We start from the raw sequence: 144179 nt of genomic DNA on the forward strand, positions 1-144179 counted from the left end.
CAAAAGATAAGTGTCTGATCGCACGGGCAGTTGTTGACAGTGCCATTTCTCTGGTGATGGTGATAACATTCTCTTCTGGATTCTTCTGCAAAGGCACGTAGGAATTACATTCATAACCCTAAGGATAACAGGAGATGTCAACAGATCTACGTTATACCCTGCCTGAATCCTGAAGAACATGCTGCCTCTGCTGAACAAAGACAATAAAGATAATTAGAGGTTTGGGGGGGGAGGTTTCTCTAATCCCCCCCCTCAGCTTTAAAAACAAAAATATTTATGTAGCCAACTTTTAACGAAAGGTAATGAACTCCATTAAAATCTTTGTATTGACTTTGAACAGAAGAACAGACTCTTTCTTGCCTCCTTTTATGTCTCTCTAAATATATATCTGTGTACAAATATATGTGCATCTGTGTATTTAAATATGTGTCACCATGAATATATATGTAATTATGTCTACATATATGTATATATGATATCACTCTCTCCCTTTCTCTCAGTATATTTATATGTATATAGAAAACAGAAATGTTGCAACTCTGATTTGCCTTTAGAAATACAAAACTGCATTAGAAATATGATTTTCCCTGAAATAGTCTAAAATTAAATCACTTGTAAAGTACTTACATCTGTCCCTAGCCATCTCAAGCTGCAGTTGTAACCTCAAAGTCTTAAATGTAAAATTATGAAAGAAAATCTACCTTTCAGTTGTTTTCTCCCAGTGACAACTGCATAATAAGGGAACAGATATTTTAGTTTTAACATAGTTTCACTTTGAAGTGCTTCCCTCTTGAAATTTCTCTTACAATACCTAATATCACCAGGCCACTCAGTCCTTAATGAACTGAAATACTTAATAGAAAAACACGTTTCCCAATAAATGAATATTTATATTTAAGATTTTTATAAACATCAGGTATCTCAGAGTTCTCTACTAATTACCTCAAGGATTCAAACTAACCCTTTCTGTTTAATTCCCATCACCTGACATTTATAATGGCTGCATTCAATTTATTTTTCCAAGGGATTAGGTCACCTCGGAGTCAGAACCATAATAAGTCAGACTTTTAGAATTATTATTATTCAGATGTGTAGTGTTTTTGCAGCTGTGAAAGGGGATGTTTCTCATGCATGAGTTATATGGTGGAAGTCCTCAGACATGCAAATGGCATATTTGTAATTCTCCTATTATGAAAATAAAAATCAAAGAAATTTATAATTAACTGAGAAATTGGTTTCCAATCTGATCTTGTTTGCAGAGAGTTCATTCCAGTGACTTCTGGAAAGTGATATTTGACTTACCTTAGTGTGAGGTATAGGAGATTGCTTGGCTTAAACAGATACTGACTTTCAGACCATTTTAATCATTTAATTGAATGTGCAATACATTTTCAGATATACTAGGAAATCATTGTTATCTTGGAACTTTTATTAGAGGTCATAAAGAATAAATCTCACATATAAAGAACTTGCATTTTTCTCATCTTAGAATAAGTAAGGTAATGGTAACCCTTTTCTGAGATAAAAGATTAGAATAATTTAGTTTGTTTCAGTCTAGCTCAATGTATGTATAAATACAGATGTTTCTCCTTGAGTTGGCCCAGTGTAGGCCCTATCAGGGGAAAAAAACAGGCCCAATAGTTCTTAGAGAATTAGATTAAACGGGAACAAGTGGTTTGAGCACAAGCTGAAGCAGTAAGTCATAATTTATACGGGAAGAAATCTTTTTGTGCTTCCCCAAAACACTCTGAGGTCAGAGTGATCCCTTCCCACACAGTTTTTGACCCATTAAAAATATGGGCAGACCTGAACAAACATTTTCTGCTTCAAGAAGAAAGGTGAAAGAAAAAAAAATAAGCCATCAGCCTTTTAAAATATTTGCATAGGCAAATTTGACTTGTTTATGCAATGGTTCTAGGTCTTGGTAGTGCCATTGCTGGTTCTTTATGAGATGAGTAAGAGGTGGGCTTGATCCCACAGGCTTACGCACAAGGTGCAGATTTCTGTACCACAAAGCCCTCTGCTGCTCTGCTCTGTCCTGACATGCATGGAGCCCAGGCACAGCAGAGGGAAAACCTGATGCCCATGTGACTCTGGAAGCGATGACTGTGACGTGTGGTGCGGCCACTGTACGAAGAGCCCCAGGAAACGGTGGCTGACAGGTCACTGTGTGGGCAGTGTGGAGCCTCACCCAGGGTGGACCCCATTCCATAGCAAGGATGGTAATTAATTCACTTGGGAGGAATGGACATTCAAACTATTTGCCTGGGAAAATTAATGCAGTCTCCAGTCAGAGGACCAAAGGTAAAAGCCATAGCTCCTTTTTGTTGTCTGTGAAATGAGGTCAGCACAAGCAGGAAGGCAATTCAGGGAAACTAAAGATGCCTAATTTATATGCCTGAAGCAGACAGTTGTGAACATCCCCTGTGGAGAGCAACAAGACTGTGTCAATGCTATTCCACTGTAAAAGGATTGTTAACTGCAGAGCTGCAATGTAAAGAAAAAAATAACTTCATGAAGAAACTCCCTACTGAAAAATGAAAAATTGTTTTTTTCTATCAACAGGTAAATTTTACTTCTTTCTGATAACACAGTACATGTATTGGAAGAAACTAACATAGTGTACTATTCAGTCAAGCTCACAAACTTAAGAGCAAAACTTGTTATCTGTCTTTTAAAATGTAAAAGAAATTCACACAAATTCCCCCCCCCCAAAAGCCCAAAACTGGCTATGTTTTGATAATGAGACAAAATTAGAGTAAAGCAACAAATTGTGAAGCATGTGCTGCAAAAAAGAACAAATTCTTCAATAGCTACAACCTTTACACAAGGAAACAGAAGAGTATATTCTTGTGGGAGGTGAGAATATTTATTTAAAATCACAATATTCTGTTTAAAATCATTACTTGAGAAGACAGAGGGTGGGGGAGAGCAACCCTAATGAAAAGTGTTGGCTGTAGATCTCTGAGCCATATTCTCTTGGAGTCAGACTCGCATTTTCCTGTGAGCACTTGTACTGCCAAAAAATAGATATACAATTTTATCAATATGTATTTTCTCCCACATCTTTTGGCTTAAGACTGTCCTCTTCATATAATATAGTATTACTGACACAGAAGGCTTTTCACATCATGGGGCTGCTGTTAATTTACATGTAGATTAATAGTCAGAGCTATACATGCTGCCAAGCTCATTTCATTCCAGATGAAGAATATTTCTCAGACTTTATCTGAAACTTCAATGGGTTTTCATTTTTGTAAGAGGTCAGTTTTGATATGTTCTGCTTAGAAGTATATTTGAACCCCAGCTAGAGCTCTACACAGGATCCTCTAACATCCCAAAGAAAGGGTCCTGAATGTATGGACTACAAAGATTGAGAACAACTGATGTTTTTTACCCTTGCCTCAGGCCAGTTGAATTGGCTTCCACAGAAGATTCAGCTGGTTGAAATAAGAAGAAAACTACTGTGTTTCCCGGAACAGTAAATAATGTATTACTTATCTGTGCTAGTGAGTGCTTCTCTTGAACAAGTATTTTACTGACAGTGTTAGGGGAACCTTGATGGCATTCTCACTTCATTTCAAACTAAACTGAAGTGGAGATCCATTTTATCCAGAACTTGCTGACAATTCACTTTCTGCATGCACTGACCTACATTTTCGCATGTCTCAAAATCTCTTGAGTTTTTCTGGATTATCTGCCCTGCCCCTTGGAAAATAATCAGTGGTTTCATTCACAATATGTCCTAGTGGTACTATTTCTGCTAATACAGGTGTATCCCTGTGGAAAAGGAACATTAAATAAAAAAGACTAGATCCTATGAAAAAGACACTATCCACATGTTGTTTACCTTGTTACTAAACACTCAAATCAATGCATCTACCTATCCTTCCATGCCTTTCCATTCCCTTCCCTTCCCTGCTTTTTCCATCCCCCACCTCTGCATTGCCTACTATCTTTGCACAAAATTTAAAGTTTAGTCCATTTTATTTCAAGACTCTGTGTATTTGTGCTTAGGAAAATTCAGAGATGTGTAATACCACTTAATGTCCTCTGAAAACAAGCCAGAGGCCTTGACACCTGCAAACTACTTGTCTCCCAACCCAGCACTGCATGCATCCAAGTGTTTATTCTGTGAGAAGACAGCTATGAGTGCTGCTCACAACCCACACTCCACATCTGGAGAGATTTCATCACTCAGAGTGGAAAGACATTATCTTTTGATGGGGTCTGAAGTCAAAGATTTTTAAGTGCTCGAACACATTTAGAGAGGGATGTAGAGGCATTGCAGCAGCAGACTCATCAAGCCACATGGTCCATTGTGAAAGTGTTTTGGCCTGAAGAGTTCAGGGGTCTCAGTGGGTGAACTGTTGAGCAGTGGCATGCAGCAGTGCAGCAGGTGGCCTCTCTTGTCTTCAGTGAGCATCCAAAAAGATGAGGGGTGGGGGGGCTACAGCCCACTTAATATCTGAATTCTGATGTGTGTGGAGGAAATCTAGTGCATATGCTTCTGTCTGTTTTTATTACCTGCAAAAACAGGCCCCATTAGAGATTAAATATGGAAAAAGAACATAGTTATCTTTCCTATAAATTATCCCTTCCTTTCTAAGTCAGCACATTTGACCTCATCTATTAGATAGCCAGTATGTGGAGATGAGATCTATAGACAATGGAATTTACTCTTTCTCTCTCTTTCTTGCTATGCTTGTGTTCTGGAAGGGCAAAAATAGCTAAATTGAAAAACTTTCTCTCTCTTAAGTATGCACAGTCTTTAAAAGAATGGGAATGGATCAGCTTAAAAATGAGTCTTTTAAAAACTGTTAAGAAACAGTAACCTTTAAAAATGCAGAGTTGCTGCTGGTATTAACTCAAATGCCATCCAAATTCTCAAGATCCTAATCCACTTACATAAGCATATATCCATATCTGCAGAAAAATTAAATGCATTTCAGTGTATACGCATAGCACATGCCAGTGGGATGGAAATTATATGTGCAAGGATATGCAAATATCCCACAAATTAAATAAGCAGAAAAAAAATACTTCAGATAAAGTCATTGCATCTTCATTGTGGAATTTTGCTGTCCTTGTCTACTGCAAAATGGCAGTCAGAAAGTATGGAACTGATCAGCTGCAGACCTGGTCCCAGCAGCTCTAGTGCCACGACATGGTAGCAGACAGGGAGGGCAGAGAATCTCAGCAGTTCCTACCCTCTGGGACACCTTCCTCTGTGTTAGTAATACTGAACTCCCTGGTCTCTGGCCAATACAGACAGACTTCATAGTAGGCTCACCGCTTTCTGCTTAATAAAATCATAGACTGAAAAGACCTTATCTTTACTGAAGTAAAAGTGATATGTTATTACCTTCCTTGTTTTAAGAGAGCATTACAAATCTGAGAAATAATACCAACTTGCTTTTCCATTAAGCAACTGAGCAGGCTTAGAGCTTAGTTTCCTGTGGTGAAGCTGTAAGAGTCCCTACTATATATTCAAAAAATGACTTTGTTCAGGTGTCTTATCTTATTATAAAAATTGACCTGTTTTTCCAATGAAGAGACAGTTAAGATTTTAGTGAAGTGGTTGCAGGTTCAGAAGACACAGAAACATTAGGCACTTTATTCATAAATTTAACAGAAACAAGGAAGAGATGATGTGGTGATGGAACTTCATATATACCTTATTTAAGGCTTGTTCTAATGGCACAAACTGTTCTAAAAGAGTTTCAAGACTAGCCTGATTCTATTCAGTGTTAACTCTCTTCCCAGATTGGGGAAAACATTTTAATGAGTAGTTTCCCAAAAAACCCTGCAAACAAATGATGATGATGTTACTATGGACCATTTCTCTGAGCACAACAGATTTCTAATGAGGAATACATGATCCTAGCTCAGAGCCTATGAGCCCCCCACCTGCATTCCTTCTCTCCTTCACTTACACAAGAAAGCTTGAAGGATGCAAAATAAGTTGCAGTCACAGTTCTGCACTGACTCTAGCATGTCTCCATTGTAAAACAGAAAAGTTTGGACTGTTTTGGGAAATAAGTCAACACTGCATTAAATTTTGTGAAACACTATGCTAATAGCTCCTTCTGATCTTGAAGTGGCAGGCCAGTGTGTATTTATTTATCTTCAGGGGTATGTGTTAAGTAAATCTGGCTTACATTTTATTACTGTTTGCTGTCCTTTCTGCTGCTGTTTACCCTCACATTTGAAAGGAACCTGACAACCAAAAGGTTGGATTTGCAACTGGATTAATGCTATGTCCCACAAAGAAAACTGAAGAAATCAATGACAGTAGGATCTCCCCCTGAGAGCTACATCATGGGCTTCATAAGGGCTGCTTCACAAGATTTATTTGTGCATCATCTATAATAACTATGCTCTGCTGGTTATTTCTTCTCCATTCAAGGTGTTTTGATTTTTAAACTAAATTAAAAAAAAAAAAAAAACAAACAAAGCAAAAGGCACTGAACTCTCTTGCAGTTGGAGATTAAGCAAACTTCTGTAAATTAAAAGCAATAAATTAAGTAACCTGAGAATTGTAAAACATGTCCCTGTTTTTGGAGACAATCCAAGTGACAGACTACAAGTGTCACTATAACTTTGAGGAAAAAAATTTCATTTTCTTACTTTCTCATCATACATGAGAATTGGAAATAAAACCTGATAAGGAGACTATTTCAGGATTTTCATAAGCACCACCAAGGATTGTTTAAAATCAGTTATAATAGTTCAGCTGTGCAATTTCTTGAACATTTTCCGTATTTGGTAGCATTTCACCTGAGAGTCTGTGTTCTGTGAAAAAATATGCCCATATCAGGGATGAAAAAAAAAAGAAGTGCATAAAAGAGTAATGGAATTCAAACATACTTGGTGATAACTCACCATATGTTCAAAAGGACAGTATATTAAGGTCTTCTTCAGACATTTAAAAAACCCATGTCTGTAACCTCCCTCCCTCTCCTCTGCTCAGGAGCAGAAGTAAAGAGATCACGTGGACCCAAGCACCAGTGGAGGACTGCTAGCTCACACTGTCTAGGAAATAACAAGTGTTATGTGTTTAGGCACTTGCCTTCACTGCTATTGCATGCCCTGGGCTACTTACCATATAACACAGAGTAAAGAATGAGTAGAATCTCTGGTCTCCAAGCCACTTCTTCTTTGTTTCACGGATCCCTGTAATTCTTTTCCATGCTCAGCAAAAACACGTGCATAGATATATGTTTCTGTATCAATGTGCCAGAATAAAAAAAAATCTGATTTAAAGGTGTTTGAAGAGGCAGGTTTACATCCAGATCTGATCATGCATGCAAAAAACAAATGAGATGATGTTTCAAGACCATAAATGCAACTGCTTCTGGCAGTCACAAAAGATTAAAAATTTCCCTCTAAAGCTTAAAATTATCATTCTGTCCTTATTTACTCTAATATAAAACAGAGTAGCAGGTAAATACTTTAATGATTGGGCTTTCAAGAAGAGAATTAATTCAAAATACTATTCAACAGCTCCATTTTGGCCCCAGAGGACAGATATAGGAGAGAATGAATCAAATTGAACACCTGGATAGGGAACTTCTTATTCAGACTTTGTTCCTTATTTGATTATTGTTGATAATACTTTAAAATGTTATCTAATTCCTGGGCTATGTTAGTGTTTTTAGTCAAACTCAGTAGTTTTGCTAAGGGTCAGAATTCAAAGACTGATAAACATAATCAAAAATTAGGCTGTGCCCCAAAGAAATACAATAGTGCAATTTCATTAAAAAAAAAAAATTATTGCAAAATTTTCTTCCTTTCCTGACACTCCTGCTTGCACAGAAAGTAAAAGGAAAAATTACATTTGAATGATAAACTTTTATAAGTTGATTTTGTTTCATGCTAGTGAAATCTTTTTCAGAATCTAACGGTAGTGGTAGGAAGCTGTTTCTCCTTTTACAACCTCAGCTGTGTAGTTGTAAGATGAAGGCAGAAAGGAAAATAAGTGAATCCTTTTTGAGATAATTCTCCTTTGCATTGGATTTTTTGTTTGTTATGATTGCTCAATGGATTTAGTAATGTCTTTGTCTTTCCCATGTTCTCTGTTAACAGCTTTCAGTGCATTGAAGCATACATCATTTCGCAATGGTCCTTCTGAAGGAAGGAAAAGAAATCTCATTTATGCTCTTTTATACTCCCTTACATTATGGACTTAATTTTAACCAGTTAACTTAAGGGTTTTATGAATTTCCTTTTGTATATAATTGAACAAATGTCAATTTGCTGTTTTGTCAAGCATAACAGACATCTTAAGGTCTCTGTGCAGAAATATTTCAATTATTAGAAATATTAAGAATTAGTAAATAATTCTAAGACTCTCCTTCCCCCTGCCTGTGTAGTAGATGAGCATGTGTGTGATGAGTGTACTAATAGTATACAAATCCTGAAGGAAAGCAGATTTTTATCTTGATCCAATAGACTTTTTTGTCAGTCATTAATAAATAGGATACTGCAGTAATTTTCACTAATTTATATTCAGGATGGCAATACAGAGACTAAAAAATTGTATTTTTTATCTCACTTTTTTGAATATTATGCCAGGGGGTCTACATCCAAATTTTCTAAACTTGGCAGCTCTCTATATCGATTTAAAAATTGCTAGTCCATGTCATTTTTCAGGACATCCGTTGCATATGATTTCTTAACCTCAAAATGACACAGCTGACACGCTATTTTTTTTAAATAATGCATAGGAAAATAAGAGTGTACATGTCCAAATGATAGAAGAATTGAGCGAAGATTGCTTTCAAAACCAAGCTCCAGGTTTAGTTTGTCTGTCTACAAATTTTAGGCATTCTTCCACATCACACTGAATGACCTTGACAAAAGTAGTCTCACTTAAAACTCACTGCTCATCTAAAAGAGCATTTATTAAAATTTCATTTGGAATTTTGCCTTGGAAGTTGTCCCCATGTATACACCTATGTCTCAGTTCTGGTTGTCTTGCTGAGGAGTAACATTGCATTTATTAGGAGTAATAAAGCAATCACCTAAATATAATGTTGTAGCATAGGCTATTGTACAACTTTCCCCAAGTAGTATAGCATTAGCCTATGGTTTAATGTCGCTGGCTAGTGACTCATTAAAAACCTGCTACTCCAAGAGAGTGGGTTAATATTCATGGTGGTATATTTCACTGTACTGACCCTTAGTCCTCAAAGTTTAATGCTGCATCTGTCACATTTTTTATATACGCTGTACCTAATCCTTGAACTAAATTATGCAAAGCTGTAAAGTCTGCTTGCCCTGCCCTGTTGTCTATATTGCAGTGGCTACTTTGCCAACTCACTCATGCAACATGGCTAGCTGTGTGCCTTCCCAAAAGTTTGCCAGCTGAGCTGGAGGGTAGGCGAGGTTGTAGCCATTTACCTTGGCTCTAAAGGACAGTCTTCTGCAGATCTGTTTCTTCCGCCTTGTCGGAGTGACTGGTGTTATTTTGCCCCTCATCCTTGATCCATATCCTGTTGTTCTCACCAACAAAAGGAAAATCATAGAATCATGTCATATCCCGAGTTGGAAGAGACTCACAAGGATCACTGGTCTTCAGCTCCTTGCCCTGCTCACCAAGAACCACACTGTGTAGTATCACTGCCACAGGGTGCTTCAGCACACAGGATGCTTCACAAACAGGCCAGGAGAAGAAGTGGCTAAAACAGGGAGGTTATATATTTCTGTTTCTAGAATCTTTTCTAACCATATTATGTCACTGAGCCTTATTCCAACAGCTGACCCTTCCATGCTCTTGTTGCTCTCCTTTCATTTTCTCTGTATGCTTGTTTTTTCTCTTCTCTGCAAAAACAGTATTTCCAAGTTGTGACCATTACTCATCTCTAGGAATCTGACCATTCAGTTCATGGCATAGAAAAATGCCACTCTGCTGAACTGCCTGGTAGAACCAGTCTAATTTATTTTTCATCTCAAATATACCATATTCTGCCTGTCTTGGATTCTTCTTTTTCTTTCTCTTGTCACTTGCTTCTGATCAAGCATGGAATTGGATTTTTTACAGATCTTACTTTTTGCATATAAGGCTGTGTCTGACCAATTCCATGAACTTGTTGTGTCTTCATATAAAGCTCTGCTTCTGAGCCTAAGATTGAATTGTATTTATTTGATAAGCATTGCTATATCTTACATCTGATTTCAAAGTGACATACCACTGTGCCTCAGAACATTCTGCAAGGGAATACATGTGATATCTGGATCTTTTGATCCTTCTCCAAAAAAAAAAAAAAAGAGGAAGAAATAACATATTTTTCTAAATATTCTTCTACTTAATATCATTCATTTTAATTTGCTTTTAAAACAGCATCCAGCATTTTGTATAGCAGGTATGAAAATATAACATCAAATTTAGCAGTAATGATAGCTCAAAGACTGCTTAGAAGTTCACCAAGAATTAGGCTGTCTTTTCCATTGCTCAGTTGAAAAAAAAATCAAGATTCAGCCTGTGTATCAACAAAGAGGAAGGTAAAGACTGTTTACCCAGTTCTCAGAGATTAAGTAAATGGGAGGTGGAAAATGGGTAAATATCATCAGATACTATAGCCCTGTTCTTTCTCCTGCTTTTTCTGTTCAAGGTGACTGGCACAGAGAGCTTTTTTACAAACACAGTGAAGAGAAAAAGAGCGTGAGGTACATTCTGATATTTTTTTGCCCACTTCCTAGGGTACAGAAACTGAGCTTCAACCTTTTGATAACTTGTGAGAAGAAAAAGAATCCAGAAAAGATTGCTTAAAAATTCCCCTTAATGTCAGTTAGAGAGATTTGATGTTCTAAATCATGCCTCACTCTGCAAATTGTGTGAATGAAAACTGAAGTGACCCCAGAGCACAGAGAACATAAGTACCTAAAGCACCTCTGGGCATGGATGTGATGCAGAAGAATATAATTTAAAACTTTTGTTATTCAATGAGTGACTCCTTCAAAAGGTTAAATATGTGGACTCTCAGAAAGACTTATAACTTTCAATAAGACCTTTGTAATACAGCTCCAATTAAGAGTTACAATGTGGTGTTGTTACTCGTAAACAGACATTTTTGTGAAATGACCCAAAATATATATACTGATACAAAACAAATATTTTCCTTGCCACCTGGACTTTGCTCAAACTAAATATATTACTTTTAAAGAGGAAGAGAGTTTCACAAGTAGGAAAAGAAAAAGAAGAAAGACACCCCTCATTCATTCTAGGACCATTAAATGAACAAACTTATGAATTTCAGAGGACTGTGAGACTTCAGTAGAAAAGACAACTATCAGCTGAAAGCACTCTAAGTGAAGATGAATTTCCAGGATGACCTCTAATCACAGTCTAGGAATATTCACAGCATAGTTTCATATCTGCCATCTTCATTATCTTTGGTCTTCATGACCCTTTAGTTATATTTCAGGATTTAAAGTCAAGTTTCAGCTGCCAAGTCAAGAGGCAGAGTTTAACAGATACTGAATTGTTAGAAAACATGAGAACCATGTGCTAGAAACTTACCCAGTCTTCAGAGAGAGAGCAGAACTGAATCCAGGAAAAAAAAAATAAAAAAACACGAAAACCCACAGAATTATGTTTAATCTGCAAAAGAACAACCAAATTGATATTACTTGGTTAAAGAAAATCTAATTATTGCAGTCAGAGATGAAAAGGAGAACTAAATATAAAATGTTTTATATCTATATCTCACAAGTCAGTGTTAAAATCAAAATGGGATGATGGAATAAAAAAGAAAAAGCTAGGCAGATTTTGCATGTCAAATCAAAGGAAAAATGGAACAGGAAAGGCAATGCAAATGGAGGAAGCATAAATTATTGCAGAATTATAGAGCTATCAAATTATGAAGGAAAGGCACAAGGGGCTAAAGTAAGCATAATAAAGGGTAAGAATGACGGAAAATACTGCAAATGAACAGATCTGTATTGGATTATTTAACTTGCCAAAAAATATGTAAACTCAAAAACTAAATAGCAGGAAAAAAATTCTGTTGCAAAGAATGCAAATCGCATTCAGGAAAAATGTAACAATAAGGAAATACAATAAAGTATAAAAATATCTCATTAAAGGAAACATTAATTAATCTCTAATTTCAATTTAAAGAATAGCAAAATAAGAACTATATTCTTATATGTAATCAATAGAAAATATGTAATGAAATGTATTTTTTCCTGTATGGAACTGTTGAAGGTAGCTACTGTTCTCTCCAAAATGTAGAATGTACCAGATTTAAGCATGAAAAGTGGTTGAGGCTCAGACTAAATACTAAAACTGTCATGTTTTACTACAAGCTATAGTTGCTTGAATTCAGCCAGAAGTAGCTGCCAATAATTTTTCAGATATCACCAGCACATTTGTTTTGCTATTAATTCCCCAGTAAATTTTCTCCTTTTTTACACTTGGGCAGAGTAGCTTCTTCCTGAAAGAAATATTTTCAAAGAGCAGTAACAGAAGGAGTACTTCTGCATCGAAAATAATCAGTGTTCAGCTGTGAGGCCATGAAATGAGAGAGTTTTGACAGTAGAACTGGAAGATTATCTGTGGACTTGACAGAGGACAGAAGAGGGAGAGAGAATAAAGAACCAGGAAAAGGATGACAAGGAAAAAGTCCTTACCCTCCCTTTCCAAATATCACACCACCTTAACAGTAAGGCAGCCTGTTGCAGCAACAATGGAAGAGAAGACCTGAAGTAATTTCTAAGTTATACAATCAAAACATCTTCCTGTCCTACATTTCTTCAAGTCCAGCACTGTTTCCTGCACTGGATCACGTGCTCTGTCATCCACTAATCAGAAGACCTCTTTTTATTCAATGTCATTTTCTGCACATTGCCTTAACATCAATGTGAATCAGGTATCCATCACCTTTTTTGCACCAAGCACCAACTACTGCACAGAAACAACAGCCCTCCTTCTTTGAGGAAAATGATCATAAAAATTGGAGGCTTTAAACCACAGAAACCTAGGGCAGGAATCTCCTCAGACTTTTCACCTAGAAGGCCAAGGAGGTGTGGGCCTCTTGGAAAACAAGTTAAGGCTTCTTTTGTCTCCTGATCTTGCAAAAAATTAAAATAACCTAAATGCAGCAAATATGTATTGTGATCCAAGAGATGTGAGTTATCCAAACTGTTTCAGCACAGCACAATAGTGCACAATGATGTTGGAAGTCAGAGGACTGCTGCAGCAGTAAATGGACAATTCAAGAGAGTAGAAGTAGAAAAATGTTCTCCTCTACCCATGCCTTTTTCTTACACCGAAATAAGCTTAGGTAGCTGTGAAAGTCCCATGAATTAAAATCTTTGGTACACATGCATAGTTAAAATACATTTCATTTGGTTTTTGGAGGTAAGAGAAGGACAGGAAGACACGAGATTTCTGAGATATGTATGTTTGCTGCTGGTGGATTTCTTGGCCAAAAGAGTCTCAATTCTATAGAAGAGAGAAATATCTCCAGACTTGGAATTCTGCCTGTATATATTCACACAAAACACTTTGCTTCCACACTCATGGAAAAACTTGAGATGGGGTAATTATAATATTTTGGATCAAATTTTTATATGTTAACTTCCAAAAAAACCAAGATCAAATTCTTTTTTTAAACTCGACTATTTTGCCAATTCCTTAAAAAAGTTCTCCGTGCATGCATGCATCTTAGTAAAGTATGACATTTGTTCGTGTTTGTGATTTTTGCATTACTCAGTATTTTCTCCTGACATCTACAAAATGCAATAGGTCTGATTTTCGCTTTTCTTTTGAAGTGTTTCTGCTTCTCCCTAAATTCAGCCTGAATTATGAAGGTCAGCCTACTACGTTCACTGACCAACCTTTGCAAAAATTCCACAAGCAGCTAATAAATGGGGTTGTCATAAAGTTTTTTCATTAGACAATTGAATAATATAGATTTCAATTCACAGGCTTAGCATATTTAAAAGCAGTGTGTCTTTTTAGTGCCACTATGAAGAATGTGTGTTCACAGCAAGGACCATTCTTGTAGCACATTAAAAGTCCAATATTATAAAAAATCAGATCTAGTAATATCTCAAATACAGAATAATGACAACCTTCTTTACAAGCTGCTGGGGTGGGTCAGAGTAATTCAGGTGACTTGCTTTCTCTAGACACAGGAATGGGTTACAATGCATTAGTTAGAGAAGCAAATTAGTCTAAATTTTTTCTTCTACTATTTGCAGAGAGAGAGGTATTTAAACTAGATTCTGAAAACTGTAGTGGAAAACTCTTGCCTGGGTTATAATCATAACACATGCCTCTAAAGTAAACCTACATTAGCACAATTCAATGTGGTAATTAAGATAGAAAAAGACAGTACTAAGCTGCATGGCCTATCAGATTCCTTGGGGAGAAAAAAAAGACTGACGTGACTTGAAATGTGTCCAAAGGGTTTAGTTAGCCTCCAATTAGCTGCAAACTTCCTCTATTAAAATGCATAACAAATACCAGACTACATGTCCCTGAACCCTTCATTATTTAAGTCCTAATTTCAGATGGTTCTTTTATTATACCATATATCCCAAAAGCTAGCATTGACTTTTAATTACACTATACAATCATTGCTGTCAGGTGATAACTTGGAAGGACAGAAGACTCCAGGGCACCTCTGGGTGAACCACAAGAGCTCAGCTCTTAACCAAAAGCAAACAACAGAACAAAGGCAAACATTCTAGGAACAATCTACAATAAAATGAAGGCCAAATGGTCATTTCTCCTTAACCTTGCATTTTATACTTGCCATGAGAGCGAGAGTCTATTTAGGCAGAAAGACAGAAGTATAGGAACTGAGAAGGTGAAGTGGAACAGAATATGAATTGTTCTCAACTCCTGGCACTCCCTCCACTTCAAAAGGACATACACATTTCTTTTTTTCCTGCATCCTCTTACTGACCTCTTATAAAAAGGTCCTGCTGGGGGTTGTTTGCTGAAGACTTCCATACTGTGCCAATATAATTAATATACTGGAGATGGGGAGGTAGCGCATTAGGCAGATTTTAATTTCTGTCTTTGTGTATGTTTTGATGCAGTTTAGTGTCTCCTGGCCATTGTCCATTGTCATTTTGTCTGTGTGAGACTTTGAAGGTGGGTGGAAACAGTTGATTAGATTTTGAAATTCAGAGATTCTCATATGTCCTTAGCATTGCTGGGTGATGGTAACTGCTTGCCAAATTAGTAGGACGTAAAACTGCCAGGGAGAAAGCCACAGTCTTAAGAGCACAGAGCAAGAGAGATGGGTGTGGCTGCCACACTTCTTTAGAAGGGAGAGGCCTGCCATCAGGAAAAACAGAGCTGGGAGAGGATTTACATGGGCATTATAACTAGCTGAGAAGTATTACACTACCACTTTTTTTTATTATTCTTAATTTACTGTCTACATTTATGGGAAAAATATGGATAGAAGAGATTCTTTATCTTTTGAGCTTGGTTTTATAGTTTTTTTTTCATGGGGAAAACAAAACAGAGCAGCTGGTGCACAGTCACAGAATCGTGGAATCATAGAATGACAGTTTCACAGAAAGGCTTGGTTGGAAGTGACCATAAAGACGACCTCATTCCAACCCCCCATCATGGGGAGGGACACTTTTTACTAGACCAGGTCCCTCAGAGCCCAATCCAGCCTGGCTTTAAACGTTTCCAGGGATGGGGCAACCTCATCTTCTCTGTTCCCCTGTCTTACCACACTCACAGTAAATAATTTCTTCCAAATATCCAATCTAAACCTACTGTCCTTCAGTTTGAAGGCATTTACCCTAGTCCTGTCACTACATGCTTTTGTAAATAGTCTCTATCCATCTTTCTTGTAGGCGCCCTTCAGGTACTGGAAAGGCACAATTAGGTCACTCTGAAGCCTTCTCTTTTCCAGGCTGAACAATTCCAATTGTCTCAGCATTTCCTCACAGGAGACAAATTCCATCCCTTTAATCATCTTGGTGTCCGTCCTCTGGACTCTCTCCAATGGGTCAATGGCCAAATGTCCGCCATGGGAATCTGGAATGCATAGTATTCAGCTGAAGTTCTCTTTTTTTGTTTTCTGTCCCTCAGTATAACTTGTGTGAGCAAGTCACACAAGTAAGAATTGTATAGAAAACTTTTATTACATTAACACATGCTTTGTGGATTTGTGAAGAATTATCTTGTTAATTGTACATAAATATCTTCTCAAAATCTAGTACTTCATGCTTAAATTGAAAAATCATGCAAACATGCAAATCTTTTTTTTTTCCTTAAATGTTTTCAAAACAAAATCCACATCTTGTAAGAAAAATAATATTGTTAAATTAATATTGTTTTCTGCTACAGCTTCTCTTTCCTCACTTTAAAATGGCTACAGTTGAGAAGTTCAGAATCTAGACTGGTGCAGCCTTCAAATAACTTTTTTCCTCCCACTTTGCTTAATAATTTCCTGGCAAATTTAGTTCTGTTGTGATTCAGTTATGAAGGACACATTTTAAATAGCAAATACTAATTTATCAAGGGGAAAGAAACCTGAAAATGTAATAACAAACAGTCAGTACAATGGTAGTTTAAAGGATGCTGAAATCTCAATTCAGTACAGCTACTGCTAAGTGCAGGTTCTATTCCTGTGCTGAATTTGGCCATGAAACATGCGATAAAAATAGAAGGGTCAGAGGAAGCTATAAAGCAACAACATGAGATCATTCAAAGCTTATGCAGCCCTTTAGAAGTCCTAGTCTGAAATGTCTAATCATCTGAAATCATTACCATTTAGGGCATTTTTTGAATACTCAGAGGTAATGAAATGTCAGATGCAAGCTTAAAAAGGAGATGCCAAGTTAAGGTGCAGGAAGTTACTAAGGGAGTGAGAAGCTGAATAAATACCATTATGCATTGCTGAAATATAATTACTCATGGTTTTTAAGGTTAATATTCTCCTTTCCAGATAAGATGAACAGGAATGAGTTGAACTTAAGCTTAAGGTAAAAGTCAGTCACTGAATAATATTGCTTTTCTTATAGTGGAAGTTCAGTATGAAATGTTTATTAATCACTCCATTAACCCAGAGCAGACAGGTAAAAATCAACAGAATGTATACACCACTGCCTTCTGTTTGCCAATTAACAATTCAATTGTGGTTGATCTATTAGTAGGGAGAAGAGTAAATTTTTAAAACTGCTTAAAACAATGTATCTAGGCCAAGCTTTGGGAGGCAGGCATGAATCAGAAGTATGAAGAGAGTGATCTCTTTAACTGCAGAACCAGCTTTCCCACAAATAAACTGGCTTTAGCTATGCAGACAGGCAAAGTAGTTCTGGCTACACTGGCCCTCAAAGCCACATTGTCTTCTGTTAGTAGTGTTGGTGATTAAATTAATGTGAAGTTCAAGGTAAGAATTTTTATGTTTGAAATAATTCAGAGTAAAAAATACCAACAGAGCAGTTGGATGAGCTGCTCACCTGCCTTGGCTTGATAGAGCCAGACTGCATTGTCAGATGCATGGAGCACCCTTTAAAATCTTCAGAGTTCAACCTATAAACCCATCTAATCATATATTCTGTTGAACAATTGATTCAATTCACCAAGAACAATTGATTGGTGAATCTGATTGAAAAATGGGCTTGTATCTTCAACTGACTAGCCTCTCCTTTTCAAAGGTTTTCTCTAGAAGCCTGATTTGATTTGTGTTACTTTTTCCCTCAATAAATGATTATGTATAATTAAGTAATAATTAGAAGCCCTACATTCAGTATAAAACAAATGTTCTTATACCATACCTTTTTTTTATTAGGTTTTTCTCTTCAGATGTATTTTGTGCTTCATAACTGATATTCACATTCTTGGTATAATTAATCATACAGATGAAAAGAAAAGAAAAGAGATAAAAAAGAAAAATAAGAGGTTCCAAGAGCTTAACATAAGTTCCTGGAGTTCCCTAATCCTTCATCCAAGCATGGACTTCTCGATAAAACATAGTATAAAGAGCTATGAGGGGTTACTTTGTACTGGTCCTTATGGGTATTCCACTAAATGAATAATGCAGTGGACAATTCCTAACAGCATCCTTCCTGATGTCTGAAGTCTGCTTGATGTCTGAGGTCTGCTCTCCTCATGTCCAGATGTGAAGTTTTGGTGGCACTTTTCCTCCTGTCAACAGAGATCTGTTTGTGGTTGCTCTGACCAATGGCCTCAATTCTCCACTTGTGGGAACCTCTCTGTTAAGAAGCAACAAATCAAAGAGGGCATCTTCCCTTGTTGGCTCCCTCAGTACTTCTATTACTTTGGCTCTGCTCATTTGCTTGCCATCTTGCAAATTGTTTGCTGAATTATTTGTTCCAGGTTCTTCTGAGGAGTTGAAATAACTGGAGTGGTTGCCAATTCTGACTTTATTTTGGTCCTAATTCCATGACCTCTTTAAAGAAAGATGTGATGTTTGCATCCCATGATTTTTCAAAAATAATCACAAATGTTTCTGAGATTTCTTCAATTGAACAGCAGGGCTTGGAGAAATAAAAAATCTGAAACATCTGAAAAAAATCAGGAAAAGGACATAAAAATTAAAGAGTTAATGCAGTACCCTCCTAAAGCAGGACATTCTGGCAGATGTAAAGCTCTAATTAAGAATTGCAATTTTAAATTTCAACTGTTATAAATTTCAAGTATTAACTAAAGTGCTTTATAAAGGAATTTAAAATGCCAATGGAAAGAGCATTTCACTCTCCCTTAGGCATTTCCCATGGTGCAAGGGCATATACATAAAAACCAGAGATGGAAAACAACAGCTTTGCTTTTACCAAGTTTAAGAACATATCTATATTATTACATTTTTAATAAATACATTATGCATTTTAACTCTTTATCGTTCATAACCTAGAGATTCTGTTCATCAGTATAAGCTAGTTTTGCTGGAAAAATGCAATCTTTATCCTTATTTTGGAAATATTTCTACATCATTTTATTCCTTATATAGTTCTATTACTCCTCTTTTTGAACCTTAGAAATAAATCTGAGAAGTGAATATATTCAAACTTCATTCAGCAGTTGGAACACATTTCAGTGAATTTGCTTGTTTATTGACCACCTAGTAATATGAGTGCAGCTAATGGTCCTTCAAAACTATTTTGTGCTTAGTGATTAGCCATTTTTGCTAACACAACAGGAAAGACTTTCAAGGTGGCTGGATTTTCAAGGTTTAGATTATTGCTGCTGTTGAATACTGGACTCCTTTTATGCATCTCAAGCTGGACATGCAAGAATTGACTTGACAATTTCCTTTTATGCTATCTGATTTTAAACTGAAAGAGGACAATTGTGAATGCAAATGCCAACCAATGGGGTGCCGACCTCATGAGGGTGGTATGATTGGTAACTAACACAATTTTTCCCATCTGCATCAGCTTTGTGTACCACACAGCTGAAATAGGTTCATCTTCTTGGAAAGCAATTTAAAAGTTTCCTCCATAAGGTAATCATATTACCATATTTATTTGCTGCTGTGTTTTCCCTGCCTCATTTGCCTAACTCACATCTATTAAAGCTGGTGATGCTAGGGGAAAAAAAAGTGAAAAAAGGAACAAAAGGGGACAAAGCAGGAAAACAACCACTATGACATTTTTGCTTTCTTTCATCAAACCTTCTATATTGGGAGTCAAGATTTATTTTGCTGAATGAATTTTGGTGTAATTTGATGCATCCTTAATCCCAGAACACTTATCTGAATTGGTATTATGGACTAGAAAACGGATTTTTCTCCTCTTAGCCAAGTGAACCACAAGAAGAATAATAATTCTACAGCCTTAAAGGCAATGTCTGAAGAAAAACAAACAGCAGAAAGTAATCATGGAAGGGGCAAAAGGAGATCAGGCATTCTGCTAAGGAGGAAGCAGCCTTCAATTAAATATCTATTAATTGGTAATGAATGCCAAATAACATTAAATAAGCATCTAACAGAATATTAATCACATACTTAAGGGATAATTGCAGTATATTAACAATTAATGGCCCTTTAAGAAACTAGATATACTATGGGACGCAGTAAGTGTTAATTGAAAGCTATTTCAGGAACTTTATTTTGCTTTTCTTAATTGGACAGTGACACAATCTATTGTTTCTGTCCTTACGCTCTCAAGTTTGCCATTGCTTCTATGCTACAGAATGCAGCAGCAGAATTCAACCAGTTGTGCTCCAAGAAAAAAAAATCAAGTATTTTTCCTATATATGGCCTGCCATAATCCTTATAGACAGCACATGTGCTTCTTGTCCAATAACTTTAGTTCACTCTACAGGATAATGACAGTTTAAGGGTTACTCTATGTTTAAACCTGTCTTCCAGCAATTTTTCACCAGAGCTACATCATTCCCCAAGAATGAAACTGGAATGCACTTGCAATAACCTGCAAGTCCCGCTCTTGATCAGAAACACTAAAAGAAGAAAATAATAGAAAATTTTAAAAAAATACAGAAAGGAAAAAACAATAAAACAGTGTTTAAAGCAAAGCAGTGTAAAGAATGGAAAAGAAAGTGTAGGGGAAACAAAATGGAGATTCAATAAAAATAAAGTACATTAAGCAATTTTTCAGTTTTCTCTAAGTTAATGAGACTCAAGTCAGAAATGCTCTCCTGTCAAGACATAAAATTTGGTGGGGAATTTTTGGAAGTCTCTTTCCTCTCAGACCAGGGTGTCACAAACACAAACAGTTCTCATTGTGATGCCTCTCCAGGGATTTGTGTCACATCCAGTGTGACAGACTGGTGCTGCCATCAAAAGAAGTTGCCTCATTTATCCCCTTGGACCCTTTTTCTCATCCTCTCACTGTGGATTTCTGTGTACCAGCAAAACTGTTCATGTAATTAGGGTACTGAACAGATTGGACACCTGATCCAGATCAAATAGCATGAGAGGAAAATTAGGTCTAACTCAGGTCATTCCCCCAGTGAAATTTAAAAACGTCCCAAAGGTTCTTCATCTAATGTGGCATGACAAGATTTTTCTAGGGACAGACTGAAGCTCAGGCTTCAGGTTAAACATCCAGTGTTTACCAATGATTGCAAAGAAATAGTTGGTATTACACCAGCTGTCTGTAGCAGGGCAGGGCGCTGCCTCACCCAGCACAACCTGGCCTGCCCCACCTCTCACCAGGCGCACACGAGCAGGCATTCCAAACACTCCAGAAATGGCTAGACACACTAAACTTACCCAGTTTCTGACACAACAGAAACTTAGGAACTCATCCGTGTGAGAAATTTTTGTTTCTCTGTGTTATTCTGATGACTGTCACATTTTTACTTCAGTCAAGAAGATTAACATATGGCTGAGAAGCCCTACCAATGATGCTTAACTGCAGCACAGTGGCTCCATAAAGCCAGTAGTGGTGAATAATTCCATACGACAACAACAAAAAATCTCAGGGTCGAGCAGGGTAGCAAATTCATAAATGTCCCCCAGATCAATGTCAATTTTATTCTGCCAAGATTGCATGTGACCCCAAAGAGTCTGTCCCACAGCTGAACTGAAGTTGTTCTTTGTACCGTTTCTAAAAAATTTTGAATTGAACTGTTTCGTCTTTTTTCTTTCTCAAAGTCTGATTTTTGCTATGTTCTATAGGCCAAAGCTTTTGCTGCTTACAGTAGAATAGGAACTAGTGGCAAGTGGCATGATGTGGAGACTCCAGCCACTGCAATATCCAGAGTAATTTGTGTTAAACCTCTTGTTGTGATTTAGAAATGGTATTCTCTGAATTAGTACTCCCTCTAAAAAGACCACACACCACTCCCCTCCCTTCTCCAATGGGTGTCATAAAAGACAAAGAACACAAAGTGAAATAACAATTTATTGGAAACAACAGTGGGATAAGAAAATGAAAAGAAATAATAGTAAAAACAAAAGATATAAAACTATTTACATAGAATCATCCCAACAATAAAAAAATACTGGACTGCTCTACCCACCAAGTTACTAAACTGTAAGGAATGTCCTTCTCCTGGGAAGTAAGAGAGTTCCTTTCCACATCAAACAACTGTAGGGTTTTGGCCATGCCCTCTCCCAGCTATTGCAAAAGATTTACAGTGCTCCAAGCTCTGTATCTCCAACACTGGCATCACTTCTTGCACTGAAAATAGATTTAAGGACAGAAGGCCCCCAAATGCACTGACTTCCAGGGTGTGATCTTAATCACTCTTTATTCTGACAGTCTGATTAAAAATAAAAAATAATTTACTTTCCAACAAAGAAATAAATAAGCATTAAATTCACCTTATTCTCCAGCTCGAGATTTCTGCATCACAAAAAATCCCAGCAGTGCCCTTTGATATTCAGAGATGATTAGTCCAGCTGCAGACAGCTGCGCCTCACAAATCTACTCAACATTTAACTCTGGCACAGGCTGCATAATCTGGGTGAGGAGCTTCACAACTCACTGCTAGCCAAGCTTTAGCCAGTGGAGATTCAGTAGTAGCTCCAGTGAGAGAGCAGATGGACAATGAGGGCTCTGAGCCTTCATTAGCATTGCTTAAGCCCAAAGACAGTTTTAGACAGCTGCACCTGACCTGCCTACCCTTTTCCATCTGAAATCTTCTCACGTCCCTTGTGCTTGCTGCCTGGACAAGGATTATCTCTTCTCTCATGGGGACTGTCTGATATTCTTTTGTTCCCATCCAATTTATGCTTTTCCTTTATTCAGTCAAGTTTAGTTATTTTCCTCATCTGTACCCTCTAGAAGACAGGGAGAAGGACAGATTCCAATGGAGTGGAGAGCCATTGCTTAGAGTTCCTGAAACCAGGGTTTTCCAGAAAAGTCAATTCCATTCCATGGGTTGAAATTGAGAGATTGTATAATAGAACTATGAGGATATCATATATTCTCTGTGTGTTTTGAGGAAAAGTACCATTTTCATATTCTTTGGGCAGTAAAATCTGAAAAATCTTTTCTGTAAAAAACCTGGAATTTTAAAACTGTAGTTTTAGAAGTATTTATGTCTGCTTGAATGTGAAAAACATAGTCGAAGGGACTGCAGAAGACATGTTTGTTGACTTTTTTACAGGCATTATCCTGCAAAATATGAATAAAGGCCATTTCCCTGAGTTTGTTTTTTGACAACTAGAGTAAAGGTGAATTATTCTGGTTGAGGATTTTCACAGAAAATGCAATGGGCAGTTCTCTTCACTTACATATGGAAAACACTCTGAACCAAGTAACTGGATTATGATTCAGTCATGAACAGAAAACAAAGACTTATAATGGTTTTCTGATACTCCCTCAGTAGTGAAGCACCTCAGTCACCTCATAGTCCAATCTTACAATGCCTGTAGAATATCAGGAGACATCTACTGTCTGAGGAATGAACACATAACAGTAGATGTTAGATGATCATGCTTTAGCATTATCGGTTTTCTATTCCACTTGTCTCTTTTACATTTTGCAGTAATATATCACAGGCTCATGTATTAAAAAAGTCTCCAAGGACATTTTATTCTCTAAGGTAACTGCAGGACGTTTAAAGCTTTTGCCTACAAATTTAAATATAGTATGTTAAGATAATAACAAAGGAAATGTCTCTTCTTACAGGACTTCTGCTGCTGCTGTTAAATGTTGTAGAGAGAGTTTTAGGATAAAGGGCTGTTGTTCTAAGTGTCCTTGAAAATAAACCCTAAAACTGTACAACCCTCATTAAAAACAACTAGGATTATCAAGCTTAGTGCTATCACAAACAAATCAGGAGGATTAATACTGATTTATCATTAGCATCTTCCTTTAAAAAAAAAATAAACAAGTAGTGCCTTCAGAACACAAAATGTCATTTTTGGGTCAAACTCTGATGGGACAGAGAACATGGATTTTGAACTCCTAGACACGAATATAGCTTGATAATATATATATGTATAAAACTTTTATGTATGACTTTTATGATTTTGACTGACCACTGTTTCCACTGTTTACTTATTTACTCAGCACTGACTGTATCCTTGACCTTGCACAACATGCAGATATCAAAACAATCCATTCCCTACAGGCTTTACAATTTGGAAGACAAACATGAATGAAGAGACCTAGGAAACCCAGAGGGTAAGTACTCTGTAAATGATAGGGTTTTTGTTTTGTATTGTTGATTTTGCTTTTTATTGTGTTCCCGACACAGAGATAGGAAACACTAAAAGTCTGTAGAGCCCTCTAAAAGTAGGTGACAAGAAATATTAGATGTGCCTTGTTTTGAATACAGAGGGTAAAGTTCCTCAGTGGTCCCACACCATGCTTTTCAGAAGAAAGAAAAAAGTTGATAATGATGCCTGTTTTATTTGTAAGATGAACATTTTCTACAATCCATGCAGCAATATAAATGTTATGTTCTTGGAAAATAAAAAAATTATTTTGCAAAATTCTTAAAACTATATTGACAGTTACAGACCAACTGGTATGTCCTATCATATGGGAATTTTATCTGCCACAGAGAAAGAGAAGGATTGAGAGAGAGAACATAGACCAAAACTTGGTGCTGAGAAATTGCCATATAAGCTTCAGCAGTGATTGTGAATAATTTTGCTTACTCCAGTTATTTTTTGCAAGAGAAATATTACATACATTATCTTTCACATTTTTTCTTGTTGCTGACAATTGCCAAAGATTCCATTTTCCATTGATCTCTCTAGTCTTTTTTTCTACAATGAGTAACATTTCAATTTCCAAATCATGTGCTCTCAAATTACACTTTGCAAATGCAATGAAGTAGCAAATTATACTGGCAAAATACCTGATTGTGCACACTCTGGACATAAATATAGATTTGTCTGTACATTTTAACTAACTTTATTATCCAGTTCTGTTTAGCTCTAACTAGATAATCAGAAAAATTACACTGAAATCAAAGGGATGACTATAATTCACCGAGGTGGAATGCCATGTACTTTATCTGATAATTTTAATTTTGAATATTATGTCTGTACCTGGTTCCAGCTCCTAAGACTTACCACATCTTTCTTTTTGCCCATAAGAGTATTCTCTCTGTTTCCTCTAGACAAGATGATTTCTTCTTCCCCCCATACCCCTGCACTCCAGCTACTTCTCTAATCTATTTTTAGAAATTCCATTTAGTAAATGTAACTTCTAAGGATAAATTTAAGTGAAAGCAGATATTAAAGTAGATCTTTGACTGTAATATTTTTGTTAAAATGTTTATTTTTCCTAAAGACTGAAGATAAACTATAAATTAGTGGCAATGTAAATTATACCTATGCACACTAGAAAAATAATCTGTGTTTCTACTAGAAAAAAATCTAAAGTCAATCAGCATTATCAGCCAGGTGCTAGGCAAAGAAACCCACATGAAAGCATGTGGATTTTCAAGACAATTCCTCCTTTTCTGCTTCTTCATTACTCTGAGAGAAAGGTAGAAATCTGGTGCAAACATTATGTCTGCATAGCTGCAAATGTTGCTTTACAGCAATGGAATCTTATCTTGCTTTAGAACTTCAAGGCATTATTCAATGTGCATGTTTTCAGACTACAGTAAGGTGCTCTAAATGAAAATTTTCTCTCTTAACTCACCACACAGACTCTGCAGACTTTATCAGAAAACAATGTTACTGAGTCTCAAAACCATTCTTAAAAGTTTTACAGTTGTGCATACATGCAAATTTGTGTGCCTAGGACAAATGAAATACCCATTTAAATAGAAGAGGGGAGAAGAGCAGTCCTTATATCATAGTGCCTTACCTTCAAAATAAGCTTGTCATTGACATTAAAATTTCAGTAGAAAATATTTAGGGGCAAGCCTGTGACTGATGTCATTCATTTCCTATGAAACTTTGATGAAAGCTTCCTTAAGGCAGAAAGTTGACTGTCTTTTCCTGTTATGGATATAAGCAAGAAGAGAAAAAGTACACACATACAGAGACAAATTTATGAAATGTATTTAACTGTAGTAAACTACTATAGAAAGAAATTGTGTCTGAAGATTCAAAAGATTCAACATTTCCTGTGATCAGCTAAATTTAATACAAGCGACCAGATGCTTATTAATAAATGAAGGCCTTCTCATGGGACTTGAAGGGCAGTGATATTTTATCCAAATACATGTGCTTATTCTTTCTGAACAATAAGTGCTGAGAGGAACTAAACATATCTGCTGGTCAACTTGATTGGAGCCTAAGGCATTTCAAAAGCGATACAGAAAAGAAAAATAGAAATGGATAACAGGATGGCAGTCAGAAAAACATCAATTCACCTGAATCAGAACAAATTGTGTATACTCTGCTGACCTACTTTTAGGACTTCTGTCTTCATTTTCCTAACATTTAACTTGAGACACCAAAAAGAGCCTGAAAATGCAGAAGCTTTGGCTGTGCTCTCTGTTGCCATTTTTCCACCAATTCTTGAGACTTCTTAAGAGCTCTCTGAGCTCTTTGTTCATTGGCAACAATATTGGCAAGCAAAACACCAGAAAACTCAAGACTTTATTTGCTTTGGTTTTAATGTAATTTTAAAGAAAAAATCAGATATGACTGGATAATTAAATACCATTTTTAATCTGAAGAAAGATATTAAGTTAGAGTCTTTTCTTTTACCAGAGACATTCTATAAGCAATGAGCTCAGGCATAGATGTACGTCACACTAGCATTACATGTTATCTATCCAAAAGTATAAATTCATCCCACAGCAGGCATGAGGTAACCTACTGTCACTGAGATGTAGCCAAAACAAAGGCATGACACTTATAAAAGTCCACAAATTAGTATATAATTAATACTAACTTGACTTGAAGATGCATATAAGCATTCTAATATAGTGTAACTAAAAATTGTGTATAAGGGTTTTGTAACATTGTGAATAGTCTATAAACTTGTACCTGAGCATTGTGAGCACCAAAAGAGAGAATAAAGGCTAGAACAGTTAGAACATAGAAAAGATTCACAGAACAAGAAGTTGCCACAGTAACAGACAAGTGCATGGCACTACAAATAGGCAGGCATCCTGCTGAGCACACAAGAGAGGTGGCTGGGAAGACAGATGAAAAGGAGAGGAGCATTATCAAAGCTTTTATGCTAGATGCATAAAAGCACCAAGCCTAAGTGAGAAAACTAACTAAATAAACAAGAGCCACCATGGCCATCAGTTCTAACTACATGGTATCAGATCTCCATATTCACATATAATTTAGTACATAAAAAGTGTTAAGACCAACAGTACTTTAAATATACTGGAGAAGATTGCAAATAGGCAAGCACTAATCATTTGCAAGAGTGTGCAAATTATTGGACAAGTAAAGTTTAAAACTTTAGGCTGTCCTGTTTAGCCTGTCTTCTAAAACTTTCCCCCACAGGGATGTCTGAGTTTTTGCATGCATATAGATGTACATACACTCAATGGCAGCAGAGAGATAAGCTGGCTTTCATTCAAGTGCTTTCTGAGAGTATGCAAAGTGCTTCTCCTTGCCCACCATGTGCAAATTTTGCAGGGGAACACTCTGTTTATTGTATGTACTAGGGAAAGTGTGAAGCAACACTTCACACGAGTGAGGACTAGGGAATTCTTGCAGTGTGGTGACATGCCTCTTAGAGCATTAAAATTCATGAAAAACGGCTTTAAAAAAATCTCCCGTTTCTGCTAAAACAATGTAATCTTACATATAAAATTACAATCCTATTTCTTTCTTCCCTAACCTTGTAATTTCTGAAGCTTCCTTCCCTCCATAGGAGAGGCCTGGTCAGAATTTTGCCCAATCTTTACAGAAATTGCTCATTAAAATGCAGATAGTATGGCTGGGAACTTTCCAACTTCCCATTTCAGAGGGAAAAAACAGAGTTAGCCTTGAAAAGATAAATAGGTGGAAACTGTTTTTCCCTTCATGGTTGGAGAAGACAGGTGAATTCTTATTTATACAGACTTTGAGATGTTTTTTGATGATATACTCTATGATTTGGATTATGATGACAACATGCTTCATAGTTACTGAAGGAAGCCTAACAATAAGCTACAGCAAGTACAGGCAGAAATGCACAAGCACACAGAGACAAATTGAATTGTTGGTGCAATTCCACTCACTTCATTGGGACTACACCAGGAGATGAAATTGTCCTTCAGCATTATTTAAGGTTCACAGAGTGTATTTAAAAGACAATAAATGGATAATGCCCAACTTGGGCACTTTATAACCAAGTTTTCCTCTCTCATGGGGGATGATCCAGAGTCAGTGAAGTGTTATAACCTTTCATTTTTCATTGGTACTAACGTATATCTACGTACCCAAAGTACTCTATATGGGAAAATCAATAAGTGCAATGCTTAGTGATAAATGTTTACAATTTTCTTCTTTGTTGCTACCATGTCCTAATAAAAACACTACCTCAAGAAATTGAGGTTACACTTACAAAAAGGAAAACTCTTAATTCTTTTTAAGTACAAAAGTATGTGTAAAAAATACACTTTCTTGGCTTTAAATATTAGGACATACATGTTTTTTGGAATAACTGACTGACACGGAGAAAAGATGGTTAAACTTCACTTTTTCATTGCCTTTTGAAAGGTGTTAGGATGAGGATTGTGTGCTTAAAGGTGAGAGAAAAAGTTGGCCTGAATTCCATTTCCCCTTTGATTTATGTGTGCAACAAAGCAAGTAGTAAATGTGAATGAATTTAATTGGTTATTCTGCCCCTCTATCTCAAAAAACCTTTCTTGCTGATGAAATATCTCAAAAACTAAATAACCCAGTGTCACCATATATTATGTGAAATGACAGGTTTCATGTTTCAGTTGAGAAGCAAGACAACAGGATATGCATTTACAATGTGACAAAGAATTCTTCTGACTTATGTATATGTCCCTTTTTTAACTTACTCAGTCAATTCACCATTGTACAGACAGGGGATATGCTATGCCAGAGAGAAATAAGTAATTCACTCTATCTCTTTCCCCAGGTGATTTCTTCCAGTTCACAGATTTTCTGTAGAAGCTTTTAATATTTGGGTAAGTGTATGGCTTAGTATTTTTAAGTGAAGTGTAAACAAGGGGAAAAAATGTGGACTGATACAATGAAAACTAAAATTCCTATAGTTACAATCTTTGATCCAATAATTTGTAAAAAAAATTATGTAAAATTATGTAAAGAAAATTATCCTCCCTTTTAAGAACCTGTGATTTTAAAACCATTCACAATAATTCTACCTTTAACACCAGAACATTTTCCTGAAAAATCATTTATCTTATTGTAAAAAAGACAAAGTTAATCTCTTTATTCTCATCCTGACTTTGAAGTAGAGCTTCATCCAGATATTTGTTAATGGAGTGGGAGTATCCAGGACTAGTTTTGGGCCATAGAGACACTCTGAAGTAATCTTGTAGAGAAAAGACTTACTAGGATAAGGCTGCTGATTTCTCTCTCAGAGTAAATACTGTTCCTGAAGAAGGTTTTCTTTTCAAAGTAAAGGTTCATGATTTTTTTTTTTTTATCTTCCCACATGTTATATAGGAATATCTCCATATATCGTGCCACTCTCTCAAACTGGAAAGTTCACTTAGGTAAGGTCTATGATGAAAAGTTGTGTTTGAAAATTTGACATATTGCAGAAATGTGTCCTGTTGCCAAAAAAAAAAAAAGTAATTCAATTATTCTTCTTGCTCATAGATTAAAAAAGCTACTGTAAATGAGAAATAATCATCTACAAAGAAATTTTACCCCTGGTGACATCTTAGATTAATTTTAAGCTTGGTGAAGTAAATATCTTCATCAATATTTATAATGAAAATAATACGCCTTCTGAATGCTGGTAAAAATTTGCAATGATGCAAAAATGTGTGGAATATTAAATATAATGAAAATAATACACTTTCTGAATGCTGGTAAAAATTTGCAATGATGCAAAAATGTGTGGAATATTAAATAATGAGGGGACAAGCTCCGGGTGTAAAATGTGAATTCCTTTGAATAACTGAAGCTCTAATGCGGACAGATACAAGTTCAGACACCAGCAAATAAAAATGTAGACCATAATTGCAAGAAGAGCTTTATTCTGGATTGCAGTGACATTGAGAGGGAATTAAGGATCAAAATATATAACAAAATGAAGAATGAAATAATGTAACTAAAAGGTTGATCATCATCTTGGGATATGGAAGAAAGGAAATAAGAAATATGAGAAAAGTCTGCTTCACAAGTGGCATCAACTGAAATATACTATTATGGAACAGTTCTATATAGTTAAGGTGTTTTCTCTTCAAAGAAAATCTCAAAGTGTTGCCAAGAGTTTTACATGACAACCTTGAAAAAATATTACACAAACAGAAACTGCAAACGTATTTTACAGTGCTACCAGTGAACCTCAGAGTTGGTAAAATCAATTAGTCAGTCAATGTGACTAAGTCCCAGTCTACGGGAAGTTTTTTGAGGAAGTGAATTAGACTTAATGGCCAGTACAAGAAAAAAGATAATTTTGTGGTTGAGGTCTGTAATAAGAAATTTGAGACATCAGCACAGTTAATTGCTAAAAAAGATACCTGGAGATATGCTGAAAATCTTGAGCTGACAGAGATTTCAGAGAACGATGGACAGGATTCTAAAGGCCAGGTTTGATGGGCTCAAACATTTGAGCAATCTGCTCTGGTAGAAGGTGTCCCCAGCCATGGCAAGAGGGCTGGAACAAGATGATATTTAAGGTCCCTTACAACCCAAACCATTTTCTGATTCTATGATTCTAGAATATATATTGTAGATATATAGAGTAGAGGCCTGAAAGATTTTGAGATTTGGTTCTACAGGATGAAGTTACATTAATCAAATAAAACATTCGGGATTAACCTTAAAAAAAATTATGAGGACATACTTGAGTCTCTGGGATGTAGTCTAAGATTTTTCTCCAAGAGTGTGAAAAATCTATCAAACAACAAAGTGATTCCTTCAGGAGATCCCAGCACACAGGTAATGTTTTCATGGAAATTCAATGTAGCACAACCAAAGTGTCTTAGAGTCTCTAAACTAAACCAAAGGAAAATAAGACCTGTGAGGTTTTTGGAGAGAAGGCTATTTGACAGATGAGAAAAAAAGATCACAGGAAATTATTGTTTGGCTTCTGAATTTAACTGCTGTCCTCCTGCACTTACAAAAGTTGTATCCTACACCTGCTATATCATTCTATTTCTGATTATGAAACTTTTCCAGCTCACCACAGACTTTTGTCAACAGTTAATTTATCGCTAACGGCTGAAGTTTCAAAGCTAATTTAAATGGAGCTTTGTATGCCAGATTTTCATTACTATAAGAATTACCAATATAGGTTAAAATAACCTATATATTTTTAGTATTATAAACAAAATCTCTGATCAACTATGTCTTTCTTTTATTCATCAGCATTTAAAAATGAACTTGTTATTCATTATATGATTTTTTTCTTTTGGAGCAGCTACAGGAACAAAGTTTGTCCTTCATTAGTAATGCCTTATTGAGGGTTGCACTACTTCATCCACACAAACTGAGATGATGTGTGGTTGATATCCACATCACTTAGGACTTCCCAAATAGCCTGCAGCTTGCTAAATTGCAAAATTTCCTCCAATCTTTCAAGCAAAACCTTAATAATTTTTATACTATTCTGGTTTATCTCTCTTTTCCCACTTATTAGTGAGTATACTAGGACAGAATTCTTCCTGCCTGTTCCCTGTCGTGTCAACATTCTAGATGACTCTGCAAGTCCTTTCTTAGTGATGAGCTAAAGTTGCAGCATGAAAGGGCAGACGTGTAATTACTAGGGCACCTGAAATCCAGTGGAAACTTTTCTGCCTCTTTCATTTGGGAGGCAAAATAACCAAAGCCAACATCATCCCTCATGCACATTCAGTGACTCAATTATCTCAATGCCTGTGTATTGAGATAATTAATTCACCAATAGACTTTAGCTGTACCTACTTTGTGAAAGGACACACTGGACTACCAGGTTGCAGCAGTGAGAAAAGGGGGAACTGGTAGCTTTTCCTGCTAGACTTCTTTGGATCAGCACTCCAAATATGCTTATGATTTAGAACATGTAATTCCACTTCCATGTTTAAAAAATCAGACTTGGCCCACTACAGAATGAGGCCTTTAACACTTAATGAAAGGATGTGAAAGAACATTCTTTTGTATAACGGAAGATAATACTTATGAACAATCATTGCCTTTCCAAGTCTATAAAACCTATAACTAATGTGCTAAAAATAGCTCTGTTGTGCAATATTATGCATGTAGTAATTATCATGAACGAATTTTATTATATTCATTCATATTAATGGAGCAGTTTTCATTTATAGGTTTGTAAACATTTCAAACTCTATTACCTAGCAGCATTATTTCATTCTGTTGACAGAATATATTGTCTTTTGTTTTATAGCCATAATTGAGCGCAGAGAGCAAAGAAGCCCATAGCAGACAAAAATTCAGTCTTCATTATAAAACTGAACTTGAACACTTAGAGTATAGATGCAGATTCTTCACAAAGGACAATGCAATGGACCCAAAATCTGCTTGTCATCCCCAACCATCAGCTGAATCCATCCTTCGTCAAATGCTAGGAGATCATCACCATAGAAACCACTTACCAAATTGTAAAAGTTAAGACCTGAATTGTCTATCTGGAGAATTTATTTAATTGCAAATAGAGACCTTTAAAAACCTAGCTCACTACTAGAATTATACTAAATCTCCTGTGGACACTCAAAATGTGAAAATATTAGGTAGGAAAAGTATAACTGAGAAGGATGAAGAGGGGAGAAGGAGGTCATTTTTCATGATGGGTCAAAAACTAGGTTTATTTATGTTCTGCAGTGGATTGAATTCCAGAACATCAGCAAAAAGTGCAAAAGTGACTCAGAATTGCTCAGGTCTGTTTTGATCCTTGCTGTGGCAGCACAGCTGCAGCACAATTAATCTTGTTACAATGCTTCATGACTTGAAGTAAAGTTTCACAATGTGTTTATGAACACATTGATAATGTGATAATGATTTTCTGTTATCAATTTTTTCCAGTACATCTGCTGAACTAAAAAAAAAAAAAAAAAAAAAAAAAAAACAGAGGAATGAAACTAAATTAGAAACTGTATTAGACCTGGAAATAATGTTGTGTTAGAACCCCTGTGCTTTCATGGCACAGAAAACGTCTGTTAGCTTCAATTATAACTATATGAAAGCTTATATTTTTAAGTAACATGAACATAAATTTCAGGAGAGAGGTATTTCTGAATGAAGTGTCCTCGCCTTATTTAGGGTGGCCAAGTGTCTCAAACATGTCCCATTAATTTCAGTGGGAGTTCTACCTGTTAAGTACTTATTCTAATATGACCAGTATGTCATGTGGTCTAAATAGTGTTTTCAGATGTGTGATAATTCTGCAACACTGGCTTGAGTATTTTATAGCATTATTTCAGCACCTTCTTATGGATACTCAGATGTTTTTATTATATTAACAGCATATTAATCTGGAGGTTTCCAAAATCAGACTGAAACAAGCAGCTCATCAGATGCTGCTGCTGGATACATTTCCCTGAAATTAATAGGCAGAAATAGAATCAGCTGCAGGAGGACCTGACATACACCACCAGTTAAGCAGTAAAAAAAGAATGGACCAATAAGTACAGCATTATGAATGTGGAGATGACACCAGGTGCCTTTGTTCAGGAGAGAGAAAGAAAAGGACCCATACTGCAGAGCAAGGGAAGGAGGTAAAAACCAGGATGGGTATGAAGGTATGCTGCTGAGAGAAGAGACAGAAGAATGAAACAGGAGGGAGACTAACTATGTCTACTGCATACAAATGCCAATCTCTCATTTGGCACTTCAAAAGTATGGCAAATGCTCTTCAAAAGAGATCAGCCTCCTAACTAGGCAGCAGGTGCATTCTTCTGCTGAAAGAAAACATTTTACAATAGAGACATCAGATTGTTCTAGAGACATGGGACTTTCATTGCTTGTTTAGATAAGCAACTGCTCTTCATGTTAGAGATCTCTTTTATGATGTCAGTTGACAGGAGGGGTGAGGCCATTAAGACAGACTGGTAAGATGAGGTCCCTGAGAAAAAAAAAATAGAGAATCCTCCTGTTCAAACAAAGCTGTGTGTTTAGACTTAGCACTTTGTTGGTGTAAAAGCAGTGCTGGTTTGGTTGTCATATATTTATAGAGATATATAGATATATATATATATGCACCTACACAGCTCATTTTTTCCCTAGAATATTAGTATTCATCTTAGATGATTTGTCCAGAGTTTGTCCAGAGTTAATTGTGCAAATGTTTTTCACAGACGTGAAAAGAGTCACCCATATCTGCATCCAGACATAGGAAACTATCACTTTTTAGAGGATAACCTTTTTGTAGGGAATGGGAAACACTCAAAGCTCCTTCTGTGACATTCCTGCCATTTCCCAGGATCTAAGGAAAATTCCCTCTTACGTAGGGGGAGGGTGATGGAAAAGTCTAAAATTATGCATAAACCCCACTATTTATCAGCCTGTCTAGAGGTAGGTAGCAAATGTAGTATACTGACAAGCTAAGTATTCTTCCTTCTGATGCATAAATCTTACTATTAAGAACAAGCCTCAAAAACCTTTCCTGGGAGCTGTATTTCTAAGGAGCAGAAAGGGGAGGGTGTGATGGGCTGAGCATGGCCAGCAGCAGAGCACTTACCCTGCCACTTGCTCATTCCCCTCTCCTGCAGGGCAGACAGAAAATAAAAGACAAGAAGTCTTGAGCACAGACATGAAGAGAGTTAAATAGATGAGTTAAAGGTGATATGCACAAGCAAAGAGAAATGAAGAATTTATTCACTACTTCCCACCAGCAGGGCCTCAGCATGCATAATGATCACTGGGGAAAACAAGTGCCATGACCATGAATGATATCCCTTCTTTCTCCTTTCCCCCAAAGGGGTCAGAATGGGTAAAAGCAAAAGTCCTCAGTGCTGTGCAAGCAAGGCTCAGCAATAGGCAAACACCTATTGGTGTGCTGTCCAGACTGTCTTAGCCCCACATGCAAAGCACACCACATATTGGCTGCTGTGAGGGAAAATAATTCCTACACAGATCCAGCACCATGGGCAAAGACCAGGAATGCTGTGAAGATGTAACATTCTTAACATCACCTCCTGTATGTCTGACACCTTGCCAACTACTGTAACTGATGTTCACACCAAGCACTTCCATTTGTGCAACACAGAAACCTTTTTCCCATTCTGCTCAAACAGCTTCATTATGGAAACTTAATGGAGAAATCCAGAGATTTCTTGTCCCTCAACTTTCAAGATACTTCTTCCAGCAGCAGAGCAGCTCTGAGCAATTTCCTGTGCCCATGACAGGAAGGGGAGTGGGGGTAAGCAGCAGTTCATCACTATTTCGATTAAAAAATGTCACTTCTTAACAGCTAAATATTATATCTGAGGCAAAGAATGGATTTTTTTTTAAAGTGGACTCTGTTCTAACAAAAATATTTCTATCCTTCATTCTTTCAAATGTCACTCAACAAAAGCAAACTAAATAGCTTTCTATTTTCTTCACACTACCTTCTAACCTTGTCCTTAATTATCTGAAAATCACTGAAGTCACATGAGTCTGTGTACTGAGCTTTCAAGAACTTTTTTCAAGTTTGCCAGTGTTTGACAATTGATCCCCAAACAATTACACTGGCTTTCAGTGTAATTACCACTTTCAGCTTGCTCTTACAGATACTTAGTATACCATTTAAATCTCCCAGGTGCATGTTTTCTGGAGTTATTCAGAAGGTCATTACTTAAGATCACACTTAATCATCCAATTATTTGTTCCCAAAAGGAAAGTACTGGGGATCAAGAAGTACAGCATGTGAATGTAATCCCTGTTGAGTTTCCATTTTTCTACAACTTTAGTATTTATTAGGAGCTCTTTCTTTAAGCCAGAAATTTACATAATAACTTTCATGAATACAAAACTCTCTCTCATGAACCCTGAAGTACTTCCACTTTCTTTTCTTTTCTTTCCAGAATAATTCAGGCCAAACTGGTGGAGAGTAGAATTTATCTATTTACCTAGATGTTTTGTTGTTATTATTGTTATCATTTTTTTTCTCTATAAAGGGCAAGAAATTGATAATTTTTTTGCTGGGTGAGAAGACATTTAGTCAGGATAGATCCCCTGGATTGCAGTCTTTAGTCAATCCAATAGAAACTGGATGTTATTTAAACCAGTTTTCTACTAAACCACAAGGCTAAAGAATAGTTCTGTACCATGCATCCTAGTGTCGATAGGAAAAAAATATTATTTATGGCTTGGTTACTGAATAACAATAGCTGAAAACATATCATCCTGAAAGAAATGGAACAGGTATTTCTCACAATAAGAATTTATTTACCTTTTGGACAATAACCATCTATATGTAATTGAAACAGCAAAGCGCTATACATGGAGGAGTGGAGAAGGGAAGAGAGGATTCTCAAGGCAATCAAATGCTGATTACCTGCTGGAGAGGTAAATGGTGCTAGTGGTATGATGCACCAGACTGCATTTATTCTCTGATATTAAAAGAGGGTGACTTCTGTGATACAGGAAAAAGGATGGCTTTTTTTTCAGGTCTGGTTCCCTTCAGTACTGTAGTAGTGGGTTGGGTTTTTTTTTTTACAGTACTGGCTCTTACAGCTTACGTTTAAGGTAATTTAATAGAAGCTCTTAAAAATATAATGACCCTTACAATAGATGGATAAATTTTTCACTGTGTGATGCCTCTGAGTATGACTTTCCAATATCCCATCTTGCCCAAGACAGAATTATATATTTCTCCCATTTTAACAGTGGGCATCAGATGGGTTGTTTTTGGGTTGGTTTTTTTTTTTTTTTTTTTGTGCCAGTGATGTCTGTTTGGTCTGCAAAAAACTTTTCTCCTCTTTCCCACAGAGTTAGTTGCAAAAGTAACATCTGTGCAGTAAAAACAAAGAATGGAAATAAGAGGGGTTTTGACCAAATTCCCCAGGAATGTATTTTGCTTTTCCAGAATGACAGCCACTTGGTAATAATTTCAAAAGCATCTCAAGACAGCATCCCTATACAGTTCTCTTATCAATCTTAGAAGCATGTTATTCAGTTCTGTAGTTGTTCTTTTGATTTATGTCCTGGCATCATTTCTTAAAAATTCTTAGGCTATGAAGTAGCTCGTATTGACACATTATTTTAATTGCATCCCCCCTGTTCTTCTTGCTATCTATCCTTTATTTAAAACCTCTTCTTTATATTGCAAGTCTTCTAGTTACTGTGAAACACAAAATTCATTACTACTGAGAAGTTCTAATTGACTTAGATTCAAAGGTTTGACATACACAAATATCCTTTTTCTCCAGATAATTGAGCTCTACATTCTGTAATCTTTGTTTTCTCATGCTTTAACTGCACTATGCAAGATCCATTTCCATCTCAATGCACATATGCCTATTCTATGTTTTACATACTTTTGAAGCTTACATTACAGCTAATTACTTATCCATTTGTCTGAAACCCCTTTGACTGCCATAAGTAACTCAAACTCTAAAGTTATTGGCATATGTCCAAACATGTAGAGACTCATGTTAGGAAAGACATAGGCTACATGCTCTTTCTTCTCAGAAGACAGAGAGAAAAAATCCCTTTCCCCCCTCCCTTGAAATAAGATTAAGTAGAATATAATTAGTGTCTTGGCCACACCCACACTGGTCCAGCCTCCAGCCCTCATGGATACATGGAAAAAAAATAACGCTTTCCTTGGCTGAAACCATGACGCAGGGTAAATAATGATCAAATAAAACCCAAAACTCATTTTCTAGGTCCATCAGAGATGGAAGTTGGTAGAAAAAGTTTGGGGTTTTTTTCTCTTAAGGAAACCAATATGAAGAATCCTTGCAGTAGAGATGATTACAATAGATTTACTTTCAAAGAATGTAAAAGCATGCAAAGACAAAGTAAAAAATTATCTTTGTAGTAGCATTTAGAATGCACTGAAATATAACATGACTCATATTCCTGTTAACAAACTTGTTCTGAGGGTGTGGCCTACAATCAAAGTACAGGGGCTTTTGGTATTTGTGTTGCTCTCAGAAGAAAAAAGGTGTTTAAATAGAAAAGGCTCACCCATCCACCAACAGATAAGGCATTGAGCACCTTACAGTGCTCACATACTCTCTAAACAAAGGTATCAGATCTTACTGTCCTATAAGACATTCTAGAGAAAGCATTTCTTGACAGTATTTATGTCTCATCATTTCCCATACAATTGTTCTTAATTGCAAAAAATTAAGCTATCTTCAAGCATACTCAGCTAGTTGTTAATTAAGATATCCCCCTGATTCCTTTGTGCTAAATTAATAAATTGATAAGGTAATTGTATTAAATTCAAACAAACTGATTTTTAAAATTCCTTGGAAAAATACAGTTTGATAGGTCTTGTTTTTGCATGTTTATTTTATTTATGCAAAAAATCTTTTTTTTTAAGAGCATGTCAGTAGAGGAAAAAATTCTTGAGAAACTGACAAGCAAAAAAGTTCTGCCCTTTTTTCCAGAATACAAAGAGGTTAAGTAAGGAATTGTGAATTGCAAAGCCAAAAACCTTCATTCCTTTGAACCAAGCATAAGATTGACATACTTCTTTAGAATTATTAGAACATTGTATTCATATGTGAATTTGAAGATTAACCCTGAGTCATCTTACTCAGTTCTGCAAAGGAAGGCCAACTAAAAATCAAGACTCCCTTTATCTTCTCAGACACCAAATCTTTCTCGCTTTCCCATTTAAGACTGTTTCAGGGAGGCCCATAAGTGGACAATGAAATTGTAGCAAATTTGATACATCTGAATTTTGATGGCAGCATTATAACTGCAGCTTCATCCTTTCTGTTTAGTTTTTCCAACTTGTCCTATTTTACAATGCTCTCTCCAGATTAGTCAGAAGAATATGACTGAAGAGGTAAATGTAGTTGTTCATGGAAGATTGTGGCCTGGAAAATTGAATTCATGTAGTTCTTGTAATTTTGTAATTTGGATGTGTACAGCATATAGAGAACAGGCATATAGTAGCCATCCACTGATCTCCTTTTCAACAGTAAGTTACCTTTCTATAGCCACATAAAAAATATTCTCAGTAACTGAGATGAAATCACAGAAAAACTTTGGTATTCTTTTTGCTTTTGCCTGAGTTAGTCATGTGGATTATGACATTCATCCTTCCTTTGATAATAGTTTCCATTTATTCAATATATATGTCTTGAATGGAAGTGTAGAAGACGAAGAAAGAAAAGAATGAAGAAAGAAAAGAATGAGAAAGGTGTAAGGCCTGAACAGCATCCAAAAAATGACATTCTAATTTGCCAGACACCTAAGTATAGGTCTACCAGGGGCCTTCTTTCCTTGTTTTGACTTTTCAAATCAATAGATTTGGATGGGTTTTTTTCTTTGTTATCCAGGTGTGGGTTCTTTGGGAGTAATTGTAGATTTCATTTTTTTCTGGCATCCCATGCTTTGGCTACCCATGTATATACATTATAATGAGAGGATGTCTTTCCTGACCCAGAAGATGCCATTACCATTGAGAAACCATGTGAAGTATCATCAAGAGTCAGCAGACATAAATCCCCACTGAGCTCAGGCTGGCTTTGATTCCCAGTGTTCCACTGATTTCCCTTTTACCAGCATTCTGTCTGTCAGATTTTTCCATTATATATACACTTTGAAGATGAAATACATGTCTTAGATTTGAATGTAGAGAGATCAAACTGTACAACCAGGATTGCACTCAGTCCACTTGCAAGTGAGGCTGGGACTTCACATAAAACTGTAAGTCATCCTCTTGAAGTTGAGCAGAAATATCCAGCAAAAGTAATGAGAGTAGAGTGCATCAATAGATATTTCCCTAAGAACTGACTTTGAAAAGAAAAGAGGAAGATTGCCTCTCCAGTTTGCTTTCTTTTAAAAAGTTTTCCTGAGAAGAGTGGCAGCAAAGTGTCACAGAAGGGAAGAAGCAAGGACAAAAGTTGCTGCTGCAGCTTCTGTGAGAGTGTCGGGACCACCAGTTTCAGCTGAAGCGGCAGAATGAGATCTAGTAAACAAAGAGGCAGATGCTGGCAGGTAAATCCCCAGAAAGGTTAGGTGGCTTATATCCTCTCTAAGGACTTGTAGGTGTCTAAATATTTTCTTCCTTTTATATTTGAGTTTGCCTGCAAAGCTCTGAATTTTAGGAGGATTTAGCTGTGATTAAGGCAAAGATAACAAGCCTCTAAGAAAAATGCAAACCAAGCAATTTCCAGCTTAAACACCATTGTATTCTTTACCTAAATTCTTTCTTTAGAGATAAACATGGGGTTTTATGAACAAACTTAAATTAATTTTGATATAGTCTACAAACTTCTTAACTATAGAATAATTTGTATTCAGGAGGAAGACTTTAAATAAAAGGCTGAGAATTTACTGAAGTAGGGTATGAAAGAAATTAATTATATTGTGATGTTTGGAATGAAAACAACATATAGAAATATTCTTATTGAAAAAATAATTAGGCATATCTTTAACTGAAACAACAGCTGACACAAGTGAAGTTGAGTCTGATGAAGAAATGGTAGAAAATTATTTTATGTATGATATTTTACTCTTATGAATTTATAGCACAATAGCTCAGCAATAGAATTTGCTTCATGTACGTGCATCTAGTCACTGAAAAGAATTTCTCTACTCTTATATCAAAAACTTCTGTTTCTGATTAATTTAAGTGAATATATAGAGATAAATTTAGACCTTAAAGGTGTATCAGCAGAAAAAAAAATCTAATAGATATTGTTGATTTTTCTTTTTGTGGTTTATAGTAGTAAAGAAATGTCTGAAATATAAATAATCAATATGGTTGATTGGCAGACAGAGCTCCCTGTAGTATGCCAGAAACATATTTGTTGTCCCTATGGTCTAAGACTGTGCATTTAGATTTCTGATTTAGCAGAAACAGGCATACATTTCAGTGCTGCTTAAATCACAAACCAAACAGACTGCACATATCAAAAGGCTTATGGGAATGCTGTTTGGCTTGCTTTTGCTTTGCTCCCCACAAAACAAGAACTAAGTTGCAATTAAAATACCCATTCCTCTTAGTCTTGTTTCAGGAGTTTGTATAAAAAACAAGGAAAAGTAAAAACATTTTGACATTTTGACATGACAAGGATGTTGCTCAAAGAGAGATGTGATGTGCACACATAAGAAGCCCTAAGTTTCCTCTGTAGGGTTATTTTTCAAGGCTGTGAAATCTTTATTTTGGTCTTAAAATCCCACTTAGAAACAACTTGAACTTGGTACTTGGTTCTTAACATGAAAGTTTGTAAGAAGTTTTATACAACTGCAAAACTTGCAAGTGTTCCCTAAATGACTATGTTTCAAAAAAAATTATTAAAATGATGATTGAGGTTTTCTAGTCTTTAATACAATTTTTTTTTAACTTGTTGATTATCATTTAAAAAATCTGCTGGTCTTATGAAGCTTGCACCATTCTCTCTTGCCTTTGAGTTCCAAAAGAAAGCTTAACTTAATCTCTGCTGTAATACTCACACCTTGGCATAACAGTGACAACTATTCCAACTCTGACACAGAGCAGGGAGCAGCTCACAGAAGGGAAGCCATCTCAGAAAGAGGTCAGCTGCAGTTAATTTGAACTTTTTAATTTAAATGTCCAATTAATATTAAAAATCACAGATTAACTAATTTCCCTCATCACCATGAAAATCACATGAGAAGTTTCAGTTTGTAAAATTTAGCAGGCCGTTAAAGTTTTTGAGATTTCTGTGTTGCAATCATAAGAGGAACAGAAGATAATAATTTTGACATAGCATACACTTCTGAAGAGTGAAAGATTACACAAGTATGCAAAATATTTCATAAAGTAAGAAAAAATATCATTTTTTTTATGCTCCTGCTAGAAATCCCTACAATAAAATAGTATTAAGCCCTTTTTCAGAAAGGGAAAACACTGTCCAATGGTAATGATTTAACTGTCCTGTCCCTCTCATCCTAATCCTGTTGCGTTATCAGCCACAGGTGTGTTTTCAAGTTATACTGAAGTTCCTCTTTAACTAACAAAATATTATTCTCCATATTCCAGTACCACGTCCTGTGTTTGCCTATGGTTTCACTCATTCTCTGTCTGCAATGCATATAAATCAAATGTAGCTCTTATGTCTCTTCACTTGGTTTAGTTTTAAATGCACCATTTGATGAAAATAATGACAGGAGTAATTGTTAAAAAATCTAATTTGAAGTGTCTTCAGCTAAAACTTGAACAAAACTGTAGTAGTTGTATAAAATACTTTTTAAGTAATATTTTAAAAAGCATACTTTTGCCTTTATTTTGCAGCTCTTTTTTTTTTCTGTGACAACTTATTAGGTTAAAAGTTTTGTAAATTATTATTTTCAAATAGTACATGCACATGTACATAATAAAACATAGTAAATCCATTCTGGATTTACTTTAAGATAGCATTCTTTAAAAAAATGTTTAGAATGTTGGAGAAAAGAAATAGATTTTTGTTGGGTTCCTTTCCCCCTCTTTTATCAATTTGGATAAGTTACTTATAATGTTACTGAACTGAGTACTTATATCTATTCTGGGAAGAGACAGATTACTTATTAATTTAAAAAAAAAGTGAAAACTAAAAAACAAAGCAAAACAAAAAAACCAACAAAACCCCAAACTAAATAACTAAATAATTTAATATTAAAAATATTCATTTTTTCACGTCTTTCTTTACTGAAATGACATGATAAGCAATCCAGGTTAACATAATATCTGAATCATACTGAAAACCATGTATTGTACATCTTTATTATTAACATTATAACTGCCATTAATTTTAAGTTCAGCTGATATGTCTAGAGCAGATGTTTTCAAATGTCCTTCATTCAAATGTCCTATTTTCATTTTTCTCTCCCCACATGTACAGGGCTGCTGCTAGTCTGGGTGTTTGCTTAGTAAGCTAGTAGTATATGAGAAAGTCTGTGAAGGAATGAAATGGCAGCACCAGTTATAGGTTACCAGTTATAGGGTACCAGAAATATGAGTATTTCTGGTGGCAAGACTTGCAAGAACCAGTTTGATTCTTTAAAGTAAGCATAAAGCAAAATCAAATTCAAGAACTTTAGCCTGAGAGTATGCTTTAAAAATATGAGCCTCATAGCAGCATACATGTCCAATATTATGCATCCATGTTCATGACATATAGAATGCAATTGTGAAAAAGATGTATGCCATGCTATTCCTCTTGGCTCTTTGTCTGATTAGAAGTTGTAGGATCTGACCACAACTTACACAGGAAGGTCAAAAAATTTTCAACCAGACATGACACTGATGCTGGCTGAAGAGAACAGAGTTCACGGTGATAGAGATCTCCAGTACATTACCATGACTTTTTCTGCAAGGAAAACTGAATTCTTAATAACCAAAGTAAGCACATGTTCAGCTAAATTAACTGTTTCAGGTCATCATGTGGAAAAAAAAAATTGAAAGTTCCTCATTGTGAAACAAAAAAATCACATTGAAGAAGACTGGATTTCTAAAAGAAACAGGATCACCTAATCACTCTGAGATCATCCTTGACCAAACGCCACCTTGTCAAGTAGACCATGGCACTCAGTGCCACATCCAGTCATTTCTTAAACACCTCCAGGGATGGTGACTCCATCACTGTGGGCAGTCTGTTCCAATATTTTGATACCATTCCATGTAGAAATCCCTTCTGATGTTCAGCCTGAATATCCCCTTGTGTAGCCTGAGGCTGTGTCCTCTTGTCCTTGTCACCTGGGAGAAGAAACCAACCTTTCAGGGAGATGTAGGGAGTTATAAGGTCACGCTGGAGCCTCCTCCAGGGTAAACAGTGTTGCAGACATCTATTTCACCAAAAATCTTTTCTTTAGGATTTTCCCTTCTGAGGAGCTGAGGCCTCAGAAAAAGAATGTAAGCAATGGTTATCTGCTGCTGTGGAATGCAACAGGTGGATTTTTGATTGGGCCATCTTGAATATTTATAATTAATGGCCAATCAAGACGGAGCTACCTCGGACAGAGTCCGAGAGAGCTGCCTTTTGTTATCATGCTTTTCTATTCTTAGCTTAGCTAGCTTCTGAGGAAACCTGTCCTTCTATTTCTTTCTAGTATAGTTATAATGTAATATATATATATATCATAAAATAATAAATCAAGCCTTCTGAACATGGAGTCAACATTCTCGTCTCTTCCCTCATCCAAGAACCCTTGTGACCGCTGTCACAAAACAGCCCCAGCTCCCTCAGCTACTCCTCATATGACTCACCCTCCAGACCATCCACAAGCTTTGTTGCCCTTCTCTGGACATGTTCCAGCACCTCAATGTTTTCCCTGTAGTGCCCAGAACTAGATACAGTACTTGAGGTGCAGCCTCAGCAGTGCAAATAGTTATTGTAGTTATAACTGTTCCAACACAGCAGCAGAAATGAGTGTAAATACCACATATTATAGACACAGCACTGCCAACAGCTGTTATTAGGCTGCATTCAGAATTGTATTGCAAATTAAATGTTTTCACTTACTCAGTGTTTTCTGAAGCATTCATTCATCAGTCTATTCTCTTTTTTCAGCAGAACAAAGCCAAAATCTACTACTGTGAAAGTGTCCTCAAGAAAACTGTTCTCAAAGGAGTTACTAGAGTTCACTTTTCTCTTAGAAAAATTATTATGCCCCATTTTTAAAAACCTCAGCACAAAAATGAGTAAATGACTGAAATTTCAAGGGAATTTTTAAGTAAATTTCACTGTGGATATTCATTTTGTGCTTGGCCAAATTTAAGAGATCTAAATATGTGTTTCATGTACTTTTATTGAATGAATATTTTAACATGAATAGAGAATATTTGCACTTGGGAATGGGAATTAAAAGAAAAAAGAAAAAAAAAAGAAAAAGAAAAAGAAAGTTTCCTAAGCTTCTGTCTCAGACTTCTTCCAAAGTGGAAAATTATTTTCTAAGGAAAGCAATGAAGCGTGTTTGTATGTTCCTCTACTGTGCTAAAGCCAAAGGCAGCAACAAATACAAATCAAATAGAAGTCCTTGAAAATATGTCCTTTTCTTTATTGCTCTCCAGAAATTGATTGCTCTACCAGCTATATATGACAAGGTGGGTAACTACAAATGTATTTAGATTTGATTATTTACGGAGTCTATAAAGAATAGGACAACGGTTGACAGGATTGATCCAGTTCAAAACAAATTCCAACACCAAAATGCAATAAATCAAAGACAGACATAACATTGCATAATTCTTTAGAACTGGTGCCATTTTACTCAAAAATCTCATACATTTGCAACATGACTTGTGGATTTGTACATATTTTAAATATATATCTAATAACTGTACACATACAGCATTTACTAGATCTAAAATATTTAGTTGTATCTTTGAGACTTCACATATACTTTTTCTCTGCATATTTTAAAATTTTAAGACATTTCTACAGATTGTACTAAAATCCATAGAAGAACTAATAAGATTTGGTACATCTGCCTGCAGAAAATGTTAAAGGATGCAAGGCCCAGCACCTCTACCACTTATTCTGATAGAAAGTTTCTATTTTCACTGACTTAGGTAAAATTTAAAATAATTCTAATTGTCATCTGTTTTACTAAAATCTGTTTCTATTTATAAGAAAGTATTATTTGTCTGTGCCAGCAATGCTGTCAGGGCTACAAAGTGTATTTTTCATCTGAGAAAACTTGTAATTACTGGCACATTGATGTAATGAATTAAAATTATTAGTTTAATTTCATATATGTTTTAGTACTTTTTTACTGGGCACAGAGTTACAAATGTATGTTACCTTTTGGGAAAAAGACTCTATCAAATTTTATTCTTCTAATTAATGTTAATTAAGAAAACTATTCATACGCTTTTAATTTTGGTTTATTATGAGGCCAAACTGTTTAGAGACAAAAAAAAAGTACATGTTTACTTATTCTATTCTTGCATCATTTGATTTGGTTATTTAATTTTTGTAGTGTTGTTTTTAGCGCTATACCACTATGGAAAACATATGAAAGTAAATAACTGCTATATTAAAAAGAAAAAAAAAACCAAAAACCAGAAACAATTGTTCTTAGGGTATTCTTTGAATAAAATTAAATTACTTGTGAAAGTAGGTAGAATATTATTACTATTGCAATGAAAAAACCTTTCAGCCTTTTTAAATAGTGAAAGTTTATATATTTTATTAATGCTAACATGCTTAAATAAGCAGAGACAGAGCACATTTTGAAGTGGAAAACCATAAGTTGGAATGTCTGCACAACAGTAGATATTACTGATGTAAAAAAGTCACCTGACATTTTAATAATAATGCCTTATGATACAGTGCATATCAAAAAATACAATTCATCATCTCAGAGAGAAATTTGCTTTTCCACATATCATCAACTGCATGATTACTTCAAGCACTAACTTCTATCTAAAAGTAACTATATTAAGTCCCATTAATATAATAATATAACAAAGAGTAATTTCTTCCCAAGGAAAATTAAGAAATGTTAAACGTCCAACCACTTGTACAAATATAAATATTTTTATCCTTCTGGGTATATTTAGCATTGGAATAACACAAATTCAAAACAATTCTGTATTTGTGGAGTCCAACATATTTCTACAGTCAGTAAATCTTTGTGTTAGCATAGAAGTGAATTTATATCTTATTGATAAAATTTCTGTTGTAAAAATGGAATAACTTGCAGTGGAGTGAAAATTAATTGCACCTCAACAGATGTAAGTGAAGAAAAAATTACCCATCTGCCAAGTAAGAAATTGCTTTAAAACTGATCTTTAAAACCGAGTGAAAAGTGTTAGTTGTCCTTAAAACCAAATTTACACTTTGCTTTCGTGGGGGAGTGAAGACATTGAGGTTATTCAGCCTACATTTTAAGGGCCCCTACATAAATCTTCATCATCCTACCAGACATTTTGCCATTAATGCAATAAACAGAGTTCATAATAAGAGTTTATTTCCATGTGCATCTCTGCACCATGTACACACAGGTGCTATTCCCTTTTGTTTAGAGAAAGCTCCTTTGCCACTAATTGTCCTCAACTTTGATCATTCTGTCATACTTTTTGATATGTATTGGTCATTCAAAGGAATCTTGTAAGAATTGACAATTTCAGATCTTGCTTTTTCAAAACTGAGCTATTTGAAAGATTATTTATGGCCATGAAATTACTATAACAAAAGCTTAACAAGCTGGTAAATGTTCATCTCCAAGCTCTATGCCTACAAACTCAGAAATGCTATACCTCAAAGGCAAAAACCAAGCACCACTTTTAAGCATTTAGGTAAATTTATTGCAGTGATCTGTGAGGTATTTCCATTACCTTGAAAATTATGACGGAAGTAGCTAACCTTGATAAATCTCTTTTTTTCCCTCAAGACAGGCAGAACTGATGCCAAGTGTATCTATATCTTCTCAGTTACTAGGAGTACTGCATAAATTTAAACTTGTGAACAGGTACTGCTTTAATTAATGTCACCTCTTTTAATTACCTTCTAGACTGTAGCAGATACACCTTTCTTCTTACTTAAAAAAAATATCATGTTCATGTTCAAACTACCTATCCTCTTTGTAATTCATTCGTCAGCTTGTGAATTGAGTGTATTCATCCTTTCAAAACTGCATAACTGGTTTGCTCCAGTTGGCATCCTAACATTTCCTGGGTCCAACCTGAAGAATCAGAAACCCCAAACTGGGCCAATTTCCCAGTTCTATGTAGAAGATCCAATTTATCAGTACCATAGGGTACATATACCAGAAGCTATAACAGCTTTCTGTCTGGACTGCCCTAAAGTTGTGGACACGGACATCCTGGGTTCCCCAACACTTTGACACAAAAGCTAGCAGAGCATCAGTCAGCTTCATGTCACAACCTTGCCTCTATTCTGATGTGTAGAGCATCAAAACAGAGAAATATCCATTTTGTAAGAAATTGCCAGACCTCAGAAAGACCTGGGAGACTTGTAAAAGGGCAGCAAGTTGGCAGATTTCTCCAGTGACAGATCCTCACAAAGACAAAGCCAGACACAGAGCCTGAGGGTAAATCACAATGTCTGCAACAGAGAGAAACTCTTCCCCTACTTCTAGAGACCTCATGTTTCATGTACACATTAGAATCAGTGAATGCCAAGTGCTTTACTAGTCCCAGTGGTGACAGTCAGGATAAGTGGGCAATACAAATAAGAAAAAATACCACGATTTGAGCTAGGTACGTTATTTGATGGTCACATGGCTGCGTTCATTTTAAACTTCTTTTAACTCTGTGTTTAACTCTCCTCATCATTTTTCTATTTAAAAAAAAGCTTAAATGAAGGGAGTAAATGTTTATTTGCCCAGATGGCTAGATTTTGAACCAGGCAGATGGAGGACAGCAAATCCTGACTGGATTTCTGACAGGTTTCTGGAGTCCACTGGCTTGGGAAAATTGTGCCAGACAGGCTATGCTCCCTCATCATGTTTCTCCAGGGCAAGCAGCCACTATGCCTTTCCTAGGTTCAATCCATGCTTCAAAGATTTCAGGAATCCCTATGCTAACCAAAATTTAGTTGTCACCTCCAGAGCCTGAATCCCTACAAGAAGCTGACTTGGAATGAGCTCCTAAGGATCTTGACTTTTAGGTGACTGTCTAATGGAAAACTTGGGTGCTTTGTACGTTCCAGTCACCTTCCTAGTGATGTTGTTCTGCAGCTATTGTCCCTGATAGTGTCACTGAGCATCCACAAAGATCTTGTGAATATGCTTTGCTTCTGAAATTGCTATTTGTACCTTGAATCTCAGTCTTTATGTATTCTATTATCTGTGCTACTCAGTGGTGTATTTCAGCCATGCCTTTGGCTCAGCAATCATAAATTCCCCTTGTTAGATGGAAACATATTTGTCTGTGTAAAAACAGTAAGGAAGAGGTGTTCTATAGCTGCTGCTACACTCCTACATTACCAGTAAAATGACATCCCTTCTCCACAGAAAGAGCGATTATTCCTATGAGGCCTAGAACTATCAACTGCTTGGGTTTTTTTAAAAAAGCGCATATAAATATATTCATACAAACATATGTGTAAAGGGATGTTATATATCTAGTGGGAGAGGCAGAGGGAGGGAGAATATATGCCACAAGAGGATTATTGTATATGTTAAAAAATTACACTAAATATTTTTGTCAAGCTACACTGGCAGAGTTTACATTAAGGGATTCATAAATTAAACCAAACAGCACTACTAGAGAAAATGTTTGAAAAAGATACTGAGGCAGGAAAATATTACATATTTGGGATGGTTTTTTTGAATTTTCAGGACTTATTTTTAGAAAACGACTAAGGATAGTCAAAGCCTAATCCACCATTGCATAGGAATAGACAAAGCCATTTACAGAAAGGTAAGGTTTGACATGTATTTTCCCTGCAAATGCAGTCCAGTACCTGCATCATTTTGAAACATGTCTGACAGTGCTCAGAGGCAAGGGTTGAGAGGCTCATTGTGTAGAGCCTTTCCATTCCAGAGCACTGGAGAACTAAGGAACATGAGAAGATGTCTCGAACATTTTATCAGGCACTCAGCAACTGCTCTGTGCAGGTAATTTTAACACCATCATTCACCTCTGCCCTCTTGACATGAGAAAGGCACTGTCAGAGCCCCATGGGGGCTCACCATGGCTCCATCAGGACAGAGCCTGGCAGCCAGAGCCCATCCCACCACCTCAGCCAGGAACAGGGCAATGGGGGCACCAGGGCAGCCCCAGACCTGGGCACCTCCCTTGGTAGGCTCTGGGGGCTGATGTGGGGTGCTAGGACATGGACTGGGTGTGGGGAGCCACAGGGATGGGCAGAGACGTGCAGGACAGGAAGGCAGCAAGGAGTTTAAAGAATTTATCATTGTGGTGACAGAGTTGGGGAGTTGCTGATGAAAGGTGGTTTAATGTTTTATTCATCAGTTTTATTTTTCCTACTTTCATGTGTTACTGGTAAACAGTAGATGTTAACCCTCTTACCACTGACATAATTTCTTTCAGCAGACAGTTGTATAGGTCTACAAAACCCTAGCTAAGAAAATTGTAGAGGTGCTTCAGCAAAAGTCACTTTTTCCTGCAGATTCAGATGTGGACAGTGAGGGATTCATACATAATCAGCTTGTGCACCCTTTACTGTCAGAGTAGAAAGGGGGGAGAACAAAATCCAAACCACTCTCAGGAAGAAGATAATTTCCTGACACTAAAGGTATTATCCATTATGGGTTATGAATTAGGTTTTGTGAATTACCCTCATCAGCATGTTACAAATGGCAGTACTAACTGCAATCCAAAAACTTGCTAATCATCCTGGGGAAAAAAACATTCTATCCATGAGTTGCTAAGCTGAGAAGTAATGTTTATTGATGGGCCAAGTATCTTCTAACGTAGCTCAAGCAGCTTTAAAGAAAAAACCCAAACAACTAAAAATGGCAATTTGAGAGTAATTGTTTGGAGATAATTAATTTGGTAATTATAAAATCATAAAGAAGATGTAAAACCAGATCAGAACTGTGATTTCTTAATGTGGTTTTGTAGTAACATCACTTTTAGATGGATTCCTGTTGTTTAAAAAGGGTGGGAAGTAGAGCTTTAACCACATTTCTACAAAACTTATGGGGTGACTGTCTATCCCAAAGTGACTAAACAGTACTGTGGGATGAAAGAGGTGTTTCAGATACCAAAAACTGGCGCAATAGGAAAAATCAAGTCCTAATAAGGATAAAAAAAAAGGAAGAAAGGACAAAATCTGAAAATCTGATGTTATAAAGAGGAACTGCTGCAAAGCATCTGGTGAAACAGCAGTACTTAACAGAAGAAAGGCAAAGAGCAAAGGTCATGAGAAAATAAAATATATTGGATATTTGCATGCTCTCTGTCTCTTCTCCCCATGTATTATCTCTATATAATTTGCTTACAACCAGTTTGGTTTTTCTTCCTGAGAAAACTTAGTTTTGAACTTTGAAAATCTGACCTGGGATGAAATATTTCTTCAGAAAGTTACTTGGAACAAGAAATCAGCATTTGGATGCTTATATGTTAATATTTCCAGTTAAAAAATACCATATCATCCACAATTTAGATGGCAAATTATGAAAAAATGTATATTTCAGTAGGGCTTAAAAAACATTGGGTTTGATTTTTTTGTTTAAGCTCCCTTCATCAAATCAGACCAAAATATTTATCAATTTTCTTTTTGAAATATGAAACAAACCTATATCTGCCCACAAAATATTTTATTTTTCTCAATCAGTGTTTTCAAATGGAGAAGATGTTTTGTGGAAATATTTCTGAGCAGAAGGCATGCTGCATGAGAGATAAGAAGTAGACTCATTCTTGATTTCATTTCTTGCATTCAAAGGGTAAAATTGTCATTGTCTGCATAGACAACCATAGGGCTATTCTCGATATTCACCTTAGGCATGGGTGTGAAAAATTATATAAACTGATATTACATGGTAGTTTAAAGATCATGTTATACCTCTGGTCTTCAAGCCAAGATATCTGAACCCTGAGTGGATACTGAATATAATTTGAAGTTTCTTCAACAAATAGCTGAAAAGAATATATCTGCAGTTAATAGACTTACACTTATTTTATAAGAAACTAACCAGCCTCAACGATATTTTAGGCATTCACAAATTTAAAAGCAGCTGAAACCCACTATCTCTGTTATGTCACAGACAGGCATTGAGATATCTTTCATTGAGAAGTGTGGGATAGCAGCACATACACAGACCATATTATATATGATAGTATCCCAGTGAGGAGTGTCTTTCCATAGTGGTTTCATACATTATGATAAAAGATTCTCACAATCATAGTCCTCTATACAGAAGATAGTTTAGCAAATCAGTTCCATCTACTTATGCACTGTGATCAATATAAAATAAAATGGGAAACAAAAAAAATAGTAACAAAAGTACATTTCAAATTCCATAAATATAAGATAAAAATATGGGACATTCCTGATACAATTAAATACCAAAATACACTGTTGGTAGCTACAGTAATGTTACTCTTGCTGAATGGAAGTTCTTGCCTTTATATAGCACAGAATAATCTGAGTTATACTAGAAATGGAGGAAAATACAAGATATAAATAACAGATGTAATAAAACTCAAGACTGCCACCAGCAAGAAAACAATATATTCCTTTATACATCTCCATGAAGTCAGCCAAAGTGCCAAAAATGATACTGTTTGTGGAGTTATGTCCTGACTCAGATGAAAATTTTCTTGTATGGAGCTATATGAGTGTTAACTTAAAAAGGGTTACTCACATGAATCAGCAGAGTTTGATTGGTCCACAGCACAGCTGGAAGATAATTCATCCCTCAGGAAAAAAAGTCCTGATAACTTCAGCTTCTTACTGAAAAGTTCTTTCTATTGTCTTTCTTTTGTCTTCTTGTCTGGCCTGCAGGAACAAGTGATTTTTAATTTTGGGGAGGCAGGGGTAGGCTATCTAAAACACTCAGCATTCCTTGGCTGCAAAGCATTAAGAGGCTTATCATCTATAATTCATTTAATCTATATTTCATTTTCTAAGGCGTTAGAGCAGTGTTTAGATCAAAAGCATATTGTGCACTACTACTTACTAACTCTGTATAGGCGGTGGTATAGGAGCTTCTTGGCCTCTGCCTATCCTAAAATCATATGTCCTTCATTGCATGGCAGTTCTGGGAAGAGACTGTCCTAAATTCACACAGAACAGATTGAAGGGCTTTCTAAGTCTAGTCTAGACTTAAGCAGTCATCAAGAGTTTTGATAAGCCAAACCACTGAATCTTGCCTCATCTACTCCTTGCTCTGTATTAGATCAGGGCTTGGCAAGTGTCCTGGATCAACAACAAATTCCCATATGGATTTCTGATTCTGCTTTCTGAAATTTAGCAGCTTGAACTTGAAATCAGATGACTTTTACTGAATCTGGTCATATTTCTTCCTTCTATCAGTATTCTACCCATCTTTTCCTTGTGCTGTGCCCACACCACCTGCTAATCCATCTGGTCTGTTCCTGTGTCTGTTGCCTATATCCCAGGCTTTACTTGCCTAGCATTCAATAACTCTTTATCTGTGACTGCTCCCTTCAACCTGCCAATCCTGCAAACTCCTAACTTGTTCTTCTTCTCCTCATCATAGTCATTCTCTATTAAAGATGGGTCAGTAAGGCTGAGTTAGCTAATATTCTGATATTCAAATGGATCACCGATGTTATTCCCTTTGTGAGGCTGAAACCAAAAACACAGCAGAGATTTTTTCACATTCTTCTGCTGGACCCTACAAGACACATATATGCTCCCTTTCCACCTATCTCTTTCCTTTTAAGAGCAGAAAAACACTTTGCATACCTCATTTCCTCCTGCCTAAAACTGCAGGTACTCTGTCAGCCTCTTCATGCTAGGTTGTCTATAAGCTCCATACCCTTCTTCTGTTCTAAACCACTATATTCCTTTTCACCCTTATTCATTTCTCCAATAGATTTCCACTCCCTGCCCTATGCATTTGACAGAAACCATAGTTCCCTAATACGACCATACATTTTCTATGCATTACCCTGTGCATTACATCCCCTTTTTTGACAAGTTGTTTTTATAAGTTGTTCCACTTATAGCAGATCTCCCTAGATTTTCCACTTCCTTTTATTCTGCTCCCAACACATTATCACAGAATTAGGAAAGTTAAAGTTTGAAGGGTCCTCCTGAGACATATTTTGCCCCTTTACCTGATCCTACTGCTCAAGAGGGATCTGCTAAAGCAGGCTACCCTCTTGTACTGGGGAGCCCAGACTTGGACCCAGCCCTCCAGACATTGCCCCACCAGAGCTGAGCAGACTGTAAAGGTCATCTTCCTCAGCCTGCTGGCAGTGGTCTTCCTACCACAGCCTAGGATGCTGGTGGCCATCACTGCAAGCACACATTGCTGGCTCAAGTTCAACTTGACCACCAGGACTCTCAGGTCTTTTTCTGCAAAGCAGCTTGTCAGCTAACCAGTCCTCAGCATCTCCTGCTCCATGGAGTACTCCCCCCACATCAAAGAGTCACTTTTCACCTCATTTCATGTCTCTGTATCCCATCTAGTCTTCCAGTGTCATAAGAAAACACTAAAATGTGTTGTTAGAGTGTAAACTAGGAGTGGAGACAAGGAGATACAGGTATGCTGGAAACTATTGTTGCTAGATCTGGAATTCATCAGGCACTATGGCAGCTGAGCTAAGACAAAAGGGTCTCTCAATCCCCTATGTTTTTCCAGTCCTTTCAGGCTATGCACACTGATGTCACTATTTGCTTGCAATGTTGCAATCTCTCAGAAGTTACAGTTGCCACTACTAACTTGAGAATATGACAGAATGGCCAAGACAGATCGCAAGGTGCTTTGAGATCTTGTGCCACAGACTGTCCTTAGCTCGTGAGATGCCTTTCTGACATAGTAATTCCACTAATAGTTTTACTCTGACATTGTTACTGCAGAGATATTTGGGATCTGGCAATAACAGTATTATTTTCTTGGCTAGTGGTCAGAAGAACAATTCAGAACAATTTATTAGAAATTGCGTGTAGAGATGAGACAGAGGTCACTGAACTACAAAGTCAACATCCTGCTTCCAAATACATTTGCATGTTTCCATCATGCAAACTAATCTTCTGAAAGGTACTCTGTAATTTCTTAGCTTGACTTTGTTCCATTTACCAATACTAAACATGATACCAGCTATCAGATATCTATGCTGAAAACATAAACAAAACCACAAAAAGAACCATATGTTCCTCATTTTCTAGCTGTTAGCTCAACATTTGCAGCTTTTGCAGGGCTGAACTCCAAGTGTGGGAACATAGTCTTCCTTCATCCAATGGATTTCATATGTACCTTCACAATAGTTTGCTTTCACATGTAGTTTCTCCTTATGGACTATTCCTTTATGTGTTTCCAGCTATTAAGCACCAAATATAAAGCTGAAAAATTTATGAGCATCAAAAGTGAAACTAGTTACAGGTAGAACAAACGTGTATATGTTTGTGAGCATGTCTATATTTTTGTGTGCATGTGTTTGTGCTCCTAAAATGCTGGAACTAATAATGAGTTTGATTTGGACCGAGCAAAATTTTTTAATATCTCAAGTGATGATGCCATTTGTTCTGTATTTTCATTGCTAGCTTTTTCTTTTTCCATGAGCAAGTAGAGTAAATGTTCAAGTTCAGCAGAGGTAGGTGCTATGCAAAGGATAACTAAGATGACAACCCTGGATACCCCTAAAAGGTCTGTGAGGGTTATGTAATATAGTAGCAAATAAAAGTGCCAGCAGTTTTCAAGGGTATATGTAAAAGACCATGTAAATATGTCATGTAACCCCTTAGATTTCTCAACCTATTTAGCTTGCATCCTCATTCAACACTGTAAAATTATCTATATATACAGATACTCATGTTAAACTATTGAGAGCCACGCTTTCCCCAGAAACAGTCAGATTATTCTGCATGAGTAGAGCCACAGCAACCATCATTTAGATACACGAGGAGACCAGTCTGTCTGTTCCCAGTGTGTACCACAGTATAATGCACATTTCTTGCCTGATGTTTTGTACCTCAGCTGGTACTTGGCAGCTGCAAGGGTCATAAGTTGATCTGCAAAAATATGATTCCAGATAATATTCCTCCAACAGTTCTTTCTTCTCCAGAAGCTTTTCTTTTTGGAAAAGCCACAAAAGGGAACCACAACTAATATTTGAAAACTGTGGTAAACACCCATATCTATGAAAAGATTAAGTTTCTATACAGACTGTATTGGATTAAAAGCATTGGTAATATAAGAAATTCCTGGTTTTGCTAAAAAATATTTTAAAAAAGGGGAATCTCAAAACACAGACACAAACTCACTGTCAAAAATTAAATTCCAAGTGCAGTTAGAAAGGCTGTGGATTTGGTCAATCAGACTTTTGAGAACTAGCTTGAAGTGAAACAACCAGTGAAAGTCAGGAACCAGAGACAAGGAGCACAAAAGGCCACATTCATACATGAGGGCAGTGAACAGGAAAATAATGAGACACAACCCTGGAAAGAGGTTAAAGAGAAGGCCTTTGGATCAGGATCTGAAATACCATCAGGGATGAAGGCAAGAAAAATGTCATCAGCTGTGGCAGTCTCTTGTACTATGGAACCAGGACTTTGTAAATATGCTGAGTAACCTTAAGACTCCTGACTCGGTTATCTAGGTGGGTACCTCCTGGCAACTAGTTTATGCTTCTGTTAAAGAAACTATAGAGCCACAATTTAAGATACAAAGCAGGTGATACTAATTTCAACATAGCTTAAAACAAGGAGGTAAAACCAAGGGCAAAACGAAATATCATTATTTCTTCTTCTAAGAAAACACAACAATGTTTGATCTTCAGGATTGTAATCATTAGAATATAAAAGGTTTAGATGATATCATACACAAATGATTTAACAAAAGTAGTGTTGGGTCTGTGGAATTTTTTTATTATCATTATGGTAGATTAACACTTGCTGTATTTGTTTAAGTTTCTTAGAAAATGACTGAGTGAAGTGAAACATATAGATGGAAGACCTTTGGTCTTCTCACAAAACCTTATTTTACCAAGGTTACCTCTAAGAGGTCCGCGTGACTCTGATTCATGCAACAATTCCTCAAAGGCAACAAAATTATTTCCTGATGACATATGACAGAAATACATGCCCTTTTTCCAAAAATTTGGGGTGCCAATGAGTTTGTTGCTGCTGGATTCCTATACCACTGAACTATTTAAATGAAAACTGTAATACTGCAATGTTATATTTTAGAAGAAAAGCCACATACTTTATTAATACTCTTCCTTTTAAACTGAAAATGCATAAAAATTTCAGTAAGTATATAACTCTATGTGTTTCAAAATTTTTTTCTTTATTTCACAGTATTTGGATTTTCTTCTTCTCCAAAGCAGAAAAAGTTCTGCTCTTCTGTTTTTGCGTGAGAATACAGTTCCATTATTTGAAAAGGTCAAAGTTTACTTCCCTCCATTTATCCTAAATACACTCCTGTTAAAGTGATTCTTTAATAAGCTATTTATTTTACAGCTCTAGGAAAAGGGCACTTGTGCCTTAATTAAAATATTATACATGGAACTGCCAGCCTTGCTTCAGTCTGACTGTGCTATTGAGTCTGACAGTTCACCTAAATCTTCATCTACAGGTGATAAATTGCTCTTAAGTTCACCAAACCAATACATTAAGAAACAAACTTATAGACTGTAATTTATTTTCAATCTATTAATGTGGAGGCACTTTAGGATTTGAACGCCACTAGGTGTTCAGAGAATCTTAGTATGTATGCAATGTATTTGTTTACCTTGATCATGATGGACTCAGCTACACCATTACATGTGGAAACTCAGAAATAATTCTTTCTGACTATTCCCTTCTGAAAGTGGAAGAAAGGAAAGAAATTGTGGGACACTTAGCGCAGGAGAGAGAAAGAGAAGCACCTGCAGAAAATACTTATACATTGACAATGTCTATCCCATGTTGCATAATCCAAATGCAAAGGGTGAGAGATGAAGACAGATAATATGCCACTTTGGAGCCTTCATTGAATATATGAGAAATTTTGTCAATCTGAATTAAGTATCTTAGCATATCACCTCTTTAGAAGCAAAATGAGGATCGACATTCCTGTCTGAAACAAGCCAATTAGTCAGTTAACCTTGTAAATCACAGTTTCTTTTGTGACCTGGAACAGACAGTCCTCAAATTAACAGAATTAAGGATAGCTCCACAAGGCATAATAGCTTTGATTTTCAAGGAACAAAAGAGAACCTGAAATCCAGTTCAGTCTATTTAAACTCACAAATCCAAACAACATTCATATCCCAAAAACTTCCTTTACTGATTTCATTATCCCTGTGAAAAAAACAACAAAGCGACTCAAAAACCTGAAAATAAGATGTGTGCTCTTGTGGTAGGTTGATCTTGTCTGGCTGCCAGACTCCCACTTTGTTGGTCTTTCACTCCTCCTTTTCATCAGGACAGGGGGATAAAATAAGATGGGAAAGCTTGTGGGTTGAGATGCAGCAAAAGCTGCATATGGATGAAAAGCACAAAGAGGAATTAATTCAGTACTTCCCATCAGCAGGCAGATGTCCAGACACTTCTTGGAAAGCAGGTCCTCACCACTCATAGTGGTTGTTTGGGAAGACAAATGCCTTAGGAATGAATGCCACCACCTCCTTCTCCTTTCTCCCATCCCTATCCGATGAGTATGGAGTCATATGATATTGGATATCCCTTTATTCAGTTGGGTCAGCTGTCCTAGCTCTCTCTCCTCTAAATCTCTAGCCCACCCCCAGCCTACTGGCTTTTGGGAAAAAGAGAGGTTCAGATAGATAGCCTTGAAGCTGTGGAAGCACTGCTCAGCACAGCTAAAACACTGTTATCAACAGTGGTTTAGCCACAAGTGTGGAGCACAGCACCGTCAGGGCTGTTGTGACAAAAGTTTATTCCTTCCCAGCCAGACCCAGGACACCAGGAGAGCTTTGAAATCTATTCTTCCTTCCTTCCTTCCTTCCTTCCTTCCTTCCTTCCTTCCTTCCTTCCTTCCTTCCTTCCTTCCTTCCTTCCTTCCTTCCTTCCTTCCTTCCTTCCTTCCTTCCTTCCTTCCTTCCTTCCGCCACTTCCTTCCTTCCGCCACTTCCTTCCTTCCGCCACTTCCTTCCTTCCGCCACTTCCTTCCTTCCTTCCGCCACTTCCTTCCTTCCTTCCTTCCTTCCTTCCTTCCTTCCTTCCTTCCTTCCTTCCTTCCTTCCTTCCTTCCTTCCTTCCTTCCTTCCTTCCTTCCTTCCTTCCGCCACTTCCTTCCTTCCTTCCGCCACTTCCTTCCTTCCGCCACTTCCTTCCTTCCGCCACTTCCTTCCTTCCGCCACTTCCTTCCGCCACTTCCTTCCGCCACTTCCTTCCGCCACTTCCGCCACTTCCTTCCGCCACTTCCTTCCGCCACTTCCTTCCGCCACTTCCTTCCGCCACTTCCTTCCTTCCTTCCTTCCTTCCTTCCTTCCTTCCTTCCTTCCTTCCTTCCTTCCTTCCTTCCTTCCTTCCTTCCGCCACTTCCTTCCTTCCTTCCTTCCTTCCTTCCTTCCTTCCTTCCTTCCTTCCTTCCTTCCTTCCTTCCTTCCTTCCTTCCTTCCGCCACTTCCTTCCTTCCGCCACTTCCTTCCGCCACTTCCTTCCGCCACTTCCTTCCTTCCGCCACTTCCTTCCTTCCGCCACTTCCTTCCGCCACTTCCTTCCGCCACTTCCTTCCGCCACTTCCTTCCTTCCGCCACTTCCTTCCTTCCTTCCGCCACTTCCTTCCTTCCACCACTTCCTTCCGCCACTTCCTTCCTTCCTTCTGCCACTTCCTTCCTTCCTTCCGCCACTTCCTTCCTTCCTTCCATTTCCTCCCTCCCTCCTTTCCTCCCTCCCTCCCTTCTGCTATGACATTCCCTTCAGGTGACTTTTTCCAGTTCTTCAGACAAAGCCATAATATATTGTCATTTTAATGCTTTTCCTGAGCTTTAGTAGTTCTGACTAAAATCAATTAGATTGAAAATATTAGCCTCAGTGGTGTCTGGATATGGTCTTTTCATCCTCCCTGTCAAGTCTAATATTTTTTTAATTACAAATCAGACTTTTATTTTAATTAGAAATTCTACAGGAATACAAAGAATGAGCATGAATGTTGAAAAGCATTCTATAGTAGGAGACGGTATTGCCTTTAGTAAGTCCATCTGTGGTTTAAAACAATATTATTAATATACAAAGAGGTATTCTCTTTGCTATGACTGGGCTCCAAAATTTGCCATTTTCCACCAAGAAATACTGAATCATTGGAACATGCCAACAGATTAAACTCCTGTCATAATTTAAAAGTACTCTGAATTCTCCAAACTTAAATATGATTTAAATCATATTTAGAATCAGAGTATTGAAGTGTACTATGGTTATAATTTGATTAATCAAACTGATGATACATACTTCCTGCTTCACCAACACAGTTGAAGTTGCTATGTATTTTACAATAACCTGGAAATCATGTGAGGACAAGACAGTTTGATGACATGGGATACTTTTTAATCATATCTGGGGCTTTGTTGTAGCCTCATTAAATATGTGTGTGATCTTACACACAAAGAGATGAAAGTATTCACTACCTTTGTATCAAAGGAAAGAATAAAAATAACCAAGAGCAAGACATCGCTTCAGCACATGAAGTACTGAGAAGACCTAAATCCATCCACTATTTGCAAACACAAATGGGAAAAGTAAAACTCATTGAAAATACAGGTTCATTAGAATATATACTTTCTTTCAGAGAACGTTGACTGACAAGGTTCATATGGAACAACAATAAATATCCAGGTCAAGAGACAACCTCTTTTTTCTCATATCAATATAAGAATGACAATGACACATCACCAAAGACATTATCATTAGCAGGTTTCATTAACAATGACACCTTACCTTTCTTGGGACTTACCCAATATTGTATAATGTTTTACTTTGTAAACACTCACAGGGAGGGCCAATAAAACCAATAGGCCATAGAGGAAGACACCAGTTTCTGTTACATCACAAAGATTTCTTCTTCATACTGAGCAAGTGACTACAGCAATGAAAATGGAGAAGAACCTAACCTGCACTCTCCACATAGAATCTATACTTTACTGATGTCCATCTTATGATTTTCCCAATCCTGGAACTTGATTGTGTGATAAGTTTTCCCTCATATATTTGTGGAGCTTGGGTCAAAGGTGACTTTTGACACAATCTCCCAACCATAATGACAACTTGAATTTATATCTTCTATGTCATCTCGAAGTATTAATTGTAACCATACAAAAATCTACTATTGTGAAGTTAGCATTTTTGGAGTAGAACACGTACCTTTCATTCAACAGCACTATATTCCCAGAATTTAATATTTCAAAATTAGCAAAGAAGGAATAAAACACTTCAGAGTTTTTAATGTGCCTTTCAATATAAATCAATTTCTTACAGCAGTTGGGATAGTCAGAATAAAATTCTATATGGCAGCAGAACATTTAAGGAACGCATTTGTGGAAATGTTCATTTCCAAGTATCTTGAAGAGTACTGATTCTGCAACATCACAGTCAAATAATTCTATGGAAAATGAGATGTAAAAACACTGTGGGAAGTGCTCAGGAAGCAAGGAACCATATAAAACTTCTTATTGTTTTGACCACACAATGTGAAAAATTGTATTCTACAGAAGTGTTTTAATAAATCTGGGATAACCAATTTCTGTCAGAAAGGTTTCTGAAGGTAACATTTTAAAAGTAGATGAAACTAAAGTTTAGGCCATCTCTTCTGCCCCTTCTAAAAGTCTCACCTACTTCACTTCTCCCAATTCCTCCAGTCCACCACTCTTCATGGCTGGTGATAGTGGTGAATTTTATGGGAGGAAAAGAAAGGAATCAGTTTGGCCGCCCACATACCTTCAGAATTTTAAAAATAAGACAACAGCAGTGCTGTGAGGAGGTCATTGGATGAAGGTCTTCAAAGTACAAATTGGTGACACTAGTTTCTGCTTCCTACTTTTGCCAGCCAGCAGTTCTGTCCAAGCAGACAGATGACCAAAGAAACAAACAAACAAACCCCATTTGATGGCAATGACGAAATCAATGTTGATGTCAGTTTCTAACTTATTAATTCTTTGGCACTGTACTTCTCTCCATAAACTCTGTCCACTTGATAATTACCAACATTTTCATTTTCCAAATACAGGAACATGACCTGGAAGGTAAAAGAGTTTCAGAAGTTTTCACTGCTGTCTCAAAGTTATCCAGGACTGAAACTTATTTTCCAGACTAATTAACTTATTTACATTATTTCAAAACATAAGCCTACCTGATACATTACCAAGAATAGAACAAAAAGCCACCTTCTCCAAAACCCATTTAATTTTTTTTTTTAACAGTGAAGGAGGGAGATTTTTAATTGACTAAGAGGGGTGAGATCTGGTAAACTGGAGAGAAAAGAATACCACTACATAAAGTAAATAATAGGAAAATTAAATCTGGCCAGTATTAAAATCACTAAAGCCAAACCAAAGTTGAAACACATTTCTGTGTTTCACATATTCAACACTGAAATTGTTGAAATTGTTGAAAAAAAAAAGTTGAAATTGTGCAATAGACATCCAGTAAAGAATCAAAGTTGTCCAAGCAGCAAAATGGCTCAGGGAACAAAAATTATTTTTTCTTACTGCTTTGTATTAGCAAAATCATTCAAATGCACGTACTAAAAATAACGGCTGCACAGAGGATTCCACTCTGGGATAAGGAAAACGTATTTTTTTCTTATACAGCTGAATACAACATCACATCTTTTCCTATTAGCCCTGATAGACTAATGCCTGCCCAAAGCTGCAGTCATTTGCCTTATGATGAATGAGTTACTGGACTCTGTGTAACTCATATTGATGGGAATCAACACACAGAGACCATCACCACAGCTGCTCTTAATTAGCTGATTAATGATAATATAAAGAAAGAGGAAGCAATGTGAAGGATTTGTGTTGCTGTGGTATCTTCTATAAACGTAGATAGACAAGTAGCTACCTTTTTATTACCCAGATAAGAGGAATAATTTAAGAAATTGAAAGAATAATAATCCTGCATATAACATACTTTGTGTGCATTCAAATGCTATCTAAAGCAAAATCTTGTCACTTGGGAGCTCTCTTCATAAATCATTGATAGATGATAGCAAATGTCCTCAGCAGTCAACATCTGAAGTGATTAATTTCTTCAACCTTGACTTATAAGGCTATTTGCTGTAATTATGCTGAATACATGACTTTGTCGAGCCTGAAACCCTGGCATGTATGTCATATATGTAGGTCCCAGTTGCCCCCTTTTTGCACCAACTTGGAGGCAGTGAAAATTCTGTGAGAAAAAATGGAAACCAGGGATGAGCTCTTAGGGATTATGAAGCTGGAACAACAATTAGCTTGTGTACAACTCTTTCCAGAACTCCCTAATGCAGTCTGAAGACACTGGGGATTCAACAGCTCATTTTTACCTTTCTTCTTTTCCACTAATTTATTTTAAAAAAATAAATCTAAGCAATTTTCTTTCCCAACTAGTCTGTATTGAATTTTCAAAGACTTTCTGAAATTCAAATGTACCTTTGTCTGGAAAGAGTTCTCAACAACTTTCAGACCCCCTCATCCTCACACACAAAGGCACATATATATCCATTATATGTGTTAGTGGCCCAGTTTAACTCATGGCAAATGTCCTAACAGCTGACAAGAGGTTGGATTTCCAATGGCAGACTCCCTACAGCAGTCTTCATGATATTATTCTGAATTAGGTCACCACAGTCAGGATCTACTCCCTTCTCCCAGCTCCAGTACTGATTTCTAGTACAGTCTAGTGGGTAACTTAATCTCCCTACCTCTCAGTTCTCATATTTAGATTAGCCATACACTTTTTGTTTGGTTCATTCAAATTTAGACTGAAAAGTGTTAAGACACAAATAGAGCACATTCAGCATAACGAGACCTTTATGTCAGCTAAAGCCTTCAGGTGCTTCTGCAGAAAGATAATAGAAAAAAAATAATTAACCTCAGTGTGAGTGGATTCTCTCAGTATACTACACAGCGAATTCTGAAAGTTTAATAATCTTCATATTTTCACTAGAAGACAGTGCTATGTCTTTTGTGCTGGATGTTAAACTTCAAATAAGATGAGAAACAACAGGACGAAAGGTAAGAGGTAAAAGACTAGATTTAAGATGTAACTTGGTGACTGTCAGCATTTTAAGCCATTCCTTCCATTATTTCCAAACTCATTAGTGATTGTCCTGACTTATGCAGCTGTAATTAATATTTGTTTCCTGCAGTCTTTTCTGTTTGATTCACTGCAGGCCCCTATCTCCCATATTCTGTAATCTAGTTAAGCAGTTTTTCTGATGAGATGTGAAGGCTCCAGCTTGTTTTCAATGCAGAACATCCCTTTATAGCTGATTCATTGTTGGGAGAGAGGCGCTAGTTGGGGTAATAAGGAGGTATGAGGATTTTAATTGCAGAATAATTATTACTAGCATAGCTGGCAAAACATAACTCTGAAGGATTTTGGAGAAGCAATAAAAATCTATGTGCAAAAGTAGCCAATATGAAGTGTGCTATGCTCTACAAAATTATTTTCATACTAAAATAATTAAAGGGCACTTTTGGGTATGGATGAAAACTGTACCTTATAAACAAAATAAATTGCCACTTTCTTTAATTGCTGAATTTAAAAAATGAGCATAACAAACAAAACCCCTTATACTTGATTGAATACATTGTCATTTTGTATAACTTAGAATTATTGAAGTAATAAACTTGAAATGGAGAATTAGGTGATTTTTATTGTACTTTTACTGTCTTGTTCACAAGAGGGTTTTTAGACATACATTTTAAAAATACAATGTAGTTAATAACTTCTAGATTTTTGTTACCCTTGTTAATTTTGGTAATTAAAATTTGTGTCCTGAAATGTAAAATAATACCTTTGCAATGCAGAAAGAATTTCCATATAAACTGTGATGAATCACATTTATATCAGCTAGCTGTTTCCAGAAGAAAACTTAGGATTACAGCGGAAGAAAACACACATGCTGCGCTATATACTTCACACAAAGTAAAAGAAGGAGTAAATTTTTCTGTGGTTGTAACCACATATAATCCACTTAGATGTCAAATTTAGATGTAGAGATTTACAATTAAAAAATATTGCCAATTGCATGCAAACAAACTCTCTCTATCAAAAATGGCAATGAGATCTACATCCAGATCCTCTCCTATGATTCTAAAAGGTTGTTCAGGTGAATAAAGTAGTGCATTCTGGTGAATCCACCCTGGTTTAAAGGAAATCACACATTCTCAGCTGTTATGCACTTTACTGAGAAGGAAATCACTTGCATGATATTGTCAGACTTTAAGTCTGATACTTAAAGTCTGCTTTAGTCTCTTAATACTCTGTCTGTCTAGGTAACTATCAGTTTTGTTCTTAAGTTCCTTTAACACAGGCCCAATTATGCAGGAGCTCACAATCCCTGTTCACTTAGACTCATTACAGACCAAAATGATCCCAAATATTAGTTGAATCTATTTTTATATTCTAGATCTTTGGAAAAAAAGAATAAATAGAAGTAGTGGCTTAAAAATACCTTTTGGACACTTTGAGTTTCTGTTCTACCTTGTGTTTCTGTTTGGCAAGTGATTATAGAAAGAGAGAAGTCATCTTCTAAATAATATAGGACAGCAATAACAGGAAGATGTCTCATTTAATGTCATTTTGTCAGTTTTTATCAAGTAGTTCAGAACTGACCTGCAGAAGTATAGTCAAACTGGTTTCCTACAGCTTCTTGTGCTTGCATATCTTTTCTTGGCAACGGCACAGTGAGATACTTGTCCATGGAAGAAGTGATTACCTCTTTAGTGACAACAAAAAGCTTTTCCTTTCCTTTTTTACAGCATCACATCTGATAGCTGAGAACTGAATTCTAATAGAACATAAATTATTAAATCCTTTCTGGTTTGATTCTGATGTTTGTGGCTTTGGTCAGAACTGGTACACGAGTTTTTGTGTTTTGTCAGCCAAAAGAAAACCTACTGGGTTTCAGCTGCATGCTGCAGCAACTATTTTGTACTAAGGTTATAGATCTATTCTAGAGGTAGTTGAGCAAGGTACTGCCAAGGCTTTAAGATTAAATTTGATATTGAATATGATTCAGCTGTTAAAAAATTAACATTGGGCATAACATAATCCAAAGTCCTTAAACACTATAGTAATTACATTGATGGATTACAGAGCTCTTCTTGGCAGACACAAAGTATAAAAACTATGCTCAAATGGCATTGTTTGAGTTTAAAATAACAGAAATTGATCAGTTATCAAAAAAAATCAGATTCCTCATATTAAACTTTAGCACAGGACTCTATAGCCTCATGGATTTCCTAGTTGTAATGCATTGACATAGATTAAATGGGGTTTAAAAATATCGCCATTTGATAGACAATGATCAGATAAAGAGCTTCACAAGAATCCTGCTCTAAGCTTCAGAAGTTCTTTTATTTAAAAGTTCAGAGTGACTTTCATCACCTGTTTCATCCTTTTGCTTTCAATAACTCAAGGTATGATCATTACCTTCATGAACAGGTTTCTTGTGGTAGCAAGCATTCAATGAGTCTTATCGTCTTAATCATCTTATCATCAGATCCCTGACATGAAGTCCAGCTGATGACTAATTATTAGTGTCACTCCTCAGATATTGATTCACAGATTAGTAAGGTTTAACATCTCTATTAATGTCCTCCATGATGAAATGGCATGCACTCCCAGCAAGGTCACGGATGACAGCAAACTGGGGTGGACACAGTCCATAGAGGGCAGGGCTATTATTGAGATAGACCTTAACAGGCTGGAAAAAATCCTCAGATGGGTCAACAAAGGTGAATGTAAAGTCCAGCATTCCTGATGAAAAAGTCAAATGTGTAAGTAGCACATCACTGTGGCAAAGACAGCCACCTGCATCTTGGGCTGTATTGACTAGAGCATAGCTATTAAAAGAAGCTGTTCCTCCTCTCTCCGTACTACTTGTGATATTGCATCTGGACTACCATGTCCAGCTTTGGTCTCCCCAGGACAGCAAGAAAACTGATGTCCTGGAATGAGGCCAGGAATAAGCAACAAAGATGACTGGAGACCTGGAGTACATGGGGTGCAAGGATGCATTAAAAGAATTCAGTTTGGTCAGTCCACAGAAAAGAAAGCTAATTTGGCATCCCCAATTATGTTATTTGATTACTTCTAGTTTTCAGTTCCTCTAGGAACCTCTAAGGCAACACTATCGCCAAAAAAAAAACCCAAAAGAAAACAAAAACGTCCAATGAAAAACAAAAAAAGCCCAAGAGAGTTGAGAGACTTTTTTGTTTTAAATTCTTTGATCTAAAAGCATTTGGGAAATTCAATTGGCCCATTAGTGATTAGATTTGAAGGGGAAATTCAATTTCTATAGTAGAAAATAAGTAAACTTAATTTTTTCACTAAGATTATATTTTTCCTTCTCTCTTACATATGGACAAACTCAGACTGACACCTTAATGGCATTGTTCTTGCCTGTTTCTCCTTTGCCAGCTTTGTGACTGTGATTCCTGAAGTGGCCAGGTTAGTTCCCCTGTAAGACTTGCCCACGATTCTTTGCCTTGGCTTGCAAACTTCATTGACATAGCTGGTTTTATGTGCAAAAGTTCTAAACTCCATCTTCATGAAACTTTATTATTCATGAGACTGGAACAAGTAATATATGTCAGCCACCCAATTAGTCTCCTTTAATGCACTTTTCAACTGCAATGATGTTGCAACAGCTCATTGCAGAGTTAATGGAGCTGAGTGCAGCAAGCAGGCACGCACAACTTGAAAAGGATTCTCTCTTCCAAAAGTTAATTTCTCCATGTGGAGCTTATTTCCTGTATATTACAAGTTTTTCCTCCTAGTCCAGCTGGAAAATTCCTCAATAATTCTTCTCTCATTTATTAAAATTTGTAAGTGTAAATACTATCTACAAGCCCCAGTTGCAGCAGCAAATTTGAAGTAACTGAATACTCACATAAACTTTTGTCACACCAAAGGGTTAAATGTTTGGATAGATCCAAAACATCAGTACCATGATAAAGTTAGTTCTTAAGAAGCCTTAAGAAACTCTGGTATTGAATTTTTTATACTGGTAGACTAGTTCATAAGACAAGAAATCTCACTTTTATGACATATTTCTTCTTTTTCTCTACTCTGACATCCTTTATCACTCAAACTGGTACAATTAATTGATGAAATACCAAAATGAAAGAGATTTCCACATCAACAACATAGTAAATGAAGAGTCATAGGGTATCAGCACCATTATAGTCAAAACAAAAGTATTCTAAAACTATTGGTTAGAAGAAATTAGGAGTGATGATCACTTAGTAGATTAAGAACCTTTTCTCTTTTTGATGAATAATTAACAGAGAAAACAGAGACACAGAGATACACAGAGACAGAAGAAAAACTGAAACAACTTTTAATCTTGTAAAAATACTTCTGTAGATAAATATTGAATTGAAGTCACAACATGTTTTTTCTAAGAGAGAAGAGCCTTGGAATTTCCTCAGGAAAATGCAGACTTCTCATCAAAACAGCAATGATATTTTCCAGACTGACAGCTGGGCTATGTGATTTACAGAATCACAGAATCACTAGGTTGGAAGAGACTTTCAAGACCATCAAATCCAACCCATGCCCTAACACCTCAACTAAACCATGTCAAGTGCCACATCCAATCTTTTCTTAAACACATCTCTTCTTCCTGGTTGGATGTACAACAAGAGACTCCCAGTAGGATGTCAGCCTTGTTTCACTTCCCCCTAATTCTTACCCATAGGCATTCAACTTCATCGTCACTAATTTCAATACCCATGGCACCAAAAGCCTCCCTAATATAAAGGGCCACCCCTCCATCTCTTCTCCCTTTTCTGTCTCTTCTGAAGAGCTTGTAGGCATCCAGTGCAGCACTCCAGCCATGTGAGTCTTGCAACCACGTTTCCTTGATGGCAACTACATCATAGCTGCTGCATCATTGCTGCTGCACCATGGCCTCCAGCTCTTCCTGTTTGTTGCCCATGCTGCACATATTGTGCACCTCAGCTGGGCAGCTGATATCACCCCTAACTCAGGCTTACCACCCTTGGGCCTGCTTCCAGACAGCCCAGCTGCATCCTCTTTCCCCTTCAAACCTAATTTAAAGCCCTCTCAACAAATTCTGCCAGCTCATGGGGTAAAATCCTTCTGCCCTTAACAGAAAGATGGAGCCCATCTGATTCCAGCAGACCAGGTGCTGAAAAATTTACCCTGTGATCAAAGAACCTAAAATTCTGCTGATGCCACCATCCCTTTAGCCACTTGTTAATGTGGGCTCTCCTATTCCTTTCATCATTTATCTCTGCCACCAAAGGGACTGAGCAGAACACTGCCTGTGCTCCTGCCCTAACAACCTCTTGACCCAGTGCCTTAAACTCCCTTTTAATTGCCCTGATGCTCCTCTTTTCAATCTCACCACTGCCAGCCTGGGGCATCAGCACTGGGTAATAATCAGAGGACTGAATCAGCTCAGGGAGTCTCTCAGTATCATCCCATACCCCAAGGAGGCATCAGACCTCCCTGCAGGCTGGGTCCAATTGACATATGGGGCCTTCTGATCCCCCCAGGAGGGAGTCACCCACTAAGTTCACTGGGTGCTTGTAAAATTATTTAAGACACTGGGATGCTATAAAAATGTTGTCTCCCAGTCCTGTAATTTGTACTTTCATATGCTGTTGTTATTAAATGTTTCATAAAATAAAATAAAATAAAATAAAATAAAGTCCTGCTACATCTTTTATTTGTTTGCTTGTTTGGGTTTTTTTGGTCTGTAATTGACTTTTACTTCAAATTGGAATGCTTGGTATTTATACTTAATGAGGAAGAAAAACTAAATTTTCATCAGTGTGGCTAAATTTAAAATAAATTTGTATTTTGATTAAAGTGACCTTATTTTTTCTTTAAGTTTTGAAGTGTTTTTGTCTTTAATATATGACTGAGCTGTACTCCCAGAGCTGCAGAGGGCAAAATGGCTCCAATTAGAACCAGACCCTCTCTTTTGTTCTCATACACCGATTAACTGCTTAGAACCACCCTTCATCCCCGACCCAGGGGGAGGTAGATGTCAAAATGTCCTAGAGGCTACATTATCTTAGGCTAACAGTGATCTTTTACAGATAATTTCCAGTCAATCTTTCTACCTGCTGAGTGGGAAATGGGAAAATTGGGTAACTTGATCTTAGAAAAGTCAGTGGATGTTTTAACAGAAGTTGCTGTCTTCCAGGTGTACCAGAAATCAATAGACCTTTTATTTTTGTAAGGCTAGGATCCATCTCACTCTGCTTTAACAGTTTAAGCAATTAACCCCAACAAATTGCCCCGGGTTCTTTTGCTGCCTGGTGAAAGACAGATCCAAAACCTGATTCACCCCATTTTAAGATTTTCATTAAAGACAAATGGGATGAATCTTCTTTTAGAGATGCTTTTGTTTCACTATGGACAAGGAAGACCCATACAATATAAGAGACCCTTAACTCTTAATAAGGCTGAAGTTGGAGACGAGAATGTCCTCCCTTCATAAGTATATGTTGTCTGACTTCCATCACACTTTACCTGTAACATGCTCCTTTGCAGTTTTCAGATTCTAACTCTGATTCCTTGAAGTGTTTTGTTTATATCAAGTCCTTGCAAAACTGGCAATTTTCCATAGACTTTTCCACTGCCAATGTAGTGCAATAAAATAAGATAGAGGAAAAATTCATCATATTTCTCCTTCAGTTGGGTTCAGTTGGGCTTCATGGCTTATTGTGTTCTTGTGTTCTTGTGAGCAGACACAACTTGGTGCTTCCACAGGAGCCAATGGGTTTCTAATACAGAAAACAGTTGAAAAAATTATATGAGAAAATATAAAATTCTTCATACCATGTGGCTGAAATGATTGCCACAAAGCTTTGTTCTGCTATCCACTTATTTAATTGAGGGCCCCCCTGACTTACATTAAATTTTATGCAGGCACTGGGACATTAAAGAAAACAGTATAATTCATGTGATCTTACATATGCATATTACCAATTTCCCTATTGAGCGAGATGGGTAGATTGGACTTCTTTAATATAAAATTACATATTTTGTGTGGTAGGCTGACCCTAAACAGCAGCCAAATACCCACCCATCCTCTTGCTCAATGTCCTGTGGGATGAGGAAAAAATAGAAGGAAAATAAGACTTATGGATCTAAATAATGACAATTTAATAAACAAAGCAGAAAGACTAATTCATTCACTGCTTCTAATCTGTGGGCAAGTATCAAACCATTCTCTGAAAAACAGAATCTCAACAGATGTAACAGGTGTTTTGGAAGATAAACACCACAACCACCAGCATCCTCTCCTTTCCTCCTCTCCCCCCACATCTTCTATTACCCAGTGCAACATCTTATGGCAGGGGGTACTCCTTTGTTCATCTGCAGTCAGCTGTCCCTGCTGTGTCCCCTCCTGATCTTTTGCCCACTCCCAGCCTTGTCTCTTTGGAGAGGAAGAGAAAAAGCCTTGATGCTGTGCCAGCACTGATCAGCAGTAACCAAAACACTGCTATGTTATCAAGTCTGTTTTAGACCCAAATGTAAATCACAGCACCATATGGACTGCTATGAAAGAAGTTAACTCCATCACAGCCAGCCTCAGCACATTGTGAAATGAAGGAGAATGGTTGGAACTATTATACAAAATTAGTTTTTTAAAAGACAGCATTCTGATTTTTTCATAAATCAGGTGGAACAGAGAGTTCTTTCACATCTTTTTTTCTGTCTATAATGGTACATTTTTTTCTGTGTTTAGACCAGCTTATACCTCATATGACTTTGATATAAAGTTTATTTATAATTTGTTGCTTATTTCTTCCAGTGCTAGCTCTTTACTGGTATGTACTATCCTATTTATAACACAGAGTTCAAGAATCAAAATGCATCCTTTGTAAGCTTTGTTACAGAATATTTCCTCTAGAATAGTCAAATCTTTTGCTGGACAGTTCTACTGATAACAGACACTCAAAGTAAAGATGGGTATTTTGCTTTTACTGCCAAGTGCGTAAGTGCTTCCTTCTTTAGAACTGCCAAATCACCAAGTGAAGGAACTGAAATGTTGGTCCATTTGTATCATGAAAAGACTATTTTTTTTTCCTTTGTGTATTTTTGGTTTTGGAGGAAAAGAGTGACTTTCTAATACACTAACTGTACCGATTCAAATATATCTGTCAATCAAAAATGAGAGAGAGATATGAAAGTTACACCAAAACATTTTGATGAATTCTTGTTCTGACTGAAAATACATGTATATATTTAAATCATCTTGGAAGAAAAGTGCAGAAGAAAAACAAAGAAGAAAAGTAATTTGATACAAATCTTTATTCAGTGTAAAGGGATTGACTGAGTTTACTTCACTGATTTTAAAGACCATAAATGAAAACTCTGTTTGGACAACAGGATTCTCTTTAAATGTTCTTTGTGTATAAAACTTGCATTTGCATTTACATTGCCATGATTCAGAGAAAAAGGATGAGATAAAAGATATTTTAAATTTGTCAAAATCCTTACAATAGGATTCTAGGGACCAGTGATGGTGAAGTAGTTCTGTCAAATGAAGAAGACAGAAAGTATATATTCACTACATTATAAAAATTATTTGTGAAATACTAAAAGAAATTCATCTCATGCTTTGTTATAGTCCTAGTCTGTATCCCAAAAATGATATATAGATTTCTCTGCTGTCTTGGCTTAAACTGTATCTCCTTTGGGGCTTCCCCATGATTAAAAGCACATAACTCATTTAAGGGTTCTACCCTGCACCCTTCTTTCTGTGCATGCCAAATCAGCAGAATTCTCATTCATCTAATACTTCTGGTACAACAGACCTAAGAACTTCACCCACTACTATTTTTGGTAGACTAATTAGAAGGATGTTTTATCTCTCAGTGAATTTCTTTAAAGAAACTGGTCTTTTTTTCCTTTGTGCACTATCTGCAAACTTTCCACAAACACACACTCATCCTCAAAATTTCTCTGGGAAATACTGTTGCATTTCCACAAGAAATTTATGTATTTTCATTTCATAAGGTGTTTCAGAGTAAAATTCCAAACAAAAATAAAGCTTATATGCTAAACAGAGAGAATATCAAGATGCTCCTTAAAGTTCGGTAAGATTTTTTCCATCATAATTTCTTTTACAGTGGTGATCATAGGGAGTATTAAAAAGAAAACAGTGCTGATTAAATTATCAACATCTTGCATTTGAATGAACAATCCATTTGGCTATTGCTTCTGCTGACAAGAATTTTTATCTGAAATAAAGAAACCTCATAATTTATTTGGCTGAATACCACACTATTCTGTATGATAAAATGCTTAAGGTACTAAACATTTCACTTTGATGGTGAAAACAAAGACGAAGGAACTAGATAAATATTCCTGCTGTCCCTGGAATTCAAGGAAACTCTGGCTATTTGTGTCAGTCTTTTGTAGCTCATATAATATGGGAATATGGCCTTGCTAGGAAAATTGAAGTGGATCGCAAAGAAAAGAGACTATTCAAATGTGACCTATGTGGGTTCTAGAACACAGCCTGTACTGTAGAGTCTGAGTATATAAAGAGACTTTATTTACAGCACACTTCAATATCTGACTACTTCTTTCCCATATATTGTACACTGGGGTGATAATTAAATAAACTTTTCCTTCAGGTTGTGGAAACATTATCACTTGAGCTCTGCATGGGCAATAAAATACAAAATTTCAAATTTTATTTCAAGGTCTATGTTTGAAGTAGGCCTCCACTGTTTGAGTGGACACACAATTGAAGCTCAAGTGTTTGAACATAGCTTTGCAGAGACTAGAACAGGTTCACAAAAACATTCCTTTTAAAACTGACTTTTGAATTGGAACAAATATTCACAAGTATTATTGGTTGCTCAGCTTGACCTGTTTCCTGCCTTGTCTAGTACAGTGTAACATGTTTGCATTCCAGATTTTGATTTAAGAAATGCTTTTTGTTCTTACTGTGTGGTGGCAGGCACAGTTGGCATGAGAATATGTAGGCACAGTTGGAAGAATCGTAGATTGAAACTCTACACATCTTCTGAGATATACGTTTTAGACCAGAGGTGAGGAGGTAAGAGGCAAAACATTCAGAAAGCAGCCTACACTGAGTTAGCCATAGCACAATTTAACTATATTCTTAGAAGGATGACTCATTCTGCCAATACTGCCATATAAAAAAATGACCTGCACTTCATAAAGTAGCATTTCAGTTTAAGTGGACAATTCAGTTTTACATTTTTATTTTTAATACTGAACTGGCTGTATGATATAGCTCCATAAAAAGCCATACATAACACAGCAGCAATTTTCTAAAAATAACGTGAGGAATTTATGAAAAAGAATATCAAGCTTCAAGTGCAACCAAAAGGCAATATTGTGAGGCATCTCATGTGGCCTTTCTATGTGATCTGGAAGTTGAAGAAGAATGGTCTAATTTAATAATCTAACTCAAAGGGTTACAGTGAGACAAAAGCATCCGATTAAGAAAACTTATTTTGCAGAATGAGATGCCCTGTAGTGCTAGAATTTTCTGAAGGTTGTGTTAATCATACTTGAAAAATCAACAAAGAGAAAATGGAAATATGTAGCTGAACAAAGGATACTTTCATTAGCTAATCAGTAAAAGAAATAGTGCAAGATAACTCAAATAATTCAGAATCAAATAAACAGCTCCAAAATGTGAATCAAATGCAAGACTTGACCTTAATACTAATTTTCTTTTTTTTGGCATGGAAAATAGATGTTTGAAAGTAAAGTGGTCAATGTAAAGTGCTCATTATCCATGATAATTCTGAGGGTTTGGGCACTTAGATTTTTTTCATAATATGTCTAAAGAAAATACTGTTCAGTACTTTCAGATTTTTTTTCTATTACTAGTTCAGCCACAGCAGTCTGCAATTTAATTAGTAGTTACTTAGACCCAAGAGACCTGTTGCGACACACAATTTGCTTTGGGTTTGAGTGGTGTTGTGACACGAGGTAATCATCAAGTCCCTCTATTACTCTCTCAACAGAATGGGGGGAGAAAAAAAATTTTTAGAACTTGTGGATCAAGATAAAGGCAGTTTAATAATGCAAAATAAAAGCTCATGTGTGGAAACAAAGGAATACAGGATTTTTTTTGTCTGGGCATGGCAAATGGGCATGGCAAATGGGGTTGTGGTCAGTTCATCACACATTGTCTCTGCCACTCCTTCCTCCTCAGAGGGAGGACTCCTCACACTCTTCCCTTGCTCCACTGTGGGGTCCCTCCCATGGGAGACTCTCCTCCACCAACTTCTGCAATGGGAGTCACTTCCAAAGGGCTGTAGTTCATCAGTGAATTCTCCAGTCTGGATCTCTTCCCTGGGTTCATAAAACCTGCTGCATTGTGGACTCCTCTATCCATGAGTACACAGGTCCTGCCAGGAGCCTGATTCAGCGTGGGCTTCCCACAGGGTCATAGCATCCTTTGGACATCCTCCTGCTTCAGCACGGGTCTTTCCATGGGATATATGTGGTCTCTGCTCCACCACAGGCCTCCACGGGCTGCAGGGGCACAGCTGCCTCACCACAGCCTGCACCACAGGCTGCAGAGGAATCTCAGCTCCAGCACCTGGAACAATACCTCCCCCTCCTACTCAGCTGACCTCATTGTCTACAGGGCTGTTTCTCTCACATATTTTCACTTCTCTCTCCATCTGCACAATGCAGATTTTTCCCCCCTTCTTAACTTTGTTATCCCAGAGATTCTACCACCACTGCTGATGGACTTGGCTTTGGCCAGTGGATCCATCTTGGAGTGGGCAGGCGTTGGCTCTGTCAGACATGAGGGAAGCTTCTGGCAACTTCCCACAGAAGCCAGCCCCCTAGTACCAAAACCTTGCCATATATGTAGCTCTCTAGCTAGTATAATTTAACTCTTCTCATACAGGAATGTGACACTAGAGTGACTTTTAAAATATTTTTTTCAGATTAATTTTCAAATTCTTCAAATTCTTACTTATTAAAAAAAGTAGCTCTAATCAGCAGGAGACATGTATTGATTAATGTCAAAAAACCCAAAAGCCCATGCATCCAGAGCTTCATGTTGCTACATTTTCAAGGATTTAATGCTTCTTTCAGGGTATTCACTATCCACAGGAGCCCTCCAGGAATGCCCACAACACGGTGAGCAGCTGGGCCACTACGGACAACGTGCAAAGAGGCAGGGGAGTAATGACAGCACTGAAGCCAAGCTCTTTAGCTGTGCTTGGCATTCCTGATGTTATGCAGTTCTGAAGCAGGACAGAAAAGCCTTTCTGTCTATAATGAGCAGCCTGAAAGCAGATTTTAACCTCTATTTTGGCAGAGACATAAGTGACACACTGGCAGATTTCTCATTACACTCATCCTGTGATGTTCCACACTTGGTGCTTAGAGTAGTACTGGCACGCCTAAGTGAGGGAAGCAAATCACAGGGGACAAGGCTAGCTGCAAAATGGAAGAGCATACAGAAGAGCAGCAACTGGAATTTCAAACTTTCCTTTGGTTTTGTTTTAATTCTGTAACCTTTGTTCTTATCTCTACCTGTGCCTTCTTTTATTCTTGAGTACAAGGGTTGTTTCTTTGCTTTGCTTTGCTGCAAGAATAATGGCAATTGGCTCCTGCTAGAAATAGGTTCAGAAGTTCAAGTCTTCAGAGCTCTTGCTAACTCCAGGCACTGCACAGAATATTAAGATGGAGCAATATGTCTCCTGTGTTACGCTTCTCCAAGCTTCAAACTCAAATTGAGTCACTAAATAATTTTGCTACACAGAAAACAAGAATGAGACAAGATATATCTCTGTATAAAGGCTGTTTCTGGATGCAAATATTTTCCACCTTCAGGAAAGAAAATGTGGAAGGTAATGGAATGGAAATCAGGCTGAGATGAGCTCTGATGACCAACTATTTGCATTTATCTCATTTATCTCCTCCCTGTGGTGGTACCCTGGCTTTTGAGGAAACAAAGGTCAATCCCTCAATATAAAAGATCTAGAGTATAGTTATTTCCAAGTCCTTGACTCTGCAAGTTGCTAAGGTATTTCAACACAGTACATCCACTACAGCTTTCACCCAACACAAGTTCAAATACCCCTTTAAACACACTAGTATGTCCCGGCAATTATCCTCGCTGAAGTAAATGACAAGGCTTTTACTCACTGTGCAGGACCCTGGAGAGACAATTAGAATATCTTGATAAAAAAGAGGTTTTCGGCACTTTGATAAAGCTTTTGGAGCTATGTGGGGTAGACTGCAGGGCATAGCCCAACAATATGGTGAGGTTCCCTTATGCCACAATATGGTCTGTGTTCTGTCTTCTTCCTTTCCACCAGTTTTCAGCTCTGCCTAACTCTCCTATAATCCAGCAGAGGTCCCTAAACAAACAGAAGGAAAAGCATAAAAAGATAGTTTCCTGCTGGTTCCTGAACTGAACCAGCTCATCATGAGATACAAGTAGTGCCAGAGTTGTCTGGCAGGACAAACTCTCTGGCCAGATGTGAATGAAAATAAAATGGTCTTTGGAGGACTCAGGGAACATCAACCACATCAAGACATACTCATAGTCCAAAAATAGACCCCTCAGTGCTTTTTTTGGGTGGATATACAAACACATTCCTACAGCAGTTTCCTTTTTTGTTTGCATCTCAAACAATATTCAAATGTCTACAGTTAATTCCATGTTCAACAGCAGCAAAGTAATTTATAATGTATTTTATTTAAGTGAGAATTTCCCATTTTCCTGGATGACCTGGTCATTTGATCTGTAAAGCAGTGATTTTCCTTAATCTACAGAAAAGAACGAACCGATATTAGGAAAGGTTTTACATTATACTTTTCCTATGGGTACAATGTCTCCCTCAAAAAAAAAGGCCAAAGTGAAAGAGAGTACATGAAAGACTTAAGAACCAGGATTTGTTCTTATATGTACTTACAATAAATGGAGCACTGGATTGATTTATTGCCTACCTGCCTCATACTAGTGCAGATACAAATGAAAGATAAGATTTGTATTGGTAATCTTGATAACCTTCTCTGTATGGACAGACATTCTGGTTCTTTACAAAACAAAAGAAAATGAAACAACAAAAAACAAAACCAAAAGCAAAACAAAAACAAACAAAACCCCAAACAAACAAACAAAACTCCCAAAAACTCCAACAAAACAAAACAACCCCAAACAACCACAAAACCTCATAACCAACCAATCAAAACAAAAATCCCACCCTCCACTTTTTTAAAGAGAACTATGTGACTTTCTTGCTCCCTGTGCTTTCGTTTGTCAATGTACACTAATTTGTGAAAACTGAGATTTTGTTGTGCAAGAATACAGTAGAGCTACTATTGCATAGGAGTATACAAGTGATTCAGATATCATGTTTATTAATCTGGATATAGCTTCTCTCTGAAAGTTTCAGCACTGATGATATATTTTGTTAAAGGAGGAAGGAAGGACAAAAAGTTAACTCCTACCATGGCCTTTCCTTGTCAATCATCTAAAAAAGAATTAGTACAAGTTAGTTTCTGGTTTTCATACAAGAAATAGGCAAATCAGCAATCTTTCCTCTTTCTAATTTGTAATGTAAAGTGTCCTAAGTAATGCCACTTTCTTAGAAAATCTCACCACTTTTTAACATATGATAATGAAAAGATTGAAGGGGTTACTCTCTTTTGCTGAAAAATATTGAGATCTCTAGTTCTGATGTTATATTCAGTTATTCATGAAAAATTCTAGTTTATAATAAACTAGAATTATTTTTAGGTAGATTAGGAGCATTATGAGGCTGAAATTTAGGAAAGCTGCTCCCATGGTAAGTTTAGAATTATGGGCTTATATAGCTTTTCATGTGTATGTGCATGTGCTTTGTTTATGTACCTACATACATATATTTTAATATTAACAAACTCTGTGATGGCTCTGGCTTTTGTCGCATTATTCCTGATTTATCTGCATCAGCCACAATGCTTATCTTATACCACTAATCTGGCAAGTGTTTAAGTTAATTCTTGAAGACACAGAGCAACTGTTCATAAATTTAAAATGTCACAGAGAATGCTGACTTATGGTAAATGCTTATTCTATTCATTAAATTTGGCTTTTTACCTCAGAAATGCAAAGCAGACCAACATTGGGTAGGCATAACTTACATAGGCACACATTTGCCTCCATACCCATGCATCACATTTTGTATTATTTAACAGCAGTCTGGTCCTGCTGTTTTATTGCCCAATTGGCTAGGATGACATATGACCATAAGAATAGATAGAGGCTTACATTTGCATTTGTTCTCACATTACAGAGCTCAGAATCAAACTGGTTACCAGAAACTTATTATCTAGAATTACAAGGCACACATTGCTACCATGGTAATGTTTAAAAAAATTAAGTGTTCTCAGTAGGTGTTCAGTGCCTCCATATTTCAATTAGTACATACTTACTACATGCCCACATTTCTTATAGATTGTATATTACATTATTTGGAATACATTATTTGGATGTGCATTATGCATATTTGAATGTCTACGCATTCTCACAGCCGAAGTTTCTTACCCAGTATTTTGCAAACATATTACAAAGGAAGAAAGAAATCCTGGAGCATAGGAGAGAGAAGGCAAGATTTGAGGGATGAGGCATGTACAAAAGTGATGGATCACCTTCCTGATCCCAAGGCTACTGTACTCAGGGCTGCTCCTGAGGTATAAATGAGATTTTTCTAACTCTTGCTGTGTGCTGACATACTTAAAAGGCAAAGTTGCAGGAAGGATTCCCTATAGCAGACAGTAAAGTTTGGGTTCCCAAGGCTTCTAGCATCCCTTGAATAGTCCTCAGTAATCTAAATGTCACAGCAGACTACTGAAAAAGACTACTACACAGTGGGGACTTAATTCCCCAGTTCCAAACATGCCAAATGTGGTGATATCAGTTAGCATTGCCACATAAAGAAACTACATCTCAACAGATGGATTGTCTGACCAAATATTGCTTTGATTTCACAGTGGAAAAAAGAGCTACAGAACTTAGATCTGTTTTCTTTCATAATTTCATATATGTTGTGTTCCCAAAATAAGTGCAAAAATTTACAAATGACATTTTCATATAAATAAAAATGTATATAGATATGTGTGTGTGTGCATATATATTTGTATGTATTTATAACTATATAAATAAGAATGAGATCAACTGGTCATGTATGCAGCATATATGTACATCTGACTAAATATGAAACATTTTTCAAGGTGATGGAGCTTCTTCCAGTTCCATCAGAGTCAACTTGAGCTATGAGTGTTAAGTACTTCTGAAGACTGAAATGTGGTTATTTAGGCAACTAAATACTGCAAAGAGCTGTCATGTTTGAATACAAAGGCCACAGTGTTTAGGGATTAATCAGCTTTCTGCTATCAAATATATCAGCTTACTGGAAGAGAGGAAGACAATACAGTAGCCATGAAAACTGAAACATGGCTTTCGGAAAAGAAGCTAACTCATTAGATCCTTATTTGGCATATGAGACATAGCACAAAATCATTGGCCTTTCCTAATAGGCAGTTTATGAATAAAAGAGAACAGAAAATCCATATTCTACCATACAAGATCATCGCAATGGCCACTTTTTCTCTTTATAAAGCACACAAAACAAACCACAAACCCTTCATTATTTTATCTGTAGAGGCACTTGTCCCATCCTTCTGTATTTTGTGCAAACACAGATTAATACAGCAAGTTCAACCTCTCTTTCATTTACCATCCACATTTATGGAAAGATATCTCTGGACCATAAGTTCTTGAATTAGAAACATATGGCTTGGGCTAAACACTTCTGGCAGGGTCACAAAGAGCCTGTCCATTCAGCCATGACCAGACAATCAGGATCTTTGATCAAGGGGCTTTGCAGGATTGGGACAGATCAAGAGCTACTCTATTGGAGCAGATTTATTTCCCCAGTCATTGCGACAGATCTGGAGCTATTTCTTTGGAGCAGACTTTTTCCCCAGCACAGCCCTCTGTGTGGTAGCACCCTTTGTCAGTTCTCAGTGTGTTCAAAGTGCTGACAGGCCCTTCTGGCCTGGCTGGCTTTTTGGTACTGAAGCTGGTAGGGCCAGTTGTTCACCTTTAGGGTAATCATCATCAATTGTTGAAAAGCTGCTGTTGAATTTTGGAGTTAGATTTCTGCTGACCCAGGAGCTACTGTACTTGCAAGATATCCCAGGAGAACTGTACATTATAATAGATTTTTTTTTCTTTCAGAAGCAAAATTTTGTAAAGTAGTACTGCTTAAATATGATGTCCACTTTTTCTATCACTAGGAGTTTAAAGAAAACATTTTTCACAAAATTATTTGTTGTTTAAATGATATTTCAAAAACCACTAGGAGTACAATAGGTTTACCAAAACATGCTGTGATGGGAAAACATGGGAAAACATGCTTTGATTGGAATTAAGGCATAACTCAAAATTCAGTGGAAAGTTTTAAAATCCCTGAGTAATAATAAAAAAAAATCAATACCTAAATGACAGAAATTTGTAGCTTAAAATTTTTAGATTCAAGGTAAACTCCTTACAAGTAAAGGGTACTGTATTTTAATGTAGTTTTGCTCTTTTACAAGCTGTCTCCTCTTTACTGCTCTGTGGTTTCAAGTTTTCCTATGTGTATCTACTTTTTTTAGACAGTTCCTGTAAGCCTTTCAAAATTGAACAGTTATTTTTGTTTAGCAAATGAGACTTATGAAGTGCAAGAGGAGGATGTGCAAATCTGAAAGCAGAGAATATAACTTTTAACATGCAAGGGGATAGCTACCATTGTTAATTACAGATTTTTTAAGTCTTGAAAATTAGACAAGGAAAAAAATGCTGTATTTTTTCTTTTGTTTTGTTTTCCTCTTTGTCCTTTTTGTTATTGTTTTCATTTTAGGTGGACTGCGCTTTTCCTAAAAGCTGCCTTTAACCTTGATTTATTGGTACTTTGGATGAATAAACATTAAATGAATGTTCAGAAAAATGAGAAAAGGTGAATCCTTTGTCCACAGGAAAAAAAAAAAACAAACAAAAAACCATCATGTAACTACAGTTGTTTCTTCTCTCCAAGCACCTGCAGGTGAAGGGCCTTCTCTCAAGCAACCCTGATGGCCTATATAGGGAAAGGTATATATGTGACATAAAAGTCAGTTGCCTTTTCCATTAGGATTATAGAAAGTGGTAGTCTATCATCAGTTCTGGCATTTTTTGCTGTATTCCTGAGTGGCAATATAGGTTTTCTGCATTCCTCAAACCAGACTTGAGGCAGGTCCTGTGGCCTCAACTCTGGAAAAAGAGAAAGCTGGGAAAAAATTCATCCACTAAAGTGAATTCTGTCCATTCTCCTTTTTTAGCCAACAGGCCTTGGTCTACCTCTGCTCATAAGAATTTTTCCACAGAATTAAAAAATTATTTTCTGCCCTTCCCCTGACACTTACATGATGGCAGAAAATATTTCCCAGTTCCTGAAGAAACTTAGAGCTGCATCAGCCTTCCTGGAACACAATAAGGAGCTGCCAGCAGATATTATAATTTCCAGAGCAGTATGGTTCTTCTTCCATGTCTTTCCTCCTAGTCCACACTACAGTCAAGGCAGACTTCAGTCACAGCAAATATGATTTCCAGAAAAACAAGATTATGATTATGTTCTTAATTAGAAAGATGAAAACAAACAGATGATCTTAAAAGGACATGAAGAGAACAAGAGGACTTGGTTTGTACATATGTACTTGGTATGTATATGCATGTGCACAGAGGTAAACAAACATATATAACATCACACAACTTTTGTAACATCATCAGGCATATTTTGGCCAGTAATATAAAGAAATTCAGCTAAAAATATTAAGCACTGAATGTGACTTCTTGTCTTTACCACATACCCAGAAGAGTTATATCTTTTTAGTACTGTAATGTTCTGTTTGCTCTCTTCAAGAGCCTTTCATTTTCCTTTGAATTAAGGCTGTAGCTTTCATGGACTCTTTGGAGACCATGACAAAGAAACAGGTTTAGGTTAACCAGGGAATGCCACTTTAAAATATGTATAGAGACTACATATGTGTTGCAAAATATCCAACATACAAAAATATCCATTCTTATGTTACAAATGTAATTTTTATTAATAATGCTTTCCCACTTTTTAGCAAGTCAGATGAAAGAAATTTTTTACTTTACTGTCCTCTCAGACAGCAAAATCTAGTATATGAAACTGTCCTTGATAAACAAAGCACTGACTACAAACAGAGATCACTGAAATTGCACTTTGAAAAAACTGGGGTTTTCAATTTTTAGGAATTAGGTTAAATAATAAGAAAATTCATCACAACTAGAATCCATCATGCAAACGTGCCTGTTTCTTTTTAATACATAATTTTAAATTAACACTTATCACTATATATTTTGATGCATGCATAGGAGCTGGTTGCTGGCTTTCCTTTGTGCGGAGATGGTCTCTCATCCTTTGCAAAAGGCGTCATGGTGTACAGTAGGTATATTAGAACTTGGATCCATTTCCAATTACAACAGAGGGCTGCAATTAAACTAGCTGAGGTCTCCACAGTACCTAATATTAGCTATTTTGTTTAGCAGATGTCTGGACACCTCAGTTTTGCTAAAACAGACATGCAACATAGTCAAAGTGATAAAGGTTTGGGGACATGCCACATACACTTCTCAGATTATCAAGGCAATGATTAGAGAGAGGTATTCATTCACAGCAGATGATGTTCAGTTCTACACCCATTATTCAGAGGTGTTTTTCCTTTTATCCCTAAATGTAAAATATTCTATTCTCATTTCACTCTGACTAGCTCAGTTTTTTGACTGTCTCTGCATCTGCAACTGAGCCTGAAAGGGATTAGGGAAGAATTAGGGAAGACTGCTACCTTGCACATAGCTTAGCCATTTAAAAATGCATCATTCTTGAGTGGCTCCTGGGAATATGCAATAACTAGCACACTTGTTTCTGAAAGTCTGATATTTTTCAAATGATTTCTTCATTATACATATACTAACACACATAAATCCATGGACTCTGTTGGAATGAAGCCATGGTTGCTGAGAGAGCTGGCAGATGTTGTTAAGCCACTCTCCATTATCTTTGAAAAATCACAGAGAATAGGAGAAAATATTCAATGACTAGAGGAAGGCCAGTGTTACTCCCATCTTCAAAAAGGGTCTCCTTCAAGAAGGAGGACTCAGGAAACTACAGTCAGGTCAGCCACACCTACATCACTGGAAAGATAATGGAGAGATAATTTTGGAGGTCATCACAAAGGAAATAAAAGAAAGAAAAGATCATCAGGAGTAGTCAACATAGATTCACCAAAAGTAAATCATGCTTGACCATTCATAGACTTCTGTGATGGCATGACAGGATGGGTTGAAAAGGGGAGAGCAGTGGATTTTGTCTACCTGCATTGTCTCCCATAACATCCTCATAGGTAAGTTCAGGACATTTGGTGAATGAATGGACAGTGGGGTGGATCAAGAACTGGCTGAATAGCAGAACTCAGAGGGTCATGATCAGTGGAGCAGAACCCATTTGGAGGTCTGTAGTCAGTGGTATTCCCAAGGGATCAATACTAGGTCCAGTCTTGTTGACCTTGCTTATTGACAATGTGGGCAAAGGGATCTAATGCACCCTAAGCAAGTTTGATGATGACACAAAACTTGGGGGAGTGGCTGATACACCTGAAGGCTCTGTTGCCATTCACTGGAACCTTAAAAGGCTGAAGAACTGAGCAGAGAGGAGCTTAATCAGGTTCAAGAAGGGCAAGTGCAAGGTCCTGCACCTGGGGAGGAATAACTGCAAGTACCATCACAGGCTGGGGCTCAGTCTCTAGAGAGCAGCTCTGCAGAGAAGGGCTTTGGAGTCCCTGTGGGTGACAAGCTGACCATGAGCCAACAGTGGCCTTGTGGCCAGGAGGGTCAATGGGATCCTGGGGTGCATAGAGAAGAGTACAGCCAGAAGGTCAAGGGAAGTGATCTTTCCTCTCTATTTAGCCCTAGTGAGCCCATATCTGGAGTGTTGGGCTCAATTTTGGTCTCCGCAGTTCAAAGCAGAGAAGGAGCTGGAGAGGGTTCAGTGGGGAATTACAAAGATAGTTAGGGACGTAGAGCATCTCTCTTATGGAGAGAGACTGTGAGAGCTGGACCTGTTTAGTCTAGAGAAGACTGAAAGGGGATCTCATCAATACATGAAAATATCACAAAGAGCACCAAGAGAATGGTGCCATATTTTTGTCAGTGATGTCAAGTGACAAGACATGTAGCAATGGCCATAAACTAAAACAGAGAAATTCCACCTTTCCTACTGTTTATATACACAATTTCATTCACCAATTTTTACACCAGTAAGGTTCAATGCCACATGAAACATCAGCATAACAAAGTTGTAATATCTGCCATAAGCCAAGCTTATTTAACAACTGGGAAATGTACAAGTCATCAGGGTAATTAAGTCTGAATGGAAAAAAAACAAAGTCACTTAATCTGCACTTATTTCATGTCCCTGCTCATCAAATGCAATTGAAGAAGTACAATTAGAAACCAGTGTATAATACATACTCTTCTTAAGCTGAAAATCAGAGGGGAATTTCTACAAGTTTGAAGGACAATGGATTTGCAAACATTTTCAAATCTGGCGAATCACATTTCCAGCACCTGACTTCAAAGACTATACACAACCAGTCATCTCCTAAAGGTTGTATTCTACTGATAAGACCAGTGGTGTCAACAGTTTATACAAAATTGGGAGTAATTAGAGGTCACTTCCCTCCCTCTTTCCCATGCTTTTGAATGAAGTATCTCATTCTGGAGGGCAAATTTCATCTAGGAGTATTCGTGGATCATTCAAATCACGAATTTGCCCTTATATAAAATAGAAAAGTCTTACATGAAAGCTATACTAAAACGTATCATCTTCTGTACCTAGTGCTGATAAAAGATGCAAAATCCAGTTAAGGGAACAGTGTTGATCACATTTATCACGCTGTATTCAGGTTTCCCTTATGCTTTTGCAGGAATAGGCCTTCTGGTCTTTCCTGATATGTGTGTGAAACTTTCCTCTGTATAACAAGGAAGGCAAGCACAGAACTTTTTTCCTTATCTCTCTGTCTTATAAAAAAATTAGGGTTTTTTTCATTTGGCAGCAACACCAACAACTGATAATTCTGGAGCAGATGCAGGTCTCTGTAAATCTAAGGATTTGTATAGTTTTTACTTGTAAATTTAATGCATACCGTAAGTTGGAGGCATATTAGCCTACTTGAACATTTCAATGGAAGGTTAATAAGGTCACTGCTTACATGTATTTGAATCAAATATTTCAAGAACTGTATTTTTAATGGAACCAGAACAATTTTTAGTCTCCACTTCTTCTTCAGGGTAAGATAGGCAAAATGCCCTACAACTATTTACAAATTCAGACTTATCCCAGATTTGCTGAATTCATAGGTTTGGTTCACTTCTAGTTACTGCAGCAAGATACTGTAAATTATACTAAGATGCAGTAATTCAAAAAGAGTGTAAAAATATTCTGTATTTCCCATTATGCTGAAGAGTTGAGTTTCATCACATAAAAATATTGCTTGCCTGCTTCTCATAAAACAGCTGAGGTTTTTATAATAAAGAGGTAATAGCTTCATCTAAGCAGGTATCATTTCTTTCTGTAGATTGCTCTCAGATGGTAAGGCAGACCTAATGCATGACATTCAAAAGGGCAAATAGGAATATTGGTTACAACTTATGTTTCTTTCCTGCACTAACTTGAAGAAATGAAGTGCCATTATTATCCCAGAAAAGACCGTGTTATTTCACCTTCACACCTTTTTGTGTGACCTTCTGAGATAGCTTGTTTCAAGTTGCCCACCAGTCTGACCTAACCCAGCATACAAAAGTCCCAGGCTGGTGGGAACATAGACCCAATTTTTATTTTCCAGTGACATTCAAATGCTTCTAAAATCCCCTTCGAAGTGACAAGATGGAATAAAGTTGCAGTGCTTTTCACAGGGTATGTTGCTACTACCTCAGATGAGGCAAAATATTCATTGATTTATATTTTTTATAAGAAATGTGTAGTATATGTCAAAAATTTATTCCCTGGATAGAAAGAATCCCTTACATGGCATTACAGAATTTCTCACTACAGAGTTTTCATATCTGCCTCTGAAACATCTGTTGTTGGCCACTATAGGATACCAGTATAGATTGATGATTAGTCTAATCCCACGTGACATTTTCTCTCTTTGAATTATGCTGATGCATTTGCCTACATGTAACTTTTTACCATTAGAGGAAATGTAGAGCATATTGGCTGCAGAACCCCAAGGCGAACATGTTTCATGCACTTTGGATTGGAAGAGGACATTCCAGTTCAAATGACCTATCTTGTTCTTTAGGATTTTTTTTCTGGAAAACTCAGGAATTACTGAACTCCTTGGCATTCAGAGGTCTTTCATGTGAATTGGTCCTTTCCAGTTCAATGCTTCACAAAATGATTGTCTTTCACGGTTCCACTCCCCATCTCTGGAAAGCTGGCCTTAGCAGCAGTTCATCTCTCTCAGACACTTCAGGGACATCAATCATAAAGAAGGTCACGCCCAGACTCTCTTCTGAAAGCGTGGATGCACTGAGGTACACATTAAAGTAAAGTTGGAAGTTCTTTCAAATTACAGTGCATTAGTCTGGGCACCTAAGGAAAGTATTGCCAACATTAGGCAGTTAACTTGACTTCTGGAGTTACAGCACAGTTAGAAATCTTCAGAAACAATTTAGATTTGATGCCCTCAGAGGAGCCCCTTCCTTCCCACTACCCAGTCAGGGAGACTGACAATTCTCAGCTAAGTTACTTCCAAGTTGCTCTAAGGTCATTCTATTTGAACAGTCTCCTGACTGTTCAAATGATAACTTGAGATTAAAAAAGGAGAGCAAACTGAAACATTAGGAATGCTTGACCCCTGAATAAAGTAAAACCAGATGGCTTTTGCACCACTTAACTTCAAGATGTGGTTTCTTTTCTGCTATATGGTTGGGCTCTTTTTCCCTTGACTTATTATGAATGCTTCTTCCTAGTCCCCTTTAGTTTGCAATATTAATTCATACTGATTTGTATACGTTTCAAATATTCTAATTTTGGTTTAATATCCTTGATAATTGTTCTATCCTAATGTGTATATATATAGTTATAAAAAGTACAATATCAATGGCTGGAAATAAACAATTAAACACCCATACTCTTAAACAATCTCTGATTTAGAAAGTGCTCCTTTTGCTAGTGTTTCTTGTTCAGGAAGTTCATTGTTCCCTTGTTTTCAATATGCAATCAGAAAGGCATGCTTAAAAGACGTCGTGACTAAGGCTTAGCAGCAGTGTTTTAATGCCAGCTTCCACTCTCATTTGTATAATTTCCTGATATCCAGTCAAAGAGAGAAAATTATATTATGACTCTTGATTTCTGATTCTGAATGATCTCCTCCAAGTGTGATATTCAGTTTAATGTGCAGCACCCAAAATGAAAGCATAGTACATAATGAGAATGTTCTGTGCATTGTTATTCCACAAATGATTACTTCTTTGATCACAGTATAGCAATGCCAACCTGTTTAAACCTGTTGTCAATATGAATAAACAAGCTCAAAGTGCTTGTCTCAGAGTGACAGCACAAAGCAGCCTGCAATCAAGACAGTACACTTAGAAGAGAAAGCAGTGAATAGTAAAAGGTTAATTTCTAACCTTTGGTAATATGATAAAGTGTTGTTTTGGTAAAATCATGCAATTGAATTCAAATCTGGCTTTTCATTGCACAAAAAGCATATTTAATGTAGACTTGATGCATCCCTAAACTGAAAGATATTCTGGCTGTTAGGAGACAATTTTCCTCAGACGTATGTTTTTAATCCAATTTGAAGCTAACTCCAGAAATGCTGGATTTTAAATGACAAGAAAAAGGAGAGATCAGCTAACCTTTCATCAGTTCTAAAGCTTTGAAGTGACTGTACAAAAGTCAGTGCATGTTTTTCCAGTCCAGTAAATTTCTGTACTGCATCTTGGAATATTGAAAGCATCATCCTCATGAAATTTTTTATAATAAATTAAGATCTTGATATATTCTAAAAGAGAAAGAAAAGGCACCAGAGCCAGCAGCCGCAACATTTGGATGACCAAAGATAATATATCAAGATGGTTTCTCACACCCTCTCATTGGAACTGTATTGTTCAGGTTGTTCTAACTGTGCAAAACCACCTCTAATACATCTTGGAAATAAATGGCTACCAGAATGCTGGAATTAATCCTTGCTCCAGTGGTCTGAATACATGGATGGATGAGCACACAGGAAAGAGTTCTTTCGGAGGAGTTCACTCTGCACCTGGAAGTCCCTGCCTCTCTGCTGACAACTGTCAACTGGCCTTGTGTTTAATCCTAATCATAATTTACAGCTAAGGATTTACTCCTAATAGGGAGTCATTGGGATACTTTATGGTGCCATTATGAGGCATTTTGAACTAATCCAACTGACTAATCCAGTCTCATTGCAGTTGATTTCAAGCCCATAACTTGCTAACTCCTGATAAGGGCACAAAGCCACTGACTTCAATCATTCTGGCTCAGACACAGGATTGTTTGTCCCTAATCTACTGTGGGTGACTCTGTCTTCCTGTTTGGCATCCACATCCCCTAATTTTCCTCTTTGCTGGGATTCTTCCTTCTAAATTTATGGGCTAGAAATACTGGTGCTTTCCTGACCTTAAATCCCAAATGATTATACTTTATAAAAACCTATTAAGTTCTCAAATAAAAAAGTCAAATACACCTGCACAATGCTATAACTTCTCAGCTTTCTCATTTATAACTGCCCTGGTAATTTCTATGCCTTGCTATATTCTCTGAAAAAAACCCAATTTTACAAAAACATTTGCATCGACCTTTAATTAAAAAATTTACATGGAAATCATGCTTGTTATTAGGCATTCTATATTTGACTATTTGAGTTTTAAAAAGCATAATATAGGCTTAGTGAAGGATGAGCAATCCCCTACAACATCTAAGCAAGAAAACAGTGATATCATAGTCCCTTCTGATTTAAATTTCTAGGAAATAAGAATAAAATTCATAATGATGCACTCATAAGCCAGCAGACGGTAAGCAGACCATAAACAGCCAATGAACTGTTTCTCAGAGTAGGTGGATAGTTACACATGTAGTCTGTTTTTTGCATTTACTGAAGCCACTGGAAAAATCACATGGGCCTACTAACATATAGCAAATTTATGTATTTATGTATTTCTATGAATCCTCTCTCATCAGTGATTTAACCACAGCCTTTAAACGTTTACTCCAAGAGTTCATTATATCACAGTAAAATTTTGCCTTTATTCTATTTCTTTATTTCCAAACATCTGATATTTTCATATTTTGTCTGCTATATCAGAGTCTTCTGCTTATCTCATATCTGTTCTTCATATACTCTGTGACTATCAGTTTCAATTCTTTGTGATATCCTAGATTCCCAGGGCACCATATTGTACTGCTATGTCTTTTCCAAATTGTTTAAACCTCTGCTCTGAAACCCCTTCAGATTTTAAGTCAGTTTCTGAACTGTCCATCTGAGAAGTGTTTTCAGTAATGCTAAATAATAAAGCTATACTGATCCACCAAGAATCTCACTTTTAAACTCACCAGGGATAATTTTGGGTAATATCTGGCTACTGTGAACTAAGGCTAATTGGAGATAACTGCTTTTGCTTTATCATCTTCTATAAATACAGTCCTACATAAAGTATTTGATTAGTTTACACAGAATCAATATGAGAATTATATAGCTAATGGAGTCTTCACATTTGTAAATTTTTAAAATTAAAACACTGAATTATTTTTCTCCTTTTTTTTTTCTTGCCTTTCAATCATCTGGAATTTCCTAATTGTTTTAAGTCGTATTAGAAATCAACACTGAGATACTAAGAAGCTTCTTACTTTTTTCATTTTTCACCTTTGGGACGGGAGGTTGCTCAGATCTGTCGTTTTAAATCTAGCATGCTATAGGAGCTGCAGCTTCTGATTTACTGTTAGTATGAAAAGTATTTCATCAGCAGCCTTGGAAATGACTGTGTTTATTTCATTTTTTCAAATAGAGAGCAGAAATATTTATTCAATAGAAAAGAGAAATATGTATTATTTATGATATATCATTTCAATCTAGTAAGGGAAAAGTTATTAGGATTTCTTTTCTTTCTCATTGTAGGTAAAAAACTCTCTTATATGGTAGGTTCTACGGATTTCCTTTTGTCTTTTTCGCTTCTTTATCAGCTTTTCACCATACTTAGTTTCCAATTTATATTCATAGTTACTAGTCACCCTATTTTGCTATTTGTTACAGAGGCATAGAATCATAAGATAATTTGGGTTGGAAGGGACCATAAACATCATCTACTACCAACCCCACCCCTGCCATGGACTACTAGACTAAGATTGGTCAAAGCTCCATCTGACCTGACCTTGAACACTTCCAGGGGGGAGGCACCCACAACCTCTGGGTTTCATGTCCCACCCCCTTCACAGTAAAGAATTTTTCCCTAATATCTAATCTAAACCTACTCTTCTTCAGATTGAAGCCATTGGCTCTTATTACCTCACTACACACCCTTGCAAAAAGTCTCTCTACAAGTCTCTTGTATGTCCATTTAGGGATTACAACAAAAGTTATATAATTAATCTTTGCACATACTCCCACACCCCTCAAAAGGGATCTTTCAAGTCTTGCTGGATCACCTTAGAAGAACCAACACTTTGACTCTTTTGGGGAGACAGGAGACAAAAAGGGGGAAAGAAACCAGAGATCTCCTTATCTCCTTATCTCCTTATGGCTCACTTATCTATCCTTCTCAAGTTACATCTGCACAAAAACCTGTGCAAAAAGGGGAAAAGTTGCTTTTCATTTTATTTTCCGTAATAAATTACACCATTCAGGGCCCCAAATCTACTGTTGTAGTAGCTTTAAAGAAACAAGCAATTTCATTGAATTGCACAGGAGATCCAATCATGCGGTGGTAGAATTGGCCTCTCTGGAAAAATTCCATTTAATCCAGCTGGAACAAAAAGGTTTTACAAGGCACTCTCAAAGTCTTAGAGAGGACTTCATAGTCTCTTATCTAGAGTTTTCCAGACCTGTGTAGGGAGCACTGCAAGCAGAAGTTCCTATTCCATGAGTTTATTCATCCAACACACACCTGTAATCATCAGAAATTCCAGGCCAAGCGTTCATATGGAGTTTTAAATTTTTCTACATTTTCTCTGCCAGCTGCTACTTGCTTCATGGTACTCAAGCTCCACTGAATTTTTCCAAAAAGAGTTTTTTGTCCCATTCTTTCTTAAATAAGACAGACATTGGAAAACACTGGAACTACAGACCCCCCCACACAAAACACATGCAACACCGTGCAGGAGAAGAAAAATAACTCACATATGTTTGCCAGCCCTGGTCAAAAGGCCAAAACAAGTTTTACTGATGTCAGAGTTTAGTATATTTTATACGCTTCCTATACATTTAACACATGTACCTTGCTACTATTTAGTTATTTAAAATTTTTTAACCACAGGATAATAAACCTTGCTATTTTTGATATATAACAGGCAAATAATGTATCCACATTAACAAAAATACTATTTTTGGTAGGGTTTTTATTTGTTGGTGTTTTTTGTTTTGTTTTGTTTTGTTTTGTTTTTAATATTTACATAAAGCATCCAAGTTTCAGTGTGTGAATTATAATATACAGAGGAGCTCTTTCATTCAGTGAAGAGCTCTTTCACTCTTTGCCTCTTTCTTCTATTCAAGCTTTGACAATCTGCCTTATTTCCCATCCACTTCTCTCTCTCCTACACTGCCAAACACTCCAAGCTTCCCTACCCCAGGATATCTGTGCCAACACTAACCTCTCTTCTTCATGTAGGGACCCATTCTACTCTCACACCAGTGCAATGTAGATCTACCCCAGAGGTAACAGCTAGTAGTTTTTTCCAGCAGTTTCTGAAAGTACAAAATCTTCAGAGCACAATATATTTCTGTATTACATGGGATATTTTAGAACATATGGACCATAGAAATTGTTTCTCTTTGTAGGGGGAAAACTGCAGTTCCGTTTAGTTGACAATGTATTTGTTTTCCCAGTTTTGTCTCAGAAAATACCATAGAACAGTTGTGATGCCAGTGTTTGTATGGTATACCATATTACTCTGATAGAAGGTAATTCTTATCAAAAAGTGAACCAGATTTATGACTGATTTTAGAACAGTAACATAAGGATCCTGCATAGATGTTAACCCCAGTTCCAGTTGTTTACCATATGCTGTCACATCTGGAATGATGGCCTTTTTCCTGTCAATGTGCTCTGCACACATTTTGTAAAACACTGGGACTGTTACCTCCTACAAGAAAGGCCTCAGCTGTAAGCAGGAGGCTTCAGCAATTTTTCATCTTTTTATATGCTGCCGTTTGTTTCTCCATTTACTCTTTCATTGCTTATATCCCCCAAGTAATCAGGGCAAAGTTTGTTCCACTCCCTTGTCTGACCTGGAGGCACAGAACTCCAGAATTACAGCTCTCATCTGCCCTTCTTTGACATAATTCTTTATGGTTTTCACCTCAACGCCCATGCAAGACTGATATTGACTGTAACTGAGACATGTCAGGGCTCTGCTGCAGTCTGCACACCACAGAGAGCCAGGCTGGTGGATGAAAGTTTGGCTTATTTTGTGCCTTCTTTCTCAATGCATCGGATTTGGGAAAATCTAGTTAAATCTATCTATCACTCACATTTCTACTGATAAATAATTTAGATCAGAACTCTTCTCAGATCTGTGACACTGTACTAATTAAAGCTTTCAGCTTACATATGGATTTGTGGAAAGGGCTTAATTGTTCATGCATAATAAAGCATAAGAGGCTGTGGTTGTTGATATGCATACATTGATTAGTTGCATTTATTAGATGCATTTATTGATTAGTTTCCTTATCAGAAATTTTGTTGTCCAGATGAGATTTCCGATCATACACAACACTTTTTAATTATTTAAATGACTTCTTTAGCAATGCTGACAGTGTTCAGAAAGCTCTGTGGTGTAAGAATTTAACCATCTGCTGCTTCAGTAACACAGTTTGATGACAATGTGTAATGCTAACATAACAGACAGGTACTTAAGGAGCTAATGATCCTGTTCTCTTGTAGGACATTGTAGTTTGTAGCCATCACTGACTACCATCCTACCTTGATTAATTTTTTCAAACATTCAGCTGTTCAAGAAACACTGAACAGAGACTAAAAACTGATTCAGAAATAGCTGCACTTTAAAACATGTCAATTCTCTTCACCTTTTACCCATACAATTTTTCCTAAATGTACAGTCATTCTGTTGGATAGTCTAAGCACATCCATCATTCTAGTAGCTTCCATTAAAGGCAAAAATAACTCCAAATTCATGGTTTTCTTCCTCAGACTGCACTATCAGTAAAATTGGCTTGGCATTTCCTACTATCTCCTTCTAGAACACTTTTGAAATAATTTTAAACGCATACTGAAAAAAAAAATGAACCTTTTTTGTAAGTCACTACTGAGAAGATATTTGTTTACAAAAGTCTTTCTAGTGGATAATACAGCATGAGTCAATTATACAAAAATATGTGCAAATTTTCATCTCTTCATATAGAAGGAATTTTGACATAACACCAAAAAATTGAGGTAAAATTTTTGAGATTCAAAAGACCACAAAATTTAAGAATTATTCACAGAGCAAAGATGTCGAGAATTTCACTGCCCCTTTTTCACTCTGGCCCTTTTTTTACATAAAGAAAAATTTATCCCTTATGTAATTAGCAATACTTGGAAATGGGGAAATTTTTGAACTCCAAATAAATTTAGTTACCAGGAAATAACACAGCTAAGATTATATTTCAGGTGACAGTGTTTTCACAGTATTATGAACAGTTGTTTTTTACCTTTATTATATTCAGCTACTATTTATTTTGTATACATTTTTTTGAAGAGAAAATTCTAAAGAGAACATGAAAATTTAAGTATTTTTAAATATATAGAAGTACAAAATACCTTTTCTTTACAGGCTGTGATAATAACTGCATTTTTTTCACATCAAACCTGCAAAATATGTAAAAATATTTTCATGGACTAGGATGGCTTTCCTGGAAAGAGTGGAGGATTTAAGAATGTTCACCATAGAACCCAAATTTACTAAAGGATTCTAAACAGGAAAAAAATTTACTTGTATTAGTATTCCTGCAGTAATCAGCGGGTTAGTCATGTTTAAAGTCACTGCTTTAGTGCTTGGAGAGGAATTAAGCTCCAGATAGAGTAAAATGATACTTTAAGTTCAGCCTTGAACATAGAGAGGAACATAATATCACTTATCCAAGTGCTTTGGGAAGAAAAAAAAGTAAAAGAAAAAAAACTGAGAAGGGAGCCATCTGCTAAGTACTTCAAAAAGTTAGTCTAACTGAGAAGTTAGGTTGTCCCTGCCCCAAAAAGCATGTAATATAAATAAGCAAGACAGAAAACTATTGAAAAAGAATTACTCACACAAGCTGAAAGAACAGACATAGTTGGCAAGCATTGTATCAGTACCATATTTTGTTTAAAGAACTTTCATTTTCTTTTTGTCTTATGATGGATGTTGTTTATCAGAGTAGCAGAGGGAGCAGGACAAAGGTAAGAGAAAATAGGAGGTACAGACCAACAAGAAAAATGAAGGAAGGCAGTATGAAAAAAGGGACAGGATCTGGCTGATGTTTAGCAAAGCTGGTAATCAGCACAGGAAAGTGAGCATACAGCAATAGAACTGTGGAAATATGCTAGCTGTTCCTAATTCTTCCCTTTCCAGTTCATCTGCTTGACAGGTTGTTTTGGGTTTTTTTCTCTTCTTTCCCTCAAGATTGCAAGAGTAAGGAAAGAAAAGAGAAATGCATAAAAGAACATATCTAGAAATGTGCCATTCTGCAACTAGGAGTTCTTGATTTTTTCACTTCCTGGGTGTGTTCAGCATACCAATGTCCAGCATGTACAACTGAGAAGGGGAAAGGGAAAGGGAAAGGGAAAGCAATTACTTTATTGGAATTTTCTAATTTAAACCCAAGTACATCAACTTTTATTTTAGGAGCATTTATTGTGGGGGCAAATATTCTCCAGCGAAATACTGCAAAGTAAAACAGTGCCGAAGTATTTTGGTTTTTATTGTCTTACTTCCACTATTTCTAAAGCAGACAGTGTTAAATACCACACATAAACGGGAGAGTCTGAAAAGAGCAGATACCTATTTATCCCTCCATGCTTGTGTAAAGTAAACAGAAGGAATTTATTCAAATATAATTGGATCCAAATACTATGTAAACTTAGATTCTGGATTCAATCTCTATTCTCAGGGCCAGCTATAGGTTTTCTGAGAAAAATATTGTTGCACATAGTTTTTTCACTTGAGTGAAAAAACTCAAGTGAAAAGCTGACTCTTTCATTCTTTGCTTGATAACTGATGGGACTCAGCTCCAGACAGAAGTGGGGACTGCTCTTGGTATAATATTGCTCATTTGCAAGAGTTGTAGATGAAGTTTGGTTCTTGATTACAGTAGAAATCTAGCAGTTTCCTATACAGCTCTACAATAAATTCAATAGTTGAGAAATTGTTTCTCTCTCCCTTAAAAATCACTTTCATAACTCTGCTTTCTGCCATTCCCACACTAATTTACATGCTCCAATAAAATATGCTTTCAAAGATTTGATTTTATCTGAATTATGACTGCTCAGGCCCAGCCATTTGTTTTAATGTCTCCAGTGGCAATCATTTACCACCTACTGATATTATATTAGATAAGGGTACTTAAGCAGTTCTGCCTTCAGTCCCAAAAGGGTGAGTGAGTGGGATGCATTCTCACATTAACAAGGTCTGTGATCCCTTCAGGACCAATGATTCCTTTCTGTAGCACTGTGATATTCTGTTGTGATAGACACTACAGTATAAAAGAATGCCCAAAACCTGATAGATAATCACCATTTAAAAGCTAGCAGAGAAACACAACCCTTCTTCCCTCTAGTAATCTGTAATCACACTTCTTCCATATCCTTTAGTCTAAATAAGCTTCTATTCATCAGACTTTTATCATGTTCTGTTAGATGAACTATGTTCAAGCTCTCTGTATCTTTTTTTTAAATCTTTTCTTTCATCTTGTTCTATAAAAGGAGAAAAACAACAAAATGTGCTGTTGCTCTGAAAATAAGCACAGGTGGATCTGAAGAGACTGTTTGCTTCTCACCTGCCAACACAGAATTCCTAATTGGATGCCTTGCTGCGACAAAAGACCATTTGGGAACAAACAATAACACTGCACTTCAGTTTTCCAAAGAAGGGAAATTTTGTAATGATGCCCTAGAAATAGGGTGCTCTCAGAGTTTCTATTTATATACCCATTTGAAGAGAAAAGTGTTTCAAATTTTGTGGTGCCTAGGGACATGGCTGAGTGCTGGACTTGGTAGTGTTTGGTTAATGGTTGGATTTGAGGATCTTAAGAGTCTTTTCCAAGCTAAATGGTTCTGTGATTCTATGAGTTGAGAAGAAAAGTTAAAACCATAAAAACAGCACTGCACTGAAATATTTTCCTATATATCCTTGGATCTTTTCCCAGTTCAATGACAACATAAGATAAAAATTAATGCAGCTGAGAAATGTGCTTACTACTAAATACTGTTTATTTTCATGAATATTGGGATAAAGCAGAAATTAAAAGTGTTGCAGAGAATACAGTATATCAGTAAAATATAAAACAAGGTATTACATGAATTACAATATAGCTGAAAGAGATAAGGTACTTTGATAAGATAAGGTACTTTGCAAAGCACTTAAGGCAGCTAATAGATGCTGTGGGCAAGTACTAACAGGAAGTAAACGGGGCAATGGCATACATTGCCCCTTCCTACCTCTTTTTCAAGTGTTTCAACATAAACTCATTCTAGTTAAAATAGAAGTCTGCATCTGTGATCTGCTTTACAAGCACAACACTAAATTAAGAATGATTTTAGAAATAGAAAGTACAAGTAATGTCCACATGTGTTTTCCCAGAGATTGTCAAAGTCGTATTCACTTCATTCTCATGTTATGATGCCTTATTTTCAGGCACTCTTTTTTTTTCTCTTCCAAGTCATTTGGTCTAAATTTGCTTTATTTTCTGAAAGATGTCCTAAGTGGCAATGTTTTCCTAAATTAGGAACTATCTCTTCAAAACTCATTCTGAGGCTTTCTTCTGGATGCATTCCTGGAAACAGAGGAGGTGTGAGGTGTTTGGTGTTAGGTTCACCCAAGCACCATTAAAAGCTCTGCTATGTGACTCAAAAATATGATGCAGGGCAAAGCTCAATCCAGAATTCCTGCTCTCATTTCTGTCTTAGTGATATTACCAGAAACAACCTGAGCCAACTTTGAACACCCTCATATTTAAGAAGTGTTTATATCTGGGGCACTTATCACAGTCCTCAACTTCTCCTTAGGAAACAGATCCCATGCCTTGGGTTCTCAACAATACTAGTTTCTCAAATGATAACAGGTCCTGGATGTTTCACATAAAACCAGCTAGACTGGAAAAGGCTAATGGCTCTGTGTTTGAGCAGCAGGTCTTCATCTTCCTGATGACATCCTGCTGTCTGTGCTTGGACACCAGGGGGTGAGCCTGGAGAGCTTCAGAGCTGCCAGCACAGTTGGACTGTGTGTGGGTGTTGCAATAGTCGAGGCTTGAGAGGCTCTTCTCACTCACACACCAACCAAGTGTTGTTCATCTGGAGTGACAGCCAGGCATTGGTCCCTGCTGTCTGTGCTTCTGCCAGATAAAATGTCACTTTTAAACAAGTCTTTCCAGTGGGGAGAAAAGCTTTCTCCTCCATGTCTTGAAACACATGCCCTGGGCAGTGCTGGGCAGAGCAGGTGGGAAAGTTTAAAAATCTTAGTTTGGAAATCTCAGTTTAGAAATATTTTCTTCAGTCATAGCCTAAGAGATGCAGCACTGAGCAAACTATAACTAGGCAACTACTAGAGAATAAAATTAACAGGATAGATAGGACAGGTCATGGTGGGGCTATTGGAGATGACAGAAAAGTAATTGGAAATACTGAGATCAGTATTTTATCAGTCTGTGCTGATTACACATTTAGTGAAAGAATTGCAGGTTTGATGAATGTCTTGAGCAAATGTTCTTAGCATTTTGTGAAATATTCTGATCCTTTCACTGTTCTTTCCAACAAAAGTTTTGAAACTTCAAAGGGAACGCAAGTTATTCCACAGTTTGGGGAGGAGAAATAGAACAGAAATTCACAGTTTCACTGTTGGCAGGTGGCATATCAGGAGTTGCACTGTGCAGGCAGAGGAGGGTTAGAATCTTATTTTAAAGTAATTCTGTCCATGCACCCTCATCCACAGCAACTGGGGCTCTTTGTTTGAATACTTGAGTCTGTGGACACGGTTCTGGGTACTTTTGATTTCCAGGTACAATATTCCAGTAGATGCTCAGAGGGGAAGATACTATGCTTCAGAGAACTCAAATGTGCTTCTATGGCTCATCAGGAGGAGGTTTCTTCCCTATTCTTACTGATACTGCAACATGGGGTAAATCAAGTGCTCTTCTGGTTCCTACCTGCCCCAGTGACCCCACACCACATGTTCAGAGCCTGCTAGGACCTTCTGCCTGGAAAAGCAAGCCTTGTGTGTGATGTGAGAGGGCTCCAAAGAATCTTGCTCTCATAAGTCCTGTAACCAGTTTCCCAGAGCCAAGATACTCCCTAGATTAAAATGAGCAGAAAGAGAATATTCTTCAAAATGTGTTCCGTGCCTTATTCCAGATAGATATAAATTATTATAATTATGTGGCTCTCTAGCTGAACATGAAGCTAAAGCAATAGTAATGAATAAAGATTTCTAGATTATACTCTTTAGCCTTTGTCCATAATAAAGCTCTGGCTAACAGGTCCATTTAAAGCAGGTCTCTGGGGACACTGAAATAAATGCTTTCATTACACCATAGAAGCCTCAGAAAAAAAAGTAGAGAAATAAAGTAAATCTACTGTGGATGTCAGTGCCATTAGAACATTATCCAAGGAAATTAGACACATTACTGAGGAAAAGCATGAGACCGGGACAAACCCCCCACAAAATTAACAGTATGCATTTTAACCACTGTGACAAAAGTTTATTGCCACTTATTTCCTGAGTTCAGAAAAATTGTCATCAGCCACAAAACACCTGGAGTTTAGATTACTACATGCTAAATTATTTTTATGTACTTGTAAAACAGTGCTACATTGCTACAGGTCTTAAAAAGCATCTTTTCTAAGAGTTACTTACTATGTGTGAAACAAACCTTTCACAATAAAATCTGAGTGTTTTCTGTATACCTAAGAAGTACCTCTTTTTTAAAAAGAGCTTTTTCTGAGGGATATATTGGAGGAGGGCAGAGCATGGAGATGCTTTCTCTAATTCCATTTAATCTTGTAAAATTGGTTTTAAAAATGTTAATATCCGTCCTTAATTTTGTATCAGTTCCTAAGCTACAGTTCCTCCACTCCAGAGAAACAGATGATGGGAAGCTGGCAGCAACTTGAAATGGCAGTCTTACCCATTCCCCTCTACTGAGGCAGGGTGTGCTCACAGTATAGATTATCCCTGGCACTGACTTGCCCAGCCTCCTTTTCCTTGTGAGAGGTTAAATTTTTGCAAAGCTTTTTACTAACATGTAATTAAAAAAATAATAGTCTCTATAGCAAAAAATATCAAATCAAATCCCATTCATTGCACCTTGAAGGGTAATTTTGAATTTGAATGGTGTATAAGTTAAAACAAATACATATTAAATTTGTTAAGAAATTAAACATGTAACTAAATATACTAATATAATACCTTAGCATTTAAAATGATTACAGCTTCCCCCTCCTCAGTGTTATACTACCTGTGTCTGTAGCATTTCAAATAAAAGCAACAACTTTCCAGAGTACATTGAAGACACATATTTACAAAGGCCCATGTTATGATGCTATCAGATTTCATGACTTCATCAAAACATTGCTCATCTAAAATGAAGTTGGTTTATTTTCTAATAGTAGGCATTTATAGACATTGTATTGTTCTGAAAATTACTTCAGGGACAGCATAAAAATAATTCCACTTTTATCAACCTCTATGTAGTACTAGTATTATAGCATTGTTTTCATGTTATAGTGAAGGTTGTATTAGTCTTACACCATAAACTCCTATTTCTCTGGATTTTATAACCATGATTTGTTGTCCAAACTAAAATTTGCTACTAAAAGTCAAAGTTATACTGTTCACAAAGTCTGACAATATCCATAGTACTTATTACTTCTATTCTGGATGCAAAAAATAAAGTCTATTTAGACACAAGTTTGTATGCATATATAATGGATGTAAATACATAAGTTTAAACTCCATTTTTATGCACACAGAAGCACAGCCTGCCCATGTATGAATACACATATGATGCATATATGCATATATATGTGTAATTCAAAAAATTCCAAAATATTTTATTCAATTTCTTCTCTTTACTTGTATTATTTTCTACTCTCAATAATGCCAAAGCAATATTCTTAACAGAGGAGTAATCTCTAGGCACAGTCAGCTCTGAGACTTTTGTGTGCTCTGCTTTTATGACAGAGCAGGGAGAGGAGCCAAACAGAGAGAAGAGGCAGAGTGTGATAAAGCTATTAATGGAAATTGTCTCCTCAAAATTGCCCCCAGAAAAACTTACATTGTGCTAAAGATTCAGAGACATGAGCCTGGCTGCTGTCACTGCCCTTATTTTGCAGCACACAGACATGAAGAAGATGAGTAAGCCACCACCATGCCCATAAGTTTTCAGCTGCATTCAGATGTTCTCTCTAGCAAAATGCTGAGTAGCTTTAGTATTAGTGTTTCAGGGAGGTGAGCCATTTTTCCTCTATCTCTTATTTAGTATTTTTCTCTAGTGAATAAGACATGGAAATGTGTTCGCCTGGCAGAATTCAGTTCTCTGAAGATGCAGCATGTAAAGTGCATCTATTCATTCCTCTGCCTTCCTTAACATGGTGCAAAAACAAGTAGTTAATTTGCTTAGGGTTTACAGAATCACACATGATTTTTTTTTAATTAATCAACATTTCTTTCATGTTTTTCAACAAATTTATTTACTGCATGTTTTTGAGTGTTATATATAGTTTGGCTTATGAGACCAATTAGGCGTTTTTTTCCTGATTATGAATTTACCACAGTAGTCCATACTTGGATCTATTTAGACCAAGTTATCTTCGTTACAAACTGAATATGGTTTTGTTTATCAAAAATTAGACTATGTATCATCCTTCAGACTTTTACCCCAAAGGATGTCCTTTAATTGGAACTGTTGAAGAATATGGTCTTATTTTTTAAAGCTTCTAGAACGGGGAGACCATATGGACAATTTTCACACTTACATTAGTTGTAACATTCTTTTATCTTGTTCACTTCCATATCCTTGACACCCTTTCAGTGCAGAGCTTCGCAGTATTTCCTTAAAGAGATGGAGAATAATTCTCCAAGAAGTTTAAAAGTGCGCTGCTTTTGAATCGTACAGAACGTTTTGGTCTTGTTTACGCTTGCAGATAAAGTAGTCATCACCAGTTTCACTCAGCTGTTCCTGGCCCACAACATCAGTAATTGGTTGTTTTGCCAGTAAAAGCTCAAATTCAGGAAACCAAAACTCCTCCACAGGAAGGGCCTTAACACCTATTAGTATTGTAGCACAGAGTGGAATATAAACCTATTAACCCTATTTTTCCCAAAGTGGGAGATGCAATTTATTTGATTGTATTTGTACAGTGACTATCATGAACACCTGTAATGTAGTTTGTTCCTTTAAAACCAAGCACTAGTGGAGGAAAACTCAGCTGACAAAAAATGTGACAGAACTACTGACTTTGTGCAGTTACACCAGCTGCTCCTGCTCCAAACTTTCTTATAATCAAAGACAGCTGAAACTGTTCTACTCTTTTTCTTACACCAAAGCTAAACTTGAAACAGTGTTTTGAATTTTTTCCATTTGAGTCCAAAAGTTTTCACTTGCAATTAAACTGAAACCAGAATTGTCTTGAAAAAAGCATTGCTTGTGGCATAGATGTTATATTCTTCGGGTGTTAAATATCTTATTGCAAGTGAATCCTTCCAATACAGAGTTTCTTATACTGTTTATGTCAGATTTATCTTCCTTTTGATTCATAACCCCTCTATTAACCTTTTCTCTGGGCTATAGGTCTCCATGTAGGACAAATATAACCAATAATAATTGTATTAATCTTTGCTCACTGGTTAACAGACTTGGCCAAAACAAACTTCATCTTACATTTTTATATTTGTATACTGTAAAGATTATTATTGCTACTTATTCATGTTCCTAATTAAGAAATTTGAAATTAAGGGCAATGTTCTTTTTTAGATATAATTAAAACAGTATTTCACAGAATGGTGCCTGAATTTCCTTATCTCACTCTGTGCCAATTAACTTGGCCCAATTTTCTTGCTGAAGTGGCTGGGCCAATTTAATTAGCCTGACTTCACTCTCTGATTCTGTATCTGAGTATTACAGAGTTAGTGTTTAGCTCCATGGAGTGACCATAATGAATCTGTATGTATGTGGGGAGTAATTGCTTTAGTAATGAGAAAGGACAAAACAACAGTCCATATCAGTATGTCACTTTTTAAGCAGGCTTTCCTGTGTGGGGTCAGTTTAATAAAAGAGCCCACAGTGACTGTGCATCTTTAGGTCCCACTAACATTTCTGGTGCTTGTGTGAGCAAAAAAGTGATATAGCCACAGGTGTTGTACTTCATAAAGCCAAGTCAAGGTTTTAAAACCTATGTATAAAGCATTGATAAAACTGCTTAAAAGTTTTATCAATGCTTTATACATAGGTTTTAAAACCTATTTAATTGTCTGTTAATCTTTACAGACAACTCCAAGAATGGGGGAAAAGTATTCCCAAAACTTCTTGAATTAGAAGGCTTAGCACCTATTTAGTTTGCTTCATCTTCTGAGTTCTTAATAAATACTTAATTGTGCCAAATATTCTTCTGATGTGTAATACTGTTATTACTATTTTTATTATTGATAACCTATTGATATATTTAATTACTTTTTCCAAAATGCAAAATTAAAGAAGATATTTGGAGAGTTTGTACGAGAGAATTGTGCCATAACTTACACCAGCACGGGTTAGATCTGTTATCTGGAGATAAGAGAGATATGATTTCAAAATCTTCCTTACCAGGTGGGGTATCCTAACACTTTTAGGAATTCATCGCCATATCACCAGAGGGTGTAACCAAGAGAAAGGCAAGGAAGGGAAAGTTTCATATTTTTAAAATCAGAAATAGAGGGAGATGATTATTTTCTCAGCATAAATGCTAATGTCCTGCTCAGTCATACTATGTTCAATTCAAGGCCAATGACACAGGAGGGTAGTATTTCATGCATCTTCCTCTACTAAGTGGACAAAGAAAATTAGGACAAAAATCTAGTTTGAAAGGACATATCAATATAATAGAAAAATTTGATACCAAAAGTGAATATAGAATTCAGATTTTGATAGTGAATCATAGAATCACGGAATCATAGAATCATAGAATGGCCTGGGTTGGAAGGGACCTTAGAGACCATCTGGTTCCAATCCTCCTGCCATGGACAGGGACACCTTTCACTAGATCAGATTTCTCTGATCCATATCCAACCTAGTCATAAATGCTCCAGGAATGAGGCATTCACAACATCCCTGCGCAGCCTATTCCAGTGTCTCACCTCCCCCACAGTAAAGAATTTCTTCCTAAAATATAATCTAAACCTACTCTCTCTCAATTTGAAGTAATTCCCCCCTTGTTTTACCACCACATGCTCTAGTAAACTCTTACCTACCCTGCTCAGTCACCGGAAATCACTGAACTCTAATCTCCAGGGAGCATGTTAGATCTGTACACACTTTTGGATTTGGCAAGCTTTTACTTAAGCTAAGGAGTTGCTTAAGTTACAAATGGACCTACTTTTTCCTTTGCAGGGAGATCCTGCTCATTGTGAAGCAGTGATGGTGGTGTTAAGCAGTGATGGTGGTGTTAAGCAGTTTTGTGCACACTTGTGCAGGCAAAGCCTTTATTTAATGTACATAAGAATTGTTTTCTGAGATATATATAAACACACAGGGGAAAAAAAAAGGAATATATTAAGGCAGTGAGGATCATAGAATGAAACTTATATTAGTGTAAATGAGAGACATAGCCCAAGATTAGAGAGAGACAAGTTTGCACAGCCCCATCCTGATCAGATCACAGAGTATCTTGATAGCAATATAACCCAGAAGTGCACCATTCAATTCCATTTCCATTGCCAGTCATGTAAGTGGGAGCAGTAGGATATCCCAAATGTCATAGATGTTTTCTGGATTTGGTAGAGTCTGAACACAAGTAAGGCTAGTCAGTGGATATCAGCAGTGCAGTAGAAAACATCGTCTTTCCTTTGCAGTATTTCCTTTGGAGTGAATTTCTTTTAGCCACGAAGGACTCCCACTTATATAAACTTCCCTTTATTTGTAGTGTGAAATGAAGCTGAGTTGTGGCACTTAAACTTTCTGTTCAAGCTAACCTAACAGGGCTTTTTTTATCTTTTGGTCAAATTAATCTTCAAAAATCTATTTCCCACTCTTTGCATTACATGGCCATACAGACAGCTGTGAGGAAGCCACAGAGAAGTGAACTAAGGTCCCTTCAAAATGCAGTTCAAGAAGAGCATCAAAATTTCAAAGCTAGATTCAAGATGTCTGCCATTATGAATGGGGAAACAGAAGTGATGTAAAACTAGTGTGGGCTGAAATCCAAAACTGAGCTGAGCACGGACTTAAAAATTGTGAGCTGCAGGCTGTGAAATGGAATTAGAGAAGTATAATAATTCTCTTCTGCATTATTCTGTATTTTGTAGTTCTTTTAAGAATGATGGAAGGCAAAACCTTGGCACATGCACATAAATTATATAGCTAGGGTAAAACACCCTTTTCTCTCAAGGCAAGTAGAACTGTTCTAGGGTACTATTATTCAAAAATGGCCAAAAGTTTGCCCTTGATAAAAGAACAGCAGTGTACATGAATATATGAATAACCATGGCCCAGTGGCAATCTAGGCATTCACATGGGTAATATGGGAGTAATTGAATCAAAAATTTCTAAGAGTCCATTTCTTTATATTTCAGTTAACATGGATTTGAGTTATTTGGCAAACGAGATCAGGAAAACTTGCTTTTCCCTGGCAGTGTACAACATCCTATTATTGAATCGGAGGAGATAAAGGTGGCAGAAGTGTTTACAAAACTAAAACACTTAATATTTATGAATTACTACATTATTCGTAAAAAAAATTTTCATTATTAAACTCTGTTAAGATGGAAAAAAACAGTAAATGACACATACTATCATCTTTGATAGAAAAACACATTGGGAATCCAGATGAAGCACTGAGGTTTCATTTTGTAAAATCAGAGCAATCACTTACTGCTAAGATGTTTTGCATCTTATTTCTGCCAGACTGGTCTATTTGTATGGACTATGTAGTTCATAGTCCATATGAACTACATATGTACTTAAGTGACAGAGAGGCTAAAATATTTGTCATCAGTAGTTGCTGATTATTTCGCAAATTTTTTTTAATTCTGTTACTTATTCAAACATCTGGTTAAGGATTTACCATTGTAATGTTAAATATTCTGTAAAAAATAGTATATATGTTTATTTCTGCCCTATGTCATCTGGTTATTTTATCGAGTGATTTCTGCTCATAGCTCAAAAATGTATGGAATTGTGTTGACTTTGATTTGATAAGTTTACAAATATATTACAAAAGCAAATATTGTTATTTTCCTTAGTACTGCTCTCTTTCTCTATTTGCCAAGCATTGCATGTAAATCAGGCCTTCTCTTGCTTTTTTGGCAACAGCATGAAAATGAAAATGCTCAACTGAATTAACATGCATTAAGACTCATAAATAGCTCACTGGCTGGGGAGCAGTTGTGGTTTGGTCTGGGTCGTGGTCATGTTACACAGGTGGCTAGAAAATTATTCTGATTATTTCCTCACACAGTTGAAAATTCTTTTCACTTCAAACAGAGGCATATCTTTATAAGCATGTATTTAAAGGTGGGCTGGCACATCTATGGTTGACTAAATATTTGCATGGGGAAGGTACAAAGGAACAGCTCAGGCAAAAATGGGAAGAAATTTTAGGAGTGGAAAGTAGCAAAACAGCCCTTTTCTTTATGAGAAAAGCAATCATTGCAATGTTTTTCAAGCCTAAATATTAACAAAATTATTTTACGAAGAGCACGCATGTAACTCAGGCTAACAGAAATCAAGAACAATCTGCTCAGTCATGCAAAATGAAAAAATAATATTTTCCCATGCTAATTTTCTTAATATGAAACTGCCTGAAGATAATTTTTTTTTCAGTCTGGAACAGGAGTAACGAACTCCACACATAACTGCCTTCAGAGTAAATTAATCTAACAAAATCTTTCATGGTTGGTTCAGCAAAATCCAGTTTCTCACTAGGGTCACTGCATTCTCAGTTCTCCATCATTTCAAGGAACCTTTTACAGACAGGCTTTTACAGGGTTGGTTCGAAATACAGTTGCTTCTTGCCTTTGGCTATTTTGCCCTACATTTTACTTTAGGTGCTGTCTAGTGCTTTTGACCATTACTGTAGAAACCAGTCGTATTTTCAGCAGATGTCTCAAATAACTAGACCAATTGCAAGGCTGATGGTCCAAAGTTAGAACTAGCAGCTGAATGAAACTGAAAATTTATATCCCACACTGAGAGCTAGAGTTACTTAAGGCGAAATATTTCATTAACCTTTCCCAAGTCAGGAACAGTAGCAGAATTACTGTGAGCATATTAAACTGGATTTTGTTTAAAATTCTAACATACCTATTCCATAACCTTTTGGCAATTTCCCTAGGAGAAGATCTCAGTAAACTTAAAAAGATTTACTCCTCACCTGTCTTCTACCATAGCTATCTCTGCCTTACAAAATGTCCCTTTTCAATAGACAAACACTTAAGAAAATTTATTGAGATTTCACATGGAGTCTGACTCAGTAAAGTGGATTTTGATATTTCTTAAAGATTCGCCTTTCTCATCCTTTGTTTCATCTGGGAAGTCAGCAGGGACAGGGGATTTCGTATTTAGTTTATATTAGAGCATGTGGTATTCAAAGACAATTCTTAATCTACTTTATCCCAAAGTACCAAATCAGTACCCTGAAAGTTTTTCAGCAGAATGAGGATGTTGATGGTATTGATGGCATTTCAACAGATGGGCAGTGTTTGAAGAAGATTAAAATGCTGTTTTGAGAAAGACAAGCAAAATATCTGTCACTTTATTCACAGCTGCTCTTTTTTTTATTTTTCCTGAGATTAGGTTGTTGAGAAAGCAATGGTGATTTTCTGACTTCTCTTCTATGTGTTGGTCTTCAGGTCAGAATTCAGAATAAAAAATAGCAGATCTCTGCGAATGACTGGTTTATTTGACTGCTGTGTGTGTTTAAGTTATGCAGGAATTTCACCTTGCAGAGTATGATTTTCCTTGGAAGGCTCCTCTACCTCATCTCTTCCAATATTCCAGGCTAGGACTATAATCATGAAAGATTCCAAGTTATATGATGATTTTGAATGACTCAGCATTTGATGTTTATGACACATCTCTTATCTACAAGTGAGCAGTATCTGAGTCTCTCCATGTAATTCGAATGCAAAGCTCCCATTTGCTTCAGCTGCAAAAGCAAAGCCTCTGATCTGCTATAAAAATTAAGTTTAAATTCAGTGGTAACTGAAAATTGGGAGCAATGACGACATGTCAAAGAAAAGAAACCCAGGAAATCAACACAGAGTAATATGAAAATATCAGTGTAATATAGCTGAACTCACCACCAATTATCTTGGTGGATGCAACCTGGAAGTACAGCATTCTGCCTTTAGTCAGTAGGACTGATTGACAACTACTTTTTTTAATGCTACCCAGAGAGTCAGAGGGATCCCCTCTGCACAGGGGTAGGTTCTGCAATATGAGATCCTCATAAACAGTTTCCAACCCTCACTATAGTTCCATGTGTCTCTGTCATTGAGTATCAATAACAGTTATCAACTGAAAACTACCCCAAATTCAGTTATTACTTTTCACTTATAATTCCATGGAAAAAAAATATAAAACATATGTTAAATGAGAAATATCTGGAATGTAAATCTTATAAACAGAATATTTTCCCTAGAGATCAGTTTAATTACTGATTTTAACATCACTAACACAGGTCATGAGTTGTCAAAAACTCTTCCTGATATGAGTTCTTTCCTGGCATGAACTATTTAACAGAAGGACTAAATTTATATACTGTAGTGGTGATCAAGAGAAAGCAATAGGAAATCATTGACACATAAATGGTGGGAGCTTTGTAGATGTAGCTTAAATCACTTCATTACACCTACAAAACATATACCACTTAGCTAATGATGCGTAGCAATAATTTTCAAATTTTAATTAGGACTTGAATTTATCATTTCTATCTTTAGTGTCCTTGTGAAAGTTATGTAAAAACATAGTATTCACAGCTTATATTCCAAAGAAAAGCTGCCTAAATGCTGAAAGCTTGTCGATCATTTCTCAGATGTACCCAATAGATTTCTTGCTGCAAGTTTATTTCCTAGCCATGAACAAAAATAGAAAAAACAAACAAAAAGTGTGAATGTTTTGATAACTGGATATTTTCTCACTTTCCAGAAAGTTATTCATTTCTTATAAACCTCAGATTGTGTCTATTTCAAATACAGTCCAGGGTTGTTTTAACAAAGTTTTGTGACATTTCCATGCCAGAACAAAATTCTTAGTGTCATTTCAAACCTGCTTAATTCCACATTAACTGTCTGCTTCTGGGTTTTTTTCTCTAAACAAAGTTCTTAGTAACATCAAAATGTGTACAAATGGGCAAAGAAACAGGGAATGTGATAATTATTTGATGTGTGCTACAATAATCTATTTTAAAGTAATTTTAGTGTTTGAGAAGCAAATAATTTAATTACAAGGAAACAATTTATAGATCTTTTGGAAATTCTACTATTTTGTAGATTAAGGCCATTCCTTATTCATTGCAATGTTTTGTTTATTGTTGCAACATTAAAAGATAAATCAGAGAATGTTGTACAGTTTTTCATGATATTTTGACAATTCAACATTTGCATTGATTTTTCTTTGTCTGGAAATTTGACATGCATCTAGCAAGCTGCAATCCTGCAAAATGTCATCTCTACATGAATGACCTTCCTGGAAATAACTAAATGCATTGAAGTTAACACAGAAAGAGTTTTGTTAATCAAATTGCTTATCGTATTAGATTTTGCTATACTTAAATATAAAATTGGAAACAAAATTGCCATAGTCTAATTAACACTTTATTCATGCTGCTCACATCAGACCTCAATGAATTCCCTTACAATACATTTTGAATTGAACTGAATTGTCATCAGAGCAGTTTGAAGAAATATTCTTATCCTCCCTCTCTTCAGGAATGTTATTCCTCCTTTTTGTCTCTGAATCCTTTCTAAGCCACAACTGAAATATTGTACCTACATCTACATGGGCAGCTTAATTGCTAGAGCAAGTGCTGTTTAGTGAAACAGGTCCACAAAAGACTCCAGGGAGGATTTTGTCTTTCAACAGAACATCATTTCCTAATGATATTTGTTATTTTTAGAATATCTTTAAAATTAAGTACATTCAAAATTTATATTTTTCAAGGTATTTTCAAGCAGGAATATGATGTTCACAGCCTCAGGACATTCTGACAGTTATTGGAACTTATATATGCATACTTAATTTTGCTGAAGATTGAAATTTCACATTTGAGGTAGAAAACAAAATTGAGTGTCTTGTGTGAAACTGTATTTTCTGTAGAAGTATTCAGGTTGAGAATTGAAAACATGACTTGTCAAGTTGTATACAGTTAACCAGTGTTGAGTCACTGAGCTGGAAATGATGTTCTGTGGTGTTTGTACTTGACTTTTTCTTCATGATTGCATCAATGAACAATAGTTTTAGCGATGTGGATTTTATAGCATGCAAAGACCTCCAGTCAGGGAGAGCATAAACCAAGTGCAAGGCACTGAATGCTGTCACAAGAAGAACTACATTAGGGAAGGGTGAAGTTCCATTTCATCATCTGTGCTATAGGGATTACCATCCTTCTTCAGCAATTATCCCTTCAAGAGAGTGACCATGTGGTGCTGAACTGTAACCTGACTTCTGTATTTAGAACTGAGTCTATTAAATGCCATGAAAAGCTCATATCCAAGGAGAAATGAACTGGAAATAACCTGAAGCAACAAAGAGCTTCTTAGCAGTATTCTGCTGAGAAGGTCACCAATTTCAGCATTTAGAGGCTTTTTCTCTGTGATGCTGATCAGGACAGCACAACCGCTTTGACTGCTGTGGAGAACAGAGACAAAAAATACTCCTTCAATTTCTCTCAGTCTAAAAAAGTCTAAGAAATAAGAAAACAATTTTGGGTGGTTTGTTTTGGTTTTTGTTTTTTGGTTTTTTTAATTATTATAAAATGTCTTGAAACTATCTTTGCAGTAAAAAAAAAAAAAACAACACTTTTTTATCTTGGCGGAATATTTTTTGGTTGATCCCATACCTCTTTTCCCATTTAAATTAGTATACAAGCAATACAACATGCTAGGAAATAGGTACATTTGGAAAATGCTTTGCACTTGAAGAATTGTAAATTATAGCACCTTGGAGCTTCATTACCCTTTTCTTAGGACTATTTTTCAGGAAATAAATTTACACTTCTAAAGACATAGCTCTCCTGTTTAGAAGGGCAATAGAAAGTGCAATTTTCAGGCATATTTTATTTAATCTGTAGTTGTCATATTTTTTAATGGCAATCCTGTAAAGTATTATGATTTTTTTTTTAAGTTTTGTGATGATGGTTACTGAAATTTAAATGTTTTCAATGAAAAGCACATATTGGATACTTTGATTGTGTTAAAAAAGCAAATGAATGAGCTGCATATTTTTAATAACTTTTTTCCTAACCTTTTAATTGTTTATCAGATTTTAAGTATCTGAAGAAGCCATGGCTACTGCTGGCTACAATGCCTAGAAGCATAATTTAGATTGTAGTGGATAGTCCTGAGATAAATTGCACTTACAGGATCTTAAAAGAATTGCTGGATCAAAACTGTAATTCAACCACAGTCCAAACATATGCTCATGCTTGTGCCTATTCATATATGTGACAAAAAACTTGGAATTGAAAATATATTTTTGCAGGTACTCAGGATTCACAGAAACTTTCCAGCCTCCATGAATGTTCTTCTCTGATAAAAAAAATTTGTAGAAAACATTTAAAAAGTGAATATGCATTCATAAAGAAAGCAAGCAAAATAATACATAAAAGTAATACATAAAAATCAGCTGTTCATCAGCCCTGGTTGAGTTGCTGGAACTGTTTGATAGCCATTGATGAAGTTCTGAGAGAATCACAGCACACCAGAAATGGGCTATCTTAAAAATATGCATTCAACATTCATTCACGTTTTAGTCACTTTATATTGCCCATACCTTTGTCTTAGATCCACAATTGCGTGACTCAAGACAAACACTAACACTGCTGGGGTTGTGTGGGTAAATATTTTTACCCATGTCAAACAGATTATATTTTAGGAAAATCCAAATTCTGAGAAATCACAGCATTTTTGAGAGAAAAAAACACATCAAAAACCGAACCCAACCAAACCAAACCAACAAATGAACAAAAAATGCCTCAAAACGTCCCAAACTTACAAAACCAAACTTGATCACAAAAACCTCATGGATCTTTCATGATCAGCCTACTTAGATTGATTCACATGGTGATGAATTTATGTACTTAAAATAATCAGGCCAACACTGAATAATGACATCAACTTTTAGATGAGTCAGAAATCAGTGCAGTGCTGCCATGCCCCATTGTTCTTTTAGTATACTGGGACTTTATCTCAAGACACCATAAACTAAACAGACTGACACTTCCAGGACACTTTCATGAAGGGGAGCACAGCAGCCTAAAATCACTTTTTTTTCATTGCTGCTGCTATGTTTTCAGCATGTGACAACAAAGCCATGGAAAGGAGTGAGATTAGAAAAGGCATGGGATTAGTGGAGGTCTGATCAAATACTGATGAATATTTTAATCACTTGAGAATATACTTTCATGGAATATCAGATTGATCACTCTATATTCCTCAGGCAGCTTGGCAAGGATGTATTTCAAACCTTTCCCATGCACTCCATTCCCAAAATTTACAGTAATCTAAGTATCAGTATAAAGTTTACCAGGCTGATAGAGCTCTAAAGACAAAGGATAGAGGGTTGAAGGGAAAACAAAAACCAAACAAAAAACCTGAAAAGACTTCAAACCCAACCAAAACAAAAGACCCCAAACAAATAACAAATTGATTTAGTCTGAAAGGTGAGAATGAAATTTGATTTCCTACAGTCTGGATCCTTTTTCTGAACATCCTTTTCCCCATAATGACCCCTACTGTGTCCTAACTCAGAAAGAGACACAATGCTATTAGTGTGCCATTACCAGTAAAGACTGGCTGAGCAGCTTTTGACAGAGCATGACACAGAGGAGTTCTGCATTCCTTTCCCTCAACAGAGACTCTCATTTGTGTCTCTTCTCTTGCAGACAGCAGACAATCAGGCTTGAAGTGTGTAGCAGTGCTATTACCTTTGAGACATCTATATTTATTTCAAATGTTATGTTAGTCATTCCATTAGAGGCTATTGGAGAGAGATACTAATGAGCATACAGCAAGACGGCACAAGAGCACATTGGGACACATCTAAAAACCAAACCAATATGTAGACAGAGCAGATGAAATAACAGTTGTTCTGTAAAATACACATTTTCAAGTCCCTTTTAGGTAGAAAGTCACATCATAAATTCTTTTGCCCCAGATTATTTGTCTGAGTTTGGTTAGAATAACTGCAAGAACACCCCTGGAGCAAGAAAATTGGAAGTTATGAAGCAAATCCCCCATTCCTTACTTTGCTGACCCGCTAGAGTGTCAAAAGCTAGCCAGATCCCAGATGTCAGTAGAAATGGGGAAACCAAAGAGATTTGGCAGAACAATACAGAAACTATATCAGGCAAATCCCATAGCTTTAGCTGATCTGCAGAATAATCTTATATGGTTATAAATATGACTCATGGTTGTCCTTCAACACAGTAGGTGTAGGCACATTCTGTTCACATGTGTAACGAATGATTGTGAAACCAGTGCTTCTCTGTGTATCATTCGGGATGCTTCTCTGTATCCCCGGGAGATAATTCAGGTTTTATTTCCTACACATTGAAAGAACAGTATTCTAGTGCTCCAAACTGCACAATTAATGATGTATTTGTTCTATATGCCATTTTTTAAAATAATTGAGTTAACAGTTTGTCATGAATTTTTGTGAGCAAGATGCTGTTTTAATTGACAACTTGACTTGTAGAAAACTTAAATTAATAATGTGATGTAAATGAACAGCAGACACTCACTGACCCATGCACACAGCAAGGACTTCAAGTAAGTATTGCAAGTAGATCCAGAATATCTGGATTTATGAAGCCCATGCATTTTAGACATTTCTGGATTCTATTGGGTTCTGAGAAGGCCAGATATGAAAGAGGAAGAGAATGCCAAAAATGCATTTCAAGACAGGTTTTTTTGTTACATTCAGAGTAACAAATAGGCCAAAACCCAAAAAAAACCCAACAAAAAATTTTAAATTCAAAATTACAAACCAAAAACAAAAAGCAAGAAAGAGAGAGAGTGAAAGAGAGAAAGAAAGAAAGAAAGAAAGAAAGAAAGAAAGAAAGAAAGAAAGAAAGAAAGAAAGAAAGAAAGAAAGAAAGAAAGAAAGAAAGAAAGAAAGAAAGAAAGAAAGAGAGAGAAAGAAAGCCCCAAAACAAAACCACAGCAAGAGTCCTCCACAGTTCTTCCTTTATTCTCTTTCTAATAGAACTTAACAAAATGAGATTTCCTGTACCTAAATTGCTAAGAGTCAGCATGTCATCTTGGTTTTCAGTGTGGGGAAACTGAATACAAGTTGACTGTATGCTCAAATTGACTGCTGTTTTTATATGTGCATATATATATATGTATTTATATGTATATGTAAAGGAGTAGGTATATGACCTATTAATAGAGTTTATTAGTTAGAGATGAAGCAACAGGGATCCATGTTTCCATTTTCTTTGTCTTTCCTGACTAGAAAGTGAAAAATTAATGTCTTTATTTAACATCCTACTTATTCTGAAACTTGGAAAAAATATCATTAATAACAATCATTACTAATAGGCCATGTGGCATCTAGACAACCAGAATTCAGACTTCTTATGCTCAGCATTCCATAAACATGACGATAAATTACAGTTGCCCCATCCCATTAATACATAACAGTTCAGGAAAAGGAACATATAAAAGATGGAGGACAAGGATATAGATAGATATAGATATAGATATAGATATAGATATAGATATAGATATAGATAGATATAGATATAGATAGATGTACGTATGCATATATACATCAAATATACAAGTTATTTCCACTTATTAAATGCAGTAACATATAATAATATTAATCTGCCTAATTTATTGTTAAATCTAAGGATCTAAGGCCTGAAGAATCAGAGAGATGCTTTTACTTCACTAAGGTGGTTTTGTATTGAGAGACTGGAGAATTGATGAGTCTACAGTGGGGACCAGATCAGTTTTACAGGCAGGTGTGTGCTGGAATTGTGCTTTGTTAAGCCAGTGGCCTTTGTTAAGCACACATAGCAGAAGAGGCTAGCTATTGAAAATATCCACATTAGTCTGTGGTATTTAAAGGAACAAGGTCATAAATTCTTCCATATCCCACATTAACAAGTTTGCACATATAGTAAGGCTAAGAATAGAACTATTTATAGGAAGTATTAGAAATCCAATTTAATAAATTAGACGTGGCTCATTTCTTATAAGTCTTGCTTTTTGTAGACACTTTAATAAATAAGCATTGTATTCTTAAAGCTTCCTTTATTCACAAGGAAGAAAGAGACGTTAGCTTTATTCTTGTTAAGAGTAACTTCTGATGCTAAAACCACCCATAAATTCAAGGATTAAGTTAGGACAAGAAACTTGAAGGATCTATATATGTAATCTGTTCCTTGGAATTTGAATTCATTAAATGGATCCAAATATTTTGAATAACTGTATTTTCTTTGCATAAAAATTTAATTTTGATATTCAAAGCATAAAATACAATTAAATAATGAGAAAACTGTTCAGAAATTCTTAATATATCTGCATTTTAAGAAACACATATAGTAACAGAAAAGTTCAGAAAAATCAGAGAGAGAAAAGAAAAAAACTCCATGATAAAATATCATTTTATTCTGTATATTTGTACAGAGTATAAGATAACTACATAGAGCTTGATCTTCTTGGGAAGATCAAGCAGAGTGGTAGAGAGAGTGTGTTTTGGAAACACCCACTGCATGTTAGACTTGCTCCAAAAGTCCATAGAGAGATCCAGCCCCTCAGGTGGCATCTAAAGACTTCCAATGTTTCGATTTCATTAGTCGTTAGTTAAGCACCCTTTCCTCAGCCACGCCTACCATAGGATATATCCAGGGAGACAGACATACAAAACTCTATGAGTTTCTTTCTTTCTTAAAGGGAGCCTTTAAGATGGGAGCAAAGATGTTTATGGAATATAAAATTCAGCATCATGCAAAGGTTGATCTGAGGTTTTCCAAACAGTATTTTTTGCTGCCTAATCTTTGTGTAAGCCATGCCTTAATGCTCATGTCTTCTGGTCTTGCCAATTGAGCACGAAGATAAGGATCATAGTGTAAAACCAGAATAAGGAAAATTTATGGGAGGTTGTGTGTTTTTACTGTTCATTACCAACATGTCATCTAGAAAGTGATGTAACTTCTCTGGATTAATGCTTGAGTCAGTGTCAACTCAACATAGAAATTATTTGTTTCAACTCTGAAAGCATACTGGGAGCACATTATGTAGGGGAAAAGTAAATGGAATAATAATATAACCTATTTCAGATTAATATCCTGGTCACACAGACAAAATAAAACTTGTAGATGTTATATGGAAATATAGTCTGGAAAGTTCCCATCATTAATATTTGTAATGAATATTGCCTCAACCAACCTCAATAATCCTGTTAACAACTTACAATATATTTAAGATAACTCTTTGTTTGTAGTTGTGGGGGTTATAAATTTTTAAGTGTGTCTAAATAACTGCTCTCAATTAATATATAAGATTTCTTGCTATGTTGTACCATGTACCTATTGAAGAAAGATTTTAAAGTACTAGATCACTTGGACATCACTTGTCCTTACTTACCAAGTCTTTACCTAGACAGTTCAGCCTCAGTAATACATATAACTCAAGGCAATTCTTCCAGATATACTCTTCCAGCTTCCTTGATGGAGTGAGTTATTTTTGTTTAGAAGCTGATTTAGGAATACCTCGTTTCTCCCAATACTAGCAGATAATAACTTTGCAAAGGATTAAGGATAGTTTGGGACAGAAGAGTTATTGCCTTCTTTCTTTAAGTTTTTTCCTTCTTTTTTCTTTTTTTTTTTAAATATAAATGCTGCTTTATAGTAGGCAACTTTTTCCTTACCAATTACTTGCAGTGACTTTTTGTATAATTGTCACCTGCCTTGTCCTTTCACTTAGCAATTCACTTTGGGTTGTTGTAGTCCAGCTGTGAACCTGCAGCAATTTCAAAGTGACAGAATGATGGAAGTTCACACTTCAGCAAAATCCTTTTAAGATTCCCAATAAGTGGGGATTCTTTCCTCAGTGAAAATTATTTTAACTTTTTAGTTCAAAAAGTAATATATAAGGTTGACTTGACTGAAAAAAGAAAGTTTTGTTTTCCTTCTACATTGGAAAAGATTCTTAGAACTCGGAAAAAAAATTTAAATAGAATAATAAATGTATTTTAAATGGTAAAAATCTGAAGTAAGATTTCACCGCTGTTGCTGAAAAGCCAAAGAACAAAAAATTATTATCAGCTGGGTTTTTAAAGATGCATTTATTTATTCTGTTGATGGTAACAGAAACACAACTGAACATCACCTCCTGAAGTTTCCTATGTTCTCTCTAGTTTAATCAACAGATCCTAGATATTACATATACTGAAAAAAAATATTTGGCCAATGTTTTAAAGCATCTAGGAAGGCAGTACTTACTTTTACCTTTCAATTACTTTATTTTTTCATGGAACATAAACATTTTTTGATACTGCACAAAAAATCATTTCAAAAGAGGAACTGTCATTAACAATAATTTTCCACCTGGCAAGTGCATGTTATAATTAAATATTCACCTCTCTGAGAGGTAGAGAAATGTGACAAAGACAAGTCACCAGGAATGGGGAACAGAGATGACATTAAAGGTGCTCAGATGAATTTCTGAAGAACAAAAGCAAAGGGAATCTGAGACATGGCAGAGTCAGTTTGTTCTGCTCAAAGTGTCTCAATAAACCTTGGACTTAAAGAAGTCTACAATGACTTAGGTAATCCAACAATGCTGTATTAGCAGAAACATTTTTGAGGTTCTGAGAAGAAGATGCATCAACAGAAATAAATAGCATGCAAGTCAAGCCTTGAGAAAGGGATAAACAAAAACATGAAAAGTTGCAGTTTGGACTTTGGGCCACCCAATCCACTTCCTTTTTGTGTGTGTGTGTGCATGTGTGTGTGCACACCTGCACGACAAGCCCTCACATATCCATCTGCTGAGCCATCGTGCGAATCCCAGTGTGATGGCCCACCAAAGAAAAACACAGAGCCCATGGATGTTGGATGCTGATCCAACAATTCACACAATTGTGCCATTGGTTTTTACTAGACAAGCAAAAGCTTAAACATCATGGAGGTGAACTTCCCTCAGGAAGACTTATGGATGGCAGTGGGTCCATTTAACACAGGGATGACCAAGGAGCATCCCGGTTCATCCAGGCTCCATTGCATGACACCATACCAACAGCACTGCTGGAACACCTGCCTGGCTCCCTACCAGGGCCCAGCCTCCACATCTTCACAACTGGACAACAAATAACAATAACAAACAGTCAATTGAAGCATACAGCCAACCTGTACTCAATTTGCCTAGACTCTTGGTTTAAGAGATGAGATTTTGACTGTAAGCAATTTGGGTACAGGAAATATTTTTTGTAAATTCTGATATAAAGACCACAAAGGAAGAACTGTGCACTCTCTGAGAAACCCAAATTTGTTTCATAGTCCTATAAGAGGTGTTAAGGGAAGTATGAAAGCAATTTTGAAAATACAGCAAGAACAAAAATACTCAAATGGAGTATGAAGAAGCTACAGGAAAAGTTATTATTGAATAAATCTACTGTGTTGTGCAGAGATAAATTTGCAGTGTGTGTGCTCTCTGAGATAGAGAGTAACAGATAAGAACAAAAGAGGCAGGATATAAATGAGAGAACAGGTAACACAACACATCCAGACTAAGCAATTTCTTTGTAGTTTTCATGACAAAACTACCGCATACCTCTGGACGAATGTGTTACAGACATTGCAGCGAACTGTCTGGCAATCCTGTGATTCCTTACCAGCAATTTGCATTATTTCCCTTGGCAGCAAAAGAGATGGCTACAGAATCATTCTGCCTCAAGCTCTATTATAGAGTCTAAGTGGCATGGAAGACCCCAATAAACTTTCCCATTGATAGATTTTGGCAAAGTATAAGGTTGTTGGTTTTCTTTGCTTTCCATGAATTCTACTCCCTTTCCCTTTTTTCTCCTTTGGTCACTGTCACAATGAGATTCTACGATAACCTGCTTTGATTAAATCTAATCTGATTTGATTTGATTCATTGGTTAACTTGAAATGGGTGCACCTATTTATAGTACAAAATAAAAAAGAGGAACACTGTGAACTTCAATGGTTACGTAAAAGAAACTGATAGGAATTGTTACTAGACCCTATTAAATATTTACCTTTCATTACCGAGGTTCAAGCACCAAATGATTCCCTGGCTTTGACAGAGTTTGACCAGTGGGAGGGAGATCAGAATTCACTCCACAGTCCATATAGGCACAAGAAGTTTTCTTGATAAATAGCCTGGGCAATTTTTTCATTTATTTTAATTATCAGAAATGAGTATTATGTTTAATGTTCCATAAATACATTTTAATAAATGCAATATGGCATAGTCCATTTGCATAAGAAGATAATTTAGAAAATAATTTTAACGTGCAGCTACTCGCTTTTGCCTGGTGTTTCTCTCTCTCTTTCTCTCTCTCTCTTGTTCACACGTACACACACTCTCACACTCTACTATATTCTAATTTAACTAGTGTTATGGCTTTCTCATTCTGGTGACAGTACCAACCATTTATGGTTTTAATGCAGTGCAGAGGCATAAATAAAATTTTCTACCAGTGTTTGAAGTAATTTTAGAAATTACAATGTGTTTTTGTACTGTAAAGCATAAAGAACACTACCATAAACAGCAACATTTTTATAATTCATCCTAATTAAAAAACCCCAGTCTGCCTTTAAATTTAATTAGAATGAACCTTCTATAGGAGACACACTGGAAGCCAAGTAATTTGCATGTTTGCAGATGATACATTGTGTTGAAGACAGGCTTAGTGCCAAAAAAATTATCTAAGTCTTTGTATGTTAAAGACATTTTAGGTAGCAATGCAAACTACTGATTGATGGATCCTGAATTATTGGAGCCCCATTCTGTAGATTTAAAGTCACACATATGTATTTCCCCTCTGATTTACTTCTAAGCAGATGGTTTCAACTCATAACATTTTATACAAATAAGCTCAAATGGCTACTGCATTGTCATTTTTCAAAATATATCTGAGCATCATACCTATTAGAATTCCCTAATTCTCTTAAAAGGATTTATATTTAAGTGGTAAAACACTTGAGGGTAGGTATAAATAAAACTGGGTTTTATCATTATATGAACACACAGAAAGACAAAATAGTACATTTCTTATTTTCTGTGTAATTCCATTTATTTTCTTCCCATACAACATGAAGCTCTATAACTATAACAGAGCTTTAAACTTGTGTACCTGAACACAAAATTCTTTTTTGGCAGTGCCTACTAACAGAGGAGTTTAACAAATGTGCATGCAACAAAACACAGGCATGTTATTGCTAGCTCATGTAGCACTTCTGCCTTCTTTCTAGCTCTGTCCTGGATCTGAGAGTAATAACTCTTTGGAAATATTGATTTTTTAAATTTTTTTTTTAACATAAATCCTGAAACTGGTTCATTTGAAAAGCAGCAAAGGATTTAAGCCATGTATTTAATGGCAGATGAATTGGTGAACAATAAGAAGAATATTATCACAGTTTTGCTCAGAAGAGATCAAGAATTTCACCTACCCATAACCCTCTGTGGCTGGCTTGGGATACTCCTGCAAATTATTACCCTTTCTAGGGATTTATTGCAAGGTTTTACATGAATCACTTTACCAACACCAAAGAAAATGCTGCTTCTCAAATGTCAGTGGCCCAATGATTTTCAAAATTAATTTTATTTTGAGTACTTGAAGACAGAACAGTTGATTGCCCTATGCTCATCTACAGATTGATTGACTGTATCTCTTGAGATTGTACATACACCTCTCGATTTTTCATACAAAGAACTGTAACATTATTCTTGTGCTTGCCTCTGTGACTCTAATTTTGAAAGGACAGTTAATGTTGCAGGAGTTACAGAAGAACTTCCATCTTCTACAAAGGACAGCTATCACTACCAAGTTCTTTGGAGTATAAAGTAACTTTTATTGTTTGATTTCTAGCAAAGGTAAATTAGGGCCTTATCATATGCATGTAAAGCTAGCAGTAATAATCCATTCTATTAAATTGTCTTCAGAAGTGACTTGTCCTGTTGACACCAAGAGAAAAAAAAAGCATATTTACCTGCATGTTCTTCCCTGTGTCAGAACTTTATTATTTTGGGTATGTTGGGATGTGTGCTAATGAGTCCTGATTAGTTTCAGTAGACAATTTACCTTTTATTTCAGCATGTTTCCAGACACTTCTCATAATCACTTCCTCTTTATTAATCTGGAGGGAGACTTGACTATTAAGCAAACTTTGGGAAGAAAGAAAGTCTTAGAGGCATTAACCTTTATGTGTTATTGCTAATGTTGTCGATCCACCACTATTTCCCCCTGCAGCCTAAGTCTGTCTCTTATAATTTCTGCCACCTGGACATAGAGTAGGACTGATTTTATGTAGCTGTGGTATCAGCCACAGATTTTTGTGACAATGATGAATCTTTATTCTTTTAGACATATTTAACCTTTTAATAAGCACTTGAATAGAATACTGTGAATGCACCAGTCAGTTTTCAATAGACCTTAAAATATTTCAGAAATCTTCAACAAATTTAGATCATATTACTTTCTGGCATCAGCTGATGTTAGCAGTGATAACAGTACAGTGCCCTAATTTATTTTGTCAAAATGCTTCATGAAATATTAAACATTACTTCAGGCTCAGAACAAATAAAGACCTTATGACAATTACAATAAAAGACTTCAAGTTCCTTCTCCCAGCATTTTTCCTAGTTTCATTCAATGATATAAATTTCAAATGTACTGGCATCCAACCCTCCACCTATGAATGTCCCCTAACAGAGATACAGCACAGCCAATTTGCTCCTGGTCTGCTGTCCTTCTAACTTCAAGGATACTTGTGCTACTTTCTAACAGAGACTGGGACAGATGGAGGGTGGCTCATCATAGTACCTTTCTCCATTATCTATTTTGCTATCCAGAATATTACATAAATCACATTTTGTAATTCAAATCTGAGTGGAATTTTGCAGCTGAGTTCATAAACTGGGCTTGTGTTTCAAGGTGCCTATATCTCCTCTGGAAAACTTGGCTGTAAATGCAAAGCAGTTGACCCTGAGGGTATCACACCCTGTCATGTCACATTACACCTCCAAAAGGCAGGACTTGTGCTGTAGGACAAAGTCATGTGAAACATGCTGGATGCCTTTGAGTGTCCCAGCAGGTAGCTGCAGAAGGTATCAGTATCCATGGTGGCTGGTAGGTAAATTGCAGAGTGCTCACTGAAGCCCATAAACTTTGTGGTGTCCAGGGACAATGAATTAAGACGATGGATCACATTCTTAGCTCCAGCCATTTAAATTAATATCTTGCACAATAGCCTGTGGCAGGCCAGTCATTCTCCTCCCTGTGGGCTTATTGTGCAAATTCTGTTTAAAAGATGATGTGCAAAGGTTTGACCTGTCCTGGTAACCACAGAAGTTCCTGAAAATTTCCAAACTAAGTAGTATATACAAAACAAAGAGATATCCAACAGTTTCATCAAAGACTATGATCATGTCACCTTACAGCTTGCCTAAACGTCCTTTGCATGGATGTTTAGGCAAGCTGTAAGGTGACATGAACATAGTATTTCATGAAACTTTCCCTGCATCCCTTCTTTCATGCATAATACAAGCAATGTTTCTAGTCCACAGAAGCTGTAATTTCCTGGCACACATAATAACAGTACACAGTGAAAATGAGTCAAGCCTGATGCCTTTTTCTGTAAATTAGTCAGTTATAATACACTCTCACAGCTCTATTAGAGCAGCAGACCTGGAGGCAGAATTCTTGACCCTGGTTTTATCATTTATGAACAGTTTAACTTCAGTTGACTTCAGCTGATGACAATAAGGCAGTAATAGAGTGTTATGATGTTTTTATTTATATATATAATATATATTTTTAAAATATAACAATGTTTATGCTTAGTTTGGGATCTTAAAAAAATTATGTTAGAACATTCTATTCAAAATATTTCAGGGTATTGTGCTTCTAATTGCCTCTAATGCTGCTACGAGTTCTGAACAAATAGTTTTGAGGATGTCTACATTTGTATAAGTGTCTAGTGTATAAGGTGATTTATAGAGTAGAGAGGGCTTATTTCTAGATTTATTTCTTAGATTTAGGTCATAACTAAAGTACCACTTTAGTTATGACCTGAATCTAAGAATATCCCCTATGCTAGCCTTATTGTTGTTCTCACAATAGTTGACTCTAGAGCATGGCTGCAGCTCCCTGCTGTGGGGCATTGAAAACTTTACGTAGCCTTATTTTGGTACAACTTATCTTCATTATAGTCTCTGAGATAAATTGTGCACTGTGGTTTGGCTGCACACATTTGCTTCTTGTACATAATATGTTCTGGGACGAGCCACCAAATACAAATTAAATACAAATACAAACCTGAAATCTTTGGGCCTTGTAAGCCACTGCTGCATGGACTAAGATTCAGCTGCTATCTCAGTCATCAATCCTGATGGATCTGACTGACAGGGATATAACAACCATGACTATGGCCATCATTTTGATTCTCCTGTCACTTAAATACAGAGAAAAGGGTGGGATTTCATCTAATGTCATTCCTGTATCCCTTCGTGTATTTCAGTATAGATGTAACATCATTGTTAAAAATTTAGTCATTCCCTTAATGCTAATGGAAAAGTTGAGTTCAACTGTCAGACAACCCAGATTTATTTTATACCCATTCCTCAGCTGGTGCAAAATTGCATTACATTAAGGCAATTTATAGCTTGTGAAGAACAGCTCCCTTTCCCAGTGCGAGGACTGGGACACTTTTCTGGAATTTCTTTCAGATATAATACTTTACTGGGATTATGAAACAAAAGGCCCAGAGTTATTTACATAAATTAAAATAAATTAAAATAAGCTTAAAGCTTATTAAATACTTATACCTGTTATAATAACTCAGTAAAAAAAATTCCAAATGTTCCAGGAAGTAGATGCTTTTTCTGTGATATTTAAATGAATGGGTGGTGCATTTTGGCCATGAGCAACATCAAAGTGTGCTATTCATGTTCTGGGATTAATGCTCTTTTATTGCTGAAGTTAATCATCATGCAATCATATGAAGAAAGTTAAGTTAGTTTTACAGAGGAAGAAGGAAAATCCCTGGTGTTGCTATTCATGTCTGAAGTAAAATAAAATCTCCCTGAGAAAGAGAAGAAATCTTTTTAGTTTTATGTCTCATGGGAAGGTCTGTGCACATAACCCAAGGCAATTTCATTGCACCTTTGGCAGACGATGGAGAATTAAAAATGCTCTAAGTCACACTCATTAGATTTCTTCAGTAGAAACTTCCAATGCAGTTATACTAATAGAAGGCAAAATCTACAATTAATAATGAGAAAGGGAGTATCTAGCAGCTTTGGTTTCCCATGACATTTGAATTATTCATTAGAAATTATTACAGAGTAGCCCAGATGAAAAAAAATATGTCCCCCAAATCCTAAAATCTCCAGTATCAGCAACAAAAAGCCATTTGTTATTTCTGCATAAGGGGGTAGTGACAGTGAGAATCCACTAACTAGTAAGATGATTTTCCATTCAGAGCTAATTCACTGATCTGATAAAAGGAATCTCCTTTCTTATTTTGTACTTAAATTAAATGTCCTAGTGTTACAGAATTAAAAAGAAGTACATTAAATTGTATGAATTATTCACAGGGAGCTGTGGTGATAAAGAAAGGCAGCAGTCACAATGAACAGAAATACTATTAATTCCTTTCCAGGCCAACATGCAGAAAATGTATATAACACTAAAAGGAAACATAGAGGCTACGTTAAATCATACTGAAAGCCTGACTGCAATCTGTTATTCACAATATAGGCTTTCCCCCTCCTGCTTTTGTTTCAGTGACTGAAATTGGACACTGTCATTGCACCACGTTCCAACGTTAAAACAAGGTTTGACCCCTGTGAAACAATTTATTTGCAAGAATTCACAGTTTCCACTAGGGCATAGCGTTTGGGTTCTTTTTCACTGCCAGCCCCCAAACTCTTCATTAAGTGTCTGTCAGAGCTGTTGTCATCCTCCAGCTCAGGATGGCCTCATCCAGGCATCCAAAAATGCTCTCTCAGCCCACCTGCTCTGAGCTCAGTTGTCTTGGGGCTCACTCAGCTCTGTTACCAGCCTTCTGCTTTCAGAAGGGTTACCTGGGCATCCCTCTCTTCTGCAACAACTTGCCCATGCTTCAGTGGGGAGGATCAGTGAACCAAAAGATGACGATTGAGAGCTTTCTACACCATAATTCCAACCATAAATACCAAATTACAGACACTTTGTTAGTCCTTCATTTTTCTGTTCTCTATGTTGTATGCCTGTAAACATCACAGCTGAGTTCAGTGCTCCATAGAAAGAGAATAAATACCCAAATGGTTCATAATGCAAAGATTTTCATGTCGCTTCTCTTACAGAAGAAGCAGTTAACTATGAATTGCTCTGGACTTTAAATAGCAAACTGATACAAATGGACCTGAGATTGGAACAAAGATACAAATGGACCTGAGATTGGAACAAAGATTGTGGCTGTTTTTGAGATGTTTGTAAGACATTAAGTAGATAACATTAAATAAACACTCAAAGAAACATGAGATAAAAAGATTTTCACTAATTAACAACGATACAGATATACCAGTCTCCAGACGTATGCCAGAGGTATTGATGTTGTGTGCAAAAGCACAGGTTTCATAGGCTGCCTTTTCACTTCAGTACAACATGCTCATTTTTACAGTGCTGCTTATTACTTATTTTCAGAAGAAACACGACGAATAATATTAGTTAAAATGGTGGGGGAGGAAAGCAGGGGGAAAGTAAGAATTGGGTTATCAGTTCTTGTACATCAAGATAAAGACTGGTGAGTTAAAAAGATGGAAGAGATTCAGAAAGATTTAAAGATGCAAGATCACCAGGGCAAAAATGTCTCATGCAATTCACAACACAAGAGGAAGCAAAGACAGCAGAAGGGTAGGAGAATAAAAGCGTAATATTAGGTAGAGTGATAGTGTGTGAGTAAAAACCAGGAATCTGAAGGAGTTCAGCAAAGTGTAGAGCTTAGTCTTGCACAGCAAAAGACAACTGGACCTAAATCAGGCCTTTGCTTTGCTTACATTGCTGACATATTTTCTCATTTCAATGAAAATATGTTTCAGGCTTATGATTCTTTAATGTATGTCAGATTTGCATACTCAAGCAAAATGGGTTTTATTACTCATTTACATATTGAAGGTATTCTGGAAAGTCTCGTTAAGGATTGGTATAGCTATTCATGCTGTGAAGAATGTCAGCATTAAAGCAGAAAAATGTTGGATTTTCCAAATCAAAAAGAAAAGTAGAGTGTTCAATAGTAGAGTGTGCAAATTTGCGGAGGTATTCTGCCACCACACCTTAAAAGGTATCTTAGCTAGAGGAAAATTCTTTTCTGTCCTGTGTCCCTTTTGAATAAGCATAGCTTTGTTCACTCTCTTTCCTATTTCTCTGCAGCTAAGGTTTTGGTCATTTACTGCTCCAGGGCCATTTATTTAGCCTTTGCATTTTGAAATCAAAAGGGTCTCTCTATGGCTTCAAACTTTTCTACTTGAGGAGCACGAGTTTCAAAGTTATTTCAAAAGGCGGGGCTTGGAGTCACTTAGGCCAATTAGAAAATATTGCCTTAATCAACTTTGCACACTGATTAACCAGCTTCCTTTCCACAGAGAAGACTGAGACATCCTGTTCCAACAAAAGCAGCAGAGCCATTTCTTTGAGATGGAATTTGTCTTTCAAAACTTCATCAGAATTTGAGCAGAGTGGCATTTTCTACATACAGCAAAGTGGCCTTTCTTTTAAGGCATTCTACAATGCAGGAGGAGGTTGTGGGTTTGGGGTTTTTTAACCTGCAAAAAGATTTTACAGTAACAATTTTTTGGTTTGAGAAACAAAAAGCATTTTTTTCTCAAATAAATTTTCCATTTTCATAGCATTCAGAATCCTGAGATGTAAGCTACAGAATCTTTGAACTCAGGTCTAAAGACCAGCTTTGTTTTTGCTGTTCCTAAATGCACACTCTAGATGAGGTGCACAGCACTTATTTTAAACAACTAATCTCAAATTTCCTTGAAATGCACAAAACTAGTTTAAATTGAGCTGTTTTAAACTTCCAACTTATTGCTCTTTTGCTTCACACAGAGCACTACTTAATGTCTAGGTTTTAAATTTCTATCTAATTTTTCTGAATTACTGTTGGGAGAAGTCTGGATGCAAATAAGAACACAAAAAACAATAAGTGGCCAGCAAATATCTCAGAAACTGGCTGGATGATGAAAAAACTTAACAAGGAAAACTTGTTTTCTGTTGAATTTCTCTAAACTGATCTTGAGATAAGGAAATGTAAATACAACCAGTATAAAGAGCATGATAACATTACCATAATTTGGAAGTCAAGTTTGTCAGTAAAAAGGGAAAGCAAATTGGATGTAATCAGAAGAGTCTAGACTAGAGAGAATGTTACAACCTCATCAGCCCCTGCCAGTTGATGTGCCAATTATGCCATGCACACTTATTGTTGGCTATCACAGCCTGAATCTGTGACAGGCATCTTCACAAGCATTTTAAATAATTTTTTCAGCCATTAGGATATAGAGAAATTGAGATTTCCACTAGCAAATAAGTGTTTGAACAGTTTCCACAACTATTTCTATTACACTTCCTTCTTGTCACCTGCATTAAACATCTTTTTAGACTCTTTTAGCCTGATGCTTTTCTCTCTTTCCTGTAGGAAGAAAACAACTTAGATTTACAACACAGTGTTTCATTACATGACTTTAAAGAAAAATAAATTACAGAAGTGTCATATCATAATAAACCACTGGTAAATTATTAAGTGCTGGGTAGCAGATTTTGTCAGTCTTTATTAAGTATTAACCGTTTATTCTAATCCCTGTCAGGGATTTTGTATTTTGTTCTTTGTTTTATAATGATGCTTCATTTACCAAGAAGTTTTCTGTGGCTGAGATTTTAGAGTCTGCCAGCCACACAGATGCTGCTCTTCTGCATCTGCATGTTGTCACAGTGTCACTACATAATACTGTGCCTCTGAAAGCCATAAATAAGTGATTAGGAAGGCAAGGGTCAGGACCTATGCCCTTTTGAACCCACACTGCAGCACTTAATGGGGGCTCCTGATATATTGCTCTTTCCTCTCTATTTCCAATTATTTGAAAGCTCCCTTTAGATTATGTCACACATTCACTCTTCTCCCCACCCACCCTTCTCCCTTTCCTCCTCCCCCACTGCTTGGCTCATCGTCTAACATAGCGTAATTCAGTGTGAAATAGCATGGTGTCAGAAAACCAAAAGGGAGCATTTTCTCCACATCAGATATTTGTTATCAATTCGAGCAAAGAAACCAATTCCAAATGTATGGAGACACTGGATTGCTGTCAAAGAATCCTCATTTATTGTGCCAAAGCTATTTTATTTTCACATGTGTTGAATAATAAGAATGTAAATTGGACCTTGGTAGTGAGGGGTTTTTATTTCACATGGAAGCATCAATGCTGCTTTAATCCTGCTTAATTAGGACCAATTTAGCATGCACAGGATAGAAAATATTGTGAACATTTACCAGTTTGTATACTTCTTGACCAGGCACTGAACGGATAAGCTGCCATTATGAAATGAAAAAAGCTATATGCATACAAATGAGATTGCATTAAGAATCATCTAGCAATATTATACAAAATAAAGACATAAAGAAATTCAGATTTTAAAAATCTAACTTCAGGTTATGTGTAACTCATGAGTGTTTTGTTTTTCTTTTTCTGAAATTAATTGCCCTACCACCATATAGTATTTTTAAACAGCTAAAATCCCAATTCTGATAAGTCTTTTAAGAATGTCATGCTTGTGTGATGTTAAAGAGGACATTATTTGGTGTCTTAATAACAAAATTTATTTATCATATTTATTAATGAATTATTTTGAGTCTACTTATTTTTCTATTCACAAAATACGTGGTTAATTTGCTGATTGGCACCCTATAGTACATTATCATTGAAAATAATGAAAAAGCTTGGAAACTTATGATGTAGAAGTGATAAATAGAAAACAATTTGGATGAAGCAGCAAGACAATAATTCATTTTTATTATTATTACAATCAAGTTAATTACTGTTTCATTTTAATCCACTTTTCATCAGACTTAATCACACAAAGTTTTTCCAGATGACTAAAAACCTTATTCCTTACAGAACCTGAAGGAAATTGTCACAAAAGGTGTCTAACAATGCATTACCATATTGATGATAGGAAATTTTGAGCTTCTTCAACATTCTTTTTGACTTCTCAACAACTTTTTCTCTCTCCCATCCTGTTACCAATACAAGCCAGATTTACATTTTTTTGTAAGTTTCTAGGTGGGCCATGTTTAGAAACATGCACCAGACATAGTGATTAGGGGTCATTTCAGTAATTTATAATTGTTATCACATGTATAAGTGAAAGAACATCCCAAAAGCCAGATATATTCTAGGTGATTCCAGTAAATGTTGAGGTTATGACTTTCTTGGCACACTCTAAACTTGCCAGGAAGTTTAAACAGTGGTATCAGTCACAGAATCACAGAATAAACAGTTTGGAAGTGATCCTCAAGGATCAAGTCCATCTCTTGGCCCTCCACAGCAGCATCCCCAAGAGTCACACCATATGCCCAGGAGTATTGTCCAAATGCTTCTTGAACTCTGTCAAGAAGAGACAGAGTGCTGGGACAATTCCAAATGCCTACTTAAATCCACAGCAGTCACAGGACAGTGTGAAGAACATTCATGCTTCCAGATTTTCCAGTTTTACAAAGCCCAGTCCAAGTACTTCTCTCATTAATACTTCCCATTGACATATGGCAAGTGGGTGGAGTTCACTTGTGCAGCTGGTGAGATGTGGTGCCTTAGGTGTGCAGGTCAGTAAGGAGGCAACAGGGAATGAGGAACATTTGTGAGGGAGTATTTTTCACATCATTTTCCCAGTCAGCTGCTCTAGTTTGAATCACCTGAATACTAACTGTGGTTAAGCTACTGTAGTGACAGGGCAAGCCAACAGTGCAGGAGAAATCTGCCCTAGGGGAGGCAAGATCTAGGAGATGTTTCTTTAGGGAATAAGGACCACACCTCAAATATTTCTTAAACGGGATGCTCCTCATATGTAGCAAACTCATTCCCAAAATCCTTACCCCCGCAGATAAATCCAGATGGTGTGGAAAGCTCTTGGAGGAAGCACATCCATAAATTCTTTTATTTTTGTGGTCCTTGGAATGTGTAAATACCAGAAAGGGGCCAGGGAGAGAGTTACTGCTGGCCTGAACTATACCTGGTGCTAGGACTGTGCTGTCACTTAATGAGGAAGGGGCTGGAGCCCTGTGCCAAGAAGCATGCCCCAACTCTGCTGAGGGAACTGGGTATATGCAGGCTAGGATACATATAGTCTGCAGTGCCCTTCCAAAAAGACCATACTGAGTATACATTTTGGGAACTGGCAGTAAAATATTTTAAGCAAACTGTTTGGCTTATGTGACTGTATGAAGCACATGCACACTTTGAATAGTTGCATCTCTTTAAATACCACTTAATTTACACTGAATGATTTCCGTGAATGTTCTTCCTGGCAAAAGAGTGGAAATAAAGAAAAGAATTAACAAGACAAATAAATTTCCTTCTAATAAGATTTCTCTGCTACATTCCTCATCCCAGAAAGCAAGTGTTAAAATATGTGATGAGAATCAAACACAAACTTCCTTTTTTTTTTTCTACAGTAGGGTTTTTTTGCTTATTTGGAAACTAGCTCTTGGATTTTACTTAATTGTGATTTTATTTAACATTCTACTTTAAAATATATATTTATGACTCAATTTATGCACCTTTTTTATTGGCACTATACTTGTGCCTTGAAAATTCACTGTGAGAATTGGGAATCTACTTGGCTCCAGTGATATCTGTGCTGGACTGACAAGTTACCTTTCCATCCACCACCCATTTGTATGATATGTTTTATCTACAAAAAAAAGGAGGTGGCTGTTTCAGGCAAGTGCTTTGCTTTTTTTTTTTTTTTTTTTTTACTTTAGAGCATTTTTGAGGTACCTAAAACACCTAAAAGTGCTCTCATTTGGTTGCTGAAGGCAGCTGAGAAATCAGTTCATCTAAGTGCTGGAAAAAGCATCGTCTGATTTACTGATGCAGGCACTACCTAATTGCGTGAGCCAAGCAAGCAGGAACTGGCCAGGCACTTTTATGTCATCTCTCAATCATGGCATTCAATGCTTTTCATGGAGTTATTAAGTATACAGAAGATGAAAAGGAAATGCCTGCAGTTTGGCTTAGAGTATATCTAAAACGTTTTATATATATATATGTGTATATATATCTGCCAGCACACAAAGGATATTTTAAATTTCCTAGGCTTGACTCACCCAGTTTCAATGGCTCAGAACATCTCCTTCAGTAACTCACAACTAATGTGGGTTTTATTTGTTTTAGTGCTCTGTGACACTCACTAAAATAAATACCCAATCACTTTAACAGTCTCCTAACTGTGAGTGCCTACTGCAAGAGCTATTATTTTATAATCTCTAATACCCAACTTTCAAATACCTTGAAGATACGGAATTGAGAGAGAAGTGAACTGTATTGAATGGTAAAAGACAGATGGGCACGGTAGGCAAACCTAAGTAAGGGTAGCTCTAGGCACCTTTCATCAAAGAGAGACTGTCATTGGAACAATTTAGTCATCCATTCAGTGCAACCTATTTTAACACTTGGCTTGAAGTCTGTGGGATCTTAGGCACACTTGTAGCTCAGTGTTGCTAATGAGGTACTTACTGCTTTTTTACCTGGGGCTTTATTCTCTAAAAGAGATGCCTCTACCGTTTTCCTTGCAGAGTAACAAAAGAATTGCTATTGGCGGCAATTAAGAGGCTTGAATACCATTTACATTTCGTTATCTCTCAGGTCAGTGAGACACTTGCACAAGACAGTTTAAATTGAAATACTACTTTGATTCACTTTTTTAAAAGCATATTAACTTCAATCATAAAATAGATGACACCTGAAGTCACTCTCGCCTCTGGTCTCATAATGGAATTCAGTGTTTAATCTTCTTCTGTTAGTTTAAACTAAAAAATTTTCTGTGTGTAGACTTTATCCTTTTCAGAAGTCTTTTGTGCAGCTCTGACCACATATGAGCTGTGTGATGGGGAGTAAGCCAGTAGCCACTCTGTGTAGGTGCCTGGCAGCCTGGATAACTCCTCCACTCTTCCCTCCACGCCTTCACAGAGGAAGTGTCTCACTAAAACAGTGCTCTGAGATACTCTAAATCATCGACTCCTAGGAGCTTCAAGGACAGAAGTTTAAATTCAGCCTCAGGATAATCAGGGAACAAGACCCAAGCACACAGACAGACTGCTATCGAAGGATCTGTCACTTAGCTGTTCTCTGCTCTCACTGTGTAAGCAGACGTGCTGAGCTAGGATTAGACACTACAGTCCCCTTCTGATAATACACTTTGGATGGGCAGAGAAACGTTCAGTGGTCAAGACCCAAACCCGTCTATCTTTTCAGAAGGATGCATTGTGTTGGTCAGCCTCTGAACGAGGATGAGCATTTGGAATAAGCATGTTCAACACTGGCTGTTGAACTGGACCCCAGTTTGCAAGGAAGAGGCTAATCATACAGCTTAGATCTAGTGTGCCCTCCAGAAACATCCACAGAACCAGCCTTCAGGCTTGTGAGGGCACCCCGGAGGGTGCCAGTGAACATGCTTCTTCTCTATGCCACCAGCACACCAGCATCTAGAGATTAGTGCTAAGGGACAAAAGCAAGAGGTGAGGAGGACAAAAGAACACTACAGAAAATGCCGCTGCCAAGTTCAATTGCTTTACAGTAATTATGATACAACTGCCTGCCTTTTGACACCTTGGAATATTGTAGTTTCTTCTTCCTGAGATCATCATGCACAACAGTGATAACAGGGAAGTGATAAAGAAGATGCAATAAGTTCAGGTATCTTATTTGAACAGCAAGGAAAGAAAAGCCCCATCTGTGAATATCTTTATCCTGCAAGTGAAATCTGTCATGCTATTCAGGCCACTTCATATAAGTCCAGAAGTAAAGAACCATTGTGATACGGAAACAACACTGGTAGATGATGAAATCAATAACAAAAAAAAAACTGTTCCAAGACATCTAGAAGTTGCTGTTTTGTTGGTTTTATATTGTTCCTTTTCTCCTTGTTAGAATGGGGTGTTCATCCAGCAGACGTGGGAGGTGTCAGATGAATTCACTGATTGTCTGGTATGCTGGAATGTTGTAACCTCAAATGATGCATAAGGCTTAATATAAACTCATTTATTTTCAGACAATTATTTCAGTCCAGGTTGTTTTATTAATATTTAAGGGGGGAAAAAGCACAGATTTATATAAAATATCATTCTCATTTTATTTCTGTATTTATAGACAACAATAAAATTATACAATGGTTTAACATTTTGCAGGGTGGGGATGAACAGCACATAGGTCTATATATATAATAAATATAACCAGTATATAGTTTTACATAGGTTTTACATTTATAATACATATATTAACTACAATTTTATGTAGTAATAGAAAGCCATGTGCATATAGCTTTCCATTCATATTTCAGTACAAATCACTCTTTCTTACATACTAAAGGAAAGGTGGTCAAGTTCACAAAAGCTTATTTATACAGAGACCTTGAGAGCAGTCTAAATGACAGAATGGTTAAACGCAGATGCCTGCCAGTTCTTTATCTTCTTTATCACTAACATTGTTGCCTTCACAGTGAAGATACAAAAGGAGGAAATGTACTATAAATAAGATGTGAAGTTAAAGATAAGACATGCTATCACTTCCCTACTATATATGTCAGCTTGACCTTGAATAACTCAAGATAGATGTCTCCAAATATTACATAGACATAATTTTTGACTACATGCAAAAGGGATTCAGAAGCAGATATTATTAAGGACGTGGTTAGAAATCTCTTCTAACTGACTATTCACAGGGAAAAAATTTTTCAGCATTCTCTGTGTCCATCGAGATGTATGATCATACAGCTGGATCATAACAGAGTCCTAGACAGTTAGAACGGGGCATTGATGTTTGAAGCCCTGACCCTGCTCACTGCTCACACAGGATACCAGCTTTATTAACAGGAAACAGGATGTGTGCCTGGAAACCATAATTTAGGAGAAATGCAGACTTCCTTTTTTACAAATAATTGACTGGACTATTGGTAAAAAAAGCTTCTTGCTGAAGTATGTCTTCCATCCAATGGAAGATTGGGAAGTTTTTTGGGAGAACAGAGCAAAGTAGGAAGCCCTAATTAGCTCTGAGCACGGGCCTGGATAGCTGAGGAAGTATAAAGGAAGGGACATCAAGAAAGGGGCTGGTAAAAAGCACAAGTAGAAAAGAGGAAACAGGAAGGAGCACTAGCAAAGCTGAAGGCATGGAGCGGTTGGGCAAAGCTGACAGGCGAGAGGAAGTCTCACACTTGGTGGGGAGGATGTGAGGAAAACTGTAGGAGTTAGCCCAGGGCTTTACTGAAGAGGGAAGGTTTCAGCAAGATGTCTAAATAAGTATGTGCCTGGATATGTGTAAGGGTGAGTATCTAGACACAAAGACAAAAATATCAGGGAGCTGAGCTTGGATATAAAGTGCTTGAGCTGAAGAACAAAAGAAGGATCAGACTATTTCTGGGATCTGCATTGGGGAAATTAAGTCAAGCTGGTTGAAAAACTGTGTCAATAGGGTGTTCAGGCATTTCTATCATGACGATACATAATTATAACAACAGCCAGATATTATATCTTCCTGCTTAACCCTCCAGACTTGTTCGTTTGAAGAAATGTGCCTAAGGTTCACTACTGTAATTTTCTGCACTTTTCTGAGCTAAAGCTCTGAACCGTTTCTGAACTTTGGAATGGAATTTTTAGAATAAAATTTTATCTTTTCAGAGCAAACTTTACACTTTAAGACTCTACTTTGAATAAGAAAAATATTTCCTATTGAACATTTACTTTCTCCTTTGAAGTCTAGCTTCAATTCAAAACACATCTGTTTCAAAGATAAATCAAAGATGATGCAGCAGCTTGTGTTCAAATGAAAACACACATATACTTTTTTTTCAGCCCAGAATTTGGGATCTTTAGGGTTTTAAGGCCTCAGTATTTAAAATAACATCAAGGCTGTGATATCTACAGGCAAACCTTATGGTGTTTTGGTTCTCTGTACTTTTGTTGGGTTGGGAGGTTGGGGGATTTTTTTTTTACCTTGTCTTTTAGCTCAGCTGTAGCGTATTCAATTCAGAAAGCCTGTTCTAAGTAAGTTGGAGTTTTAAAGGAGACAAAGACTTTGGGAAAGCCAAGTCAGGGATGTTTGAACTTGAGTGGTCACTAGTAGACAGGCAAGTCATGTTGTGCATGGAGCTTTGACTGAAGCCTGGTGATAAGATCAAAGCTGTGGAATACTTGTGTGAAGGTTTCAAGAGACTAAAATTGGAAAGGTTTATGACCTTAACACTGGGGATGTCCAGGTCAAGAAATGTAGTTAAAGATACTTATTTCTAGCCCCAAAGGTTATTCATTATTCTAGTGAGGGAAGGAACGGGTCAGCATGTGGAAATGAGAAACAATAAATTGTAGTTAATATCTCAGGAAATACAGGATTAGGGAATAGTGTTGAAGGACAATGTAAGAGTCAAACTGGGAAAAAGCCTGGGTGTCATTATCCCTGTAAGCACTGCCACTCACACATTGCCGTGTGCTGTTGGCAAGCTGGAAACTTGCAAGTCTGGTTTCTCCAGACAAGTTTCTTAGCTATAATTTCTTTCCAGAAGCAAGTTGAGGTTGCCATAATTTAGGATTTCAGCTTGAAAACTTGAGTACAATTTACTTATTTTATTCTAAACTAGAAAAAAAACAAACAAAAACTTAAAAACATTTCTACTAAACCCACAACTCCGTGGCACAGCCATGACACAAAGACCCCTAATGCATTAAATGCACTGAAGTATGAACTGGATACACTGAGAAGTTTTGTCAGTATGCAATGGGTTGTCAGGCTAGTATCGGTTGAGGATGTAATGATCAGCTGGGTGTAATGCAAACCTCTGCAGAGCAGTCATGTTACAACACAGTGAAATCCCAAGGGTGGGAACACTATTTGAAAGCATTTTGACTCTGTGATCTCACCAGTTTTAGTGGGTTTCTGACGAACACAAGCACAAAAAGCCACCCACAACTCAGTGAGTGTTAATTAAACATTCCCAAATGCAAAGGAGACAGTTCTGTACTGAGACAGTTTAAGACCTAGAGGTTCATCATGTATGCTTTTCTTTTCAGGACGGAATTTGAACAGTACATAAAATTTGTGCTGGGTTTTTGTACACAGCACATTTTCACACAGGTTATTTCAACTACAAAATGATTCATGTACACCGGTTCTGGCACCAGGCTGGTCTAAATGACACTATTTATCTCACTTAATCAGGAAACCCACCTGACCCAAGTGTTCCATTAAAACAGCTGGAGATTTTGAATAATTAGTACCTCATAAAGAATAGCTGTCAAGCAAGTTAGAGAGCATTTTTGCAGCAGTCAGGCAGTATTATGCACTCATTATCAAATCCAATAAAATGTTGGTCCATTCATAGAGGTTTCTCAGAGAAATAAGCAGTACAGTTTGTTGATAAGTGCATGAGAATGTTTATTTAACAGCTCGAAGTTGCAAAAGATGCACATTTCTCTAGCTCATTTCATCCACAAATGTTTCACCATTTAAACAACAAATTCACAGCATCTGAGATGTCATTAAGTCAGGGGTAACCCACTTTGACTCTGCTAATGTCTTATCTCTTCCTGAGACGATTCAGAGTCTGAGAGCAACTTTCACTTTAATGTTTGTTTTTCATACACACAGAATCTCAGTCCTTCAATCTCTCTTCTGGGTCCTGAAATTTCCCTGGTAACAAATATTTCCGTCTGTTACAAAAAATAGAGCCTGTGTTCTTGGAAGTAGAAAGAGAACATGGATCCATCCTTAGTGAAGTGTTTGCTCTGAGGGTCTCAATGTAATAATCCAGTCAACTGGAACTCTTGCTTTTGAAAATGTAAATAAGATCACTGGCACCTGAAATAAATTCCTTGAGCCCTTCAGTATTTTAAAGGAGTCACCTTCTTTCAAGGATTTTGATTGAAATTCATGCTGCAGTATGTGAATTCAAAGCCCAAGCTGGTTCAGTGAAAAGTAAAAGTATAAGCCCAAGCCCCTCTGCAATTTTTGCCTTCACCTGTTTCCACCGTTTTTCTTTCTGCCCCACTCCATGCACACCTTTCTATTATAATAAACCATACATAACTCTCACAATACTGTACAGAGCAAGATGAGAACTTATTTCCCCTCTAAGTATTCAAATAAAACAGCTGGAATATTTACCTACTGAGCATTTGTTAAGGAAAAAATTAAAATGTGGGATAGAAGGCTTGTGAACAAACAGAACTTGAAATCATCAATTCCTTTTAGAAATTGCAAAAAAATCAAGATTCTATCCTGTATTCCAAGTATTATAGAATCCATGTACTTTAAACCTGCAAGATGGCTCCAAAATTATGGGGGTTAATTTTCACTGTGAAAATTGTGTATTTTCAATTTTTTTTTTCTTTTCACAACAATATGTTTCTCCCCTTCTCTTATCAAACCACAAACTTTCAAGCAAAAAACAGGTTTTGCAATTAATAGTATATTAGTTAAAATGCACAAAATAATAGACAATTTGAACTTAATTCATCAAGTAGCTAAATTTGGAAAAAAATGAAACAAAATATTCAGAGCAAAATTCAAAGGGAAATTGGCTCCTTTTTGACCTGAATAGCCTATGGTTTTCTTAAGCTATAGGAGATTGACTCTGAATTCTTGACTTCTGCATGAGAGAATTTGAACTGTAATCTCTAAACTCCACCAAGAAAGTCCTAAATATACCTAGTGCCACCCAGAGGCATAACACAATTTTCCCCACTTCTTCTTACTTATGCCCCTGTACAGGGCTTTATTTTCTGCTAGTGGGAATTCAGCTAAAGTTGATCAACTGTACCCTAATGGAGGAGTCATTATCACTGAAGTCTGTGTTACATATTCACTGATCATCAAAGCTAGTGAGTTGAAATATGTACTTCACTGAGAAATATTTTTCTGCTTAAGAAAGCACTTCTTTTTTTAGTTCACTAAGTTTATTCACTTCACATGCTCCCTTTGCGTGTACCTCAGCTTGGCAACTTGATGGTGATCTTCAGTAATGATATTCACTTACTTAAAATTTCCTCAAGCAATAAATTTATTCACTGGCTTTTAAGCTCTGAAAAAAAAAAATTAAAAAAGCAGCACTGCAGCATCTCTGTATCCACTTATTGGACAGTACTGGTGAGGAATATAGGTCCTGCTCACAAGGAATGAAAATTCATAATGTTTCTGAAGAGAAGCACTAAACTGATGTTCATTGAATTTATTGCTAGCAAAATCAGAGCAGGACAATAAGAAGTAAAATAAAGCTTTAAAAACACCTTTCCTCCACCCCTCCCTCCTTCCCTGCTCTACCTCCTACCCCAGAGCTGCAGGGAGATGAGGAATGGGGGTTATGGTCAGTTCCTCACGAGCTGTTTCTGCTATTGCTCAGGGAGAGGAATCCTTCTCCTGTTCTACCATGGGGCCTCTCACATAGGAGATAGTTCTCCACAAACTTCTTCAAGGGGACACCATCCTACAGGAGACAGTTCTCCACAAACTTCTCCAGTGTTTGAGATCAAACACAGGCCATCCCACAGGCAACAGTTTTCCACAAACTTCTGCAACATGGGTCACTCCTCATGGGGTGTGGTCCTTCAGGAACAGCCTGCTCTGGAATGCATCTCTTCCATGGGCTGCAGGGGGACCTCTGCATCCCTGTGATCCTCCATGGGCTGCAGGGGTGCAGCTGCTTCACCATGGTCTGCACCATGGGCTGCTGGGGAATCTCAGCACTCCAGCCCTTCCTTCTCAAGTGACCCTGCTGTCTGCAGGGCCATTCCTCTCACATGTTCTCAACCTGCTCTTCTCTGGCTGCAATTATATCTGCACAAAAGCTTGTTTTTCTTCTTTTTAAATATGTTATTACCAAAGTGTTACCATCATTTCTGATTGCTCCAGCCTTGACCATGGCATATGCCTCTTGGAGACAGCAGGGATTAGCTCTGCTGGACATGAAGGAAGCTTCTGGCACCTTCTCACAGAAGCCACACCTGTAGACCCACCCCCACCACCAGAACCAGGCCATGCAAACCCCATACATTTCATCTCTCACCTCTGTGAATCACATATTTAAGGATTATCACTAAAATCCACATTCATCACACAACCAATACTCACATCAACAAAAACAACCAAACAAAGTAAGACGAAAATTTCTCCCATCAAAAATCAAAATAACATCATACCAACACATAAAAAAAATGGACAATTTAGACAAAATCCACTCCTTTTCCCCTCACCATAATTACAAAAAACCCCCATGATCATTCTACTCTCTGAGTTGTTCTGTACTTGTTTTGTCAGTTACCTCTCCCAGTTACTATCCTTATCTCAAAACCTCATGACCTCAGGTTTTGGTACCAATGGAGAAGCCCATCTCAGTCTCCAGTGGCACATGTGGGGATACTCACCCCCACACTGAGTCACCTTAGGTAGTTGTAAGTCAATCTGTTATTATCCAGTTTTACGAAAAGAAAAATACTTTCATTATGTTTCTTCTATGCTTACACAATGGTCCCTAGCCAGATAAGTTCTCACCATGACTTACAGCCATCCAGCCCCATGATAAAGGTGACAGTGTTTTAGCTCCTGACCTTCACTGAAACCTTTATTTGCTACGCAGAAACTATTTTTGCTGCAACCATCCAATTTCTAATTCAGTCTCTCCTTCACATTTCCTTCAGAGGGCTGCAGGGGAGTTCTATACCTTTAATGCAGGCAGAATCACAGAACATTCTGACTTGGAAGGGACCCTCAAGGACCATTGAGTCCAGACAGTCCTATGTGTTCTCTAAATTCAAGAAAAACTGGTTGTAAAGCTGTGTCATTTTCTCTCTGAACATTCTTGTTTTTTCTGGAAAATAGTACCTCCCTCTCTCTCCATGTTGAACATTTAATTACTCAGTTCTGAGTAATAATTTATCAGTCAGTGGTTGTGAAGTCTCCCTCACTGGATTCAAGAACTTTCTGGGCACAATCCTGTGCGCTGTACTCTGGGATGACCCTGCTTAAGCAGGGAGGTTGGACCAGATGACCCACTGTGCTCCCTTCCAAACTTGCCCATTTTGTGAGTTGGTCATTCTGTGAAAAGAATTAGTGACATAGACAGCAACACATCTATATTTTTGTCTGTTTGTTTTTTAATTTGTTTCCTGGTTCCAGCAAACTTAAGAGTGATTTTTTTCATCTAAAAAGTCTTCAAATATGACGTATCCTCTGTCTCTCCCTCTCTGTAGCTTTCCTCAGCTATGCTTCATGATATTATAAATGAATTTAGCCATTCAAAAACCAGTGCATGTCATCTTGGGTGCCTATGTCTGACTATTGCTGTCCCTCTGTACAGGCTCTCTTCATGTGATCTTGCTGCCTCAGTGGGTAGAAAATCCAGAGGAGTAAACCCAGTGGATCTGGATGATCTCTGGAAAGTGGTGTGTTCCAGCTGACCCAAGTCCCTGTAGACTTTGCACAGCCCTTCTTTCCTCCAGACTGAAGCCATTCATGAGCCCACTCTGTGGAAATGCTTTCCCCAGGAAAAGTCTGCTGTTCAATAGGCTTTTGCTCATTCTACAAGCATTCCAGAAATATGCCAGGGGATGGATTGTTACTAGACAGACTGGAAAAGTTGCCAGCAAATGTGACTGAAAACATCTTAATCAACTCTGAAGTGTATTTTACATTAAAGAAACACTTCTGAATTAGTGTGTAGTGTAAGCAGCCCCGGGAACTGGAGTACTGCAACTTCATCAAGTACTCCATGCCTGTCCCATCAACTGCTACATGATTCAAAGATGTTTTTCACTGAAAGTTAGAGTGGCCCTTAATTTGGGGAAATGACATGGTAATCTGGATTTATTTTGACACCAAATCACACACTTTTCAGTCAAAATTCCCCATCTATAATAATTCATTTTTCCTGCTCCCTTACAATCACCTACCCCCCCAGTTTAGACCATGATGTCCCTGGTCTGCTTGAAAACACAAAACTGAGAGTAGGAGGTACTAAAAATAGTGTTTACTCAAAGGATTCCACCAAGTGCTGGCTTTGTGGGGCTGTTTGTAAAACCCGTTTGGCACAGAACAGTTATCACATTGTGTATATCCACACTATATTTTCAGCCTTCTTACCAAGGCAGGATGCATTAAGTTGGTTGTGAATTTCTAAGCTGAAATATTCCTTTTCAGCAGTATAGTTTACATTGCTCTCTAATAATCTGGGCTGGCTGTCAAGAAAATACAGAGACAGAGCAATAGCAAGTGCCATGTCACTACAGAGCTCTGTAACATCATTATCTATTCAGTAATCTTATGAGTTTATTTTCTCTATTTTTATGCTCACCCTATATCTTTTCCACCTCAAAAGAGAGAAAGTTTGCATTTTTCCTGCCTTCACTGTGTTATTCTCTTACAAGTAGAGCAGCACAAAAGAGTTGGAATAATTCCTGCTGCTGTGGCTCTATGTCCTTCTCCTAATGAGAATTATAAGTTGGAATTTAGGAACATAGTAAGAAAAACGTAAAGAGAAATTCTACTGACTGAGCCAGTTGACATGAGTAGATATTACTGAGAGTACAAAAATAGCTTCTTTAGCAGGGTTTTTCTAATGGCTAAGATTTTACATACCATTTAAGCCATTGTTCCATTTTGAAGTTCAATTAAGCAAAGGTTTTCACATCCTTACTCATATATGTGAGATGAGACTAACACACCATTCTGTTTGCAGTTTTTGTTCATAAAGAATTGTTCAGGGTCCAGCAGTTTCACAATATAATAGCATGTTTTATCACTTGAACTAATTAGAATGTATATTGTCAGTATTGAAGTATTTGTTCATTGTGTTAAACATCATATCGATTACAAGACTGCACATCTCATGCAAAAGACTTTTAATACTTTGATCCTTTCAGACTCAAACAGCCTCACTCTTTTTTTCCTTAGCCATGCTCTGCTGAATCTCATGCCAATCCGCTCTCTCATCTCACAGTCAATTTAGGACCTTTAGATGCCTCAATTTAGACTTCTTTTTTTCACCAAAGCCAAATACTTGAGTGAGAAGGACCTCTGAAAACTTGGATCACAAAAAAAACTTTATTACTATTCACACGGAGTAGTGCCACAATGACAATATGAGCACTCTTTTAGCTGCATGAATCTATTCTGGTTTGCAGCTGAACACAATCAGCAAACCCCAGAGAGTCCGCAATTCTTCCTGTTCCAGAGAGGAGATGCTGGACAGAGATACTGGACCACAATGATAATAACAATAATAATGATTTTTTTTTAAAGGCCCTAAAATACTTTGACACTCTGAAGCAATGTCTCAGCTTCCTTAAAGTTCTTTGTACTGTGCAGACAGTTTAAAGTTCTGCCGTAGCAATACCAGCTCTGGCTTCCAAGACACCACTGCATGCATAATGTGGCAGCCATCTGAAAGCAGCAGAGCAGGTAGGGGTATTGCTTTGGGTTTTGTATTGTTGTTGTTCTTTATTTGCATAATTTGGAGTCAAAGTCCTCTCTCTCCTACTGCATTCAATATACATCCTTCTTTTTCTAATAAACTGTGCAGCAGCATGTAGGTACTGGCAGATTGCAAAATGCAAAGAAGTTTAGATTAGTCCCTACAAAAGAAAGCAAGAGAAATGGGAAAAAAAGCCCAGAAAACACAGCATTGTTTTTCTATTAGTTTGCCAGATGTGATAACTTAAATAAGAGCTGAAACAGAGGATTTCATTGTTCTTCAAGCTTCAGTGATCTATTGTTGGTCTCTTTTTCTTCACTTGATTGTCTTCTTTTTAAGATTTTCTTTAAACTTTAAAGACTTTAGTCCTTGAAAAGCTATCTCAACACTTCAACACTGCTTTGTGTGATACAGTAGGTAGGTGAGAGAGATTGGAATGGGGGGAAAGTGAAGAGAACTCTAGCAATGATAGTAATTCTGCACACATATTAGGCTTAGTGAAACTCCATTTCAAATATTGATAAAAATCAAAATTATTGAGAAATTGAACACAGATGTTAAAAAA

General features: G+C 36.7%; 2 long non-coding RNA genes across 2 annotated transcripts; both read right to left on the reverse strand.

Moving 5' to 3' along the window:
• Window positions 1-14867: 14867 nt before the first annotated feature.
• Window positions 14868-25823, reverse strand: LOC143695943 (uncharacterized). The gene is made up of 3 exons (XR_013185418.1): window positions 25693-25823; window positions 17764-18513; window positions 14868-16018 (listed from the first exon to the last, which is right to left on the reverse strand). It is a non-coding gene; the product is annotated as an uncharacterized LOC143695943 (long non-coding RNA).
• Window positions 25824-51501: 25678 nt separating this feature from the next.
• LOC143695947 (uncharacterized) lies at window positions 51502-114069 on the reverse strand. Its single transcript, XR_013185419.1, has 3 exons — window positions 113951-114069; window positions 52299-52432; window positions 51502-51570 (listed from the first exon to the last, which is right to left on the reverse strand). It is a non-coding gene; the product is annotated as an uncharacterized LOC143695947 (long non-coding RNA).
• Between the last annotated feature and the right edge of the window lie 30110 nt (window positions 114070-144179).

This window comes from Agelaius phoeniceus, chromosome 1 (assembly GCF_051311805.1).
Source record: "Agelaius phoeniceus isolate bAgePho1 chromosome 1, bAgePho1.hap1, whole genome shotgun sequence".
Lineage (NCBI taxonomy): Eukaryota > Metazoa > Chordata > Aves > Passeriformes > Icteridae > Agelaius > Agelaius phoeniceus.